The 141,564-nt window shown below is 50.8% G+C and overlaps 3 protein-coding genes across 4 annotated transcripts; all 3 read left to right on the top strand.

Annotated features, from left to right (window-relative positions):
* Positions 1–32,434: 32,434 nt before the first annotated feature.
* Positions 32,435–77,348, top strand: GPR157 (G protein-coupled receptor 157). 2 transcript variants are annotated; one of them, XR_004820036.1, is made up of 6 exons: positions 32,435–32,939; positions 46,102–46,315; positions 49,440–49,634; positions 50,388–50,857; positions 76,669–76,767; positions 77,338–77,348. XR_004820036.1 is itself a non-coding variant. In XM_027622514.2 (4 exons), the coding sequence occupies exons 1-4, from the start codon at positions 32,557–32,559 to the stop codon at positions 50,595–50,597; spliced, it is 1,002 nt and encodes a 333-aa protein (XP_027478315.1). In that variant the 5' UTR covers positions 32,435–32,556; the 3' UTR covers positions 50,598–52,845. The 2 variants fall into 2 exon arrangements, 1 of the variants encoding a protein (XP_027478315.1); XM_027622514.2 differs by lacking the exons at positions 76,669–76,767; positions 77,338–77,348 and having other exon boundaries at positions 50,388–52,845.
* On the top strand, positions 66,604–90,090 carry SLC2A5 (solute carrier family 2 member 5). Its single transcript, XM_035726946.1, is given in 14 exon segments — positions 66,604–66,614; positions 68,383–68,449; positions 76,669–76,767; positions 77,338–77,498; positions 79,620–79,744; positions 83,788–83,940; positions 86,287–86,412; positions 86,513–86,700; positions 86,826–86,894; positions 86,896–86,937; positions 87,386–87,487; positions 87,824–87,903; positions 88,363–88,485; positions 88,579–90,090. Coding segments are annotated over 14 exon segments (1,575 nt in total). The 3' UTR covers positions 88,808–90,090.
* A 4,944-nt stretch (positions 90,091–95,034) lies between these two features.
* Positions 95,035–119,141, top strand: SLC2A7 (solute carrier family 2 member 7). The gene is given in 13 exon segments (XM_027602625.1): positions 95,035–95,076; positions 97,088–97,201; positions 99,356–99,434; positions 99,437–99,521; positions 101,800–101,933; positions 102,296–102,300; positions 102,753–102,891; positions 103,918–103,987; positions 104,419–104,554; positions 104,773–104,892; positions 106,787–106,984; positions 118,090–118,237; positions 118,966–119,141. Coding segments are annotated over 13 exon segments (1,446 nt in total).
* Positions 119,142–141,564: the final 22,423 nt, after the last annotated feature.

The raw sequence follows: 141,564 nt of genomic DNA, 5'->3' as shown, positions 1-141,564 counted from the left end.
CACAGAGATAAAAGGCTTTCTCTTTCATAGATATTCAGTGCTTTTGCTAAATCAGAAGAAGCTTCCTTTACACTGATAGATAGTATTTAGTGAGGTTTTTGGAGTTATTTGATTGATTTTTGCATTGCAAATGTCCCTCTCAACTTCCCCTTCCTAAAAATTGATGCTTTCATTTTTGTTGCTGTTGCTAGCTAGGATTGCAGATATCTAAATGGAGTAAAATGGAGGCGCCTGGGTGGCTCAGTTGCTTAAGCGTCTGACTCTTGATCGCAGTTCGGCTCTTGATCTCAGGGTCATGAGTTCCATGTCGTGGGGGAGCTCCCGTGCGTGGAGCCCACGGTCTTGACCAGTCTCACCCTGGGGCCCCGCCTTGACCTCTGTGGTACCAAGTGACCTCTTCCCACACTGTCATTCGATGCTCTGCTTGTCCCGTCCTGAGAGTGGTGCTGACTCACCCCTCCCAGCTTCCCACCTGACCTCTTGCACGTGGGCACGCCTGCCCTATTCCCGTCACCTCCCCTGGGAAGGAGGGCGGAAGAAAGGGAGGGTCCATCCGGAGGAGAAAGAGTTGTCTTGGCAGTAGGAGGGTGGGGGGCAGGGGTGAGCTGACTTGAATCAAATTGATCCCTAATCCTGGCATTAAACATTCTGAGGCTGTCACGTCGGGTCATGATAAAATTCATTAAAATAGACTTGAGAGTGGATAAGACTACTGTCCTCATAACCCCTTTATTGTGAAACCCACCACCAATGGTGGGGTGAAGCCAGTTTCAAGTCCTAGACCACGTGATTGAGCCCTGCTCGATACAGCCCCTCCTCCAGGACCCCGGCAAGGCTGGTCAGAAGGTGTTGTGAAACCCCGAAGGAGATTAACATCCCTTGCCTCCAACCTGGAGAGATGGAGAAACAGGTCTTGATAATCCTCTGGGAAAGTTGCTGGCTTGGGGAGGGAGCTATGTTGAAGTTACTCACCCCAGGTACCGCCCAACTCTCTTCCTGCCTTGATCACCCCTTCCCTGGGCATAACCAGATGAGGGGCGCCAGAGAGGATGCAGACGGACCCTGGGAGACTGCATTGGCCTTTGGAGGGAGAAGTGGAATCAGCCGGGATAAGAACCACAGACCAGGCAGAGTTCACCCTGGGCTCCTTCCCGTTCAGTCTCAGGCATAACTCCCCTGCGCCAAAGTTCCAAGCCTGCACTCCACTTTGGTGCCCGCTGAGGACTGTTCCATCCCCTCAAATGCATCTAACCACCCAGACGCTTCAAACCTTCCTTCCCCTTAGAGCCACTCGTAAGCCACATCATTCAACACTGATTGGAGGAAAAAAGCAAACTCTTCCACCGCCTCTCTCATTCTCTTCCTTGCACCAAAGAATCACACCTTCGCTCAAATGCTTCCAGAAATGTGAGCCGCCACGGTGTTTGCATAGTGCTAATTATGCTCATTTATGTGAGTTGTTGCCATTGAAGCCTAATTACTCTACTGGAGGCTAACACTTCTGCTTCTCCTTAAATATGTGTCAAATTAACTTTGTTACAAGTTGTCTTTAAGACAGCAGAGAAATATAAAGAACATCGTCTGTGAGTGCGATGGTCCTCGTTTTGCCCCTCATTTTCTCAGGGGTACTGGGCAAGAATTGAACGTTTCTCAACCCATTTTAACTCCTGTCTGCAGAGTCGCTAGGAGGCTCCCAGGAGGTGGTCATCGGTACTCCTTGATACACCCCATGTCGAAGGCTGTGGTCAACAGCCGGTGAGACAGACCGTCTATGCCCTCGCAGACTTTGTAGTCCTGTCAGGACGGCAGAGGTGCATAAGTCATGCATAAGTAACAAACATTTATTGAGCTCTTACTGTGTGCCAGGCGCTGTTGTAAGCACTTTCCAAACCTTACCTTATTTAATCCTTGTGTCAACACTGTGAGGAAACTATTGTTGTCCCCATTTTACATATGAGGAAACATGGACGTAAGTGTGGTCATGGCAGAGCTGGGCTCGAATGCATGGGGCATGACTCAGTGGCTGCCGAGAAGGGGGTGACCTGCAAGGTGCCACGGGAATGGAAATGGGCGTGCAGGCACTTCAGGGGCTGTGGCGTGGGAGGGGCTGCCCACCACCTTCACCATATTCTGCTGGTTGGAAGCCAGTTGCGGGTCTCTCCCCGCCCCGCCTTTGGGGAAGGGAAGGCACCAGGGTGTGAACACCAGGAGGCTGCCATCGTGGGAGCCACCTTGGGGTCTCTCCACCGCAATTTCTTTCTTTCTTTTTTCTTTTTTTTTTAAGATTTTTATTTATTTGTTGGACAGAGGGAGAGACAGAGCACAAGCAGGGGGAGCAGCAGGCTTCCCGCTGAGCAGGGAACCCGCTGTGGGGCTCGATCCCAGGACCCTGGGATCATGACCTGAGCCGAAGGCCGGTGCGTAACTGACTGAGCCACCCAGGCGCCCCCCGCCCCACACCGCAGTTTCTCATTTTATTTGTGGGTCTTTTGTCCTTGTAGGTTCCTGTCACACCAACACTTTGCAACTTAAAAGAAAAAAGCGGTTAGGACACCAAGCAGCATTTCTGACATTTTTTCCTGATCCGCCTGTATCACAGGTATCTGCCCTCCAGGGAGTTAATGCTGTCACGGCTATTTCCATGGTTAAATGGTCCCAGGAATTTTATGAGAGAAGTCAAGCTTTAGGCAGAGTCAGCAGAGACAGGAGGAGCCCAGTGAAGAATTCAGACGTTTCTCCAAACCTTGAACGTTCATCCGTTCGTGGATGAATCCCTTCATCCTCAGTCCTGTGCCCACGGGTCCCACACGCGTCGGCGAGCTCCTCCTGCGTTGCGCGTCCCACACCGCGCGGGGCGTTGGTCGGGTCGTAGCCGCCTCGCTGCCCGCATCCAGGGTGGTGTGGACCAGGAGGAGAGGGTGGATGCCCTCTGCCTGGGACACCGTGGGTGGTGTCGCTCCCTGTGGGCAGGGGGACCCCCTCCCTCCCGGAGCCCACTGCAGGGACAGGCAGGCAAAGGGAACAGTGTGCTTCTTAAAGCAGAATAAGCACCATTCGCCTTTTCCTGCCGAACCAGATTACCGCGTGGAGTGTTCGCGGCTGTGCTGCAGAGTGTGGAACAGTGGCCTGAAGGCCCCAGCCTCAGAGCACGGGGCTTTAATGGTGGCCACTGTGCTTGAGACCATTTCCATCCCTCCTGTTCTCTGCCCCTCACTTGTCTCCCTTTGGTTTTGTCAGTGAATCTGAGTTCAGCAAACCGTCTCTGCCCTTCCGAGCTTCTGCTTCCGCATCACTGTGGGTCCGAACTTGCGTCCCCGTGGCAGGTCGGCACTGTGTGTGAGGTACGAGTGAACGAGGGGATCTCAAGGGCAGCCCGCCCCACCCTGATATCCGAGGAAGGGAGCGGGTGTCATGTGAGAACAAAGCGTGGCTTTGATTCATTGCTTTTGTTTAATAGTAGTTGTGCCACTTACCTGGTTTTGAATTTCACCTCCCTGTCGCGTTGGGGGTGACTGTTTATCCAAGGGGACTATTGATTTTTTTTTCTAAAGATTTTATTTATTTATTTGACAGAGAGAGAGAGACAGTGAGGGAGGGAACACAAGCAGGGGGAGTGAGAGGGAGAGGGAGAGGGAGAGGGAGAAGCAGGCTTCCTGCCGAGCAGGGAGCCCGATGCGGGGCTCGATCCCAGGACCCTGGGGATCATGGCCTGAGCGGAAGGCAGACTATTGATGAACAGAGTATGTGAATATTCACAAGACATCATGTTGGGGGTAACCGTACCTTCTGAGGAAGGGAAGGAACTTGGTCATAGGAGTTCGGGCTGCTCAGAGGCCTCTCTCTCACTCCTCTCTCCCTGCCCCTCTGCACCTTACCCTCCCCCCCCACCCCTGCTGCTGTCTCATGAGTTAATGGGTGACTCCGGGGGTGTGCTTCCTCTGGCGGCTGTAACAGATTGACCACAAACTGGGGGGCCTACAGCAGAAATTGACCCTCTCACAGTTGTAGAGGCCGGACGTCCGGAAGCCAGCAGGGCTGTGTCCCTCTGGAGGCCTGAGGGACGGGCAGGAACCGGTTGGTGAAGCTGGCAGGAAGGAGGCCCGGGGCAGGCACAGCGGCGGGAGAGCCGGCCTCGGGGATTGGAAGACCCCGGCCTGCGATCTCGGAGAGCTCTCCCCTGCCACTGCTGCCCCCACCCAGGCTCCTTCGGTGAGCTGGTTTGCGGCTGACATTTTGAAAATGAGAGCTTTGTTCTTTTGGCTTAAGCCAGATAGCAGATTCACTCTGCCCTCGAGTGCAGAAATCCCCTGACCAGGAAGAGGCTCCCACTCAGCCGATGATGAGTTTGCAAATCACGGGGTTTGTTATTCTTCTGAGGGCAGGTTTAGCTCAGTGAACCAGTGGTCTGGCAAGGTCCGAGGACGTCCAGGAGGTGAGGGTGTAGGTGGAAAGTGAGCCATCGGTAGGTGGGAACAGGAACGGAAGGGACAACACTTGGGGGTCCACACACATCCCTCCCTTATAACGTCTCTCGGGCCAGCCTTGAGCTGTCCACCCACATTCGGACACTGGGTCCTGATGCTCTTATAAACAAACTTGATGCTTGAGCCCTTCCTTTGGGGGACAGCAGTAGGTTCCCCCATTAATTCACTGACTTGGCTTCTGTATGTCTTCTGTTCTCTTCAGTCCCGCATCCCAGATCACCAGTTATTAACCCCCAGAGCCGACAGCCCTTTCCAGGACCCTGCACTGGGGCTGTGGGGAGCGGCTCCCCTCTTGCATGCACCTCTTTGCTGCACCTGTGTGAGTGAAGTGACTTCTCTGTCCAGCCCACTGGGAACGTTGCTTTTGTTTGCCTTTGTAGCGGATGTTAGCTTGCCTATGTGCAAGCTAAAGATGCGCATAGACACAAACTTTAGATTATTATTCTGAGTGTTATTTTCTCAACCTACCTATTTTTCTTTAAAACAATTAATGACGTATATGGTATTAAGATGTGATGGTTTGGGCGCCTGGGTGGCTCAGTTGGTTAAGCGACTGCCTTCGGCTCAGGTGGATCGAGTCCCACATCGGGCTCCCTGCTCAGTAAGGGAGCCTGCTTCTCCCTCTGACCCTCCCCCCTCTCATGTACTCTCTCTCTCTCATTCTCTCTCTCTCAAATAAATAAATAAATCTTTAAAAAAAAAAAAAAAGATGTGATGGTTTATGGCCAAACGTTGAACCTCTAGTTTTGCCTTTGATGTTAGGGGAAAGTAGACGCTCATAAGAATGTTAGAGTTTGTGAGTTGTCCCATTGGGTCAGCCCCTGTCCCCCCAGCTCTGGCCTTGTCGCTAGGTGTCTGTGTCCCTCTTGCAGGACAGGGGAGCTTGGAAAGGTGACCCTGATGTGAGAGTTATTCTCCAGGCTGTGGGTAACAAAGCCAGTGGAGGGGAGCCCGGAACGCATGATGGAAAGAAGTAAGAGGTCGAAGTGGTAGGGACGGTGTTGAGCTCAGGCCTGAGGCTGAGGCAGGGTTTTATTTTATTTTTTTAAAGATTTTATTTATTTATGGGATGCCTGGGTGGCTCAGTTGGTTAAGCGTCTGCCTTCGGCTCAGGTCATGATCCCAGTGCGCTGGGATCGAGTCCCGCATCAGGCTCCCTGCTCGGCAGGGAGTCTTCTCCCTCTGCCTGCAGCTCCCCCTGCTTGTACCCTTGCTCTCTCTCTCTCTCGCCCACGCTCTCTCTCCCTAACAAATAAATAAAATCTTAAAAAAAAAAGATTTTATTTATTTGAGAGGGAGAGAGAGCACAGGCACAGGGGGAGGGAGCAGCAGACTTCCCGCTGAGCAGGGAGGCCCAACGTGGGGCTCGATCCCGGGCTGGGATCATGACCTGAGCTGAAGGCAGACACTTAATCGAGCCACCCAGGTGCCCCTGAGGCAGAATTTTAAGTGGAAAACCAGATCTCAGGTCCCGAGGGTTGGGAAGTGGGGGTGCAGTGCCTCGTTCGAACTGAGAGCAGGCTGGGTAACGAGAGGTTGGCACGCTTCTGGATTTTTAGCCATGCATGACTTTCCTCGCTGCAAACCTCATTGGTGAGCGATGGATCCAGAACCTTATCCGGGTCTGAGGGGACGATAGTTGGGGACGGCCATCTGCTCAGGGGGTGTTGGCAGGAGACGCGGGGGTGTCAGGCCTGCAGCCTCCCTCCCACCCAGCCTCCTGGCCTGGCATGGGGGCCAGTTTTTTCATTTCCTTGTTTGGCACCAGGCACTGTCTCGCTGCCTCTACCCTTTCTCTTTGGCCTTTGTGGTCTTGCACGGGCCAGTTTTCTGGGCTCTGGTGACCGGGGACAGCCCGCCCGTGCAAACCTGCAGTGGAGAGTTCCTTGAGCAGGTGAGGCGTAATCCCAGGAAAGTGGGTGTCTGTACAAGATATTCTGCCCTCATTCTTTTCTTTTAAATGTTCTTTTAAAATGGTAAAATTAGTAGTAACTCATAAAAAGTCAACCGATCAGAGGTAGATGAGGTTTGTGGGTTAGGCCCATGTCCGGCCTGCATCTCCCCCCAGCTCCCAACTCCCCAAAGGCGGCCGCTGTCAGCTCTGGGCCTGTGTCCTTCCCGTCCGCCCAGCTCCTGGGTTGGTTTCTGTTGACCGTTTGCTGAGCCTGTGGCAGACCAGAAAAAACTCAAGGAGTGTGATATGCTCCTATTATTTCTGAAGCCACTCTGTCTGCGGGACTCACATCCAGAGGTGTACAGCTAGGTGCGGGGGTACCCCCCAGATGTGTCTGCCATCAGCTCAGCTCCGGACCCCGGGGGCTCACCAGTCAGGAGCTTATCCCCGGGGGCCGGGGTGGACTCTCGATCCTTTCCCAGCTTCCATGCCCTGCCTTTATGTGATGTGAAGGTGGATGCGCCCGGCTCTCCCTTGCGCACCCCTGTGCACTTGGATGTGGGGCCTCTGCTGTTCCACTGGGCTGGCCGGTCAGGAACGCAGAATGCTTCATGGGTGAGGCTCCTATTTATTCAGGCAAGACAAAGTGTGTGAAAGGTCACCGACGCCCGTGAAGCACCTGCCACGGGTGAGGCCGTCGGCTGTGACAGTGCAGGTGTCATCCTTCTTTCTCCAGAGCCTCAGTGTGAGCCCTTCAGAGCTGAGCCGCCGTGGGGCAAGCTCTGAGGGCCGGAGCCCTCGGCCAGTGGCTGGGCAGTTCGCCCAAGCTGCGGTCTGTTCCCAGAGGTCCCTCCAAAGACGCAGAGCCCGTGATCACCCAGCCTCATCACAGACAGGAGGGGTCCCCACCAGTGGCCCTCTGGGCTGAGGGACATGTCCCGTGACGAAAGGTGACCATTTGCCCAGGACTTTTAAAGAAGAGAGAAAACTATTTTGCATTGTGTGAGGCTGTTTCTCAATCATGGCACTGCTGAGATTTGGGGCAGGGTGATTCTCTGTGTTTGGGGGTGTCCTGTGTGCTGTGTGATATTTAGTCGTGTCCCTGGCCTGCACCCACTAGGTGCCAGGGGCACCCCCCCATCTCCAGTTGTGACAACCCAAAATGTCTCCAGACATTGCTAGATGTCCCCTGGGGGACAGGTCACCCCCGCCCCCACCCCCATTGAGACCCACTGAACTCCAGGATTCAGAAATGGGCGTTCTGTGACCACTGCTTGGGCATCATGAGCTGCTTCTCGCCTGGGAGCAGTTTTTCTTTGTTCCTTTTCCAAAAGGCTGACCTCATCCAGCTCATTTGTTTGTTTCCTTGACTCACCCTGCTGTAACCACAAGCCGCCTTCCTACTTTGGGGGATCCCAAATGACTTATCATGGGACTTTATATGTAAATTTGAAAGATTCTCGTCTACTGCATTGGGGGAAGAAAGCCTCAACTTCTTTTTTAGGCCTGTTTGGTAAGTGCTTCCCTAGAGTCTTTCAGAGCTTGGGGTGCTCCCGCTGAAGATTTTATCGTGAGCACCTTTGCAGTTTGGTTTTCTGAAATTGCTCAGCATTTCTCGCCCATCACTTTGGGTCTTAGCCCAGTGACTAGCAGATGATCTAAGGGCCAGGGCGGTCTGAAGTTGGCTGGGGCTTGGGGGGTTTTCTGAAGGCCTGTGACCCAGGACTGGCTGTTGGAGAGTGAGGAGGAGGAGGAAGAGTTTGGCCCCAGGATAGAACCACCCGGGTCATGGCCCACTGCTGCGCATTAGGCCCCCGGAGCAGGGCTGGCCTGTTTGCTACCTCCTTTGGGGGCCAGAACTCGCTGTTGACTTTGAGATGGGGCTTCACAAAGCACAGGGGTGGTGCCCTGTGGCCCCGCCTGGCCCAGGCAGCCTTCTCCTTTCCTCCTTTGAGGAGTGGGGTGACCCCGAGGAAGGAGGTCGGGTTCTGCCTGAGTTCCACCGAGCTTCTCCCTCGGGCAGCTCTCCCTGCCTCACTGTCTGCTCAGGGAAATGACTTCTGGCTTCCCGGTAGGGACTTTATACTTAGCATCTGCCCTTGCACTGGAAAACCCCGGTTATCGGAAGATCTCGGTTATGCCCACGGCTCTTGGGTGCCGCTCTTCTGTGCTGCGGTGGCTCCCAGAGGCTCCGCTTACTTGGCTGCCTCCAAAGCACGCAGCTGAACTTGATCAGTGATTGGAATGCCCCCCCCACCCCCCGTCTGCCTCCTTCCCACACACCTATGCTCTGAGCTCACACTCTCACTAGGGACTTGCACTTGGCGACCATCAGAGAACGCAAGGGCAGAGAAGCTAGATCTGGCCACCGAGGACTCTGAGTCCCGGATGGCAAGAGAAAGGCCGTGATACTGGTGGACCCGGTACTACCAGCCCCACCAGCTGTGCCCATCAGCGCCCTGGTTCAGACAGCAAGCCAGGACCCCCTCTTGCAAGCCACACAGTATCCCAGGTGCTCAGTGATCCTTCGTGAAGGCCTGGGGACAAGCGGGGTAGGTGGGCCCGTGTGTGCTCAGAGCAGAGTTTCGAGGGCGCCTGGAACTTGCCCTTTGCTCTCTGGGGCTGTTCTCCCTGCCTTTACCTGCGCCGGGGCCTGGCAGAGCTTGGAGGCTTCCGGATTCCAGTGTCAGCGGCAGCCAGTCTGCTGGAGTAAAGCTGCTTTCCCAAAATAGCCACCCAGAGGGAAAGAGCAGCCCTGGAATTTGCTCCCGATGATGATGACCATGACGGCCTTGCTCAGGCTCCTGGTCCCACCCAGCTGCACCTCCCTGACCGTCACCCAGGAACTGTGGGTGGGTGTGGGAACCGGGTTTTTCCTGTCTCCTCTCCTTCCTCTTCCTTTTTGTTCTTTCTCACCACCAGCTTTAGGTTTAGATACAAAGGACTCAGGAAGGATGTGCTGGTGCAGATGGGCTGGCGGTGGAGTGGGGGGTCACAGGGTGGGAACAGCCTGGGGAGCACCTCTCCGCAGGTGAACGCACACCTACAGAGGGGCCCAGGTGCTGGCAGTGTGCCCAGCTCCTGGCAGCGGAGCCTGGTGCCAGACCCGGAGGCGGCAAGCCCGACAGGTCGGACAGGTGGAGCCAGCCTCGAGGTCGGTCTGCGGTCCCCAGTCCCCGATACTCCCTCAGCCCACAAAGCAGGTAACCCACCTTTTTTTTTTTTTTTTTTCCCCTGCTGCTGCTTTAGTTCACTGTCAACTTCAGGGAACACTTACACCTTGGGAAAAAGACCTTTGGGATGAGTGGAGAAAATCGTGAATTTCTTTCTAGAGGATTTACTGTGTTTGTGGGAAATTTGGCCTTGGCATTAGAAAAACATTCCTAATTGTTTGATCCCTTGTTCCAAAAAGTCAACATCTTACGGAGCCTGGTTGCTTAATGGTGAGGGAGGGGAAGGCAAGGTCCAGAAACAGTATCCCAGGTGCTCAGTGATCCTTATTGGAGGGCTGGGGACAAGGGTTTTTTTAGTAACTACAGATGGAAATCCTGTGGAAGGCTTTATGGTGGTTGGGGGGCTGTTTTCCTTTTCTGTAAGGTGGGGGGTTGGGCCAGGGGCTGCCTCTCTCCAGCAGCAGGGCTCCGCGTTAAAATGGGGCAGCTCCCTCAGTCCCTACTCAGAGAAACATTGTATGTGTGGTGGAGGGGGCGGGTAGTCTGGGCTTCTTCCAAAACTCAAATTTATGTTACAACCCCTTGGGCTGGATTTTATTTTGAAATTGTGAAGTTCTGGAATCTCTCCTTGTGAAAGCCTGTCTCCAGCATTTTCACCCCCACTGTAGTTAGCCCTTAGTGTTTGGGGGCATTTCTGGCCCAAGGCCAGGGGGGGCGCACAGGTCTGAAGAACAAACCCGGGACACCCCCCCCTCCCCCGCCAACCCCACGAACCGAGGACATGGTTGAAAGTCTGAGCAGTCCGTGCGCTCTCCTCTGTCTGCTGCCATCATGGAACGCCACCGCCCACAAGGTCACTGGGAAGGGTCCAGAGCAGGGGCCACCTGCCTAAACTGTTCTGGCTTGGTCTGCTTTTGCAGGGAGAGGATGGCGATGCTGTTTCTGCTGCCGTTGAACAGAGATGTTTTTGTTAAATGGTTTCCTTTTTTTTTTTTTTTTAATTCCAAGGTAATTTGTGATGCCCAAATTGCTTAGACTATGGGATACATCAGTTAGGATTCCTTCCTCTGCGAGTAAGAGACAAGTCCTGCTCAAAATGACTTAAGTAATCGGAACAGTAAACATTTTACAAAACCTAAGTCCGGAGGTCGGCAGTTTCGGGGTGGGTTGTATCCAGTGGCTCAGGGATGTCAAGGAGTTGGGCTCTTTCCATATTTCTGCTCGGCCGTCTGTGTACTGACGTTGTCTTCCACCAGCTCCGCTCCCGGCCAGCCCTTCCTGGGGGCCTGTCTTGTTATGAGTGAGGCAGCCCTTCCCAAAGCCTCAGCTGACTTTCCCACACATCTCATTGGCCACAGTGATGCCTCAGGCCCCGGCCCCAGCCAGTCGGTGGCAAGGGAAGGGGCTGTCGGGATGGCGTTCTTGAGGCATGTGACTTGAGGAGGGGCTAGGTTTACCTGAACCAAGTCCGGGCCTCTGAGTAGGAGCAGAGGGGCATGCATTTGGGGCAGGCAACCAGAATCTGCTACGTCGGAAACTTGACATTTATTCAGATTTCTAACTGACTGGGGTGGTCAGTAACTGACAATTACGCTCACTCCTAAAATACATGTATTTTATACTCCGTTCTTTTAAGGCAGGGGCAGTTCTAGACAATCATGGCATCTGCTGTTCACCTTTCACCTGCCAGACAGCCCCTCTCCCCAGTGAGCATCCGCATGGGTGGTCCTCAAGCCTGTGAGCTGTTCTCCCTCTCGATGAACCTGCTGCCTCCCAGAGTTGGCCGTTTAAGCCCTCCGTCTGGTGAGGACTAGACTGGGAAACACTAAGGATTCTTAATACTCAGAGGGGTTAGATGAGTAAGTCCCTGGCTCTGCAGAGAGCAGAGGCAACGGGCTTCTGGCGGGCAGCCCCCAAGGGCCAGCAGACATGCTCGCCATTCCCCCAGGGTCAGGGAGGGACAGGTCAGGGTCGCCATTCACCCAGCAGGATCAGCGGAGGGGTAGGCATGCACCAATATCACCTGCCAGGGAGGTGTGACCTTTTCTTTTTTCTCCAAGGGCAGGCACAGTTGGCTCATGAAATTTGGGAGCAACGGGGGTGCTGGCTGCCCCTCTGGAAAAGCTGGTCCCCTCGACCTGGACTGACGATTAATTTTTGAGGCTGAAAACATCTAAGTGAGTCTTTCATGGCTCTGTCCCTGAGATCCACCACTCTCTCTTTTTTTTTTTTAAACCTTGTATTTAGGCTTCTTTATTTATTCTTATGTCTTTAAATTTTACTTAGTTAGCATGCAGTGCGATATTGGTTTCTGGAGTAGAATTCAGTGATTCATCACTTACCTACAACACCCAGTGCTCATCCCAACAAGTGCCCTCCTTAGTGCCCATCCCCCGTCTAGCCCATCCCCCCCCACCTCCCTCCAGCACCCCTCAGTCTGGTCTCTGTCGTTTCCCTCTCTCCTCCTCCTCCTTATAGATGTTCATCTGTTTTCTTTCTTAAGTTCCACATATGAGTGAGATCATATGGTATTTGTCTTTCTCTGACTTATTTCGCTTAGTGTCGTATGCTCTAGCTCCATCCACGTCGTTGCAAATGGCAAGATTTCATTCTTGTTGATGGCTGAGTAATATTCCATTGTGTATATGTACCACGTCTTCTTTATCCTTTCATCAGTCGATGGACATTTGGGCTCTCTCCATAGTTTAGCTATTGTTGATACTGCTGCTATAAATATTGGGGCCCATGAGTCCCTTTGAACCTGTATTTTTTTTTTTTTTTTTTATCCTTTGGGTAAATACCCAGTAGTGCAATCACTGGGTCATAGGGTAGCTCTGTTTTTAACTTTTTGAGGAACCTCCACACTGTTTGCCAGAGTGGCTGCACCAGTTTGCATTCCCACCAGCAGTGCAGGAGGGCTCCCCTTTGTCCGCATCCCTGCCAACATCTGTTGTTTCATGTGTTGTTAATTTTAGCCATTTTGACAGATGTGAGGTGGTATCTCATCGTGGTTTTGATTTGTATTTCCCAGTTGCCGAGGGATGTTGAGCATCTTTTCATGTGTCTGTTAGCCATCTGGATGTCTTTTTCGGAAAAGTGTCTATTCATGTCTTCTACCTATTTCTTAACTGGATTATTTGTTCTTTGGGTGTTGAGTTTGATAAGTTCTTTATAGATTTTGGATACCAACCCTTTATCAGATATGTCATTTGCAAATATCTTCTCCCATTCTGTAGGCTGCCTTTTAGTTTTGTTGATTGTTTCCTTCACCGTGCAGAAGCTTTTTATCTTGATGAGGTCCCAATAGTTCATGTTTGCTTTTGTTTCCCTTGCCTCCGGCGACATGTCTAATAAGAAGTTGCTATAGCCGAGGTCAAAGAAGTTTCTGCCTACGTGTTCCTCTAGGATTTTGACGGTTTCCTGTCTCACATTTAGGTCTTCCGTCCATCTTGAATTTATTTTTGTGTATGGTGTAAGAAAGTGGTCCAGTTTCATTCTTCTGCATGTTGCTGTCCAGTTTTCCCAACATTTGTTGAAGACTGTCTTCCCATTGGATATTCTTTCCTGCTTTTTCAAAGATTAGTTGACCATAGGGTTGTGGGTCCAGTTCTGGGTTCTCTGTTCTGTTCCATTGATCTGTGTGTCTGTTTTTGTGCCAGTACCATACTGTCTTGATGACGACAGCTTTGTAATAGAGCCTGAAGTCCGGAATCGTAATGCCACCAGCTTTGGTTTTCTTTTTGAGGGTTGCTTTGGCTATTCGGGGTCTTTTGTGGTTTCGTACAAATTTTAGGATTATTTGTTTTAGCTCTGTGAAAAATGCTGGTATTATTTTGATAGGGATTACATTAACTGCATAGGTGGCTTTGGGTAGTATAGCCATTTTAACGATGTTTGTTCTTCTGATCCATGAGCATGGAATGCTTTTCCATTTCTTTGTGTTATCTTCGATTTCTTTCATAAGTGTTCTGTAGTTTTCAAAGTACAGACCTTTTACCTCTTTAGTTAGGTTTAGTTAGGTATCTTACTGTTTTTGGTGCAGTTGCGAATGGGATCAATTCCTTGATTTCTTTTACTGCTGCTTCATAATTGTTGTATAGAAATGCAACAGATTTCTGTACATTGATTTTATATCCTGCAGCTTTGCTGAATTCATGTATTAGTTCTAGCGGTTTTTTTGGTGGAGTCTTTCGGGTTTTCTGTATACAGTGTCATGTCATTTGCAAATAGTGAAAGTTTAACTTCTTCCTTCCTGATTTGGATACCGTATATTTCTTTTTGTTGTCTGATTGCTGAGGCTAAGACTTCCAGTACTGTGTTAAATAGTAATGGTGAGAGTGGACATTCCTGTCTTGTTCCTGGCTGTAGGGGAAAGGCTCTCAGTTTTTTCCCCGTTGAGGAGGATATTGGCTGTGGGTCTTTCGTATATGGCCTTATGATGTTGAGGTGTGTTCCCTCTATCCCCACTTTGTTGAGGGTTTTTATCAAGAAGGGGTGCCGTATTTTGTCAAATGTTTTTTCTGCATCTATTGCGAATCATATGGTTCTTATCCTTTCTTTTATTAATGTGATGTATCACATTGATTGATTGTGAATAATGAACCACTGCTATAGCCCAGGAAGAGATCCCACTTGATTGTGGTGAATATTACTTTTGATGTACTGTTGAATTCTCGGTTATTGAGAATTTTTGCATCCATGCTCATCAGGGATAGTGGCCTGTCATTCTCTTTTTTAGTGTGAGATCCCCCACTCTTAAGGCAGGTTTCTCTCTGCCCAGGCTCTAACCTGGATGGAAGTCATTCACAGATCGGGACGGGTCTCTGAAACTCCTCTGAGCCACCATCACCTTCCTGCCGCTGGGTCAGGTTTTCTGGAGGAGATCAGCGCAACAGCAAAAAAATTCCTCCCAGCTTTCAACATCATTGTGAAATGCAAGAGGACACTTAACTAAGGCTGGTGGTAAAAATCGTGGTAAAAATCACCGGATTCCTCTCCAAGCCTGGCAGGGGAGGGAGCGTGTGGTGCAAAACTGTGACTTGTTCTCAGCCCCACGCTTCTGCCTCCAGATCGGGCGTTTTAAAAGTGCTTGTTCTCGTGGTTCAGAACTGCTCACAGTTATAATTTTGCACAGCTATGATTTCTTGCCCATCTCTCTCTTTATGCTTGCCCCAAGGCCCAGGACGCCTTCCTCCCTCCCGGCCCTCCCACCGTCCCCACCCCAGCGTGGGGTCAGCAAATCATAGGTGCACAATCAGTAGCTGATGGATGCCGAAGATACGTTCGTGCTTGCTGAGACATGTGCCGCGGGATTGGGAAGGTTTCCTGAATGAATTTCCACATCTCCTGGATGAAGAGGGCGCCTCTTTTTCCAGGAATTGGAACATTCAAGAGCCATATTGCCAGAATCCACTTTTTCTTTAGTGCCTAAAATTTTAAGTTCTAGGAACTTAAAACTCCCTTGGTATACCAGAGATGACTTCGGTTTTCTTGTATTCCTCCTGGCTTGCTGGACCAGCGGCCCTGGCCCTGCAGCGAGAGGTGTTGGGCCTGGGGCTCAAGACGGCCCCTGTTAGGAGAAATGAAGGCAAAATCAGGGCTCTGAACCAAGCCCCAGGCCTTTTAAACAGCTTGTGTTAATGCAGCAGAAGCTCACCAAAGGCCTTTCAGTAGAAGAGATGGTACATTCACATCTAAGTACGTTCACTCTGACCTCGGATTGCAGCTTTGCGGGGAAATCTGACTTGGTTAAAGACTGCTGACTTGCGTGCTTTATACTTTGTGGAACACAGTCAGATTTCATCCACTGACTGATTATTCACCCTTGCCTAAAGTTCTGGCCTCGCCTCTCTGACTGGAAAAATTGTCCTTGAAGTCCAGGCCTCCCCTCTCTGACTGGGAAGATTGTTCCTGAAGTCTAGACCTCCCCTCTCGGACTGGGAAGATTGTCCCTGAAGTCCAGACCTCCCCTCTCCGACTGGGAAGATTGTCCTCTCTGTCTGAGGACCCTGGACTCCGGAGGAGGAAGAAGGACCCCCTCCTGGCTACCAGAACTGCCAGACCAGCCCTGGTTCCCGGGGAGCAGCCTCCATAGGCAGATACCTTCACCCAGGTCGCTGCTTAGATTCAGAAGATGGAGTTCTGCATGGAAATCGGGAGCAGGGCCTGCTCAGCAGTAGAAGATACATCTGGTCTTGCTTTTCTGAGCCATCTTTTCCTTTGGTTCATTTTCTGAGCCAGAGGGTAGGCTGGATCCAAGAATTAGCAGTTCCTTGTCTCCCTCTATTAGTGCTTTCAGCCTCCGCTGGGGTTCGGCGCGTGCCCCATCCCTGAGAGACACCCAGCCACCATGCTGACCGGACCTTGACAGCAGTGCCGAGTACCAGCCTGAGCCAGTGAGTGCTCATGAGCCTGTTCCCGCCTCTCACACCCCATCTTTGGAAGGGCCAGCCCGTCCCAAATGCTCACTGTGCTCCCAGACACCAGGCTTACTGCTGTTGCTTAATTCCCGCGTAGCTCTCTTTACCGTGGGGAGCCTGCTTCTGTTTTCAGTATTTGGGGGTCCTCCACCTTGTCCAGCCAGCCTGGGAGTTATTCAGGCGCCTGCTTGTCCCCGTGCTTACTTGAGGACAGTCACCGTAGATAGAAAGTGCCGTTGGCCGGATCCCAGACCCGCTGGGTCAGAAGCTCCAGCGTGGAGCCAGAAATCCCACCTCACCACAGCCTCCGGGTGATTCTTGGGCACGGTGCCCTAACGTGACAAACGTGCTCCGCTGGCACTTACCTTGGGGATAAAACTGGACCTATCAGAGGCATCTTTTCCGCGCTAAAAAGCCATAATTAAAGTCTAGTCTGGCTTGCTTTTTAGGCAGGGCGTTACGGGTTCGTCTGTTCGGGGGCAGAAGACGACGGTGAGAGCAGACTCCCACCAGCTCCCACTGGACATTTAGCGGTCAGGGAAGGAGGTGCTGTGTGCTCTGCATCCTGCTGAGTGTGGGGAGGGCCGAAGAGGGGCTTTCTCCTCTAGGAGAGGAGGTGGGCAGACACCGTGCCCACCTGGGAGCTGCTTTCATCTGCAACAGCTTGCCTGGAACCCGTTTCTAGGACCTCCTGTGCTGGGGAAGGGGACACAACGACCCTCCCGGGAACACCCCTGTGTGTCCCCTCCCCCATGAAGAGGTAACTGTCCATCGGTGGTCCGCATCCAAAGCAGTTGGTGACTAGATATTCTAGAAGCCACTGTGATGGGCATCTCGAGGTGTCAGCTTGGACAGGCCACGGGACCCAGTAATTCAGCCAAATACCGAGCTAGGTGCTGCTTTGTGCGGACGTGGGTGGCATCTACAGTCGGTTAGCTTTAAGTAAAGATTATTCTCGATAACGTGGGTGGGCCTCACCCAAGCAGTTGCAAGGCTTTAAGAACAAAGCTGGGGTTTTCCCGAGGAGGAAGACATCCCACCTGTGGCCTGCAGTGTCTGCTCCCGCCTGAGAGCCAGCAGCCCGCCAGGCGGCCCTAGCGAGCCCCACGGTCATGTGAAATAAACCTCTTCGCCTCTGTCTTCTGCTTCTGCTTCCCCGGTAGGATTCTGACTGCTCCACTCTCTCAGGGGTGCCCAGGATGGGGGAGCAAGCTGGTGTTGCTTTGTTCTCTTGCTCCCTGTTCGTATAGCCACGCGGGTTTAAGACTACTGTCGCTTCCTAACTTTTTCTCTTCCAGGGAAGTGCTGACTTGGTTTGTTGTTTGGTTTTTTTTTTTCCTCCTGGTCAGTTGAGTTGCGGGCCAGCCCGGTTGGGACCTGTCGCCGGTCCCCACTTTTCTCCAGCGCCCCGTCCTTCCTCCCCGCGTTCCCTTCCTATCCGCAGGTCGGCGGGAGCAGCAGAACCAGCCTGCCCCCTGAGTCATCAGCAGGGCCAGCTGTGAGTGTTTCTTTGGCAGTGTCTTAGCTGGTTGTTGTGAGTAATAGTGAAGGAAGCAATCAGCAAGTATACTGCCCTAGAAGTGCTGCACGTTGTTGGGCCCCAGAGGGAAGAGACAAGCAAGAGGCACCTGGAGCCAGCGTTGAGACGCCAGACCCAGGATGTTGGAAGCTCTTCTCTGCCATGTTGGTTGGTAAGGGCTTCAGGGGGAGCAAGCTCTAGAGCCCCTGGAGCGGTCTGCTCACAGATGTTGAGAGGAAAAAAGCATCCGGGACTGGGGTACGGGATGTGTCTGGTTGGGAGAAGTTTGCACATGGGAGTAATAAAAGCCAGCATTGACAGAACACTTAGTCTGTGTGAAGCCCTGTTCTGAGCATTGGAAATGCAGTCTCTCAGGAGCCAGGGTTTGTTGTTACTTTTGTCTTACAGAGAAGAAAACAGACATACGAAGTGCCAAAGTCACAAAGGATGCGGCTGATAGAAATAGGAACAGGATCTGAACCCAAGCATTCTGGCTTGAGAATCCATACCCTTAACCGCTGCCCCGTGTCCTTGGGGATGGGCCTTGGGTGGCATCCGTGCCCTGTGGACCTGCTTTGCAGAGTGGCCTGAACACAGACACACGTACACCGTTTCTCTTCCCCCACGAGGCAAACTGTGAAGGCAGTCATTAGTTTTGGCGAACGTGCCTGGGTGGGCATTAGGAAATGGGTCTGCCTTGGGGAGAATTTTCCTTTTCAGCCAAGGCCAGGCCCAGGATGTGGACAGGAGTGAGAAGTGGCTGGTGTTTCTGCCCCAGTGGCTGGTGAGGAAGGTTCCTCCATGGGAGCTCAGCAAAAGATAGTCTAATTCTCTGGGTCTCGCCAGCCCCACCTGCAGATGCCGGCCTTGGGTCCAGGGAACTGTGTGGCCAGCTGGATTACCATGGCAACAGGAAGTGGACCCAAGCCACCAGAGGTTGGAGAGCAAAGACACACTGGTTACTTGTGCAGGTCGTGGACCACAAGGCACATCCGTTAGCTGGCCCCTCGCTTTGACAGAGCCCACTGGAACCAGCCTTTGGTCCTGGTCCGTCTCGGGGTGGTGCCTTTGTGGCCTTGGATGGAGCCGTGAGTACTCCAGGTCTTTGTCCCACTGATTTCTTCCATGCTCCAATCTGGTGCTTATGGGAAATCACACAAGTCCGAGAGGTGAAGGGAGGTGTCGGTCGTTCCCTCCTCTGACCCCATTGACTAAGACGAGCTTTGAGGGACCATGAGGGGATGGGGCTTCTGGTACCTTTGATGCAGGCCAAGGACAACAGCTGCCGTGACCCCCCCAACCTCCCCATGCCCCCATTACCCCTCCTCCAGCCACTGCCCGCCCTCCCCTGCTCATGCCCACCTGCCTGGACCCCATCTTTTTTTTGCCCTTTGTCTTGCCGACCTCGGTCCTTCCCAGCCCTGAGCGGGAGATGAGCCTGTTTCCATTTGGACCACTTTATGTGAGTCAGAAGACCCCTTCGAGAGGTTTTCTGAGTCTAACCTTGGCCTTGGGACCTCTACTCTGGTCCACACCAGTCCTTTCTCTTAATGCTGGAGAGCAAAGTGGGCAGCCAGGCTCTCTCCAGCAAATTGGATTCCTGTGGGAATTGTTCTGTTTCTCCTCAGCGCTCGGAGGACTTGCTTCAGAGAGGGCCCCTTTGTAACGCACATTGGACTGGCCACGCCCGTGCCCACTTGGCCACAAATTCCCCTCTGCTCCCCAGGCCCATGGAGCCGGGCGTGGGCTGAAGTGGGGCCGATGGAATGCCCGGAATGCCGGCTGCAGTGACCGACCAACGCTCAGATCCCTCACGGGAGTTTTGACCAAGGCAGCGTTTGGGATGGCTTCTGAGCCGAAGTCTTTACATTCTTCCCAGTTTTAGGCAGAAGTGAAGAATGCCTGCCTTCTCCCAGCCACCAATTGACTCAGGATCTTGAACTTTTAAATTAAAGGGAACACACTCTCGGATTGTGGTCTAACTGGCCTATTGAGTTCAGGTGAAATCATTTGCGAGTAACCTCTTTTCGTGCCTGCCTTTGCTTTTCGTTAGGCCGACATAGAAACCAGGAAAATGGTACCTCTGGGATATAGTTCCCCTGCAGAAGTTCCCGGATAATAAGGACACAAACAGCAGGCTTTTTGCATCCTTTCCGGTCTTTGTAGGAAACCCGTGTCTCTGTGGCAATTTATTTCTGCAGTCTTTAGAGCAGGTAGGTAGGATAGACTCTGGCTTCTTTGTATCCGACTGTAGTAGAGAAATGCACTTGGTTATGTATCTAGCTTTTTATCTTTCTAGAACTTCTGTGGAGACAGGCAGAGCAGTGCTGACTCAGTGGGAATGAGTTTAAGAGTGGATTGGGACAAAGAGGGGCTACTTCTCTCTCTCTCCCTCTCTCTCTCTCCCTCTCTCTCTCTCTCTCCCTCTCTCTCTCTCCCTCTCTCTCTCTCTCTCTCTCTCTCTCTCTCACACACACACACACACACACACGCCCACTGGCCATGGATTTGGGGGCGCCAACATGATAAGTCGATTGTTCTGGTGACATCCCTGTGCCCTGGACACTTGGCCTCCCCCGAGCCTCCCTTTGCTGCCCCCTAACGTGGGTGTGTCACCTGTGTGCTTAGCTGGGCCTGCCTTTGGACTGTCACCAAATTGAAATTTGTAGTAACTTTTGGACAAGGGTTCCGTGTTTTCATTTTGCCCGTGAATTGTGTCACTGTTTCTGACGATCAGCCTTCTATTGGCCTTCAGGCTGCAGGTCAGGAGGACTCTCTCGTCCCACATCAAACTTGTAACCCGGTATGGGTTCAGGCCTTGGTGCCCACTTCCCAGGAGGTCCTGGCTCAGAGCAGGCGCTCCAGCAAAAGATGGTGATTGACTCACCCAGAGCGTCAAGGTGAGTAGAGCTGAGTGGGACCAGAATCCTCCCTCCAGCTGAACCCAGGACCCCCTGGCGGGCACACACAAGTAGCACAAGTAAGGAGCTCAGGTCCTGTGCTTGGGGCTGCCTCTGGCACTAATCAGAAACTGTGGTTCATCAGAATTCGGGAAGGGATTTTTTTCAGTTTGGTGAATTGCATCTATTTGGGGGATTATATTAATTTGCTAGGGCTGCCCTAGCAAAGAACCACAGACCAGGTAACTTGAACAACAAAAATTTGTTTTCTCTCAGTTCTGGAGGCTAGGAGTCCAAGAACAAGGTGTCAGGAGGGTTTGTAGGCCTCCTTCAGAGGCCTCTCCCCTGGCCTTGTAGACGCCCATCCTCCCCGTGTCTCCACATGGGCTCCTCTCCGTACCCACCTCTGTCCAAATTTCCCCTTTTTACAAGGACACCAGTCATATTGGGTTAGGACCACCCTAATGACCTCATTGTAACTTAATCACCTCTTTAGAGACTCTGTCTCCAAGTAAGGGCCCATCCTGAGGTTCCGGGGGTTAGAATTTCAACTTATGAATGGGGGAGGGGAGACAGTTCAACCTGTCTCGGAGATTTTTCTGGGCGCTTCAGAATCTTGTTTTAATCCCTCAACGATTTCTTTCCAGTCTGAAAAGGCGAGAAGTGGTCGACTCCCAGGTCTGTTCTCCAACACAGGAAGAAGCAACATAAGACTCAGTGGCCAGCAGAATGTGGCTGTGGGTGGTTGCTCAAGGGTGTGAGGCGTGGGTTACTTAATACTGCCTTCCAGATAGACACAGGAAGAGTGACGGTACAGAGGATGGGAGCCAGCTGTCCCCCGAGTCCTGCGGGGCCTCAGCGAGAGGAAGTGAGTGTGAGGCAGGAGAATTCTGGTCAGAGCTGGGAAAAGATCTTCAGGCAGGGGGTGGGGGGGCTGTCAGAGGCTGAGGTCGGGAGGGCAGGAAGTGTGGTCTGGAGACCTGCCCTCGATCACCTGGGGTGTCCCAGGAGGCAGGGCTAGGCTTACAATGTGGCCCCCAAATGGTCCTCGAGCTTTGGGAGCGCTAAGACTCTGTGATACCCCGGTCTTGGGCTAGATCTGGGAAGCTCCCCACGTGAGGCGATAATTATTGAAGCTGGTTCATGGCTGTCTGGGGGTTCATATACTTCTGTACTCGTTTGAAATTTTCGTAATTAAAAAAAACTTTTTAAGAGAGGGAGGAGCATCTGGCTGGCTTAGTAGAGCATATGATTCTTGATTTCAGGGTTGTAAGTTCGAGCCCCCCGTTGGGTGTAGAGATTACTTAAAATCTTAAAAAAAGAGAGGGGGCGGAGAGAGAAAAGGGGTGGGGGGGTAACTCCCAGGAGCTTCAGCTGCCAGCCCTGGTTAGGACAAAGATGGGAGGGAGGAAGCATTGAATCTGCCCCTGGGCTTCCCTGACCTGGGGAAGCAGCGCCTCCGCGTGGCGAGAGGTAGAACTACTCTATAGCCGGATCATGACTGGCAATTGGGGTCCAGGACGGTGTGTGTCCCAGTAAGAAGGCAGAGGGGGAAGCCAGGCAAAACCTCACAGCAGGCTCTTCACCTTTGTTATGTCACGGACCCCTGTGCCCATCTAGTGATGGCTGTGGACCCAAAAGATAAAGGTGAAAAATAAAATAGGTGTGATTACAAAGCGGAACAATTTTAATGCCCTGTAATTATCCAAATAGTTGATAAAGCCAAATTTGTTGTAGGGTAGATATGTGCCCTTATCAGCATATATATTTTTTTAAAGATTTTATTTGTCAGGGAGAGAGTGCACAAGCAGGGGGAGTGCGCAACATAGACCGGGTCCCTGCCCTTACCAAGCACTCAATTCCATGGAGAGACCGGTGATCCCATGTTCTTGTTGAATATATTAGGTTAATATATAACAATGTTTCCTGCATAATTGTTAAATAATTCTTCATAGTGAACGTTTTCTCTTAATCCTGTTTGCTTTAAAGCCGAGTTTTCAACCTAGTGAAGCCCAGTGTCCCTCTATAAAGCAAAAGAAATCTTACATCTTCTGGAAGATTCTGAAGGGCTTCTGGGAAGCAGGGGTGCTCATGCCTTTTATCTCCTCCCCAAACTCATTAAGAGTCACTGCTTGGGGCACCTGGGTGGCTCAGTCATTAGGCGTCTGCCTTCGGCTCAGGTCACGATCCCGGGGTCCTGGGATCGAGCCCGGCATCGGGCTCCCTGCTCCGCGGGAAGCCTGCTTCTCCCTCTCCCACTCCCCCTGCTTGTGTTCCCTCTCTCGCTGTGTTTCTCTCTGTCAAATAAATAAATAAAATCTAAAAAAAAAAAAAAAAAGTCACTGCTTATTCACAGAAGCGCTATTCACAATGGCCAAAAGGTGGAAATGACCCAGGTGTCCGTCAACAGATGAATGGGGAAACAAAATATTCATACAGTGGAGTATTATTTGGCCATAAAAGGAAGCACAGTGCTGTGCACAGGCTATCGTGGGTAGACCTCAGAGACGACACGGTAAGTGAAAGAGGGCCATACACAAAAACACTCGCTGTCATCTGATTCGGTTGGTGTGAAATGTCCAGAAAAGGCAAATCCATGGAAACAAAAAGTAGCTTCGTGGTTGCCAGAGCTGGAGAGAGGAGGCAGTGGGGAGGTATTGCTTTAAGGGGTACAGAGTTTCTGTTTGGGGTGATGAAAAAGTTTTAGAAGTGGTGGCGATGCCTACGTACTTGTGAATATCATCGATGCCGTTGATGTGTGTACTTAGAAATGGTTAAAATGGCAATTTTTTTGTGATAGATGTTTTACCACAATTAAAAAAAGTCACTGCTTGGGGCGCCTGGGTGGCTCAGTCGTTAAGCGTCTGCCTTCAGCTCAGGCCGTGATCCCGGACTCCTGGGATCGAGCCCCGCATTGGGCTCCCTGCTCCGCGGGAAGCCTGCTTCTCCCTCTCCCACTCCCCCTGCTTGTGTACCCCCTCTCGCTGTGTCTCTCTTTGACAAATAAATAAAATCTTAAAAAATAAAAATAAAAAAAGTCACTGCTTGAAGACATCTTTCTGGTTACACTGAGTCATCCCATCATCCCCAGTCATGCACTGCCCCAGGCTCCCATACTCGGTCCCTGGGAGCTCTCAAGTCTTGTGCTTAAATGCTGCCTTTGTGTTGATGGCCTCCAACTTCCATCTCCAGACAGGACCTCCCCCAGAACTCTGACCCCCTACTTGGCTTGTCCAACAGTAATGTCCAGAGCCTACCTCCTGCTGTTGCCTCCCCATAAACCTGCTCCCTCCAAGTGAAGAGCAACTCTGTCATTTAATCTTAAAAGTCTAGAATCTTCCTTGACTCCTCATGGGCTCACGCTCACATCTGAGCCTCCAGTAAATTCTGTCATCTCTGCATCCAGAACCATATCCAGGACCTTGGCCTCCACCGTCCCTCACCTAGATGATGCAGGGGCCTCTAAGCCAGGCTTTATCTCTTACAAAGAGCTTGAGGCACACCTCTGCTCAGCCCTCTAGTGGCTCCCATGTCCCTCAGTGTGTAAAAGCTAAAGCCCTCACGTTGACTGAGGGCCTTGTGTGTTCTCCCTGCCTCTGTTCTCTCCGTCACTGCTCCAGCCACAGTGGCTCCTTGCGGTTTCCTGAACACAGAAGCCGTGATACTCCACAGGGCCTTTGCACATGCCTAGGATGTTTTTCCCCTGTGTGTCCCAATTCTCACTCGCTCACCTCAGGATCTTGTCAGACGCCATCCCGTTAGTCACTTTCTCTGGACACCTGTGTGAAGCACCCCCATCACCGCCCCCAGCACACCCTGGCCCTGTTACCTGGCTTTACTTCTCTCCCACACTTAACCACCATTGGACATACTGTGTATTTGTTGATTGTTTATCATCTGTCTCGAGCAGAAGGTAAACTCCTGGAAGGCAAGGATTTGGTTTTGCTCAGTGTCATTACTTCAGATAATTAGCAGCGGCTCAATAGATATGTGTGGAATGAAGAAATCATTGGAACCCTTGATTCACTGAAATTATACAATATTCTTCAAACACTACTTAAGCGTTAATAAATGACTTGACATATGTATAATAATTCCACTTTACAAAATAAAACCCTGGGCTAAAGACCCCCCCCAGACCTATTTTCCTTGTATTGGTTATATTTTTTGTTTGCTTTTATATTTTTTTTTAAGATTTATTTATTTGAGAAAGAGAGAGACAGAGAGGGAACACAAGCAGAGGGAGTGGGAGAGGGAGAGGCAGGCTTCCCGCCGAGCAGGGAGCCTGATGCGGGGCTCGATGCGGGGCTCCATCCCAGGACCCTGGGATCATGACCTGGGCCGAAGGCAGATGCTTAACCATCTGAGCCACCCAGGCGCCCCCCCCCCCCCCCGCTTGTTTTTGTTTTTAAAGATCTTTTTCAGCAGTCTCTGCACCCCATGTAGGACTCAAACTCACAACCCTGAGATCAAGAGTCACGTGCTCCATGGACTGAGCCAGCCAGGTGGCCTGTATTGGTTGTTCATATTGGTTAAGGCAGAGACCGGGGTGCTATAATGAAGAGCCCCCCCCCCCCATATCCAGTGGCTCCAAGGAAACAGATGTTTCTTTTTCCCTGGCACACCAGCAAAGGGGAGCGTGCCTGGTTAGCAAGTGACTCAGCAACACCCACCTTTCAGGGACCTGGGTTCTTTCCATCTTCCTTCTCCACCATCCTGTAGATCACGTTCCTGGTCTGCGTGTCCACTCTGTGTGGCCGGCCTCGGTACCTCAGCATTTCAGTGAAAGGAAGGGGCAAGGGGAGGCCACGTGCCGTGTTTTAAGGCCCACGCTTAGAAGCGGCCCATTGCCGCCACTTACCTTTCGTGGGTGAGGCCTGGTCACATGACCACATGGAGCTGCCAGGGGCTCTGGGAAATTAAGTCTCTGGCTGGGGGGCCGTGTGCCCAGCTACTACTGCTTTGCCGAGGAAGGAGCTGCTGTTGGCTCCATTTTGCCGATGAAGAAACTGAGTCTTATTGGAGAAGTTAAATCACTTACTCAAGTTGGTGCCATGAGCCTATGTTGGCCTTCTGGCCCCAAGCCCAGGGCTCTGTGTCTACCCCCAAATAGCCCGTTATTCACAACCGCCCTGTGACTTTTCTGCCCTTATTTTCTGGATGAGGCACTGGAGGATTGGCAAGGTTACATGGCCCCTTTTAGGTCACGTGGTATATCCGTTTACCATCCCTGTGTAACAAATGATGCAAACTTGGTTCCTAAATCAACGCCCGTTTATTATCTCACAGTTTCTGTAGGTCACAAGTCGGGTCGTGACCCCACTGGGTCTTGTGCTCTGGGCGTGGCACTCCCCGCACTGGCCGGTTGTGTCCTCAGCTCCGTGTGCAGGGTGGCTGTGGGTTGTGGCTGTGGGTTCAGGCTGCTGCCATTTCCCGGGACCCTTGCACTGCCTCCCCGCCTTCCCCCACAGGCCCACTCACGACATTGCAGGGGGCGGCGGGATCCCCACGTCAGACCCCCCTCCTAGGAATCTCCCCCACTCTTCACATTTCTCTGGCTTCCTCTTTTGCTACTAGCCAAGAGAAACCTTTTGAGGGATTCCCCTGACTGGGCCAGGCCAACCTGGATAATCCTTGCATCTTGAGGTCCACTGACATAGGACCTGACCCCGTCAGCTCGAGCTGCTGTGACAAAATACCACAGATGGGGCAGCTTAATTAATAGACGTTGATGTCCCATGGTTCTGGAGGCTGGAAGTCCCAGGCCGGGGTGCTGGCAGATGTTCCTGGAGGGAGCCCACTTCCTGGCTTACAGATACGCTGATGCTTTGTGCTCTACCCTTCCCCGGCCAACAGAGAAGAAGCAAGCGGGCTGGTGTCTTTTCTTATAAGACCGCTAATCTCGCCACGTGGCCCCACCCATGACTTCCTCTAAGCCTAATCCCCTCCCAAAGGCCCCACCTCCTAATACCATCATACTGAAGGCTCGGGCTTCACATGGATTTGAGGGGTGAGGAGGAGAACAAATGTTCAGGGCCTAACAGGCCTTCAGTTACGTCGTCCAGGATTCCCTCGTAGTAGCATCTAGAGTATTTGATTAACCAGAGGACAGGAATCTTGGGGGGGCGGGTGTTGGTCTTTGGAATTCTGCCTACCGGCTAGGGTCCACACAGAGGTGCGAGATTAGAACCTGGGTCTTCACTGCACCACAAGGGCTCTCTCCTGGGGCCAGCAGTGTACTTGAAGGCAGAGCTACCTGCAGAGTGAGTCCCTAAGTAGAGGTATAGAGGAAAATAGCCTTTCCCTCCAGTGGCTTAGCTCTTGAATGGGTTCAAGCGTCTGGGAACTGCAGTGCGGGGGCCCAACCCAGGGGCTCCTCAAAACCAAGGCCCTCTGGGTTTCTGCAGGCAGGAGGGCTGGGGGTGCAGGTGGCTGTGGGTTCCGGCCGCTGGGTGCACAGCAAGCCAGGGGCAGCAACCTTCAGAATTTGGGGTCGGGGGGGAGGCTCAAGGTGTTGGGAGAGAGTTTAAATACATCCCACTGAGACTCGAGGGCTTCCGTAGGAATATAGACCCACCAGATGGTGCCCCTTGAAGAGGGAGGAGGCCCCTGACTCCAGAAACGGTGGTTGGTCAGGCTTGTCCTGTTCCTTCAGCTGTGTGGCCCAACGGCCTCGTGAGCATGCCGGGGGTTACACAACCTCCTTGGGTGGGGGGAGTGTACAGAGAGGGGCCCGTGTGGGCCAGGTTCCTCTACCACAGCCATTGCTCACTGTGGTACCGGGGCAGGAGGGGCCAAGATGGGCCATATTCACCTCCAAACAGGGAAATGAGAAAGGTGGCCAGCCCACATTTCTACCAGCAACATAAGGAAAAGTCCCTTCTCTGTTCTAGTTTTTAAAAAATCACATACATCAAGGGGCACCTGGGTGGTTCAGCGTCCAACTCTTGATTTCGGCTCAGGTCATGATCGCGGGGGTTGTGAGATTGAGCCCCGCGTCGGGCTCTGCACTGGGCATGGAGCCTGCTTGAGGATTCTCTCCCTCTCTCTCTGCCCCTCTGCCTCCCACCCCTGAAAAAAAAAAAATAAATCTTTCAAGTCACGTACACGGCTTGTTACTCAGGTTGGTGTTACATTCGGAAAATCGTTCAGGACTCCTCTGATTTAGAGACATCAGACTGTCACCCCTTTCGCGGTTGCCCGAGGAGGAGGCTCCTGTGCTGGTGACTGGGGTGGGAGGAGGGGAGAGAGGCAAACCAAAGCCAACCTGCCTGCGGGGCCACTGGCCAGGACTATGGGACCTCTCTGCGTCTGGGCCCCGTCTTCCGCAGTCAGGTGATCGCAGTGCCAGGAAGGCTGTCGCGATGAGCCAGGACCTCGGACATGGAGCAGCAGACAACCTCCAGCTCGCTTGGCGCAAACTCTAGAAAGACGCCTTGGGGTCAAAAGAAGACTCCATCTGAGTTTCTTACCGATTCCCCAAGGAGGAGGGGAAGTGGAAAATGTGGCTAGTAGGACATCGCATTCCCTGTGGGATGGGAATGTCGGTGACAGCCTGAGGGCCTGAGGCTTCTCTGGGCCCGCTGGTCCCTGGGTCAGGCCTGATTGGGGGACCAACAGCCTCTGGGATAGGAGAAGCAGAGCCCAGGAGCTCTACTGAGAGGTGGGGAGCCAGGAGTCGCTGGCTCCCTTTGGTGGAGACCACACTCAGTGGCTTAAAATCATCCAGCAGCCTGGCAGTTTTAAGTCACTTCCCGCTTACTGTCTGGACCCACGGGGCAACATCAGGGAGCTCAGGCTGTGGAAGATTAGCTACAAGCTTAATTGGAAGTGATTTGAAGCTGTATCATTCCATATCTTTCTCTCCAGCCCCCCCCGCCCCCACCTTGTCCCTATAGTGGGAAGTCTGAATGGTTCTTGGAATGTTTTTTCCCAGGGCAAAGAAAACCAAGCGATCTCCTGATCGAACTTGCCTGTAGGATAGCCAAGCACTCACCTGGGAAGGTGGGCAAAGGGTTTTCACCTCAATAAAGCAGGAAAGATATAGGCAGGCTCGGTTTGTGACAAAGCAGCTTGCCAGACTTCTCCCATCGCCCTTCCTCCCCCAAATACCCAAAGGATTAAATGACTCTGATCTTGGTGGGAGGGAGACGGGGGCAGTCCATCCCAGGCTCCTGCCCAGCCACGCGCCAAAGCCCAGAGCTGGTTGCACAACCCGAGCCTAAAACTGTTCACATCCGTAAAAAGCTGGGAGGCGTCACCGACAGCACTCTCTGCTGGGGTCTGTTCATTATCTGGGGTCCTCTCAGGAGGAGGTCAGGGGCTTCTGAAGTGACTCAGAAGGAACACAGCTGCTCTTCTGCTCTGCAAAGCCCGTGAACATGCTTGCTCAAGCTTCTGAGAACTGTTTTTAGTAAATTTTTTTCCGGTTAAAAAAGAATATATGCTCATTCCAGCATTGCTAGTAATAGCCCAAACCTGGAAACAACCCACGTGTCCAAAAGCAGTGGAATGGATACATATATTAAGCCATAGGACACAATACTATACAGTGATCAAACTGAATGAATACTATACAGTGATCAAAATGAGTACTAGATACAGTGATCAAACTGAGTACTAGATACAGTGATCAAAATGAGTACTAGATACAGTGATCAAAATGAGTACTAGATACAGTGATCAAAATGAGTACTAGATACAGTGATCAAAATGAGTACTAGATACAGTGATCAAAATGAGTACTAGATACAGTGATCAAAATGAGTACTAGATACAGTGATCAAAATGAGTACTAGATACAGTGATCAAAATGAGTACTAGATACAGTGATCAAAATGAGTACTAGATACAGTGATCAAAATGAGTACTAGATACAGTGATCAAAATGAGTACTAGATACAGTGATCAAAATGAGTACTAGATACAGTGATCAAAATGAGTACTAGATACAGTGATCAAAATGAGTACTAGATACAGTGATCAAAATGAGTACTAGATACAGTGATCAAAATGAATGAGCTTTGTGTGAGAATGTTGAGCAAAAAAATAGAAGACACAAAAGGAAGACAGAGTGTGAATTCCATTGATGTAAAGCTCAAGACAGGCGAACGATACCATTTTGTTTAGGGATGCATACACGAATGGTTTCGTAACAAGCAAGGAAGTGACTGAAGGGGAAGAAAGTTTTGGGGGAGGTTTCTGGTGTGCTGGAAATATTATATTTCTTGCTCTGGGTAGGTTTTTGTTCTTTGATGTGAGATTGTACTTTGTATTTTAGGTCATTTCCACTATGCATATTTCAGAATACAGTGTTTTTTAAAAGTTAGATCCAAAAAGGTCTATGCCTATGATTATCTTTGCCTTTTATGAATCAAATGCAAAAGCAAATCTAATGTACACTGAAAACTACAAAACATCATTGAAGGAAATTAAGGACGACCTAAAATAAATGGAAAGACATCCCATGTTCATGGATAAGAGGATTTAATATTATTACGATAGCGTTATCCCCACAATTAATATACAGATTCAAAGAAATCCCTATCAAAATCCCAGCTGGCTTCTTATTTTTTCTTTTTAAAGAAATGGTAACACTGACCTTCAAATTGATACAGCATTGCAAGGGGCCCCAAACAGTCAGAATAATATTGAAAAACAAAAACAAATTGGAGACCTCACACTTCCCCATTTCAAAACTTACTACAAAGCTACGGTAACCAAACACTGTTGTACTGGGAAGGAAGGAAATACAGGTGTAAATCTTCATGAGCTGGGACTAGGCAGTGGGTACTTGGATAGGACACCGGAAGCACAGCAACCAAAGGGGGAAAAATAGGTCCATTGGACATGAGCAAAATAAAAACTTTTGTACTTTAAAGGAAATAAAAAATCATATCTGATTTTCTGATATAAATATTGATATTGATATACATATCAGTAACACATATGTATATATTATATATGTAAATAAAAATACTGATATTTTTATGATATAAAAAATGATCAAGAAAGTGAAAAGACAACACAGAGAAGGGGAGAACATTTTTGTAAGTCATATATCTGATGAAAGTCTGGTATCCAGAAATATAAAGAACTCCTACCCCTCAGAACCAAAAACAAACAAGAGGCAAGGGAATGGAATAGGCAGACACTTCTCCAGCAAGGATATGCAAAGGATCGACCAACACATGGAAAGATGTTCCATATCACGTTGAACTAGAGAAATGCAAATCAAAGCCACAACGAGACACCACTTCACACCACTAGGATGCCTAGAATCAAAAAGACAGATAAGACGGCGCCTGGGTGACTCAGTTGGTTGAGCGACTAGTCGCCTTCCGCTCAGGTCATGATCCTGGAGTCCCGCATCGGGCTCCCTGCTTCTCCCTCTGACCCTCCCCCCTCTCATGTGCTCTCTCTCTCTCTCTCATTCTCGCTCTCTCAAATAAATAAATAAAATCTTAAAAAAAAAAGACATAAAAAGTATTAGGAAAATGGAGAGAAATGGGAACTCTCCTGCATTGCTGTAGGAATATAAAAAGTTGCAGCCAGTTTGAAAAACAGTCTGGCAGTTCCTCAAAAATTAAACACAGAGTTACCATATGACCAGCAATTCTATTCCTAGGTACATACCCAAAAGAATTGAAAACATGTGTCCACACAAAAACTTGTGCACAGATGTTTATAACAGCATTATTCATAACAACCAGAAAGTGGGCTATCAACATAAAAAAACAACAAATGTGGTATATCCATACAATGGAATCTTGCTCAGCCATAAAAAGTAAATGAAGTATTGATACAAGCCACAATGTGGATGAACCATGAAAACATGCCAAGTGAAAGAAATCAGTCACAAATGAGGACTTACTGATTCCATTTATGCGAATGCCCGGAACGGGCAAATCCACAGACACAGAAGGAGGGGTAGGGACCGCCTGGGGGCTGAGGGGAGGGAGTAAACGGGGAGTGGTGACTACTAACAGTTTCTTTTCCAGGTGATGAAACCCTTGGGGAATTAGATACTGACGATTGCACAGACTTCTAACGGTTGCACAGACTTGTGAATACACTATAAACTATGGAATTGTACACTGAAAGGGGCCAATTTTATGGGATGTGAACGGAATCTCAATTAAAAAAAACACGAAATTTTCAAAAAAGTAAAAACCAGTAAATCGGGAATTAATATTTCATTGAAAAAAAAAAAAACCTAGTAAGCTTGACGTTACAAAATAGCGTGCTCATTGTGAGAAAAAATGAAAACACTCCCTTCCCAAAGTAACCATCACTACCCTGTGAAAAGTCCGGGTACCGCCGGATAAGGAAGGATGATCACACTCCACGGTTTTGTTGCTAGTGGAAAGAATGCCTCCGTCCCTCACCCAACACACACACCGCACACCAGCTGGCTGAATGGAAGGTAACACTAGCCCTAAAAATGCCAATCCTTCCCTCACCAGGACGGGACGTCCTAGCCATCTGGCTAGAGCAGGGGTGGCCCTGGCGCGGCAGGCGGGGAGGAAGCTGCCCAGGCAGGTCGCGGGGACGCGGCAGGGGACGTGGGAGCCACAGGGTGGAGCCTAGAGGGCGTGGGGGCGTGGCTCAGGGTGGAGGCTCGGGGTCCCGGCGCCAGGTCGCGAACCGCGCGCGAGGGCCACGGGGTGGGCCCTGGAGGGAGTGGGGGCCGGGGCCGGGGGCGGGGCGCGGAGGGCCCGGGCCGGGGCGGAGCGCGGGGCGGAGTGCGGAGGACGCCGGGAGGGGGAGGTTAGGGGGAGGGGGGCGCGCGGAGGGCCCGGGGGTAGGGGGCGGGGTGCGGAGGGCTCCGGGCCGGGGGCGGAGCGCGGGGCGGAGCGCGGGGCGGAGCGCGGGGCGGAGCGCGGAGGGCGGAGGACCCCCGGGCCGGGGTTGGGCCGGGCGCCGGAGGCGGGGGCGGAGTGCGGAGGGCGCGGAGGGCGCGGAGGCCGAGCGCGGAGGGCGCGGGGGCCGCGGGCCGCGGCCGAGGGCGGGGCACGGGGCGGGCAGCTGGCCCGGAGGGACCGGGAGGGGCCGGGACGCGAGCCGTGGGCGCGTCGGTGCCCAGACGGCAGCGGCGGGACAGCCGCACGCGCGTCCCGGCCTCTGTCCCCGCGGCGCCGCGGCCCCGGCCCCCTGCCGGCTCGGCCATGCAGCTGCCCGCGCCGCCCACCGAGCTGGTGCCGTCGGAGCGCGCCGTGGTGCTGCTGTCGTGCGCGCTCTCCGCGCTCGGCTCCGGCCTGCTGGTGGCCACGCACGCCCTGTGGCCCGACCTGCGCAGCCGGGCACGGCGCCTCCTGCTCTTCCTGTCGCTGGCGGACCTGCTCTCGGCTGCCTCCTACTTCTACGGGGTGCTGCAGGACTTCGCGGGCCCCTCGTGGGACTGCGTGCTGCAAGGAGCGCTCTCCACCTTTGCCAACACCAGCTCCTTCTTCTGGACCGTGGCCATCGCCCTCTACCTGTACCTCAGCATCGTCCGCGCGGCGCGCGAGCCTCGGACCGGCCGCCTGCTCTGGGCCTTCCACGTCGTCAGGTGCGTGGCTGCGGCGCCGCTTCCCCTCGAGCCCCCGACCCCCACCTGGGCCCTGCTTGCTGCCCTTGTGGCCCTCGCGTCGTTCTGGCGCCCGCGTCTTGGTCGGACCCCTGGCCGGGGCCCCAGAGGGTCGTGTCTGCTCATGTTCCGAGGCAGTCGGGGGGACCGGCGGGAAGATGCGCGCGGAGAGGTGGACCTGCCCAGAGCATCAGTGCAGAGGGCGCCCCTTTGTGCCTGCCCGAGCCCGAACCTCCCGGAGAGGTGGGGGGCCAGAGCTCGGGCCCTCATAACTTGGAAGCACCGAGAGATGGCGAGGACACCTTATGCCTTTTGCCTCCTGCTTCCCTGCGTTCTGGCCGTTTCTGCTGCCCATGGGGAGAAGCTTCTCCTTCCCAGGCTGCGAGATCAGTTAGGTGCTGCTCCAGCCTGGAGAGGGGGGCTGCTCCCAGTCGCACCCTGTGCCACAGTAGGTGTGATGCATTCAGCCACTCCCGGGCTAGCTGCCCGTGGCCAAATGCAGTGTCTCAGCGGTAAGATTTACAGAGTATTGTCTTCATGATTTTGTGCGTCTCTAGACCCAGACGATCTTGACTTTCTAGGGTTTGGTATCTCTGAGGGTGAGGTCAGTGGCAGGGTCTGGTCTGGAAGAGGGCCCCCAGCTGCCTGGAGTCTATGAGAGTAGAGTCAACTGAGGGCTTTGCCCAGCCCTGGCATTAGAGCACCTCATCAGGCAACCCTCACCTATGAAGGTTGACTCCTTCCTGGTGTAATTCCAAGATCTGAATGTCCATGGTGTCCTGCACTTCCCTCAAGGCAGGAATCTTATAGGGCCTCTTTCCCCTTGTCCATCTCCCAGATAAAAGCACCAAATACTGTCCTAATTATAGGACCTCTCTGTTAAATGCTTGAGTGCTTTCCATGGGACTGAGGACAGTCAGCACTTTGGTAGAGACAGGTCACCTGGGTGTCACAACGGTGCGATCACAAGCCTGCAAGAGTCACTTGACCTCTAGGTCTCAGAACTGCTGGAGGAAGGCCAGCTGGTCCCTGGGAAACAAAGTGGCCTGCTTCTCAGCTGTTCATGTCAAAAGTTTTGCAAGGAGCCGGACAGTACCTCAGATGCTGCAGAGATCCACAGGGGCTGCCTTTCTTCCCCTTGTGGCATCCCCCCGGCCCTGGCCTCTGTGTATTTCAGAGACCCAGTCCTTGGCAGTCTGGTTGGGTGTGGGCAGCATGTACACCAGAGTTCACATGTACTTGAGAAGGAGCCTAAGATTGGACCTTTCTTTGCCAAAAATCTCTTCTCTTCCCCCCCCTTAAAAAAAGAATACTGAAAACAATATATATATATATATATTTTTAAAGATTTTATTTATTTGACACACAGAGAGATAGAGAACACAAGCAGGGAGAGCAGCAGGCAGAGGGAAAGGGAGAAGCAGGCTCCCTGCTGAGCAGGGAACCCGATGTAGGGCTCGATCCCAGGACCCTGGAATCATGACCTGAGCCTAGCCTAGGCAGATGCTTAACTGACTGAGCCACCCAGGCGTCCCGAAAACAATATATTTTTTAAGTGACGGAGAGAACCTGGTACAGCTCCTATAGAAAGGATGCATTTGCTAATGAACCTGAGTTGGGAGTTCCTTCCATTCAGTCCTAGGGGTGTTTTTTTTGATGCTGAGGAGAGGCCTTCTCAGAAAGCCCATGGGTCCTCCATGCTGGCCATGAAAAAGAGGGGAGTTGTTCATCTTGTCCATCGAATGATCCATCGGCTTCTCAAAAGAAAACTACCAGGGTGCCTGGGTGACTTGATTAAGCCTCTGACTCTGATCTCAGCTCAGATCTTGATCTCAGGGTCGTGAGTTCAAGCCCAGCATTGGGATCCACACTGGACATGGAGCCTACTTAAAAAAAAAAACAAAAAACAAAAAAACCTATATCCGAGCTACAAAGGGAGTTTGACAGTTTGTTCTCTGGAGTTCCCTTTCAGAAGTTAGCTCCCAGCATCTTGCTGGTCTAAGAGAATTGGTAGAAAACCTGTCTGACAGGTTCATTTATTGACCTAGATCCTCCCAGGCTGTGTTGCTCATGACTTTGCTAAGGGCTCTCCAGGGGCTTGCTTTGGAGTATGCGTTAAAGATGAATAATTGTTAAATAAATAATTGTTAAAGACCTGTTGGCATGAGAAATTTCGTCTTCAGACAGAGGCCGCACAGTCATCCACTTTTTAACCAGTTCAGACTACTGAAGATCAGTCCTCGTCAGACATTCAGTTTGGGAAAGTATTTTAAAACGTGACAACGTAGAGGTTGGGAATGTCTGTTGGAGTTTTTATGAAATGATTTTTTTTAAAGATTTTACTTATTTATTTGACGGAGAGAGACACGGTGAGAGAGGGAACACAAGCAGGGGGAGTGGGAGAGGGAGAAGCAGGCTTCCCGCTGAGCAGGGAGCCCGATGCGGGGCTCCATCCCAGGACCCTGAGATCATGATCTGAGCTGAAGGCAGACGCTTAACGACTGAGCCACCCAGGCGCCCCTGAAATGATTTTTTAAAAAACCAACAGATATCCTGATAAATGGCCAAAGGAGACATTGAGACAGCAGAGTCAAAATGGTTCATAAATACATTATGGGGGAAAGTTTCTTCCGTTAATAGTCAAGGCAATACAAATTATAACGATGAGGTATCATTTTCTCATTAAATTAGAAAAAAGTAGTAAAGCAGAATACTAATGTGATAGATGCTGGTAAAACTGGTACTTTATTTTCCTACATTGTTATTGGCAATGGAAGCTGGAATAATCCACATAGAAAGTATTTGGTTCATACCCCTTGATCCACTAATCCTATTTATAGGGACCTAGTCTAAGGAGATAATCCAAAATACATTCAAAGCTGCAGGTACAAAGGAGTTTGTGTGGGAATTTGGCAGCAACCGGAATGTCCAAAATATAGGGGAACAGAAGATTATAAACTACACCCCACCGGAAACATTACACAGCCATCAAATACTGGCTGTGAATTCTATAAGCCATGTTTTTAAAATAGTATGATACAATGTTAAATGAAAAAGAAAAAAGCCATCTCTGAACGGAACCACATAAAGCGGGAGGCCAGATAGAATCCTACACGCACACCACTTCCCAGAGAGCACCTGTGCAACCCCCTAGGGCCCCATCATAATACCTGAGCAGGCTTCCTTTGCAGGATTTTCTTTGCCCACTGGGGAGGGAGGGCAGCTTAGACTTTATCCTCAAGGAAATGGTGTTTTATCACGAGTTGCGCCTGGCTCCTGAGGTCTTGCAAAGTGCTTGTCGGTTCTTTAGCCATTGGACACCAGTAGCCCCGGGGGCTGGGCAGGACTGTCACCCTCCGATCACGGCTCACGACGTTTGCCCAAGCTTGCGCAGCCGTAATCGGGAGGCTCAGGGTTAGGACTCCAGGGGTTGGTCCTCCATTTATGATCCCATCTTGTCTCTTGGTCTGAGGATACTCCTTAAGGTTGAGATATCATTACTCAATTTATTTTTAACTTTGCAGATTTCTGCCATTACGAACATGGTATCATGTTGCCTTTAGTCTTCTGCATTTATTTTTCTGGAGCCATTTAAGAGTATAGACTGATGACCCCAGAACCCCTAAATCCTTCAGTGTGTATTTCCAAAAGAAAGGGACCGTCTCTTAGGTAACCACCTACACCTTCCAGAAGCAGGGCAGTGGCGTCGCCTGGAACGATGCTGTTACCTGAGGGTGGACTTTCCAGGGGTGTTGTCGGTCTCCTGCCAATGTCCCCAATAGCAAAGGGATACCCTCAGCTTGTGTTTGACTTAGTTGTTGGGTCTCTCTATTGTCCGGCGATCCGCAACAGTTCCTCTTTCTCGGTGTTTCAGGACACTGACTTTTTTGAAAGGCACAGATCTGTGGTTTTGCAGAAGGTCCCTCTGCCGGGCTCTCCGGTGTTTCCCCATGGGTGGTTTCAGGTTCTGCACTGGGGCTGGAATCCCACAGAAGAATCTTCTTATTGCTGCCTCCCTGGGGACTTGGACTTGTTCACCTCCGGTGATAGGAATTCTGATCGCCTGATGAAGGTGTTGCCTGCCAGTTTTACAGGGTAGTTACTGTCCTCCCCTTTGGTAATTAATAAATACCTTGTGGAGATAAAAGTCTTCCTACTCCTCAGACTTTACCCACAAGTTTAGCACACGTCAGATCTCACCGTATTCTGAAAGTGAATTCCGTTTTTTATTGCCTTTGTAAGGTTGTGTGAGAATGAATACTCAGCATCCAAGGGAAGGCCCTGGGTTGAGAAGTCCCTCCCACTCCACTGTCCGTGGCCGTTGAGGCAGCCTGATGCAGACACCCCGTACTTCACAGTCACGGGCATGTGCATCTGGGAGCATTTACAATACTCACCTGAGAAGGTGCCCGGAGCTGCTGTGGGCGCGGTCAGTTCTTCTCTGGTCTAGTAAGCCAAGTTGGCGGGAAGCCATCCCTGTCCCCCTGCTGAAGGTGCGCTGCCTTTCCAAAGCAGCTGTCAGCTCCTGTCAACCCCCCCACTGCAGGGTCCTGGGCTTCTGGACGACACTGGAGCAGGGTCCGTGAACCATCCCTGCACCTGCGTGCCGGGGCATCCCCGTGCCGGGTGTCACGGGGTGTCCCGTGAGCAGGGGAGGAAGGCTGGGCTGGGGGGGAGCCTCATTGCCCCCAAGTCAGAAGGAAGGGTCCTGGCCAAGCTAGCCACGTGAGGCAGTCAGTAGGGTTTCTTTGGGCCCGAGGTGGGAGTGTGTGTGGGCATGACCGCAGGCCCACCCTCGCTCTGGAGGTTGCTTGGAGGTTCTGGAGGAAGAGTCCGTGGTTCCCAGGTTCACCATCAAAACCCCTGCCGTGGGAAGCGGGAAGTTCTTTTTTTTTTTAAAGATTTTATTTATTTGAGGGAGAGAGAACGAGAGATAGAGAGCACGAGAGGGAAGAGGGTCAGAGGGAGAAGCAGACTCCCCGCTGAGCAGGGAGCCCGGTGCGGGACTCGATCCCGGGACTCCAGGATCATGACCTGAGCCGAAGGCAGTCGCTTAACCAACTGAGCCACCCAGGTGCCCGGAAGCGGGAAGTTCTAACGGAGACAAAAGGGGAAACGGGGCCAGGAAGGGGAAGGTGCTCTGAGCTCTTTGATGGGAAACTAGCTCACTGGGGAGCCTGGTGACAAGGCCCCGAGCAGGTGTGTCCGAATGAGGGAGGCACGTGGCAGCTGCAGGAACGGCACCCCATGTCGGGCAGTGCTCCCCAAAATAACAAGAAGTGAACTGGCTTTGCTTTTTCCCCCTGAGAAGTTTTCAGAGGACGCTGCTGCATTGTGAGGTCTCTGCACAGAGTTGTGTGTTCGCGGGAAGCCGGAGGCCGCAGGACAGCAGAGTCTGCCCTTGACCCTCCGACCAGGGCAAGCTCAGCCCCTGCCCATCCTTGCCCGGCATCCCGGTACGCCGGGGCCTGAGCCGTGTCTCTGAGCATGGCAGGTGGCTTCATGACGCCCACCAGGACGAGACCTGCTCACGTGTGTGTGCTTAACAGTTCCTTTGCACACCCCACTCGCTTCTGCGGCCAGTGCCACAGAGTGACTTTGTGGCGGCCTGGCCAGTGGCTGGCCGGCTCCCTGAACTTCTCCCACGACTTACCACTCTGCCCCACATTCAACAATAAGTGCCCTTTGTTCCGGGAAGAAACTTCCAGGCAGCCACAGGCCTTGTGATTCCTTCCACCAGGCCTGGCTCACTGCAACTGTGCTTCGCTCGGGGCCCGGCTCTGTCTTGCTCCCAAGAGCTCTCTAAATTGGCACATTGTTGCCCGATAGTTTTGTCCTCAGAGCATTTTTTTTTTTTTTTAGTTGACCTTCAAGGCTTTCCGTGGGCCACACAGCTCAGAGACCAGGACGTGCTGTTTGGGGGAGAAGACCCTTTTGTTTCTTTCCCAGCAGGTGCCCACCCCCTTGTGGGAAGATCTGTAGGAAGAGTGAGGTTTGGGGCGAGGGGAAAGTGCGAGAATCTAACGGTGGGGGCCAATGAGTGAGCAGACCTTGCAAGCTCACCCCCTCGTGCAGCCGGAGGAAGGGTATTCCCATCTGTGTGTAAAGTGGAACTGTCTCTGTTGATGCAGGTGTCCCCCACTTTGACTCTGGGGGGAGAGGTTCCAGAGACCACATAACGGGACATCCCCATTTGGGCAGAGTTGGGAACTCCAAGGGAAACCCAGAGCATCACCGTCCTGGAGACGGGCCGCCTACTCAGGGGCAGCTGATAGATGCCGGGGAATTCCGGTATTGGGGATGGCTTCCTCACCACCTGGCTCATCCCGTGGTACTCCTGGTTCTGCTCCTCTGGAGGAGATTTTTTTTTTAAAGACAAAAGGATGCTGGGGCACCTGGCTGGCTCAGTCAGAAGAGCGTGCAACCCTCAGTCTCAGGGTTGTGAGTTCAAGCCCCACGTTGGGCATAGAGCCTCCTTTAAAAAAATAAATAAAAATGAAAATAAAGGATGCCAGGTTCCAAAGAAGAGCTCAGCTCATGAGAGATCTGAATGGCTTTTTGTCAGTTTACCCCTCCCCTAAGCTTACCGAGGGACCCCACCAGCTCTGTCAGCCTGGCTGTGGTGGGACCCCCGGGCACTGAGCACGTATCTCCCCCATAGTTTGTAGAAAGCCTCTCTCTTCATCTGCTTGGGCTGCCCTGACAATGTACCACAACCGAGTGGCTTAAACAAGAGAAATCCATTTTCTCACAGCTCTGGAGGCTAGAAGTCAGAGATCAAGGTTGGCAGCGCTGGTTTCCTCTGTGTGTGTGTCTGTGTCCTAATCTCTTCATATAAGAATGGCAGTCATGCTTGATTAGTGTGCACCCTCTAGACCATTCTAATCACCTCTTTAAAGACCCCCCCCCCCCACCTCCACCTACAGTCAGATCCTGAGGTACTAGGGGTTAGGACTTCAACATATGAATTGTGTGTGTGTGTCTGGGGGGAACACAAAAGCTCTTAACAGCCTCCGAGGGAGGATGAAGCCGACTTGGAGTCTGGCCTCAGTTTCCTGGTGAACCCGAAGGGAGGGGGCGTGGGCACCTCTGGGAGAGGCTCTTGGTGCCCCTCCAAGTGGGGGATTGTGCTCGGAGTGTGGTCTTCCGGGCTCCCTCCGTCCAGGTGACCCCAGCCCTGCTTCTCGGCCTGAGTCACAGGTTTGGAGAGAAGGGGACCAGGCACCTTTCATGGCATCTCTGCACGTGGTCCCATGGCTTCCTTCAGCGAAGTTGCCAGTTCAGCCCTTGGTTTTGGTGTTGAGCAGGACCCCCTTTCCTCCAGCCATCTAACCCCATCTCCCCTAGCCCGACTTCGTCAAGAGACTTGAAACATTTGAGGATAGCTCAAGGCCCAGCACCTCCAAATGCGCCTGGCTCTGGTGCCAGTTTAACAATCTCAAATTTAGAATGTGGGTCACAAGCGTCCACACAGAGGCAGGACAGCCTCCTGGCCGGTCTGATCTGCCCACATCTGGGCATCAGGGCGATCCCTCCAACCTCATGAGTTTCTAGGTCATAATCAACTCACGTCCTTGGTCTTTTTCACATGCTGTTACTCACAGACATTTTACTGGTTCGGATTTTGTTAATTTTTTGGGTGCTGGCTTCTTTTTGGGGAGAGGAAAAAGCTATTACATGGTACGTGACAGAAATTGGAAGTATACATTTCTGGAATGCAGAGATGATGCCCACATGTCTTTGTGGAGTGCCTTCTAGATTCACGGCGCCTACAGCTCAGGCTGGACACCTGGCCTGAGAATGGCTTGGCTTATCTGAGGTTGCCAAAAACACTTTCTCCTCACTCTGCGGGTCGAGAACCTGGGGCTTCTTCAGCGAATTATCCTTTTTTTATCCTCTGTCCATTGGCGTCCTGGAGCCAGCTGGGGAGACCCAGTTATTAAATTTTAGGGCATTTTGTGAGCTGATTGTTAAAGGCAATCATTAATAAAAACTAAATTATATAAACTTATATATATATATATAAACTTATAATAAGTTGTATTAAAAAGAGTGATAAAGGGGCGCCTGGGTGGCTCAGTCTGCCTTAAGCGTCTGCCTTCGGCTCAGGTCATGATCCCAGGGTCCTGGGATCGAGCCCCTTGTTGGTCTCCCTGCTCGGCGGGAAGCCTGCTTCTCCCTCTCCCACTCCCCCTGCTTGTGCTCTCTCTCTGGCTCTCTGTCTGTCAAATAAATAAATAATCTTTAAAAAGAGAAAAAGTAATAAAAGTACTAAAACTACATCTTTTTTTATTTTTTATTTTTTTATTTTTTTAAAGATTTTATTTATTTATTTGACAGAGAGAGACACAGCGAGAGGGGGAACACAAGCAGGGGGAGTGGGAGAGGGAGAAGCAGGCTTCCCATGGAGCAGGGAGCCCGATGCGGGGCTCGATCCCAGGACCCTGGGATCATGACCTGAGCCGAAGGTAGACGCTGAACGACTGAGCCACCCAGGCGCCCCTACATCTTTTTTTTTTTTTAAAAGATTTTATTTCTTTGAGAGAGAGAGCGCGAGAGCATGAGCAGAGGGCAGAGGCAGAGGGAGAAGAACAAGCAAGGCTCCCCACTGAGTGTGGACCCCCCCCCCCGACACTGGGCTTGATCCCAAGACCCCGAGATCATGATCTGAGCTGAAGTCAGATGCTTAACTGACTGAGCCACACAGGCGCCCCACTAAAAATGACATCTTAATTATTTTACTATTATCTGTGTACTTAGGGTTATTTACAACTATTTTATCTGCCCGATGGAAGTACTGTCAGAAATACTGCACATCTGTCTCCAACCACATGTGTTGATGGCTTGAAATTAGTTATAGTGGGAATGTTTGCTCCGTGGAAAATGGCAGACACTACAGATCAGGGCTTGGTTTGTTGTTTTGTTGATTGTGTAGAGAAGAGGTCAGCAGACTTTCCCCCAAACAAACCCTACACAGATTGTAGGTTTTTTAGCTTCATAGGCCATCTGATCTCAGTTGCAACTATTGCCCTTGTAGCCTGAAAGCAGGTCTAAACAATATGTAGAGGAGTGAGTGTAAACGAGGCTGTGTTGCAATAAAACTTTATTTAAAAAAGCAGAAAAGCCGACCTCCAGCCAGATTTGACCTGAGGGCCGTCGTCTGCTGGACCCTTTATCTAGACTTAAGAAGGTGATGGAGGAAATGTCAATAGGAAAGATTATACTTAAAAGTGCTCCTTATGTGAACTTCAGCAAAGGTGGTACCCACATTGGGGTAGGCAGGAAGCTGGGTACTTAAGGGGGTGAGAAGAAGTGGTATCATAGAGCAGGAAAAAAAAAAATAGAAGGAATACTCTTCCAGGGCTGGGAAATGAATATTTGCTCCCACAAGGAAGTCGCTCCCTGGTCACCATTTGTCGTGCCCCTTAGGTCTTCCTTTTTTCACATTCTTCTTAACGTGTGAAGGAAAATGAAAACACAACCAACTTCCTGTCCTGAAACTACTTTCATTTGCCAACTGCAACCATAGCGTGTTGGCAAAAATCAACCAACACATTCTGTGGGGCTCAACTGGCTGTATGGAATTCGTCACGAGGATCATAGTGTGTTGTGTTATTACTTGCAGGTTGTGTGCCTCACATCTTTCATATCAGTTAAAGTAATAATAAATGTATGTGTGCAAGCACACGCACACACGTACAAATACTTTTGTGTGCAGAGCCAGCTGTTAAACATAACCAGCACAGCATGGCCCAAGCCCACGAATTACAAGTCTGGTAGAGCCTGCTTCGCTGGGTCGTTAGACTCTCGATCCCTCCCACTCCATTCCCACCCCTCCCTGATATTACTTCTTCTTACCACCTCCCACTTAAATACCTCTCCTGCCACTTCTGGCCATCTGTGCTTAGACTCAAACAGTGACTCTGATTGATCAACCCACATTCTTTTTTTTTTTTTTTAAGATTTTTTTTTTATTTATTTATGGAGAGAGAGAATGGTAGAGAGAAAGCATGAGAGGGAAGAAGGTCAGAGGGAGAAGCAGACTCCCTGCTGAGCAGGGAGCCCGATGCGGGACTCGATCCTGGGACTCCAGGATCATGACCTGAGCCGAAGGCAGTCGCTTAACCGACTGAGCCACCCAGGCGCCCGATCAACCCACATTCTTAACCCGTGAAAGCCCTCTGCCTGTTGGGTCTTCTCTCCGGCTATTTCCCAACACAAACTTAGCTCCAGGTGCACCCCAGTCATACAGAGGAAATGCATCACTCTGTAGCTTTCTTATGACGAGCCTAAAGTCATAGAACACCTGTCCCCGGGTTGGGCCCAGGTCTCCTGCGAGGGCCGTCAGGGTGCTGGGGAAGGAGAAATCACCCTGCCTGTGAGTGTGCCCCTTCCTCCTGCATGTCTGTCCTGCACGCATCCTTCCAGTCCCGAGGGCACCCCTCCGCTCCTGCCCAACCCCCTGCAGGGCGATGCGCCCTACACACCAGGCTTATTCCGGTGGGCCATAAAGTGATGAACAACAACAGAACTAACTTCGGGATTGCAGTTTCCTTTTCAATGACAATGATGTCCTTGCCGTGAATAGTTAAGGAATAAATGGGGGAAAGTTGTTTCATCACTTGCCTCAAACTTCATTCATTCATCAGCAGGTCCTTGTTTTGCCCCTACTAGGCACCAGGCGCTGTTCTGGATGCTGGAAAGCGTAGTGCACCTACCCTCACGGAGCTCATAACTGTGACATGTTGTCTCCAGATCCCAGGACGGCATGAGTTTTTAAGTGGTAACCCTGTATTATGACAAAACAGTTTGACAATCATCTATATCAGCTTCACAAATGAGTAACCGATTGAACAAGCATTTAGAATGGACAGACTCCTGAGGGTAACTTGGTCCCTTTCTCTTAACCCTTTAACTCCTGTGGGTTTTTTGTCCCTTCTGTGCCTTTGTGACCTCAAGGAGGACAGGCTGCTTCCCGCCTCCCCTTCCCTCCCTGCTGTGGGGAGAGCAGATGCTGAGGGTGCAGGTGGCTCTGCGCTCATGCTCCTGTCCGGGCACCCAGAGGCCAGTATGGGAAGAGTGGGTGGGTTGAACAGGCACCTCCGTTCTGAAAGTGCCCAACGCAGAGTCCTTCCCAGGCCCGGGGAGCTGGCTTTCTCCCTTCCGTCCTCCACAGCCCTGCGGTATTTGGAGAACCTGATTGAACACAGCACTTCTCGTTTTGGCAAGACTAACATGCAGCTATGGTCTCATCATTGTTCCAGAACTTTCTCTCGAAAAGAGCTGCTCCTGGCTGGCTCAGTCAGAAGGGCATGCGACTCTTGATCTCGGGGTTGTGAGTTTGAGCCCCACGTTGGGTGTAGAGATTCCTTAGGTAAATAAGTAAAAATAAACTTAAAAAAAAAAAGCTACTGTTGCTTACACAGAGCTCTCAACATATAACTGATTTCTGAGCTGAGCGTTTAACTGATGTCAGGGTCCTGTTTATACACGGCTCCATTCTCCAGCGACTTACCTGGGCCATAGGCCTGTGTGCGCTCTCCCAGGGGCAGAGATCGCATGGGCCTCGCACTTTACTGGCACCTGCCCTATGGGCCGGAATCCTGGGATGTTGGACACGACTCATGACAGCGGTCAGACCCACTGACACACTTACCCAGTCCTGTGTGCCAGGCATACTCCACTCGGTTTATTCTCATAATGACCTACTCTGCTCTAGGCGCCGTTCCAGTCCCCACTGTGTGGGGAAAAACACTGGCGTGTGGAGGCCGAGTGGGGGTCAACTTGGACCCTGCTCCTTGCCGGGCAGGCCAAGCTCGGAGCCACCTCACGGTGCCACCACGAAGTCTCTGTGTGTCCCCCTGGCCCGTATAAAATGCTTCGCAAGCAGACTGGGTCGGGGGGGTCCCAGGAAGCCCCTTGGGGCTTGGCCCTCATCTGGCCGTGTTGCCATCGGGGGGAGCTCTCAAAAAGTCTGCCTGGCACTGCCCTAAGAGGGGGCCCCTGCCCCAGGCCTGATGCTTCAGAGGCCCGCCTTTGACCTCTGCAGGGAATACCCCCTTCCCATAGAGCAGAGAGGCCTCAGGTCCGGAGAGAGGTGTCTACCCAAGCCCCTGGTTGCCCTTCTAGATCCTGCTGCCAGTGTGTGCACCCTGAGACCCATGCGGCCAAGGGGGCTGTGTGGGCAAGGTGCGGGCACGTGGCATGCAGGCCACTCTGGGGGCAGGAAGGGGCTGCCCTCCCCGTGCCACAGCGCTCTCGCGCCCATCTGCAAGGAGTCCAGCAATTCTTTTTCTTTTTTAATTTTTTATTGTTATGTTAATCACCATATATTACATCATTAGTTTCTGATGTAGTGTTCCATGATTCATTGTTTGTGTATGACACCCAGTGCTCCATGCAGAACGTGCCCTCTTTAATACCCATCACCAGGCTAACCCATCCCCCCACCCCCCTCCCCTCTAGAACCCTCAGTTTGTTTTTCAGAGTCCGTCGTCTCTCATGGTTCGTCTCCCCCTCCGATTTACCCCCCTTCACTCTTCCTCTCCTGCTATCTTTTTTTTTTTAACATTATTGTATTATTTGTTTCAGAGGTACAGATCTGTGGTTCAACAGTCTTGCACAATTCACAGCGCTCACCATAGCACATACCCTCCCCAATGTCTATCACCCAGCCACCCCATCCCTCCCCCCCCACCACTCCAGCAACCCTCAGTTTATTTCCTGAGATTAAGAATTCCTCATATCAGTGAGGTCATATGATACATGTCTTTCTCTGATCGACTTATTTCACTCAGCATAACACCCTCCAGTTCCATCCACGTCGTTGCAAATGGCAAGATCTCATTCCTTTTGATGGGAGCCCAGCAATTCTGAATTAGGACCTGGCCTCTGAGGGCCTGGGGGGTGCGTCGGGCCAGGCAGGAGGCGGGGACATTCCCTGTGCTCTGCCACATTAGGGTGGGCCTGGCGGGGCGGGGGAGGAGCGGGCCCGGGTGGGGGGAGTTGAGCACTCCTGCCCCGCCGTGTGGTCCAGGGTTCGGGAGCACCATTCTGTCCGCCGAGCGTCCCTGGCTTTGCCCCTTCTGGCCTCGCTGGGAGCAGGGCCTGACCTTGACTGTCTCGTTTGCCTGTTGTTCCTCAGCTGGGGGGTCCCGCTGGCCATCACGGTGGCAGCTGTCGCCCTGAAGAAGATTGGCTATGATGCCTCGGACGTGTCAGTCGGCTGGTGCTGGATTGACCTGGAGGCGGAGGACCGCATCCTGTGGATGCTGCTGACCGGGAAGCTCTGGGAGATGCTGGCCTACGTCGCGCTGCCCGTGATCTACTGCCTTATCAGGAAGCACATAAACAGGGCGGTAGGTACCTGCGGGTGCCCCTCCCCAGGCCCCCCAGCCACAGCGCTGGGTGGCTACTGCACCCTGGCAGCCTGGGCGTCCGGGTTTGCTGATTGTGCGGCCCTGGACGGGGTGGGTCCTATCAGTCCTCCGTTGTGGACAAGGAAATAGAAGCTGGCAGAGGCTAAGGGGCTCCCCGGACGCGCCCAGCCCCAGAGGCCCAAGCCACAGTGTGTGGAGTCCAGGAGGCGAGTGCCCAGCCTGGGATCTGGGCACAGGCCTCTACTGCCCCCTCCTGGCAGGCCCCCAGGGTTGCTCCCTGTCGAGGGGAGTGCAGGCGCCAGGAAGCCGCATCCGGGTAATGGAACTGCGAGGCCCCTGGGAGACGCGTGGGCTTTCGTCCTCGGTGACACGGATGCCTCACCACGTTACCGGTGGTCGTGGAGAGTGTGTCGCACATGGAGACTCTTCAGGGTCTTGGGAGCTCGGAGAGCGAGAGCTGGGCTGGCTGGACGTTCCAGGCAAGAAAGGTTTTCCTCTGAGGACATCCTTCCTTGTCCTGCACTACGGGCTCTGCAGGCTGAGGCGCCGCGCCCCTGGGGGGCCGCGGTGGGGGGCTGCGGGGGCGTCCGAGCCCAGGCCCAGGGGCTCTGCGGCTGTGCCGTTTGGGGCTCTTTGCCCCATTTCTCAGGGGCTGAAACTGCAGGGGTGTGTGTCCCCCATCTTTGGTCTTTTGGGGTGTACTGTGACATGGCAGCCGTTTCCGAGTTTGTCGGGTGCTCCCCGCAGCTGTGGGTGCTCCCCGCTGTGGCTTGTGAGTCTAGACTTCGGGTTCTCTTTTCACTAAGACTCCACTGCCTCCCCACCTGCCTGCCACCCTCTTCTGATCCCGTGGGGTTTACTGATTGGCCTGAAATCCGTCTTCTTGCTGGTGTCCTGCCTGGGCCAGGGGCACCCCTTCTTGGCTCCTTTTTTTCCCTGGGAAGTTTCTGGACTCTGAGGAAGACCCCCAGCCTGCCCCTCTGTGTGCCTCTCTTCTTCCTTGCCTTTGGCCAGGAACCTGGGGCCGTGCCTGGGAGGCCAACCCCCCATAGGAGAACTGGTCTTCTCTAACGACTCTGCTAGTGTTTTCCAGAAAACAGGAAGAATAGTGGGCAGGGAGGTATAGGGGTTGTTCCCTGCCAGCCGGGCGTGGGGGGGGGTGGGGGTGTGTGGCCTGGGAGGCTCAGTTGGTTAAGTGTTGGACTCTTGGTCTCTGCTCAGGTCATGGTCTCCGGGGGCAAAAGAGGGGATTGTGGGATCAAGGCCCGAGTCAGCCTCAGTGCTGAGCACAGAGTCTACTTCAGCTTCTCTCTCCCTTCCCCTCTGCCCCTCCCCTCCTCTGCTCATGCACACTCTCTCTCTCTGTCAAATAAATAAAAAAAATATTTTTTTAAAGATTTTATTTATTTATTTTGACAGAGAGAGACACAGCGAGAGAGGGAACACAAGCAGGGGGAGTGGGAGAGGGAGAAGCAGGCTTCCCGCTGAGCAGGGAGCGCGACGCGGGGCTCGATCCCAGGACCCTGGGACCATGACCGGAGCCGAAGGCAGATGCTTAGCTGACTGAAGCACCCAGGCGCCCCAAAAATAAAATCTTAAAAAAAGAAAAATAAGTGAACTGGAGCGAACTTTCCAAAGAAGACAGCTGCCCTGCTCCTCCCCTGCCCCCACCCCACCCCTGCCAGGCTGCTCTAAGCCCCAGGGGAGGAAGGGAGGAAGCAGGTGCTCTGAGCAGGTGAGGTGCAGCAGCCTGGGTGCTCAGAGATGCCAGGGTGTGTGGCTTTTCCCGTCACCTGGGCTTTCAGTGTCCCGGATACAGGACCACGCTCAGAAACAAATCTTTGTTATGAGTAGTTACATCTATTTTTTAACATTTTATTTATTTGAGAGAGAGACAGAGATAGCAAGAGCAGGGAGGAGAAAGAGAAGCAGGCTCCCCGCCGAGCAGGGAGCACGATGCAGGGCCCGATCCCAGGACCCTGGGATCATGACCTGAGCCGAAGGCAGGCACCTAACCAACTGAGCCACCCGGGCGCCCCTGCATCTATTTTAACAAATTCAGTTGTGATCTGGAAATGGAGCTACCCTCTTCCTCACACTGAAGGGTGTTCCCAGGAGTAGGGAAGCCCAAAGCCTGTGCCTCCTCACCTTTTCTTTCTGCCCCAGCTTTGGATGGAGCCCCTCCTTCATCGGTCTTTGCTCTGGGGGAGCTTGCATTCTGGGGCGGGGGGAGGGCAGGGTGATAAGAAGTAATAGACCTGATAAATAAGGATGAATGACATCTAGGAAGGAGGAAGGTAAGAGCTACAAAAAACCAGGCAAAAATAAAGAGCTGAACCTGGGGACAGGAGTAGCTGGGAAACGCCTACGCACCGGAACAGGGGCTGTCAGGGTAGGCCTCCTCCAGGGGCCGACATTGAGCAAAGGCGTGAAGAGGGTGAGGGAGTGAGCCTCTGGGCAGATGGGAAACAACACTCCAGAGGGAACGGCTTGTGCAAAGGCCCTGCGGTAGGCTGTGCCTGGGGAATATGTTTGGGCACTTAGGGAGGCCTGTGGGACTGGAGTAAATCAGGTGAAAGCAGTAAGCATGAGGTCAGAGCTAGACTGGAATCCGAGACCTTCAGGTAGAACTGAACCTGACTTAGGTTTTCAAGGAACCGTGCTGCTTCTGGGCCAAGAATAGGACTGCAGTGGGGAGGAGTTTGGATAGTGAGGGTGATGGAGGGAGATGGGTGAGAGAGTTGCAACTGCCCGGAGGAGTGGTGATGGCACTTGGACCGGGCTGGTGGCCGTGGCAGTGGGTGGAGCATCCAGATTCTGGATCTCTTTTGAAGGGGGAGCCAGCAGGACTTGCCCACGGAGGGGATGTGGGGCGGCAGCAACAGGAGAGGGTTTCTGGCCCGGGCACCTGCTGGGATGCCGGCGCGTTAGCAGAGGTGGGGATGTGCGCACTAGGCTCGGGGGTCGGGATGCGGCGCGGTGCTCCTGACGCGAGAGCCGTCAGCGTGTCTTAGACCCCCGCGGGGAGGTGCGCGGCACACAGCGGACTGAGGGTGGCGGGGCGGCCCGCCTCGCTCACACCGGTTCCCCGTGCCCTGCACAGCACGAGGCGCTGTCGGAGTACCGGCCCATCCTCTCCGAGGCTCACCGGCCACAGCACCAGGCCTCCGTGGCCGACAAGAAGCTGATGCTCATCCCGCTCACCTTCATCTGCCTCCGGGTCTGGAGCACCGTGCGATTCGTCCTGACCCTCTGTGGCTCCCCGGCCGTGCAGTCGCCAGTGCTGGTCGTTCTGCATGTATGTGGGCCTGCCCTCCCCGGCCCTTGCTGCTCTAGCGCAGGGTCAGACGCCTTCCCCCGCCCCCCTGGAAGAGTGGGTGCAGCCCAGGGACATTAGGGGACTCTCTGGTGGCTTTGGGAGTGATGGTGTCCTTCCCAATGCAGAAGGCCTCCAGATAGGGGGTTGCAGAGCAGCCTCAGCGGGGGGGAGGACAGGATTCTGGGGTCCGCAGCGCTTCCCAGTCTCCGTGTGTATGAGAGAGAGAGAGAGAGAGACCCCCTCCAGCAGAGAGAGAGAGAGAGAGAGAGAGACCCCCTCCAGCAGAGAGAGAGAGAGAGAGACCCCCTCCAGCAGAGAGAGAGAGAGAGAGAGAGAGAGACCCCCTCCAGCAGAGAGAGAGAGAGAGACCCCCTCCAGCAGAGAGAGAGAGAGAGAGAGACCCCCTCCAGCAGAGAGAGAGAGAGAGAGAGAGACCCCCTCCAGCAGAGAGAGAGAGAGAGAGAGAGATCCCCTCCAGCAGAGAGAGAGAGACCCCCTCCAGCAGAGAGAGAGAGAGAGAGACCCCCTCCAGCAGAGAGAGAGAGAGAGAGAGAGAGACCCCCTCCAGCAGAGAGAGAGAGAGAGACCCCCTCCAGCAGAGAGAGAGAGAGAGAGAGACCCCCTCCAGCAGAAAGAGAGAGAGAGAGACCCCCTCCAGCAGAGAGAGAGAGAGAGAGAGAGAGAGAGACCCCCTCCAGCCCTGGCACTCATGCCTCTTTTTCTCCCGGACAGGGTATTGGGAACACATTTCAGGGCGGTGCCAATTGCATCATGTTCGTCCTCTGCACCCAGGCCGTCCGAACTCGGCTCTTCTCCATCTGTTGCTCTTCCCAGCCGCATGCTGAGAGCCCGGCTGGCCCTCCCAAGGCTCCTGCTGCACCCTCCAAGACAGGAGAACCTCAGGGGTCCAGATGCACCCCAGATGAACTTCCAGGCACCTGAGCTTTTCCCTTCGTAGTTCTGTGCACAGATGCTGCCTGCCTGGGGACAGGTGCTTTTGGGAGTCCCTGCTGCAGGAAGTGCGGGTGGGCGTCTGCTGGTACTTGAGGCCTTCTGCTTTTGAAGCTCTTGACCCCCTGTGGGGGAGCCACTACAAACCCAGCTGCTTCTACCTCCTAGACCCTCAGGTGGCACACCCCACTCCCACCCGTGCCCTACTGCACGCGAGGGCACTTGCCTGCATGGGGTCGGCAGTGAGATCGGTACGTGATTGCTGTCAGGTTGCCTTGTGGTCCGCTGCTCATGGGCCTCGTGACCGCACAGCACTGTTTACAATTCAAGGGACCCACACCTGGGGGAAAAGCACAAGGAGGTATACATGTATACCAAGTACCTGTCCTCAATAAAATGCCAGGGGTTACCAGGGATGCGTCCCCCACTTAGATATCATAAAGCCGATTTTTGGTTTGTCAGGGCATTGAGGTTTCCAGGAGAACCCAGCTTTTCTCGGATAGCTTTGCTGGTCAGCAAAAGAGCCGGTTCCCTTTAACCAGGTGGAAGGTTCCCGTGAGGTGTCCGGGCAGCTGGTCTCCTCGGGACCTCCCAGGTTCTCTCTATGGGTTGCCAACCCTCGACGAAGATTGTGCTTGAACTTCAAGCCCAGGCCAGAACCCAGACTCCTGCCTGCCTTCACCAGTCACCTTAAAATACAGGTTCCCTCCTCCCATGCGAGAGCTGAGACAGGGACAAGCAGAGGCATTGCAGGGAATCCAGCGGATGTCCGCTGCCTCTCGGGTCTGTTCTCTGGAAGACTGGACTGGGGAGAGCTGGTAGGGATCCGGCTGAATCACCTCCCAGCTTAGTTTTTTATAGAAAAGGTGACCGGAGAGTTGGTGAATGATCCAAATAACAGACTTCTCCCTGAAGGTGAAGCTTTGGGGAGGTGGTTCGGGGAAGTGACACATGCATCATGGGGTGATTATTTACACTCGAAAGAAAAGGATCGAAAATGAGCATCCGTATCTCTGTAACCGTGGCTCTTCCACTGACATTTTCCTGTTATTTCAGAAAACCGTTTCTCTGTTAAGTCACAGAAGCCACTGGCTAAGGTGGCAAGTGTCAGCGTCACCACAGGAGGCTTGGGGAGGGAGAGTTCAACTTTAGCCTATCGGCGGCCCTCCCTTGGGTTCAGTCAGAACGCTGCAAAACCGAAATGATCCTCTGAACCTCTAATAAGACGGTTCTGGATTAAAACCAAAGCCTCACCATACTGTTGATTCCCATTTTATTCTTAAAAGCAGAATCTGTCACAGGAAGAGAATCTGAAAGAAAGAGCCATTGACAGAACTAGATCCAAAATGCTCATTTTCAGTTTCCTTTTTTTTTTTTTAAGTTTTCTTTATGAAAATCAGCAAGAGGCGATCATCCGCTTAGGACTCACCGTAAACCCTGGGCTACCCTCCAGAAAGCTACTTGTCAGTAGGGCAACCTCCTTACAGAAATGGACAGTATAAGGGGCATCCAGGGATCCCCCAGAGACAGTACGGCAGATCATGGGCACGTAGCTGGTAAAGACCCTCACCTTAGCCTCTAGAATGGAGCAGACAATTCAGGAAGTTGCTTGCTGCAAGATAGAAAATGGCTCAGAGCTGAGTTAGCCTGTGGGCCACAGAGGATGAGGTTAGAATAAAGCCTGCTCGGAAGGGGGCCCCAGAGTCCTTGGCTTAGACTGCAGTGCTGGCTGCCTGCCCCGGGTGGCTCCTTCAGGACTGGCCAGACCTGGGCGTCCCCTAGCAGGCCACGGTCAGGAAGGGCCAGCAGAGGGAGTAGGGGCTTAGGAGAGGTGTGACCCAGCTCAGGACAGGTGCTACAGCTTCATCCGGGTGTCCTAAGCCCAGAGCCCTGCCCTCTCAGGCACTTACTGAACCTTGGTCTTTGAGTCGGGCTTACCAGGTGCTTTCTGCCTCTCTGTGCTTCTGAGTTCTTTATGTTTGTTTGTTTTGTCTTTTAATAAAGAGTATTATTTGGCCCGGGGTTAAGGGTGCACACAGAGCTCCTCTTACCTACACGACAAGAAGAAACATTGTACAAGAAACATTTTTACAGACTTCCTGCTGTGGCATAATAACAGCGTGAGGTCGGTCTTTTTGGCGTGTGCAAAACTGCATCGAAACCCTGACCATCTTGGGTCAAAGCCAAAGTCTTGCTATTTTAAATTAAATAATTATTTTTCTTTTGCATGTTCGGTAAACTGATTGCCTGTGATGGGGGTGGGGGTGGGGGTGGGCACAGACTGGCCTCTGCTGTGGGGTGACTCCAGAGCCTTCTACACGGTTGGGACCTGGAAATGACATCTGGGCCCTTCTCTGTGGGCAAATACAGTCGAGGAGGGGGCACCCTGTTGACAGCCAGCTTCTCCCGTGTTCACCTGATAGGGTCTCAGGTGTGTGAGGGGCGGTGGAATGGGGATTTGAGAATGCAGATTCCTGGGGCCTGTCCCATAGGAAGATCATCAGGTCCAGGTTCCAAGGACCCACGGCTTGGAGCTAAACTCCCATTAGCCAGAAACTCCAGCGCCGAGTCCCTGACCCTGTCCCTTTTCCTGCACCATTTTATCAAGCCACGTTGTGACCCACAGCGACGGCCGCTGCAGACTGCCCCGTGGGCGGACTCCTAGGACACTAGGGCTCTTCTCTGAAAGGAGCAACCATCCAGAAAGGGCCACTGAAGCTGGCTGCCCCACACAGCCCAGGTGGCCCCCCATTCGGGAACTTGAGCTTTCTTTAACTGCTGCACCTTCGGGAACTTTCCACCCCAAAGCGCTGCTTGTTTCTTTGTTCTCCTTTCTGGGTTGTGTGAAGTTAAAAGATACATTAACAATGAAGAGAGTGAGAAGATAAGCCACAGTCTGGCAGAAAATATTTGCAAAAGACATGGCAGGGTATCTCCATGAGATGACGGGTGTTCACTATACCCTGTTGTGATCATTTCATGGTGCAGTAAACCAAACCAGCATGCTGTGCACCTTCAGCATACCGGCATGTATGTATTTCTCAATAAAACTGGAAAAAGAAGACACATCTGATAAATATGCAAGGAACTCTTGACACTCAACAAGAAAACAAGCAATGGGCCAAAGACCTTGACAGACACCTCACCAAAGGAGATGGACACATGGCAGATGCACACATGAAAAGACAATCCGAGCCACGTATCATCAGGGTGATACAAATTAAAACAGGGAGATACCACCGCACACCTACCCAAATCCTGACAACACCAGATGTCGGGAGGATGTGCAGCTGCAGGAACTCTCACTTGTTGCTGGTGGAATGCATCGTGGTAAGGCCAGTTTGGAAGACAGTTGGGCGGTGTCTTATAAAACTGAACATACTCCTGCCATACGATCCAGCAGCTACACTCGATATTTACCTAAAGCTGAACACTTAACATCTGCACAAAGACCTTCCCATGGATATTGATAGCGGCTTTATTCGTAATTGCCAGAACTTGGAAGCGACCACAATATCCTTCAGTAGGTGAACTGATAAAGTGTGGTCCATGCAGACAATGGAATATTATTCAGAACTAGAAATGAGCTATCAAGCCATGAGGACATGGATGATACGCATTTCAGTGAAAAGCCAATCTGAAAAGGCTCTAATGATTCTGACTATTGGACGTCTGGAAAAGGCAAAACCATGGAGACAGTAAAAAGATCAGGGGCTAGGGGAGAGGGAGGGATGAATAGGCAGAACACAGGAGATTTTTAGGGCAGTGAAACCACTCTGTGTGATACTATAATGGTGGATACTTGTTAACACACTTTTGTCCAGGGCGCATGGGTGGCTCAGTTGGTTAAGCGTCTGCCTTGGGCTCAGGTCATGATCCCAGGGTCCTGGGATTGAGCCCCACATCAGAGCCTGCTTCTCCCTCTTCCTCTGCCCCTCCCCTGCCCCGCTTGTGCACTCTCTCTCTCTCTCTCTTGCTCTCCCTCAAATAAATAAAATCTTTATTTTAAAAATACACATTTGTCCAAACTCACACAATGTCCAACACCAAGAAGGGACCCTAATGTGCTCCTACAGAGTCTTGGTGATGATGTGCCAAAGTAGGTTCATCCAAGGTCACAAACACAGCACTCTGGTGGGGAGTGTTGATAACGGGGAAGGCCATGTGTTTGTGGAAGTCGCGGTATACGGGAGACCTCGGTACTTTCTCCTCACTTGTGCTGTGAACCTAAATCGTTCTAAAAATCATTCCTCACAAAATTAACTAGTTGAAAATACATTGACCATCCCCTAGAAATGGCTTGCATCTTTTTTATATTAATTCTGCTATTAAGATGCAACACGCATACACTTAAATCGTCCTGAAAGAGCAGTGCCTTGTCCTGCCTCTTTGAGGTGATCACTGTGATGGGGTGCTTTTGGGTTTTTTTGTTTTGCTTTTTTTTAGCTACTCTCCCCTTTGCATTTGCCTCCAAGTCTCTAAACTAGGTGCTCCATGCTTATCTGTGCTAGAAGAAGCCTCTCTCTAGCCCACACTGAGGAACCTTCCCAAGACCCTACACTCCTCATGAGGTGCCATGAGGCACCTGTCCATCCTGTCTCCCCTCGGTCATCCTTCGTCACCTCTTCCCTGACCTTCCCGCCCGCCCCCTCGTCCTGTTCAGGGAGGCCCTGCACACCCACCAAAGCACAGTCTGGCCAGGAGACTCCGTACTGAACCGCAGGGGCTGCAGGGAACAGGCCAAACCTCCAGCGTGTCTCCGTCTCCCGCCCCCCTCCTCACCCAGCAAACAGCTGGTCCATGATTGCGATGTGCGTGTGTCTTCTCAACGCCAACAAGCAAGTCTCTGACACCAGCTGGGAGTCTTGACAATTCAATTCAATTTTGACACTTGTCTCCCTGGAGACAGCATCGGGTCCCACCGGTGAGGGGCTCCGTCCCACAAGACTGCCCCCCATCCCCCTCAGATCTCAAGTCACCTGTGCTTCTGACCAACCGGCCATGATCAGAGGCCCCATCTTTGGGTTTGATGAATTTGCTAGGCTGGTTCACAGAACTCAGAGAAACATTTTATTTCCTTGATTACTGGTTGAGATAAAAGGCTATATATAACTCAGGAACAGCCAGATGGAAGAGATGCGTGGGGCAAGGTGTGGGGGAAGGGTACCACTCTCCCCAGACCTCTGCGGGTTCACCAACTCAGAAGCCCTTCAGACCCCGTCCTCTGGGTTTTTATGGAGACTTCATTACAGGCACATGATTGCCCATCTCTAGGTTACCTAGGGGCTTTCCCAAAAGTCACCACATGGACGGACACAAGAATGCCTTTACTGCTCTCAACACTTAGGAAATTCCAAGGACTTTAGGATCTTTACGCCAGGACTCGAACTAAGACCAGATATATATTCCGTATTAAATCACAGTATCACAGTGCTGCCCCGTGCTGCTGGCTCTCCCTGGAGAGCCCTCTCCTTTCCCTTCTCGTCTAGACTTTCACTTCTGCCCTTAACCAGCTGACACCCCGAAGGGCACCTCCCTCTGCTCCACGGCCTTCTAAGCAGACCCTTGGGATGCCACAGTGTCTGCAGAGACGACACTTCCAGCATGTTCCCCCAGAGCCTGCCTGGTTCCTGGCACAGAGCGGGCCTCTATCCGGGCCAGCCCCACACACACCTGACAGGTGAGAAACTTCGGGGAAGAGGTGAACTGCTTTCTAAATGAAGCATGTGGGTCCAAACAAACAAACAAAAAACCCTCCGAATCACTTATTGAAGCATAGTCCAGAACCCAGGCTCCGTGAAGTAAGAGTGCCTACTGTGAGGAGGTCAGGACATTCTTAGTAGCAATAGCTAGAGTTTCCTGAGGCCTTACTGATGTGGTTTCAAGTGGGGTCTGTGACTCAATGGCCAAGAAAGAATTCTTGAGATGGTTTTGGTGCAAAAAGGTGGGTTTTTGGTTTTGTTTTTTTTAATTTATTTGACAGAGCGAGAGAAGGAACACAAGCAGGGGGAGTGGGAGAGGGAGAAGCCGGCTTCCTGCTGAGCAGGGAGCCCGATGCGGGGCTCGATCCCAGGACCCTGGGATCATGACCTGAGCCGAAGGCAGAAGCTTAACGACTGAGCCACCCAGGCACCCCAAAAAGGGTGGTTTTATTAAAGCACAGGAACAGGACCCCTGGGGGGGCGGCAGAAAGAGTTGCCCCAGAGTCGTGAGGCGTGGCTGATTATAGACTTTGGAGGGGGGGTGGGTAGTAAAGACAAAGGAAGTTTCCAAAAGTATTTTCATATGTTAAAGGAGCCTTACAGGTCCCTGGAGGTCGGGTTAATATTAAGATAAGGTTGCCTTTTGCCTGTAGCAAAGTATTACCATCGACTTGGCCGAGCTCCTTCAGGAAGGTCACTGCCTGTCTCAAGTGCTTGTCAGTGGGCTGTAAGTCGTAAGGAGATTTAATTTGATCTACATTTCTTTTACCTTTGTTCTCCACATCCTTCCCCCCTGAATAATTTTGACACTTAAGTCTTTAAGGTTGCTGAGGGAGGAAGGTCTTATCTTCTGTAACTTCTTCCTGTAACTAATTCCTGCTGAATAGGGGCATAGAGACGTCCCTACCTATGGGTCAACATTGGTCAGTTGGGGGCTGACATACATAGGAGTTACAATAGGCAGAGGCAGCTGAATCCAAGGGAGACCGCACGTATGGTTCTTCCCCAGTGGAAAGGATCATCTGTCAGCTTGAAGTTATGACAATGAAGGAGTCTGGGTACCAGGTGGAGAGAGACCTGGCAGAAAACAGCAGAGCGTTATTAGAATAACAAAAAGAGGGTGCCTGGGTGGCTCAGATGTTAGGCGTCTGCCTTCGGCTCAGGTCATGATCCCAGGGTCCTGGGATCGAGTCCCGCATCGGGGTCCCTGCTCAGTGGGAGCCTGCTTCTCCCTCTGCCTCTCTTCTCTCTGTCTCTCATGAATAAATAAATAAAATCTTAAAAAAAAAAAAAGAATAACAAAAAGAAAAAGGAGCCCAAATAAGAGTCCTTTGATAGTTGACAAAAATCCTCTTCCAGCCCAGGAGTTTAACCAACCATTAAAGGAAAGAGGGGGATCATTTAAAGCACCAATGTGAGCATTCATGTCAGTTAGAAGCCCAGAAAAAATGTTTGTGGTAATCTGGAACATATACACAGCATGTTGTTTTTATGATAGGACATGTTCCACCTTGTGCAGCCGTGAAAACATCTAATGCCATTCTAGTTTGTAAAACTGCTTTACACATTGGTGTTATTTCAGTATTTAATAGGGAAATGCTATTTTAAATGTCATGTAGGGCTTTGACTGTGTACTTATTAAGAGTTTCCATGTGCCAAACGACATCCTCCAGTCCTAAAGAGGGAATAAATATGGATGCTGGGTGGTCATACCAATGAAACACAGAAGGTGTCCACCATTGTTTTAAATTTGGAAGGTTGGGGGCCCCTGGGTGGCTCAGTCGGTTAAGCGTCTGCCTTTGGCTCAGGTCATGATCCCAAGGTCCTGGGATCGAGCCCCACATCGGGCTCCTAGCTCAGCAGGAAGCCGGCTTCTCCCCTGACTGCCACTTGCCCTACTTGTGCTTGCTTGCTCTCTCCCTCTCTCTCTCTCTGTGTCAAATAAATAAAATCTTAAATAAAATTAAATAAATAAAAATAAATTTGGAAGGTTGGCTGGATTGGTAATGGGTTTAATTGTGCATCCGTGCCTCCAGCCAAAACCAGAGTACAGCGGCCTGTCCAGGCTGGGGGAAGCCATGGCCGCAAGTTAGAGGTGCGTCTGGTTAAAGGTCGCTATTGGATGCCTGGCTGAAGTCTCTATTTGTAATTTTACATCAATAGAGGTGGCTCCTAGGACAAATATGGCTAAGGGATAAAACCATCAAGAAGCCCTCTTTGTTTGAGGTCTAGCCTTGACAATATCATAATTACAAGGAATCACAGGCAAGTGGGAGATTTGTCTGGGAATATGGGCATCTCCGAGGGCATCATCCAATCCATCATTAGGAAAGTGGGGCTACCCTTTATCTCCACAAGTCCATAGTTAATCTCATGGAGTGGGGTAAGCTCCAGGTTTTATTTTCTTTTAAGATTTATTTATTTATTTGAGAGAGAGCGAGCGAGCATGAGAGAGTGCCAGGGGTGGGGGTGGGGGCAGAAGGAGAGAGAGAGGGATTCTCTCGGGGCTCCCTCCCAGAACTCTGAGATCATGACCTGAGCCAAAATCAAGAGTTCGCCGCCTAACCGATTGAGCCACTCTGCTGCGTATGCTCTCTGGCTTTTAAAGATCGATTTTTGTCCTCCCAGCCACATGGAATTGGCCAGGGTGATAGTTGAGTTATACAGTTGTTGGGGAATTCATCCCATTTTCCACCTGTTCAAATAATGATACGCCCATAGTGGTCCTGTTATTATCCCCACAGAGTAGCAAGCACGAAGATTATCTGTTATTACTTCTCTGAAGTTCACCTCAAGTGGTCTAGCTTAGGCAAACAAACATTCCAAAGACAATCAGGGCTAGAATTTAACATCCACAAAGATGTGTTATTGCAACATAACTTTTTTCTCTCTAAAATCACCCTTATTTCTAGAGATAGCCAAATCCAGACTAATTTGTTTGTGAAGCAAGTCCAGTTTTAAGAAACTTGGCCCAATTGTTTTACATAAACTCAGCAAGGATAGTGATTGATCACATAGATCTTTCAAAATCCACTTTGCTGGAACTTTTCATAAGGAATCTCAGTTAACTTTCAGTAGCCTCTCTAAGCCAGAAACCAAGCCAACACTTGCCATCAGACATGCCTGTAGCACCTGCAGATTTGGACACATTCCTCTTCATGAGGTCCCCAAATGTCCTGAGGTTCCTTCACCCGCCAGGAGGTGACATTCTTTACTCACCTGGTAAGGCGGCTGGGACCTCTGTAAGCAAGGGATCAGGCCAACATTTCCAAGAGGCTCTTTTGGCTCCAGGTTTCATAAAGTCAAACTTAATTCCTTAAAACTGTTTGGTCCTATCTGAGTCTATGCATGTCTCTCAAATACAACATTCCAGTCAAAGCCTTGGTAAAATAACCAATGTTTCCAGTGGTGTCCTGTTACAAGGAGAACAGATTCTTAAGGAACTTGTGCAAATTATTATAATTGCTGTGGAAGAAAGAATACTTACTGAGACCTTTTTTTTAAAAGATTTTATTTATTTGAGAGAGAGAGAGCACAAAGGGAGAGTGAGAGGGAGAAGCAGACTCCCCGCTGAGCAGGGAGCCCAATGTGGGACTCAGTCTCAAGACCCTGAGATCATGACCTGAGCCGAAGGCAGATGCTTAACCAACTGAGCCACCAGGCGCCCTACTGAGACCTTTTGAATTTCAGAGGATTCAGGTAGAGAGAAATGCTACAATGTGTTCACAAAGGGATACTTTATCACATTTCCATAAATCATGGATATCTTAAGAGAAAGTTTCCTTGATCTGGAAGAGCAAACAATAGAGAACCAGCAATGTTTCAAACAAGAGTCCCAGAACTATACTCATCTTCTTCGGTTTTTAGTCCCACGTTACTAATTCTTGTTCAGTTTGAAGGCAGCTTTTTAGTTAGTTCTAGAAATTCTTCCCCATTTCAGTTTTATGATCTTAAAGATAATCAAATACCTGTATTTGTCAAAAAGCCCTTTCTATGAATCTCCTTGAAGACAAAACTCATTTTACAAGGGCATCGGAATAATAACTATAAATGACAAAGAACTCTGAAATGGACACATTTCTTTTGCCTTTGTTCGCCACATCATAACCCATGCCCAGGGGTAAATGAGGTAGCGCTTCTCAGTGCAGGGGAGGGGAGATGACTACGTGGCAGAATTTCTTTTCCTCAGGTGTCCGTGGTTCTTCATCGCGCCGCTTCGAAGAATGAAGAGGTAGACCAGACGAAGGGCGGTGGGCAGCAAAACAAAGTTTGTTGAGTGATAGCACAAAGCTCCCAAAGAGGGAAGGACCCGAGAGGGTTCCCGATTTGACGTTTAAATCTAGGGTTTGTTATGGGCTCTTTGGTGTGGGCTGTTTTAATCTGATTAACCGTCCCTGCACCTGTCACCCAATCAGGTTTTTGTCTCGTGCTCATCTACCTATCACGTGGTATTTCCCACGTGAGAAAGGGTGTAGGACTCCCTCCGGGGGTGGTTTCGTAGCCTCAGGGATCAAGAGGGTGTCCTAAGGCATGTGGCTGGCCACCAAATCAAGCTCGGTTCAGATATCCCACTGGACCTTGAGAGCTTGTTTGGAGGTTCTAGCAGGGGAGCGCACCTACTCGTGTACCCTTGACCGAAGAACGGTCCGGTCCTCCTCTACTGGGGAAGGTCGTCCTCTTCGACCGAGTGCACAGCTTCCGGAGGGACACACATGGAGCGGTGAGGGAGGAAGGGGACACCCACCTTGCCAGCCAGATCAGCCGAATCAACCCTGGCGATCAATGGGGTGACAGATGTCCCACTGGCTGTTGAGCTGGCCCCTGGGCCTGGGTTAGGACGCCCGAGGCCATTCCCTTCCTTTCCATCACGTACAAGTTATAAGTCCTCCCAAGGAGGCATATGAAGGTTCTTTTTGAAACCTCCCTTTTCCTTACTTCCCCCAACTCCCTAGTGTGTGTGTGTAATATATAAATATATGAATATATATATATATATATTTTTTTTAAGTAATCTGTGTACCCACAGTGGGGCTTGAACTCACAACCCTGAGATCGAGAGTCACATGCTCTACCACCTGAGCCAGCCAGGCACCGGGATCACGGTATCACAATTTCGGATTAGTGGGCACCTGAGGTAAAAATTCAGAAGTGGAGTTTAAAGAGTTTGGGGTGTAAATGTTGCTTGAGGCTTCCTATTACAGAGCTGATGAGTGTGTCTGGGAAGTTCTTATAGGGGACTATAAAGTTATTTGCAGCTTCTCTTTCTGGGCCAGAGCCTCGCGGGAAGAGGTGAGTGATGTTGTTGCAGGTGGCCGTGTGACGGCAGACAGGCCTCGGGCCGATGAAAGGGACCAGAAGAAACAGGTGAGCCCAACAACCAGGCTTGTGGACGATGAGGCTCTGGAAGGGAGGAAACTGGGTCAACCACGGTGCTGCCATTGATAGTTGCTTCACTCTGGGCCAATAACGGTGACCTCCCTCGGCCTCGGTTTCATCTAACCTGGGATCAGTGGCACCAAAAGGAGACCCGATGCTCAGGATTCACCGTTAGCCCTTGTTGTATTCTCTAAGTGACACCGAAGATTCTCCTCCGGGCCCCGCCCGACACCTTTTCAAGGCCCTGGGCCCCATAGTCTCAGCAGCCCTGAGAGGCTAGCCTCTTGGCCAGACCCAATTTATCAAGCATTTGAGGAATTCCTCCTGACTATTTCGCCAGAGGTGGGAGGAGACCCTCCCTTCGGCTAATCCCTTCTGTAGCTTTTCTTCTTCCTGGCAGAACGCAAAATCCTGGGTTTGCCTGGGCCCAAAGCACCGGAGAGAAAAAGCAGAAGTCTGCTCTGGTGGGGCACAGATCCGGAAAGCCTCGGGGCTGGGTGTCCACACAGCAGGGCTTCTCGGATGTTCCGGAGAGCTGGAACCACCCGGCATTCTGGTTCAAATGCAGGTTCTGAGCAGGTCTGGGGTGGAGCCTGAGAGTCTGCATTTATGGCAAGCTCCCAGTGCTGCGGCTATTGCCTGTGCATAAACCATCGAGGCCTGGAGGAACTGTGCTTGGGGCGGGGGGGGGGGGGGGGGGGGGGGGGGGAGGGCTTCGGGAGTGTGGGCTGGTGCTTGCATGATTTGACTTTGAGGGGAACTGGAGTGGCCGGGAAGGCCCTGTAGGGCTGCCGGATTCCATAACCTGTTCCTCAATACCCCAGGTTGGAGATGTAAGATGCGTTTTCTGGCCCTGGGGGTGTCATATGTACTAATCCCATGGGGGTGCCGTAAGTGTTCAACAAAGGAATGGACTGGACTGGGGGTGTGTGTTGATTTATAGCCTTTGCTGATAAGGGTGATGCTCCCACCAAGGCCAGTTGCAAACGATGTAGGGGAAATGGGCCTTGTTGGGAAAATCACGCATTACCCCAGCATACTTCCTGATTTTCCACAGGACTCGGCCTTATACTGCCTTGGAGTTTACAATTCTGCAAGTTGTAGATAACAATGCTAGCACAAAATCATTGTCTTTAGACACTAAACAAATGCTATCATCAGGGGAGGCTCCCTGACTGCCCTCCCTCCCTCCCTAGAAGCCACTTTAGATCCATTTGCAAATTCCTTTCAACATTCCTGATCTATAAATGTGTCTGCTCTTTGGAGTCTCTTTCGAACCAGTTATAACAGCTGCCTGGGGCCCTGGATAATGAGTTAAAATCTTTAACACGTGCTTTTTTTTTTTTTTTTTAATCTGTACAAGAGTCATAATTTTTAACTTTTGGGGGGAAAGTATGTTTTAACATTATTAACGTGTCACTAGACACAGAAAGATGCGCAGTAGCTATAGATCATTAGAAACTGTTTCGGTATTCCCTTTTATTAAGGTGAAATTCACAGAACGTAAAATTAACCTTTGCAAAGTGTACAACTCAGCGGCATTTAGTGCAGTCACAGCGGTGTATAACCGCGACTCTATCTGGTTCTAAAACCTTTCCATCCCCCTCCCAAAGGAACTCTGACACCCATTAAGCAGTTCCTCCCCATTTCCCTCTCCCCCGGGCCCCTGGCAACCACCAGTCTGCTTTCTGTCTCCATGGATTCACCTATTCGGGATTTCTCATATACATGGAATCATGCAGTATGTACCTTTTTGTGCCTGGCTTCTTTCACTTAGCATGATGTTTTGGAGGCTCACGTACCATGTAATAGTACTTCATTCCTTTTTATAGCTGCATAATTCATTGTGTGTATATGTCACTATTTGCTTATCCACTCATCCACTGATGGACATTTGGGCTGATTCCACCTTCTGGCTATGGTGGATAGCGTTGCTATGAACATGTGTATACGTACATTGGCTTGAGTCCCTGCTTTTAATTGGGTATATATCTAGGAGTCGAATTGCCGAGTTGTAAAGTAATCCTATGTTTAACTTTTATTCTATTTTCCACAGCAGCTGCACCATTTTGCATTGCCCACCAGCAATGTTCCAAGCCTTCCAGTTTCTCCACAGCCTGTCCTGGCCATCAGAACTTAACTCAGCAGAGAAAACATATCTGATCTGTGTTAACGTTCTTGCTCCTTAGGCCAACTAGGAGTTCTGACATTGAATCTGGCTCAAGATGCTATCAGGCATCCTCAAAGCAGGGAGGCTGCCCATCACACTCTGACACGCCTGCTGAGTAAACTTCAGAGACTTTACAAGGTTCCCCTGTTCTTACCAAGAACAGAATTTGACCTTGCTTATCAGGGTGCACATGCACAAACAGGTGCACAGTCCCCCAAGAACCACGGCCTGTCCTACAACACGAACGAACCTCGAGGACGCTATGCTGAGTGCAATAAGCCAGTCACAGAAAGACAGATACTGTATGATTCCATTTATATGAGGTAACTAAAGTAGGCAGGTTCATCGAAACAAAAAGGCGAGAGCTGGGCGGAGGGAGAAATGGGGAGTTGTCCTATAGCGGACATAGAGCCTTGGTCTTACAAAGTGAGAAAGTTCAAGAGATCACTTGCACAACAGTGTGGTTGTCCTTAACACTAATGAACTGAATACTAAAAATAGGAAACTTTGTTGTGTTTTTTATGACAGTTCAAAACAAAGAGCTGATTACCTAAGGTAATGTGTAACCGAGGGAGGGCACTCGGGTCCCCGAGGAACCTCGTGACCCCACTGGCTTTCACGCTTTCTGTCCATGGTTCTTGGGGGACTGTGCACCTGTTTGTGCATGTGCACCCTGATAAGCAAGGTCAAATTCTGTTCTTGGTAAGAACAGGGGAACCTTGTAAAGTCTCTGAGGTTTACTCAGCAGGCGTGTCAGAGTGTGATGGGCAGCCTCTCTGCTTTGAGGATGCCTGATAGCATCTTGAACCAGATTCAATGTCAGAACTCCTAGTTGGCCTAAGGAGCAAGAACGTTAACTCAGATCAGATATGTTTTCTCTGCTGAGTTAAGTTCTGATGGCCAGATGGCAGGCCTAGATGGCGTGTAGTTGGCCCCAATGAGCACGAGGCTTGAAAAGTCTTATGTCAACAGACCGGACCCCTTCCATCTCCCCTCACTGAACCAGGAGCATGGCCCCTGCAAAGCCAGTGTGCAAGGCACACCTGGGTAGCTGGATGCACCCTAGGACCTGTTCATTACTCCTTCTTTATCTAAACCTGGAATGGAGATGGTCCATTCCCTTCCTGCCCCTCCGTCTAATCCGGCAATCCCGCGCACACACGACACCTGGGTAGGCAGCCTCAGTCTGTGCCCCCTGAGGCACATGAAGGCATTTCTGCTATAGCACCATTCACGTGTTCCTAGGGAACCCCATGTTCTACTGTGTGGCACACAAAAATAACAGGGCTTCCGGGGGAAAAAAGGGTTAGGGCAGCCCCACTGAAATCCCATGCAATTTTTTAAGCTGGACACAAAACCAAATCCAGCCCTCATGAAAACAGCAGCCTGGGTGCATGGGTGGCTCAGTTGGTTAAGCATCTGCCTTCAGGCTCAGGTCATGACCTCAGGATCCCGGGATCAGAGTCCCGCATCGGACTCCTTGCTCAGCGGGGAGCCGGCTTCTCCCTCTGCCTGCCGCTCCCCCTGCTTGTGCTCTCTCTCTCTCTGTCAAATAAATAAAATATTAAAACAACAACAACAAAAACACAGCAGCCTGGGTAAATCTCCACTGACATTTGAGCCCAGCATTACAGGGGTTCAGTTTCTCCCTTATGACGAAGGTCCTGAGGCCGCTCACTTCCAGGGGAGAGCTGTTTCTTCAATTTAAAATCTGATTTTGGCTGTTGTCAATTAAAACAAATATATATGAATGAAAATGTCTTCACGGCTTCTAAATGGGTTAGAGCCTCTCCCCGTTTTCTTGCATGTATTTTTCTTACATGTGAGGGCCAGGTGGGCGGTCCGGGGCTGGGATAGCACCCCACCGGGTAAGGGACCCAAGCTCCTTCCAGCTTGTGGCTTTGTCCTTTGTGGCCTCAATCCTGGGGTCCAAGCAGGTGGCATCTGCATTCCAGGCAGCAGGGGAGGGAAAGGGACAGAGAAGTGAGCAAGATTCCCAGAAGCCACCACGTCATGACACCTATGCATTATACAGAGCTTTGTCATCGGTCCGGTCCAACTGCAAGGGCCATAAGGAAACACAGTCTTTATCTGGGACAGCCAGAGGTCATTCCCCAAATTCTATTACTCTTGAAGAGGGACGGAGCAAATCGATTTGGGAATGGGTTGAGAGAGCTATAGCAGCCGTCTGTTCAAAAGAGGCCCGTGGCAAAACTTTAAGATTCTAGAACATTCCTAGTAGAGGTGAGACCAGCAAGTGACCCAAAGTCCTGATATCTTTGGTCTCAAAACAGCCCCGGGGTTTGCCAGCCTGCCTTCTGGTGCTAATTCAACATTTTACATTTTTGTTAAATTTTCCTATATCAACTTGTAATTCTGAAAAGCTTCATTTTCAGAAAGATCATTTTGATTCTTTATTACAACCATAATACAGAAGTCCTCTTATTAGCCCTCCCCTCATCCTGTCAGTCACGAAGTTTTGTCAGTTTCACAGCCTAAATTATTTCTCGGGTGAATTGACTAATCTCTTCCGCCGCCCTCCACCAGGCCACCACCACCCTCCATGGGTCGTACTACAGCAAAGGAACTGCTCCTTCTCCTCTTCCCCAAATCCATGAATCTCTTGTTCCCTCCACAGTTCTCCTCGAGGTAGCCACCGTAAACTTGGAAAAACACAAATCTGATCACTCTCAAACCTGTTAACGCCTTCTCTCTGCTCCTAGGACAAAAATCGAGGTTCTTCGCGGGCATGGTCTACAGGTACTAAATCTAGTCTGGCCCTGCCTACCCCCTCTGCTCTTCCTTTCTGCTTTGTGCTCCTCAGACACACTGACCTTGCAATGTCTTGATGGCATCACGCTCCGACCACAGGCCTTGGCACATACTGTTCCTGTCTGGAAGCTATCTCCACCACCCCCTCCCCACTCACCCCCTTTGCCTGGGTAAGCTCTTTTCCTCCTTCCTTCCTGTCTTGGCTCAAGCTCACATTTTTAGGATCGCTTTCCCTGACCAGCCTTCCACCCTCATCTTTAGAGCTCTTTTATAGTTACAAATTCATCAATGCGTTTTTTTGACTAAACTTGTGTCCCCAACTAGAGTCTGAGGCAGAAGGCAGTTTTTATTTATTTCTTATTATTTTTTTATTTTTTTAAAGATTTTATTTATTTATTTGAGAGAGAGAATGAGATAGAGAGAAAGCACAAGAGGGGGGAGTCAGAGGGAGAAGCAGACTCCCCGGTGAGCAGGGAGCCTGATGCGGGACTCGATCCCGGGACTCCAGGATCATGACCTGAGCCGAAGGCAGTTGCCCAACCAACTGAGCCACCCAGGCTCCCAGGCAGTTTTTATTTTTGAACCCTGTTGCGTTCCGCCTCTTGTACAGCAGTAGGCTCAGTAAATATAAATGTAAGGGCGCCCGGGTGGTTCAGTCAGTTCAGCATCTGCCTCTTGATTTCGGCTCAGGTCATGATCTCAGGCTCTTGAGATCGAGCCCCGCATCAGGCTCTGCACTCAGTGGGGAGTCTGCTTGAGATTCTCTCTCCCTTGGCCCCTCCTCCCACTTGCACTCTCTCTCTCTAAAATAAATCTTTTTTAAAAAAATAAAATAAATAAAATAAAATGTAAATATAAAATATATGCTAGGGTCAAAATCACCTGTGATCTCACATCCCAGAATAATCACTGTTGTCAGATTCTGATAAGTTGTCTAAAATTGTGCGCTAACATATTTACATTTTATTTATTTATTTTTTTAAAGATTTTATTTATTTGAGAGAGAGAGAATGAGAGATAGAGAGCACGAGAGGGAAGAGGGTCAGAGGGAGGAGCAGGGAGCCCGATGCGGGACTCGATCCCGGGACTCCGGGATCATGACCTGAGCCGAAGGCAGTCGCTGAACCAACTGAGCCACCCAGGCGCCCAACATATTTACATTTTATGTTAGTAGTAACACTTTGGCTCTTGAGATCTGGGACCCAAATCCTCATGCCAGGGTCCCTGGCCAGCACTTCCTGCATGGTGAGAGGTTACAGAGGACCTAACACATGGTCCTCCTGGGGTCCTTCTCTCTCTCAATGATAAAATCCTAATAAAATTTCCCTGTGATGACCCAAACTGTATGGAAGGTGGGAAGAGCGTCAGGAGTGCCCTGCCAGGACCAAGTATCGCTCTGTAACTGTCCACTTTCCCTTTAAAAGGGATTTCTTGGCTCTCGGTAGAGGTAGTTTCAAAACACATGCATTTCTTGGAAATATTTGTACATGATCCTGGGAAACACCTCAGCCTGTCCTTGGGTCGATCAGTGCTGTTCGTTCGTGTCGTTTTTAAACTACAAGGCGAAAATAGGCTTCCGATGGCAGGTTCTTCTCCTAGTCCAGACTGGGGCTGGGCGGGCAGGGCAGGGCAAGGCCCAGATGCCGGAGACTGAGACCCCCACCCCACTCAGAGACCACTTACAGGGGTGGGGTGCAGGACACACACCCCAAATCAGCCTGCCAGGGGTGGGCCATTCCCCCATCTGAACGCCCAGATCCCCTGAGCCCAACGGCCCCTCCACGGGCCCAATGGCCACCGGAGACCCCAGGCTGCTGGGCCGGGTACCCAGGCTGGGAGGGACCGAGCAGGGACACACGGCACCTGCAGGGGGTGCAGCCCCGAGCCCTTGGGCCCGTTCCTGGGTGCTCCCAGCAGCAGGCGGCCAGCCGAGGGACTGGAGCCACTGGGCCCACGGGGGGTCTGCACCCGCTTGGCTGGCCACGCTGGGGCACTGGTGACACATGGCCATGCCTGCAATGCCTGGGTCCCACAGGAGGCAGGTAGGGCCTCGCTTGGGCTGGGGAGGTCAGACGCTGGGCAGGGAGCCCCCCTTGTCCCCCTGCCCCCAACACCTCCCCAAGCACACAGGAGGCCAGGGGCGGGTGGGCCTGAGCATGACTCAGGACTGCCAACTGAGGCCCGTTCTTTTTGTTTGCACAATCTGTGTCCTTCCCTTTACCCCCTACCCCCCACCCCAACTAAAGTACATTCTCTTTGGAGAATTCTTCACAACTCTTTGAAATAATTGGGAACCTCTGCTCTTGCCGAACCTTCGTTGGGCATCATGCTGTGACACAGAAGGAAAGGACAGGGAATGAGCTGGTGGGGAAAAATGGCCAATCCTCCCTTGTGTGGGGGGCATGGGGGCCCCCAACACACACACACAGAGGCTCTTCGTCACCCTCCTCACAGTCTCCTGGTCACAATTCCCAAGCTTGCTACTAATATAGGAATGGCGCCCAGCAAATGGCGGGCTCCCAGTTAACTGTTTATTTGGGAAAGGCGGGGAGGCGCCTGGGTGGCTCAGTCGTGAAGCGTCTGCCTTCGGCTCAGGTCATGATCCCAGGGTCCTGGGATCGAGCCCCGCGTCGGGCTCCCTGCTCGGCGGAGAGCCTGCTTCTCCCTCTGCTGCTCCCCCTGCTTGTGCTCTCTCTCTCTCTGTGTCAAATAAATAAAATCCTTAAAAAAAAATGTTTGGGAAGGAGGGAGAGGAATGGCTGAATTAACTGGATTTGTGCCGCAGCAAGTAAAACAGGAAATATATCCTATAAAGATGAAAGCCTGTGGGCCTTGTGGGACTTCGCTCTGGATTTTGGCCCCTTGACCTGATGTGTCCCATGGCGGCTGGACACGTGCTGAGCGCAGGAGGCGGGCTGTGGCCTGTCCATGCATGCTGGACCCAGGCCAGCAGCAGCCGTGACTCACTTTCCCTGCCCTGTAGATAAAGGCATCGGAACTATTTACTGCCTTCGCAGTAGTGATGGTTACACGTAAAGTCGCATCTTTCGGCCGCTCAGTTCCTCACAAAGGAAAAAATAGCCAAACCTCTCTGAGCACGTGTGGCATGGTTATTTGAGGAAAAGTTGACTCTCCGAGAGATTGGCTGCAGGCTTCCTGGCAGGGACCACTTCTGAGAAACCTCTGGTGACCCTAACTCTTGGCCTTGCGTTACCTGGTGTGATGTGGGGCCAGTGTCTTTTCGTGTGTTTGTGACAGAAATAACTCTTGCAGCCACTCATCACGAGCCTGCCTAGTGGAGGCTCTCGTGGTGAGCAGACGCCACAGACTGTCCCAATCAGGAGGGCGCCGTGCCTGCAGGCCTGGGGGTGGGGGGCACCCGCTCGCTGAGCCAAACCGCAGACTTTGAATCTAAGAGACATGCAAGGAGACACACCTCTGGACTCCTGAAAGGGTTATTCCATCTGGGGCTGGCTATAAAAACGCTACTGGCTGTTACTTGGCGTGGCCAAAGTATACCCCAAATGTCTCCTCTCTCCCTTCAGTGCATTTGTTATCTTGGCTGAAAGGCATTCGGCAGCAGTCCTATCGTGCAGACCAAAGATGGAGCAACAGAATCTGACCAAGGGGAAGGAAGGAGCATGGAGCGGCCTGCCGTCAAGGCCCGCTCAGCATTGCTGGGGTCGGGGCGGGAGGCATTCCTAGGGCGCATTCTTGGGAGCTGTGTGCAGGGGAAGGGAGCACCTTTGGAGGGAACCTCAGAGTTCACTTTGACAGGGACTAAAGGACAGATTTAGGGACATTTCGATTTTAGAGATTGGTCGGGGATCATTTGTTTTGATTTGGGCTTCCGAACATTTTCATTCGTTTTTTCCGCAAGTCACATGGCTAGGCCGGCGTGGAAAGAAGGTGGACGCAGAAAAGACTGTGCAAGACTCGAATCTAATTCACGTCTGGAGCGGAGACTCCCACCCTTTTAGATGAGAGAGGCTCCCCTGTTTTCGAGACCTCTTCCCTCCTACCCCGCTCCCCTCACTCATAGAATTTCAGCTGTGCTTTGAGAGTCTCTTGATTGAGGAAAATGCATAAAGACAGATATACGAATTTATTATGAACACTTGTAAGGAATTTGCGTTTTATGCATTGCAACCACATTTGCTTATATTTGTGGAGGCAGAGGTACCTATTTGTGCAGATTATTATTATTATTTTTAAGATTTTATTTATTTCTTTGACAGAGAGAGACACAGCGAGAGAGGGAACACAAGCAGGGGGAGTGGGAGAGGGAGAAGCAGGCCTCCCGCGGAGCAGGGAGCCCGATGCGGGGCTCGGTCCCAGGACCCTGGGACCATGACCTGAGCCGAAGGGAGACGCCCAATGACTGAGCCACCCAGGCACCCCATTTGTGCAGATTATTAAACAGCTATTTAACTGTTCTGTGCCTCAGCTTTCTCATCTGTAAAATGGGAATAATAACCATACCACCTCATAGGGCTGCTGGACCAGTTAAATGAGATGATGCATGTAAATGACCTGGCCCCTAGTGGGTCCCCCATAAATGTTCTTACTTTTGCTCATCCTTCAGAGCAGGACGTGAATGACATTTGGGGCCAGACGATTCTTTGCAATGGGGGACTGGCCCGTGTACTGTAGGATGTTTAGCAGCCTCCCTAGTTCCCAACTCCTTAAAGGTGTTCTCGTCCTGTGAGAATTAGAGTTTTCGAGGTTACTGAGCACCCTCATGTGGCTCCTGTTTGACTCTCACGACAACTAAGAAAGTGTGAGGCCACTCAAGTGTTAACCCCTCTATTTTATAGAAAAGGGGCCGTGAGGTGACAATAACTTAGGGGCTTGGGGGTCAAGAGAGACCTTCATGGGGTCTGTGCCCTCTCTTCAGAGAGGAACACCCTGGCCAACCGTTCCCCCGGGTGAGGCTGCAGGAGAACAGAAACGCCACCGCGTGCTGGTCCCCGAAAAGAAGCAATACATTTTGAGAGGACATGATTAAAATGGTCACATGCAGGAGGTCTGGGCCGATTCTAGCTACCTGCCCCCTAGATTCTCCAAGGAAAGAAGCCTGTCCTCCAGTGGCAGGTGGGATGTAGGCTTTCCCTTTCTGGCTGCCTGAGGCCAGACCTGCCCCTTTGAACAAAAGCCAGGACACGTGCTGGACTTCCTGGGATGCATGAAGACAAAATGGTTCCCATGGTGGCTGCTTGTAGGAATCTGCAGATTCATGAGAGAAGCCCGGGGGGATTTCGGAGCCGGGGAAATTGGAGGGGCCCGGGAAGCCTGCAGAGAGCTGGGGCTGTGTGGGCTGATGGAAGGGGCCCTGCTTTCTGTCCCCCTGTTGGCTGTGGGACCGTGGCCTTACTGGCCTTTGTGTTCCTCATACATAAAGAGAAAAGACCAGAATCTGACCAATGTGTATCAGGGTTTTTTTCTGCCGAGAAAAAGGACTCTTGACCTGGAGGGGGGAAAATGAGCCAAGTGTTTTAGAAAATGAAGACATAATTTTGGGGGGTGCCTTCACCAACAATACACCTAGCATCATGGGTTAAGTAACTTCCCTTGTGCGATCGCTGTTGATGATGATGAGAGCGAGCCTGTGTGTAGCACTCACTCAAAGGTTGGTGTGGCTCTAAGTGTTTTTCATGCATGAACTCATTCAGTCTTCACCTCAGTCCTATGAGGGAGGGAGTACCGTCCCCGTTTTACAGGTGAAGGTGAGACAGAAAAGTTCCATAACTGGCCCAAGGCCCCACAGCCAGCAACAGGAGCGAAGAATCCAATTCCAGGCTCTTGGGCTGCCCGCCCCCCGCCCCCCGCCATGCTCGAAACCACCGCAGCCACAGGACAAGGCACCTCTCCCATCCCTCAGCAGCACTTAGGCCTCCCTTTCTGTTTGTGAACTTTGGGATCAATAGTGTGAGAAAGTGACTCAAAGACATAAGAACTAACTTTTCTGGAGATGTTTGCGTTCTCCTGGGAGATTCCTCAGGACAGCGGGAATGGATCTAGGAAGCAGATTCCCAAAGGGAGTCGTTTGGGGGCAGGGCTCCCTTCCCAGCAGCCTTGAATCACATGCAGTTGGAACACGGGCCTTGAAGGCGGCTAATTTTACTAAGTCTCAAAATGTGTTCGGCGTTAGGAAACAGGAAGCCAGTTTACTGTGGGCATGAGGAACGCGTGGTTTCTCCCAAAAGCATAGCTGAGTCACGGCTCCCCTTGGCCTCTGAGGAGACACCCCCACCCCCCTTCATGTCTGAAGGCCACTTGTCATTTTTACAAGCTGCTGGGAGACTAGGGCCCCTTCCCCCTCATGCCCTAATCCAGCCCAGTTCTAGATCTTTTTCTTTTTCCCTCCTGGAAAGCCTACAAAGAAGGAAGGAAGGAAGGAAGGAAGGAAAGAGGGAAGGAAGGAGGGAAGAAAAGAAAGCTTAAACTGTGGTTTTCTTTTACATGCCTTTTTAAATATAGTACTTTCCTGAGAACATAACTCACAGACCATGCAATTTACCCATGAAAAGTATGCAATTTGGATAAAATACACAAATGTACGTTCACAGTTGTGCAAGCATCAGCACGATAAAGTTTAGACCATTCTCATCACCCCTAAAAGAACCCTGTGCCCCCTGGCAGTAATCCACATCTCTCCCCAACCCCTGGCAACCACCCATCTACCGTCTGTCTCCACGGATTTGCCTGTTCATGGATTTCACAAAGACGAAGGCGGACAACAGGTGCTCCTTTGTGACTGGCTGCTTTCACTTAGCATGTTTTCAAGGTCCAGCCTCCGTGTATCGCGTGTCAGTCCTTTGTCTTTCCTTCTGGCCAAATCACCTTCCATTGTCTGGGTGCACTGCACCTGCTGATACATTCATCCGTCGATGGGCCTTTGGATGGTTTCCACCTTGGGGCTGATACGAATAATGCTGCCATGAACATCTGTGTTCGAGTTTTTTGCGTGCACGTGTTTTTGTTTCTCTTGGGTGGACTCCTGTGTGTGGGATCGCTGGGTCACACGGTTACTCTGTTTCACTTTGTGAGGAACTGTCAGACGGTTTTCCACAGTGGCTCCATCACCGTATATTCCCGCCAGCAACGGGAGAGGGTTCCAGTTTTCTCCTTGCTAATACTTTATACTGTATGTCTTACTGATTTTAGCCATGAGTGAGAAGCTGTGTCTCACTGTAGCTTTTTTTTTTATAGATTTTTTTTTTTGAGAGAGAGAGAGAATGAGAGAGAGAACACGAGATGGGGGAGGGTCAGAGGGAGAAGCAGACTCCCCACTGAGCAGGGAGCCCGATGCGGGGCTCGATCCCGGGACTCCAGAATCATGACCTGAGTCGAAGGCGGTTGCTTAACCAACTGAGCCACCCAGGCGCCCCCTCACTGTAGCTTTGATGTGCATTTTCCTGATGGGATTCCGGATCCTTTGACTGTAATCCCTCACTGGTCCTCAGAGCTGGTGCTTTTGCCCCTCGCTCAGCCATATGCCCCTCACCCAAGCCCCTGTTCTCTGTCGCTTCTGACCCCTCTTTTAAACCACTTCTATGTTTTTTTCTTTGTAGAGGTCACTACAGTTATAAACCATTAAATTATTAGGTAATTTTTTTAAATGTCTGCCTTCCCCACTGGACCATGATGTGGCGGGCGGCTGATCTGCTCACCAGACTGTGGCGTGGTGTCTGCAATAGTCAGCTGCCAACCACTATTTGCTTCAGGAATGAGGGCATTTGGACCAGCATGGTTGAACTCTGCTGTTTCGACAGAGGGTAACCCCTGACTCCTATGGGTCCATAGAACGTCCCTGTGGCTTGAATTCAAGGAGGAAGATGAAGCATAGATGTTAAATTGTACACTCTCTGCTTAGAGACTCTGCCGCCTGAGTTCTTTCTGATAGTGTTCACTGGGCTCTCGTGCAAGCAGTCCGGTTGCCGGCTGCCCGTGGTGCCTGGCAGCATCCCGTGTTCTGGGGCACCAGCCAGCTCCCCAGTGGAGCTCTGCTAAGGACTTCAAACCGGAGGACCCACCAAAGTAGAAAGTGGTCAGGAGTTGCACTTGGCGGTTTGAGGGAAGCCTGTTGTGTTTCTAGTTAATCATTTACCTGGAAGAGAATTAGAAGAGGGAAACTGTTCATCAGTTTTCTTCCTTCCTTCCTTCCTTCCTTCCTTCCTTCCTTCCTTCCTTCCTTCCTTCCTTCCTTCCTTCCTTCCTTCCTTCTTTCCTTCCACAAAAATCAAGCAATAGAACAGCCATAGGGGAGGGACTTTGTTGTGTATCCCCAGCACTTAGAACAACGCCGGGCTCACGGTGGGTGCTGCATATGTTGGAGTGAGTGAGCGGTGAGTGAGTGAGTGAGCGAATGCCCAGAGCACTTCGGTGGGAGCTAGGGTAGCCCAGTCCTGCATCTGGGTGGGGGGGGTGTATGTGTGTGCGTGCATGTGCCTACCTGCATCCCCCCTGCCTTTAGCAGTCACAGGGTAGTGCGGCAGCAGCCCCGGAACCCGCTTTCTCTCTTGGGCACCATCACCCCCGCTTGGGTCACCTGCATCCCACGCTGGCCCCAGGGGACGGGGGGCTGAGGAGAGACTGGAAACCAGAGCCCATGCCTCTTAACCTTCCTTGCCAGAAATTTCCTGCTGAATTAACCACTTGTTAATTCCTTTGGTGGAGGGAGGAGAAGGGCGAGGTTTCTTTATGGGGGCTCCTTGCAGGTCTTGCCCCTGCTGCGTGGAGGTCAACCAGCTCGTGCTCTCCGTCCGGGGCAGCGGGACAAGGCAGGGCTGGCAGCGGCTCCTCACTTTGCTCTCTGCAGAGGCGCTGCCCGGAGGAAGACCTGGGAGGCTCCATGGGAGCACGTGGATGAAGGTGCTCCAGGGGCGGCTTCTGAGAGCCACGTCCAGGCTCCGGTCAGTGGATTCATCTCTGCAGCTCGACGTTTTCATAATTCAACCTTGCAACAGCTCTGCGGGAGCATGATGACCCTCCTTTTGAAGATCAGGAAAATGAAGATTCTAGCAATTACATTAGAAAGTGGCAGTGGGCAAATGCAAGATGAAATCTGTAGATTCTGGGCACCTGGGTGGCTCAGTTGGTTAAGCGTCTGCCTTTGGCTCAGGTTATGGTCCCAGGGTCCTGGGATCGAGCCCCGCGTCGGGCTCCCTGCTCCGCGGGAAGCCTGCTTCTCCCTCTCCCGCTCCCCCTGCTTGTGTTCCCTCTCTCGCTGTGTCTCTCTCTGTCAAATAAATAAAATCTTAAAAAGAAAAGAAAAGAAAAGAAATCTGTAGATTCTAAGAGAAAAGCTTTGTCCACTTTTATTTTTCTCCAGCTTTTCATGACTTTACTAACGACTTCCCTCTTGTCATTAAATAAGTGTTCGGTTTTCTCCTGTGTCAAAAGGGGTTATGATCACAGAACACACGTGTTTGAGTCCCCAGAAACCTGTATTTAAATATCTTCTCGCCGTGCCTGTTACAGCAAAAGTCCAGAGGCTAAAGGAAGTTAATCAGTGGCTATAAATAAACAATTACAATTGTTCACATTTTCTCCTCTGATTTTTAGGGGAATTTGTGCTTGAGGCAGGATTTGAGCGTGTTTTTGCTACTGTCAGCAAATACAGCCACGTGGGAGGAATGTTAGCGAAGCATTTTGGACATCGGGTAGAGTGTTGGAGAAGGTGAGCCTTCCGTGTCTTTCTGACCCAGGGGTTCTCAGGCACAGCTGCCTCCCACAACCAGGGGGACATTTAGCAATGGCTGGAGACACCCGAGTTGTCACAGGTAGGGGACGGGTGGCCCTGCAGTGCATCCAGGACAGACCCCAGAGCAAAGAATTATTTGGCCCTAAGTGCTGTGGTTCACGGAACCTTTCAACCAGGTTAGGTGGGTAGAGGTAGGTTTCAAGACAGGGAGCGACTCGAAAGATGACGCATCTTCAGATTCTCTTGTGTCCTTCGATAAGACTTCAGGGTAAATCTGGAGTTCCCTGGAACCCCAGCTGCTTCCTATGACCTAAGCCAGGATTTCTCCTCCCACAGAGGCTGACACTCGTACTTTTACTGGCAACGCTGATAGCTGCATTTGGGTCATCCTTTCAGTATGGGTAGAACGTGGCCGCCGTTAACTCCCCTGCCGAGGTAGGTCACTGGGGTGAGTGAGACGCAGCCCCCAACCAACGGGGAGGGGGGCTGGAGCAGCCTGTGCCCGGACATGGCCCCCTGGGTGGTGGTACGTGCATACTGGGGCGCACAGTGGGTCCTCAGGTCCCGGGAGAGGGAAGTATGCACGAGACACACAGCACGGGCCCAAGGGAATGACTTGCGGGCACAAGGCCATGGGGGTGAACCCGGTCCCCCGGCCTCAGCTTCTCATGGGAGGCCAAGCCTGGCTGTGCACACGGGGGCTGGTGCGGGTGGGGGCTCTGGTCTTTTGCAGCCCTGCACTCTCCAGAGGAGTCTGGAGGGTCAGGGGTCATCCAAACTGGAGTTAGCAACGTCCTGGGCAGGGTGCCTATCAGAGGCCTGGCAGCTCCCCACGTGGGTGCTCCTGCTAGCTGCTAGTCATACCACTCTGTCCCCTCTCCCTTCCACTTCCTAGTGTCACTGTCAGTGTGCCCAGGTCGTCCACTGGGGGGCCTCACAGCTCACAGTGTTCTTTCTGCAAAACCAGATAGTTATTTTGGTGCTCTCTTCCGCTTTGTTCTCCAGCTCATGAAAGCATTTTATAATGAGACCTACTATGAACGCAACGATAACTACGTAAATGAGTTTTCCTTGACATTGCTGTGGTCTGTTTCTGTGTCCATGTTCCCCTTTGGAGGCTTCATCGGCTCCCTCATGGTCGGCCCCTTGGTGAATAAACTTGGCAGGTAAGGCAAGGTAAATTTCCAGCTCCTGAAAATCCTAGACCCCGACCATTTCAAACCCAGGCCTAAAGCTGAAGTTGTTGTTGTTGGTGGTGGTGGTGGTAAAACTAGGTAATAACCATTGTGACGATTTCTGTTTTCTAATATGGTCTTAAAAAGACCGGCTGTTGATCAAGTGTCTGAGGATGAGGCAGGGTCTCAGAGCTAGAGGTGGGTACGGCGGGTCTCGGGCCCTGGGGGCAGGCCAGAAAGAGCAGAGCATACTTCACAAGTCAGGACTCGCTCCCTCTATGCTCTCTTGCCTTACACGTATAGTCCTTACCAAAACCAAAGCAAGTTCTCTCTTCTCTCTCTTTTTTTGCTTTTTAAAAGAGCCAGACACCAGATAACAGGGCCACAATGTCAGTCCCAACGCAGATCATAACACAGCATTCTTGAACTCTGCCTCCCAAACAAACACAAACTCACTGCTCTCTTCTTTTACCTTGAGATCAAGTAATAGGCAGAATTTAACCCGAATTAAATTCCTATAAAACTCTGAAATGGCTGAGATTAATGCCAGGCACTCCAGTGTGAAACCGCATGGTCCCAGGGTGACTCTCACTATGAGAGTTGTGAATGCCAAGGGCAGAGCTTGTATACCTTTTTGCCCCTAATTCTAGAAACATTAGAGATTATGTATTTGATTCCAAAAAAGGTCCTTAAGACATCACACTCCCTCCTGTAAATTCCATGGGCAGGAGAGAGCGGCCTTGTTAGGAGCGTATCTAAGAGCTCCTTCCCACCAGCCCCTTCCCTTGGCGAACGAGCACACGGAGGCTAGGTAAGGTCAAATCATCTTCTCGGCCACAGATGTCATTAGCTTGAGAGTCAAGGCCAGAACCCAGCGCCTTCCCCGGTATTTTTCAAAAAAGAGTCTGAGATTAGAAACATACAACCTCTGCTTTGGGATCTAAGATCCTGAGGTCTTCCTGGGAGGTCGGTGTTGAACTCAGCAGTTTTCTCTGCCGGCCAGAACATCCAATCAAGTCACAGATCTGCAGGCCAGGTCTCCTTGAGTAAAGGACTTTGGTCCGTGTTCATCCATTTGGTCCACAGATGGAGTAGACAGTTGCTTGTCCAGCTGTCTGCTTGAGAATGTGATAACAATGCTATTCATTTGTTTGTGGTTTTCTTAAAGTTCTGTTCCTTATATAACAGTAGTGACTAACAATTTATTGATGGGTTCCTATGTGCCAGGCTCTATCCCGAACTTGGGCTTTTAGGGTCTTTAGGGGTTTTGTTAGGGTTTTTAATTCCTCCAATCCATACAACAGCCCCATCCCCTTTTTCAAAATGCGAAAACAAAGCACAGAGAGATGCTGTCACTTAGCCAAGATTATACAGCTGGGAGGAAATTCCATCTCTGAGCCTGTCCAAGCAACACTGTTTTATCAGGCAAGTATCTTCTCTAACTGTTCCTTTATTGTTTAATCACACACATAGTATCTTTTTCATACAAGATATTTACATGTTCATGTGGTCAGACTTAACTCTCATTTATGGTTTTTGCTTTTTGTGTCTGAAGACAGCCTTCCCCACCCACCTGGATTCACAAGGGTAGTCTTCTATAATTTAAAAAATTGTGTTACAATTTTGTTTTTCCCAGGCAGATCTGACATTTTATTTTGTATGGCGTTTTAACATTGAAAGGTTTTTCTATATGCTGTTGAATTAAATCTGCTAATATTTCATGTACGATTTTTCCATCTATGTGATATCAGTGAGGTTGGTCCTATACATTTCTTCTAATGTCCTTACCTGATCTGGTTTCAAGATTCCACTAACATCATGCGAGTTGGTGATTTCAAAAACCCTGGAGTGTATCCTAGTACGCAGCTCTTTCCCTCTGCTCCCCACCACCGATGCCCTCTGCACTGTGGTCATTTCCCACTGTGGCTCCCACCAGGCTGTGCACTTGACCCCTATCACCAGGCTGTGCACTTGACCCCTATCAGCCTACGATCGCAGAGAGTGGAAGCAGCAGCTGAGCCTGTTGCTGTAACTGGCCACAACTTGGTGCACATCTGTTAAATGAACACGTGAATCCTTCCCCCAGACTAACTGACATTTCGTCCTCTGCAGGAAAGGGACTTTGCTCTTCAACAACATCTTCTCCATTGTACCTGCGATCTTAATGGGGTGCAGCGAGGTTGCCCGGTCATTTGAGATGATCATTGTGTCCAGACTTCGGGTGGGAATATGTGCAGGTAAGTGAGGCCATGCTGTGCTACCGCTCTGTAATTTAGGATGATCGGGGAGGAGGGGCAGGCACCAGGGTCTGGATCATTCTGGGGCTGCTGAAGCACGCAGACACAGCGGAGGCTGCACCTGCCTCTGCCCTGAACTAGACCCTGGAGCCCACGCTTTAGTCTCAGGTGTGTTCAGGGGCGGAGCGTCCCTGTGCCGCTTCCCACAAAAAGAGCCCTTGCATGAAAGACAGAAATACAGAATCCTGTGCAGAGGTGTGCTTCTGTCTGGTCTTTTATCTTCGTGTTTTCTCAACTGCAGGTGGGCCAGTGGGTGGGCGGAGACCCCTGATTAGTGAGCAGCATTTTCTTTTTCTGGACAGAGTAGACCGTGTTGTGTCCAATAACGGTAAGGATTGTCTTCTGGAACTTTTGCTTCGGTTATTTATACGTGTATGAAAATCAGGTTGCAATGTAAAACATGTTTCTGTATTTTTTACTGTGGGTCATGGTTGAAAAAGCACGATGAACAATCTAACGGACGAATTCTTCTTAATGAGAACGGCCTCTCAGCTTGTACAGCGAAAGTGAAGTTTGCAAAGGGCTCTTCCTGGGGGTCCTCTTTCACCTCCTCCTCCAGCGGCCACCTGCTGCAGAGAGTAACGACTGGCTGGGGTCTCTCACCCCATAAGCCCCGGAGCTGCTTTGCAAACCCTCCAAAGCTGTCCTCGGAGGCCGCGCTTTGGTGGTCGTAGGAAGCTCCCCCACAATTGCTTCAGACCGAGGAGGTGGGGCTAAAGCCACGCTTGCGATCTTCACCCGCCCCCCCCCCCGTGACTTGGCATTCTTTTGTAGACTGTAGTTCCCAGGGCTGGTGGGGGTGAGTGGGGCGCCCACTCTCGGGGCTGTGCGCCTTCTGGGTGGGCACCCAGGGTAAGCGCCCCCAAAATGCTGCATCCTGGGCTCCTTGCCAGCAACCCTGCACCTGGCCCTGGCGGTACCAGCAGCTCTCATTTTCTCCTTCCAATCACGGGGCTAGGGATGAATGGAAGACCTGGCTGGATGTCAGCAAGCCCCGCAGCGGGCTCTATGGACAGTGGTGGGCACGGCGAGGAGCCTGGTGTTAGGGGAAATGGCGAGGAATTGCAGGGCCAGGGAGAAGAAGAGGAAAACAAGATCCTTGAAGAGAGAAGAGGTCCTGTCAAGGAGAGAGTGATGGGCCCCACGACAAGCTTCCTTCGTACCGCTTTCCCTGAGAGCGCTGGATGGACCTCTGCCTCCTGAGCCCCAAGGGCTCCTGGCCTGTCTCCCCCTGCAACAGGGCTGGGCTAATGAAACACGGATGATTCCTGGAAGGTGCAGGCAGACACTTTTCTGTTGACCATCCAACACTTCAGGGTTGGTTCCAACAGGGAAATATTAGGCTCCAATAGATAACAAATCACAAAACCCCCAACCTTTACTCTTAAATACACATGACTTTCAAGTCAGTGGTTCTCAAACATTTTGGCCTCACTCTTACACTCTTAAAATTATTGAGAGCTCCAAAGAGCTTTTTGCTCATGCGGGTTGTACTGATCAATATTTACCATTTAGAGATTGCAGCCCAGGGGAGCCTGGGTGGCTCAGCTGGTTAAGCATCTGCCTTCGGCCCAGGTCATGATCCCAGGGTCCTGGGATTGAGCCCTGCATTGGGGGGGGGGGGGCGGTGTCCCTGCTCAGCGGGGAGTCTGCCTCTGCTCTTCCCTGCCCTGTTCATGCTCTCTCGCTCTCTCTCAAATGAATAAAAAGAAAAGGAAAGAAAGAAAGAAAGAAAGAAAGAAAGAAAGAAAGAAAGAAAGAAAGAAAGAAAGAAAGAAAGAAAGAAAGAAAGAAAGAAAGAAGAAAGAAAGAAAGAAAGAAAGAAGAAAGAAATTGCAACTAAGAAATGTTCATTTAATTCATTTAAATGCTGACAAGATTACATACATGTGATTCTCTTATGAAAAGAGCTGTATATTCTAAAACAAAAAGACTTAGCGAGAAGAGTGGCATTGCCTTACATTTTTGCAAATCTCTTTAATGTCTGGCTTCGGAGAAGACAGCTGGCTTCTCCAACCTGCTTCTGTGTTCCACTGGCTGGGGTACCACGTGGCATGTCGCCTCTGGAATGCTCCACTGTGGGCTCAGGAGAGAAGGAGAATGAACAGGGTGCTATCTCAGGATTCCTGGAAAATGCTTTTGATCTCGCAGGCTCCCTGAGAAGATGTCAGGAGCTCCCTAGGTCCTCAGATCCCATTTGGATCTCAGGTCATAATCCATTTGCAGTTAATTCTTTCACACGGCTCCCAAAAAAGTCAGGAAGGTGAGCGAGCCAGCAGCATGCTGCTCAGATATCCTAAGAAGGAAGGGAGCAGCTGCTCTGCCCAAAAGGGGTACAGGGACCAAGGGGGTGCAGGGACAGACGGTGGGACTTGAGATGCTCAGTTCACTGGCTCACTGCTAGTCAGCTCGAGTGGCAGAACACCAAGCGCTTTCCCTGAAGGCATTTCAAAGGTAAAAGCCACTTTCTCCGACTCTGTCCGACCAGGCCAGCTGGGATTGCCCAGTGGAGTCGCTTTTAAGTCAGAATAGAGATTGCTTCCCACCAGCAAGAAGGGGACCCTGTCTCTTCCCAAACCTCCGATGTTTGCCTCTTCAATTTTTGTCCCTCATCAAGTGAAGAGCTTGCTGCTGAGATGTGAGGTCCCTCCCACCCCCCCCACCCCCGAGCCCTGAGTGGTGACCACCGACCCCACCCCTCAAGGGCCCCTGCTTCCTCCCAGCCCTTTAGGCACTAGGCCTGCGGGGTCCCCACACATACCCCACCAGACTTCCCAGGCCTTCTGCAAAGACTGCCCCCCCTTGCTCTGACAACCGGGAAGAACCGGCGTGAATGAGCAGCGAGCCTCTTTTAAAACACTATGCAGGGGGCGCCTGGGTGGCTCAGTTGGTTAAGCAACTGCCTTTGGCTCAGGTCATGATCCTGGAGTCCCGGGATCGAGTCCCGCATCGGGCTCCCTGCTCAGCAGGGAGTCTGCTTCTCCCTCTGAACCTCTTCCCTCTCGTGCTCTCTCTATCTCATTCTCTCTCAAATAAATAAATAAAATCTTTAAAAAAATAAATAAATAAAAAAAATAAAACACTATGCAGATATCCTAGGGCAGAATCCCCAAGCTTGAACCCTTGGTTCTCAAAAGGTTCCCTCCTATCTGGATGTCATCCAGTACCTACCCGCTGCCACACTGTTCGCCTCGGCCTCCCTGCGGCCGGACCCCCCTCTCAGACCCGCCTCTCTCTGAGCCCCAGCCTGAGTCCTGACTGCGTGCTCGATACTTGGACTAGTGACCACCCCCCTGACCTCCGTCCAACATTCTCAGCCTCTTGTTGGGCTTTTGGGGGAATTAAATGGGATGATCTATGTAGAAAATACTTCCGAGCCTATAAAATTTAGTTCCAGCTAATCTTCCTTGTTCCAGTAAGACAAGAAAACTTAAAAGTTTAAATAGTGGGCATTCGGAAGTGGCAATTATTCCATAGTATATGTTTACATTTGTCATGCTGACTGATTAGCGGAGCTTCTGCTTCAGTGTGTGGTCAGCTGTGCATCAGTTGGTTATGTAATATGCCTTCTCAGAAGGCGAAGCTGGTGGGCAGGGGTCCTTGGCCCCGTACGAACAGCTTCCCCCAAGGAGCCAGAGAGGAGAAGGTGCCAGACCACACCTGGGCTTTTGTTCCCTGGCATCAAGCCAGTTAGGAGGGCAGCCCAGAGGTCAGGCCGCCCGTGTCCCCCGCCCCCCATGACACGAGTTGAAAAGCCAGGCTGCTTGTCGATGAACTTCCTTGGCTCAGACTATTATTTCTTTCCTTACAGTTTAAAAGATGAAGAATTAAAAGAGGTGTTTGCTTACTCTCGCCATTTTGAGACAAAAGTTCCAGCCCACCTGATGTGATTGCTGGATAAGAATGAGTGTGTTTGAAGACACAGCTTGTCCCTGTCAGACTTAATGTTTCCTGATGGTGTTTTTACTTCAATCCCCTGCCAGGTCTGTCTTCCAATGTTGTCCCCATGTACCTGGGGGAGCTGGCCCCCCAAAACCTGAGGGGGGCCCTGGGGGTGGTACCTCAGGTCTTCATCACCGTCGGCATCCTCGTGGCTCAGATCTTTGGTCTTCGGAGCCTCCTCGCAAACAAAGAGGGTAAGCCCCGGCTGCCTCCAGACCCCAGGCCTCCCTCCGCTCCGACTGAACGTTTCTGTGAGCTGGTCTTTCCTCTCTGGTCGGCTGGCTGGCCTCGCCACACTGCCCTGGCCCCACGGTGCTGGCGTGGTGTTTGCACAGAACGGGTCCTGAATAAGTTGGCAGGGACCGTGTAGCTGACATTTTCCAGGCCCTCAGAGGACACGGATGAGGGGGCTTTAGAGTGAGGCTCTGTGCTTGAGGCTTCCTGCCACCTCCTCACTCAAGCCTCCCAGCAACGCTGCTGGGGTGGGGGGTAGCAGCTCCGAGACCGTCCCATTCCATGGACCAGGAAAGGGTCAGGTGGTGGGTCAGGTGGTGAGACAGGGCTGGTGCCCATTCTAGACCCTGACTCTGGAGCCACACTGCCCTCCTGGAGAACCCAAGCCCAGCACATAGTAGGTGCACAGTAACTGGTAACCGCCACTGCTTCTGCAGGAACCCCCCCCCCCCCCCCGCTTTCTGGTCTTAGGTCTCGAAAGGGAAATCACCATTAATTGTCACACCAGCCAGAACGTATAATGTGCTTATTGTGGGCCAGGCACCAAGTCTTTATACTAATTCCATTCAATCCTCCAAACAACCCTCTAAAGCAGATACTGTTATTATACCCATTTTACAGATGCAGAATCTGAGGCATAAGGAGGTTGGATAATACGTCCAAGGTCTCCTTAGGATGCACATCCCAGTGGCTTTGTCCTAGGTCCATGTTAAGCAGCCACTGTCCCCCTTTCAATCACCCTCATAAAGAGCAGGGACCAGGGCTTCAGGGGCTGAGTTCCTGTCTCCCAGTGATGGCACGTAAATGAGCAGCAGGACGCAGGGCAATCTGGAGAGCCCTGGTGTCCGTGAAGTGCTTGCTGGTGTGCAGTAGGGAGTGACTGGTTCTGCCCAGCGAGGGGGGCCTCAGAGAGGGCTGAGGGCCTGGAATGGGGGAACGGGACCAGCGTTCAGACATGGGCATGGGGGGCAGAAACGCAGAAGTTTTTTGTAAGTTCAGGGAACTACAAATGTTGGGTGGACTGCATTTGTCCATCCTTTTTTGAGACTATTTCACTGTTGGTGCCCTTCCTCTGGGCAGAGTGTGGGGAGGGCAGGGCTTTGGCCTTAGGCATCTCTGAATCTGCAGCACGAGTCCTGGCACATAACAGGTGCTCGAGAACAAGGAAGGAGGGAAGCCCAGAAGAGAGTGGTTGTGCAGGAGGCAGGCGGTCATGGTGCAGAGGATTGAAGAAGTCCGACAATCTTGAAAAGAAGATTGCAGCGGGGTGTCTGGATTTGGCAGTTCAGGGACTCCAAGAAGAGTTTCCCGGTAGGGGGTGGGGTGGGGGCCCGAGCCAGACGGCAGTGGCCCAAATCAGAGATAGGTCCACACCTGCTGATGACCGTGCAGGGCGATGGATTCGGGACCAAGGGAAGCCTGCGTTTGCAGGTGTGCGGTGGGGTTGGTCCTGGCACCTGCCTCACGACGTGGCTGGTGGGGAAGTGAGTTAACACACGAAGAGCCGTTAGAGCAGATGCCTGGCATGCAGATGTCCGCTGTTGTCACTGAGTGTCAGCCCTAGGAGAAAAGGGGGAGAGGCAGGGCGTTAGCAGCTCCTAGAAGGAGCCTGAGCTACTCATTCACTCATTGGACCATATTTATGGTGCAAAATAACACACAGAAGGAAGAGCGCATAAAACACAAATGTACATTCCCTCCACCCGAAATCAAACACCGGCGTTTGGTCTGGACGCCAAACTAGAGCCATGCCAGGCCCCCCACAGCTTTCTGCGTGCCCCTCAACCATGGCCTGCCCACCCCCACTGTGCTGACATTTATCACCCCATCCTTGAGTCTCCCTATAGCTGTTTACTGCCTTTTGCAAAGACGGAGATAATTTTCTGTTCATCCAGTTGGACCGCATGGTGTGGGCTACTGCCCCCAGCATTGGGTTTCTGGGACTGGCTCCTGTCGTGGTTTGCTTCCTTTCCAGTGCAGTTCTGTGAATACCCCATGCTTCCTGTATCCATTCTACCATCGTGGGCATTTGCCTTGGTGGGTTTCATTCCTATGGTCAGTGCGGCTCGGACCAGCCCAGTTCAGGTGTCCCGGTGGCCCCGGCAGAGTCCTGAGCATGGACGGGGGTCCAGTGTCACCAGCTTTGTGTCCGGCCCTTAAGGAAACCAGTCTGGGACAGAGTGGCCAGCTGGGCTCCCAGGGGCCAGGGGGCACTGGAGGGGCTCCAGGGGGGCAGGGCCTGGAGGGGCAGAGGGCCGGTGACTTGGCGGGGGCCGGCTCTCCCGTGGGCGCTGGCTTGCCTGCAGGCTGGCCAATCCTCCCCGGGCTGGCCGGGGTCCCGGCGGCCCTGCAGCTCCTGTTCTTGCCCTTCTTCCCCGAGAGCCCCCGGGACCTGCTGGTTCAGAAGAAGGATGAAGTAGCTGCCAGAAACGGTAAGGCTTTACTGTGCGGGGGGCAGGGGACGGAGGCCGCAGCGTCTTGGCTCCGGGGAGTTGGGGCGCCCTGAGCCGACCCCCTGCTCCCCTCCCTTAGCGCTGAGGAGGCTGCGCGGCTGGGACGACGTGGGCTCGGAGATGGAGGAGATCTGGCAGGAGCATGAGGCTGAGAAGGCCGCGGGCTTCATGTCGGTGCTGAAGCTGTTCGGCATGAGGTCCCTGCGGTGGCAGGTCATCTCCATCATCATCCTCGTGGGCGGCCAGCAGCTGTCGGGAGTGAACGCGGTACGGGGACGGTGGGGCCCGGGGGGCGGCGGGTGGCCGGTGGCCGGTGTCCCTGCGGGGGTGGGGGGGGCCCTGTCGCAGGTGTTGCCCTGAGGGCCCCACCAGCCTCCGGGGGTACCTTCCAGATCTACTACTACGCAGACCAGATCTACCTGAGCGCGGGGGTGAACGACCATGACGTCCAGTATGTGACAAGTGGGCACGGGGGCTGTCAACGTGCTGATGACCATCTGTGCCGCGAGTCCGACAGCACCACGCATGGAGGGCATCTTAAGAGTGGGGGAGGGGGGTCTTAGCGGAAGAAAGGGCTGGAGCTGAGGTGCCTCTTGGTCTCCTCATCTCCAACCCTCTGGGCTCTTGTCAGATGACAATCTATGCACCCCCCCCCCGCCAAGATGGAAGCCCCTGCCCCCGACTCTGGAAGCTTCCGCTGTGTGAAGTGGCTCCTCCCCAGTGTCTGACATTTGGGGTTGCTACCTGTGCCAGGAGGTGCCACACCTGGGCAGTGTGGTGGCTCCTGGGGGGCACACAGCCTGCCTGCTTCCCCTCACGGCTGCCCCTTCAGAAGGGGGAGTGTGGGACCAGTGGGGGCTTCCTGTGAGGGCAGCTGTAGGCAGGGGTATGCCCTCCTTTTCTGGCGGGGCTCCTGAGCCTCCCTGCTTGTCCTTTGCCCCCTCCCTTGCAGGTGTTCGTGGTGGAGCCCTCGGGGCGGCGGGTCCTACACCTCCTGGGCTCCGCTGTCTGCTTCACGGCCTGCTGCGTGCTCATGGCCGCTCTGGCCCTGCAGGTGAGGAAGCGGGGGGCTTGTGTCCTGTCCACCCCCCGTGTCCTCGCCTGCAGTACAAGGAAGAAGACCAGAATGATTTTTCAGCAGCTACGCTGAATCAGATGCCTGGGGACCATCCGCAGCCCCCGTCACCCACACCCTGTAGCAGCCTGCTGCCCACTAACGGCCGGTTTTCCGGGGGCATCCGGATGGTGCTGCCTGTTGGAGGAGCCAGGAGCCCTCCCTCCCAGCCCTGGCAGAGCGCCTGGCCCTCTGGGAACCAAGGTTCCCGACGTTCCCCATCCCCGGTTGTCCCTGCTTTGCCGGCTGTGATCCTACCCTGTTTTCTCCCCACAGGACACAATATCCTGGATGCCTTATGTCGGCATCGCCTGCATCGTCTCCTACGTCGTAGGACACGCCCTTGGGCCCAGTACGTACCCCAGAGCTGGCTCGATGCTTCCCTGCTCTCCTCTTCTGCACCATCAGCCCTAGAAACCTCCGCTCCCCGGAGAGGCTCCTTGGAGGGCCGGATGCAGCCCCAAAATGGCTTCTCCCCCTACCTTCCTATTGCAAAGGGGTTTGGACAGAGCATAATTCGACTGAAATCGATAAGGCAGCCTGGGCAGTGTGGGTTGAAACGGGCTGTGTGGTTGCCGTAGAGATCCTTACGGGTGGTCACAGGCCCCTTTCTGGGACATCACAGGGTGTCACCTGTGGTGCTCAATTCTTGCCGTTGGCCTCCTCACTCTGCTTTGCTACCAGCCCAGGAGTCCCGGAGACACACTGTCCCTCGGGCCCCCGGCACGGCAGGGGCTCCGGGACCCTTTATGGGCCTGCTCTGCTTCCAGAGAAGGCAGCCCTTCCTCTTCTTCCACTCTGCACCCCCCCGCAAGGTCCCACCCCGCGCTACTGATCACGGAGATCTTCCTGCAGTCCTGCCGGCCGTCTGCCTTCATGGTGGGGGGCAGCGTCCACTGGCTGTCCAACTTCACCGTGGGCTTGATCTTCCCCTTCATCCCAGGGAGTGCGCCCCGGGGGTCCCAGATGTGCAAATCCTCGAGCGGTAAAGGGAGAACCTTTTCGAGAACGTGAACCCCGATCCCTTTCCCACAGGTGGGCCCCGGACCTTACGGCTTCATCATTTTTGCTGTGATATGTCTCCTCACCACCATCTACATCTTCCTGGTTGTCCCCGAGACCAAGGCCAAGACATTCATGGAGATCAATCAGATTTTCACCAAGATGAATAAGGTGCCAGAGGTGCACCCAGAGAAGGAGGAACTAAAGGAATTTCCAGTCTCTGCTTCAGGGCATAACTCGAGCAGAGGAGCCTGCTAAACAGGTCTGCGTGGAGCTTCCCTCCCGGGCTTTCTGTCTGACCGACAGGTGTCTGTGAACATCTGGAACTAGGACCAGCCCAGTGTGGAACGCAGGCGCCACTGGGACTGTCCAAAGGGCTTCTGTGCTGTCTCTCTCCAGACTGACCCACCACCAACCCCGACTCGCTATGAGCAGGCACCCTTCACCATGTGGGTTCGCCGTTGGATGGCTCCTGGTAACATGGGCTCTTACGACAAAAGTCATTACTACAGCGGCAGGACGGAAGGAACCCCTCTGGCCGGAGAAATGAACTCTTCTGCAATCCCATGGGTCTGCTCGGGACCGGAGGCATTCTTCCTCCTGCCAGATCCGTCTCCAGAAATACCAGCCCTGGAAAGTGTGATGTCCCAAGTAATGATGTCTAAGAAGCTGGGGCAGGCCCCTGAGGAGACATCAACGAGTCAGAGATTATTAATCGTGAATTATATTGCTGGAGGACAATGGCATTACCTCCGTATACTCAATAAAGCACGTATGATCACTTCTCGCCAACACGTGCTTCTTTCCTGTGAGCAGGTAGAAGACATGGGGCGGGGGTACCTCCTTGCTCCTTCAAGCAGTCTGTGTTGGAGCATCAGCCGCTCAAAGGGAATCCCGCTGCCTAGAACAGTGCCTGGCGTGGAGGAGGTGCTGAGACAGTATTTGCTGGAAGAAAGGGAGCAGCGAGAGATGAGGTGTTCACAGAGCGGTGATTTTTTTAAATTTAAGATTGGGGCTCCTCTGCATGTCTTCAGGTGCATAGTGAACACCGAGGGACCTTGAAAGTGAGATGGGGAAGGGGGGCCAGGAGGAGGAGGGATGCGTCCCCGCACATATGGCACATACAGCAGAACTGGGGGCTTTTCTTAGAGACGTACGTGCGCGCGCATGCGTGTGTGTGTGTGTGTGTGTGTGTGTGTGTGTGTGTGTGTATGTGTGTGTGTGTATGGGACAGGATGCGAGATCTGCTCCCGGGCATGAAGGAGGCAGAGCCAGGGGCCGGGTGGGACAGAGGTAGGATTAGGAGCAGCCTTTGTAGGGGTGGAATGGGGATCCCACAGGTGATGAATTAAATAACTCACAGGAGTAGCGAGGGCCCAGAAGTGAAGAGTCCCCTGCTGGGGTTGGGCCTCCCTTGACCTCCAGCTGTAGGGACCTGCCGTGCCAAGGGGGCACGGCAACCAGCCGCACATGGCAGGAGCTCTCAACACGGAGGAGTGGTCCAGCTGGGATCTCAGAATCCAGGAGGCTGGAGCTCCAGTCCTTGGTCCTGCCACTTCGTGATGGTGTGACATGGGCTCTTCGCTTGGCTTTCCTGTATGCTGGTTTCCTCTTCTGTTAAACAGAACTAATAACAAGTGTCTCACATGGTTACAAGGATGAAAGAATATGTTTATGGTGTTTAGATCAGTGGCTGGCATGTATTCTGTACTTGTTATTTTTAAGAGCTTGAGAATGAGCATTTTGTCTTGAAGACAAATAAACCCACAGGTAAAATACAGCGAGAGACCACTATCCATGTATAACTGGAATTAAGCAATTAAGTAAATCGATGGCAGATGGTGAGAGCCATCTCATTGGTGGAGATAAGCCAAGACAGGGAGCCTAGGATGATCCACGCGGTCCTAGATGAATGTTGGAGATACTGGTATGAGCTCACATTCAGTTTAATATAAACACAGATAGCTACCTATAGAAACACTGGAGTGCCTGGGGGACTCAGTTGGTCTGACTCTTGATTTGGGCTCAGGTCATGATCTCAGGGTCGTGAGATTGAGCCCTGAGTCATGGAGTCTGCTTAGGATTCTCTCCCTCTCCCCCTCCCCTACCTCCTCTCTAAGAAAAAGAAACACTTGAGGGCATGTGTATTTCCATGGGTTAGGAAACACACGAGGGAGGCAGGGCCTCGTGCTGGTTGCATGGGAAGAAGGAAGGTGTGGGATCAGGGAAGACCACAGCATCGCCCCCATGCAGAAGAAGCGGTAGGAAAGGGAAGGATGGACACTCCAGGTGAGAGAAGGACACAGAGGTGTTCCGGGGAACTGTGGGTCGGTCTGAAGTGAAGCCGGAAAGGTGTGGGTCCTTGTGAGCCAAACTGAGTCTGAACTGGGTCCTCAACACAACTTGGGTGTTGGGTGATCACTGAGTCTAAGGGAAGACTGTGGCAGTAATAAGGACTGGGGCGGACTTGAGTAGGGGGACTGGTTGGCAAGAAATAAGGGCGGCCCGTCGGGCTGAGACGTGAGAGAATTCAGAGAGAGACCCATAAGATTAAAGGACCCCTCGGCCCTCACAGGTGAGCCACCTTGCCACCTTGCCCAGTTTCCGACCGGCCAGGGGTGGAGGGTGGAGGGGGCGGAGCGGCAGGCTTGGGGAGAAGACAGTAACATTTTTGGACATGTGGAGATGGAGGAGCTCATGAAATATATAAGAAGTGTCTGGAAGGACATGAGTCACGTGGCTCTGGAGCTCAGGAGAGAGAGACCACATTCACATAATTATTATAGTATATTGGTATAATTGTTGTCTTTTATCATTAATTTCTTACTGTGCCTAATTTCTAAATCAAACTTGATCACAGGTATGTGTGTATAGGAGACAATATAATGTACCCAGGGTTCAGTGCTATCCACAGTTTCATGGCGCTCTGGGAGGGGATCCCCCATGGATCAGGGGGACGATTATATTTCTTGCTTCCTCCTTCACAATGCCTATTTGTCTATTTTATCACGTGACATGTACATGTACGGAACTTCTAAAAAATAAATATGCATACACTGGAGGTTTGTGTTCAAAACTTTGTTACTGATGGAATAGCGCTATGGGAAAAGTTTGGAGACCACTGGGGGCCAAGTTGGCCACAAAGAGAAGCAAAGATGAAGAAGAAAGGACACTTTGGGAGAATTAGAAAGTTGGAGGTTCTTTGGATGCTGACCAAGGTCAGTCAAGGTCAGGGCAGTTAGCACGTGAGAGAGATGGAGGTGAGGAGGGCTGTGGACCCTGTTTGCTCTCAAAGTTGCATGCACAGGGGCGCCTGGGTGGCTCGGTCGGTTGGGCATCTGCCTTCAGCTCAGGTCATGATCCCAGGGTCCCGGGATCAAGCCCCGCGTCAGGCTCCCTGCTCGGTGGGGAGCCTGTTTCTCCCTCTCCCTCTCCCCCTGCTTGTGTTCCCTCTCTCGCTGTGTCTCTCCCTGTCAAAAAAAAAAAAAAAAAAGTTGCGTGCACAGTGCCGAGCATGGGCCGGCAGGGGGCAGGGGGCATTCAGCGGGGGCTCACTGAGTGTTTTCTGAGTGGCCAAGTCTTGCTTGGAGGAGTTCAGGTGGTGAAGGCAGAGCAGAGTGAGGCTGAGCTGACTCGGGAAAGAGCATACCTGAGGAGAGGTCGCCAACCCCAAGATGACGAACGCGGATCATGGTGGCAGGTGGCAGGTGGCTTTCACCAGCAGGTTCCATGCTTCTGGATTTCACAGACGAAAATGTAGCAGACTAGGGGTGCCTGGCCGGCTCAGTCAGAGCATGTGACTCGATCTCAGGGTCGTGAGTTCGAATCCTAGGTTGGGTTGTAGAGATTACTTAAAAATAAAATCTTTAGGGGCGCCTGGATGGCTCAGTCAGTTAAGCATCTGCCTTTGGCTCATGTCATGATCCCAGGGTCCTGGGATCGAGCCCCACATCAGGCTCCTTGCTCAGTGGTGAGTCTGCTTCTCCCTCTCTCTCTGCCTGCCACTCCCCCTGTTTGTGCTTGCGCGCTCTCTCTCTGTTGAATAAATAAATAAAGTCTTTAAAAAAAATAAACTCTTCTGAAAAAAATAAAATATTTAAAAACAAAATTCAGTGGACTACGTTGGGCTGCACTCTCCCCCTCGTTTTCTGCCAACAAAAACACGAAGAAGGAGAAGGAGGAGGAGGAAAAGGAGAAGGAGAAGAAAAAACAACTCTGGAAGAAGAAGAAGGAGGAGGAAGAGGAGGAAAAGAAGAAGAAAGAAGAAAGAAGAAAAGGAAGAAGAAGAAGAAGAAGAAGGAGAAGGAGAGGAAGAAGAAATAAGAAGAAGGAGGAGAAGAAAGAAGAAGAAAGAAGAAGAAGAAGAGGAAAGAAGAAAGAAGAAGAAGAAGAGAAAGAAGAAGAAGAAATAAGAAGAAGGAGGAGAAGAAGAAAGAAGAAGAAGAAATAAGAAATAAGAAGGAGGAGAAGAAGAAGAAGATATAAGAAGAAGGAGGAGAAGAAACAAGAAGAAGAAGAAGAAGAAACAAGAAGGAAGAAGAAGAAGAAGAAACAAGAAGACGAAGAAGAAGAAAGAAGGAGAAGAAGAAGAAATAATAATAAGAAGAAACAAGAAGAAGAAGAAGAAACAAGAAGAAGAAAGAAGAAGGAAGAAGAAGAAGGAGGAGGAGGAGGAGGAGAAGAAGAAACAAGAAGAAGAAGAAACAAGAAGAAGGAAGAAGAAGAAGAAGAAGAAGAAGAAGAAGAAGAAGAAGAAGAAGAAGAAGAAGAAGAAGAAGAAGGAGAAGAAGAAGAAAAGAAGGAGGAGAAGGAGGAGGAGGAGGAACAACTCTGGACAACTATCATAATGAGAAAGACCATTTGAAAGAAGGGGCATTATTTTACGATATAGGAAGATGTGACCACAGAATAAACTTCAGTCCTTTCAACCCAGTGGGGGTTTCTCTGTGGAAGGCTCCCTACACTGCCTTCTCCCCACTGGAAGACCGGCTTCAGGACCAGGAGGGCGGCGACATTGGCCGTTTTTGTTACCCAAGGGCTTGTGGAGAGAGTCTGAAGTCCCGCTCTGGAAGGGGAGTGGAACAGGGTCTTGCCATCCGAAATGTGCCCCCTCCAGGGCTGCTTCCCCAGTCCCTGGAGGAAGAATGAGGAGACAGGTAGCTGCCGTCCTGAGGCCCTCATCTGCCCGGGCTGCGTCATGAGCACCCGTGAGACTTGGCTCTCTCACCCGTGAACCCTTCCTCTTGGTGCCCCCTCCTGCCGTTCCTCAGCCCGCTCCTGACACCCACATTCGGCTCAGCGCTGCGAGACAGCGGTGACACGTGGGTGGCATTTCCTGTCTGCAAGGAATTTACAGTCTAGCCAGGAAGATGAAAACCACGTTGCCCTGCAGTGGCAGTAAGAGGACAGAATGGGAGACCACTGAATCTCGGTCCGAGTCGGCTGTGAGTGTTGTCTTCATCATCTGAGCCACTCTAGTGGGTCAGGCCTGGCAGGGAGCTTGGCCCTTGCTGGCGCTTTGCAAATGTTGAATGAATGAATGAGAACTGGAACGGTCTTTGAGGAAAAGATAAACGGTGGGCCGAGCCTTGAAGAATGGGTGAGATCTGTACAGGAGTGGAGGATGAGGTGTTTGGAAGGGTAGTGGAGAGGGGAGCGGCGGGAACATCGTCAATCAAGGACATCCATTCAATGAATATTTGTTGAGCACTTACTATGTATTGGGCATGGGATATAACGGATCTAATGGTCAAAAGTACAAGTAAACAAACACTTAAGGTTATCGCAGATAGAACTCAAGGTTAAGTGTTGAGAGAGTGCCAGGTGAGGGGTGGGGGTTACTTTAGAAAGGGTGGTCCCAGAGAAGATGTCCCCAGGAGGTGACATTTGTCCCACGATCTGGAGGAGGAATGTTTCAAGCAGAAGGAGCAGCAGGAAGGAGCTTGGTTTTGCCATCAGCTTGACGTTGTTGTGGTGGTCAACTCAGAGAAAGTCAGGGAAGGCTCACGGAGATGAACCAATGTGATTAAACCACGAGCACTGTGACTAGCCGGAGAGGCATATGCCGGGAGAATTCAGCTGATAAAGCTGCAAGACCTGGGAGACTCCCAGGCAACTGTGGTCGGCAGAATAATGCCCCTGCAACTGTGTCCCCGGCCGAATCCCCAGAAACTGTGACTATGGTACTTTACATGGCAAAGGGGGATTAAAACAGCAGATGGGATTAAGGCTGCTAACCAGCCGACCCTGAGATGGGAGATCTCCTCCGCCCTCCCAGCAGGCCCAGTGTGATCGCTGGGAAGAGGCAGAAGCAGAGAGACAGCAGCCTGAGACTCAGTCCGATCTGGCTGGTTTTGAAGATGGTGAAAGGGGCCATGAGCGGGGAATGCGGGTGGCTTCTAGAAGCTGAAAAGACAAGGAAATGGATTCCCCCCTGGAGCCTCCAGAAAGGAATGCAGCCCTGCTGACACCTTGATGTAAGCCCCATGGAGACCCGGCTCAGACTTCTGACCCCCCACAACGGTAAGGTAAGGTAATACATCCGTCTTATTTTAAGCCACGAAGTTTGTGATGAATTGTTCGAGTAGCCACAGGAAGCTGACATGGAATATAGAAATGGGAAGAGGCTGGGAGACTTTGAGAAGCATGACGGAAACAGCCCAGACTGCCTTGATCAGACTGTTAGCAGAAGCACAACTGTGAATATTTCATTGTTCCCTGGGGGGGGGGGGCCAGGTGGTGCAGCCAATGGGAAAAGGCAGGTAAGTGCCCCCAAGGGAGACACCAGCATGATGCAAGGTCATGACAACAGAGCCCCAGCACAGCAGCTCCCTTCAGCAAGGGAGGAGGTGGAGAGTGCCGGAGCCCTTCCCCTCCGTGGCCAGGGGATCTCCTCCACAGCCGTGGTCCAGGACAGTGTGGCTGCCATGGAAGGACCCCCGCCTCCTCCCCCATGCTCAGAAATACAGAAAGCTGGGGCATGCCTCAGGGCCGTGGCCACGTGGGCTGTAGGCAGAACAGGACCACATGCGGAGCCTGAAACATGGAAATCTGTTCCCCCACAGGGTGATAAGCCAGCACAGGCTACTAGGGCTCTGGAGGTCTTGGGAAGGAGGTGTCCGGGGCTCAGGGCCCATCCTTAGGCAGCCGAGCTAGCAGGGGCCCCAGATTGTGCCTTTCCTAACAGGTAATGACTCCAGGCTTCAGAAGCAACAGGGCGTGCAGCAGAGAACACACAGCCCTTTAGAGAATACCTAAACTATCGTGAGCAGACCATAAGGGCACGTAAGGACTCAGGCCCTCTCTTCCCTGGGGTGCGTCCTCAGTGCACCAGGACCCGTGCGCACCGCTGGGCTCTGCTTGGGTCACTTCATATAACGTTCACAACGTGTTCATAATTGTCCCTGGAAATGGCAGCCTGACCTTCCAGTCAGGTGATTTGTCATAATTTATTCAATCACGCTTCCTCTTTTCTTTTTTTTAAAGACTTTATTTTTAAGTCATCTCTATACCCAATGTGGGGCTCGGACTCACAATCCCAAGATGAAGAGTTGCACGTTCTACCGACTGAGACAGCCAGGTGCCCCACTGAACCAGCCAGGCACCCCCCCCTTTTTTTAGCTAATAGAGTAATTCTGAAATGAACCTTTGTTCACTATTTTGATGGCTTATTTAATATTACTAAGCATAATTAGATATAAATAGGTTGTATTTTTAAAAAAATATTTACTTTGCTCTTTCCTCCAAATGGACAATTAGTCCAGATCCATATGAGGAAGCACAGATGGGGAAATAACACAGGAGAAGCATAACACATCCAGGCAATCAGGCCCAACTTGGTTTCCAGGACTCCTCATTTCCAGGGACAATAGTACAGAGTGTTTTTCCCCCTCCTTGGTGCACCTGGGGAGCGTCTGGTTTGGGGCTTGGCAGAGGCAAAGACAAAACTCGTGCTGTGTGTGAGTCTTATCAGCCAACATGTCCAAGGAAAATGTGCTCCCTTAGCAGCGTCCAGAGACCGGAAGGGTAATAAAGCCACGCAGGCCCCCGGGGAGAAACGGCTGGTCCTACAAGCTCTCAGTGCCAGGCGGGACCCAGGTGTCACAGAACGCACCTGTTTCTCACCTGAACGGGGATGGAGAGAAAAGAGACAGGGACTTCTCCGTCCACTCCACCAAGGCGAGGGTAAGCGCTGAGACTACTGTCACTGTCCCGTGGGAAGAGGACACCTGTGGGGGAAGGGGAAGGCTCCAAAAATGCTTCTAGCAAGGAGAGGCCAGCACTGCTCCTGCCCTGCCTGGGGGGTGGCCAGTCCCGTGAGAGCAGTGGGGGGAAGCAGCTTCCCCTAACGTCCCAGCTCAGACACAGGACAGGGACTTGAGTCCAGAGCTAGTGAAGTATGGGACGCTGGGGCACATCAGAGATGCCACCTTCCCTACAGCCCCTGCCCCTACCCAGTTTTGTTCTCCCCCACACCCCCATTTCCAGGAGCCAAGAGCAAGCCCCCAGAGTCCCTGACCAAAGTCCTGTCTCCCACAGAGGCTCCAGCCCACCCTGGTGCTAGTGACTCTGAGCGCAGCCTTTGGCTTGGCCTTCCAGTATAGTTACAACATCGCCAAGGTCAACATGCCCAACACAGTGGGCACAGGGTGGGTGGGGGACTGCCACCATCTTTCTTCCTATTGTACTCCCCTGGATGCCCACCTCTAGAGACCAGGGGATGATTAGAGTAGTTTCTCCCCAGAGTATCATCCTTTCCAGGCATATTGGGACAGAGGGGTGGGGAAGAAGTAGACCTGGGTTCCCTGCCAGTGGCTTTGAGCGTTCGTCCCACTGCCCTTTGCAGATGGCAAAGAGAATGGGGTCAAGGACTGAACTATGGAGGTTCAGGTTCCTCCCTGAACCATGGAGCATCTAGGGATCGGGACTGGGGTGAGAGGAAGCAAAGGAAAAGGAGAAGGGGTCCTTGTTGGGTGGGGAAGATCCCGAGGGCAGAGTGTCCCCAAGGCCTCGTAAGACATGCAAGTCAGGAGGGAGGGACAGCCTCTGCTGATGAGTCAAGAAGAGGGCTGGGGCGCCTGGGTGGCTCAGTTGTTAGGCGTCTGCCTTCGGCTCAGGTCATGATCCCAGGTCCTGGGATCGAGCCCCGCATGGGGCTCCCTGCTCCGCGGGAAGCCTGCTTCTCCCTCTCCCACTCCCCCTGCTTGTGTTCCCTCTCTCGCTGTTGTCTCTCTCTGTCAAATAAATAAAATCTTACAAAAAAAAGATGAGGACCAAGAACTGACCATGGCTTTGACCTCATGGAGGGCATGGATGACCTTGACAAGAGCAGGTGCAGTGGGCAAAGGCTTGACTGGAGTGGGTTCAAGGGACAGTGGGTGGGATGGAGGACAGGCAGCTATTTGCAGGAGTTTTATTGCACAAGGGAACAAAAGATGAAGTTCAGTGAAGGGAGGTGAGGGAGTCATGTTAGGTTTTATAAGGCAGGAGTCTTGTTTGGGTACTGAGAGGGAGTAGGCAATAAAAAAAAAGGAAGGAGCAGTGATGCAGGACACAGAGGGGACAACTGCAGGGACAAAGTCCCAGAAAGAGCTAGCACAGGACCCACGGTCTATTACCGTTCATTTGGGTATATGAGTTCTGCCATACTTTTATGATGTCATTCGTTTATAGCTGTGTTTTTTCACAACTGTTTTATAGGAGGCACTGTACTAGTTGCTCATGGCGTGTGTTAATATACCTACAATGATCTTTTCTCGGTCATGAATGTACCATCATCATATCACACTGTATGCTCATGAATTCTCCATTAGACATATATTGTCTCTATAACCGACGAGGAAACTAAGACTTATAGAGGTAGGATCACTTGCCCAAAGTCACACAATTAGTAACGATATTTCTTTTTCTTTCTTTCTTCCTTCCTTCCTTTCTTTTCTTTCTTTTTTTTTGAAGCATGATTTCTTTTTTTTTTTTTAAGATTTTATTGAGAGAGAGGCACCTGGGTGGCTCAGTTGGTTAGGCAGTTGCCTTTGGCTCAGGTCATGATCCTGGAGTCCTGGGATCAAGTCCCACATTGGGATTCTGGCTCAGCGGGGAGCCTGCTTTTTGCTTCTCCCTCTGCCCCTCTCCCTTCTCATGCTCTCTCTCTCTCTCAAATAAATAAATAAAATCTTTAAAAAAAAGATTTTAGGGATGCCTGGGTGGCTCAGCCGGTTAAGCTTCTGCCTTCGGTTCAGGTCATGATCCCAGGGTCCCGGGATGGAGCCCCCTGTCGGGCCTGCCTGCTCAGTGGGGAGCCTGCTTCTCCCTCTCCCTCTGTCTGCTGCTCCCCCTGCTTATGCTCTCTCTGACAAATAAATAAAACCTTTAAAAATGTTTAAAAAATACTTTATTTAAAAAAAAGATTTTATTGAGAGAGAGCAAGAACGCATGAGTTGGGGGGGTAGAAGGAGAGAGAGAGGAAGAATTTCAAGCCGACTCCCCCAATGAGCGTGGAGCCCATTGTGGGGCTTGATCTCACAACCCTGAGATCATGGCCTGAGCCAAAACCAAGAGTCGGATGCTCAACAGACTGAGCCACCCAGATGTCCCTAACAGTAACTTTTTAGCAACTTTTTGTGCAGTCTGTTTCCTCATCTCACCCCACACTCCAGTACGCTTTTTTATTCTCAAGTAACAGCAGAGACTCAGTTGTGTCCTAGGGGTACTGGCAGAAACACCCTTCAGTACAATGACAAGGGGCAGCTGTGAACATTACATCATCACCTCTCATGAGATGCCCAGTGTTCTTGGCTGCAGATGGAGCAATGTTTTCCAGGTCTTAAAGTCATTATGAGGTTTCATTATAAAACCTACTTGGAGAGACACAGAACATTCATGGACAAGGATGGTCTTGCACTCTGTCCATGTTTCCTCTCGGTGGCTTGCTGGGGTCGCTGATAGTCGGCCTGCTGGTTGACAGGTGCAGCAGGTAAAGAGGAGATGTGTTGACCTCACTTAAACCATGCTGTTCTCTAGGCAACTGTGCATGCGGTGGGGAGTTGGTGTGATCTTGGAACTCAAGAGGCCTAAAGTCTAGTCTCCACTCGGCCACAGACTCCATGTCCTAGAAGCAAGCCCCTGAATTTCTTGGGATTTCTTCCCCATGTCCATTGTACCGAACAGCATTCCCTCCATCAGCTACCCCATGCAGGTGGCACAGCCTTGGAAAGCAGGGTGCTTGACGGCACTTAGTGTATGCCTTCCCAGCGCTTCCAGCAGGTGCTCAATAAGTGCTTATTGACTGGGTTTAATTCCCAACCAGGTGACCCGGGGCTCCAAGCTGCAACAGCCACAGACCCTCCCTGCGCGGCCTTGGCAGCATTGTTGTTCTGAGGTTTGAGGTTCAGACTGAGTCACTGCACATGCCCCTGTCTCGTGCTTCGTGTGAGAATGAAGACTAGTTCTTTGTACTTTGCTTGGTTAACACAGCAATCTTCATGCCTAAGCCCAGGTGCTGCAAGGACGTGACTCTGCAGATAAGGAAGGATGCCTAGGTCAAGGCTCCCAGAAGGAAGGGCGTGCGCCGAGATCTCAGGGCAGGCGCCGTGGTATTCCCTTTGGCCAGATTCCACCCTTTGTTTTTGTAATATTTTATTTTTAAGTGATCTCTACACCCAGTGTGGGGCTCAAACCCACAAAAATGCAAGATCAAGATCACAGGCTCCACCAACTGAGCCAGCCAGGCACACCTAGATCCCACTCTTTGAAGTTCACAATTACACTCGGACTTGATGTGCCAAGGGTGGAAATTAGTAGGAGGGAGTGGAAAGCCCTCTGAAGAAAACTAACGTTTTCACACATAAAAGAAAACATTGCCAATTGAAAGTTAACTCTTTATAAAGCAGGACTATAGTACCTCTTCCTCTAAGTACTTGAATAACAATCTGCCGTATGTTGTGTACTTGAAGAAAACACGAAGCATATTGTAAGGATTCCACAACCCAGGCTTCCTTGTAATTTGGACTGTGCTGTTCTCGGCTTCACCAAGAGTGACTGAGCTGTTCTAGAAGCCCAGGCTTGGCCGCCACTCCCTTGCCTGAACCCCGCAGTCCCCGAACTTGCGACCTCAGTGATGGTCTCATCATTGCCCTCATATTACAGACGAGGACCCTAAGGCCAGGAGGTGAGGTGGAGCCAGCCTTGTCCACGTGGGGTCTGGACAGCCCTGAGCTAAGCTAAGGCTTTCTGGTCCTCGGGAAGGGCTGGAGGTGGGGCAGGCATGTGTGGGCTGTTTGTTCTCTTTGGGCCCCAGGGCTGGCTGACCACCTGCTCTCAGGGTTTGTGTATCTGGTGGCGGTTCTCTCCGGGGGTGTGGCCACCCCAGCTGTTTGAGAAAACCAGTGTGCATACCCGGTGAGCTCTCAGCGTTGCCTAGCAGGTGGTTTTTGCAGCACTCCTACGGCTACCTGTCAGGAGGGGTTTCTGGGTTTCTGTTTGGAGACACCCACACCCACCCCCCCCCCCACACACAGCCGCTCCTGGCACCTGCTGCTGACTGACTCAGCACACCTGTGTCCATCAGGGTCCTGCGGTTCTCAAAGGTGGGCCGGGAGCGGGGAGACCACAAAGAGTGGTGCAGAGCCCACAGCCACCCCACAGCTCCCTCTCCCTTCCTGACCCCTTTGGCAAGACCTGCGCCAAAGTTGGGGGGGTGGGGTAGGCAAGGATGCTATTGTTGCAAGTCAGCGTGGGGCATGGAGTGGTCTGGAAGGGAGCGGTGGGTCCTGGGGGCAGGCAGGGTACATCCAGCACAGTTCCCTGTTTTCAGACACTCTCCTTCACAGACTCATGGCTTTCCAGCCTTGAAAGGGGTCTTACAGATCATCTAGTCCAACTCTGTATCACATCTGCTGTGGGAGTCCCCCCTTTGGCATTCCTGATGACCTTCCTCTAGCCTAGTCTCCCTTGAATCCCACCAAGGACGGGAAGCTCCCTATCTATCGAGGCAGCCATTTCTTTCTCCTTCCCTGCTGTTTCCAGTCAGCGCCCACTGTCACCATGCTCCCATACCCACCCCACCCCAGCTCACCCCAAAGCTCCCTTCGTGGGACTTCTGCCCACTGGTCCTTGCTTTCTCGTTCTTGCCGGCCGGCAGCCTCTGTCGGGCATGTTCCCAGCACCTCTGTAACAGCTGGCCTAGAGAACCTCGTGTCAAGGGAGCTTTGGGCACCTCTGTCCCCCGCCCACTGGCCCCGCTGTCTTCGCAGAAAGGGAGCCCCGCTGCTCAGCAATGCCTCCGCCATCATCCCCACCGTCCTTATGGGAGTCAGCAGAGTGGCCAAGGTTTTTGAGCTAATCAGCTTTTCTCAAGTGATGCTGGGAGTCTGTGCAGGCATCTGGAGTAACGGCTGCGGCCCCAAGGCCATGCTCAGGTTCAGCAATGGGAGGAAGGGTCTGAGTCCTACGTACTCTGCACCACTGGCCAAGGCTGGAAGCAGGGGAGACAAGGGTCTTCTGGGCTCTGCTGGCTCTTTTCCCTTTGAGGGGCATCCTCATGTCTCCACTCCCAGGTCCCTGCAAACCTCGAGCCCTCTCCCCTTCCCTGATGTAACCAAACCTCCTATCAGGGAAGGATCTTTAAAAATACATTTTTACCTGGAAGCATAAATAACCAATAAGGTTTTACAGGGTATCTTCCGAGGCAGATGTACAGTTCACACTGAGGAGGAAGGGCTTCAAGCAAAAGGAATACTGAATTTGAAGCCTCAGTCAGCAGGGGAGGGAGGTTTCTCAATTGGAGTGATTTTTTCCTATTCAGAAAAAAAATGACACAGGTCATCTGTGCTTTAGAAAAATCAGCAAATAAGTCAAAGCAAAGAGTTGTCTTCAAGTCCTGCCACTGGGACACAGACCTCGTGTGTGACACGTGGCCCCGGCTCTGCAGCTAGGAAAGAGGGGTTATCCTCATGACACCCAGCTCTGAGGATCCTGCAAGGGTTTCCTTATAAGTGCAGACCACACCATCCACATGGCCCAGTGCCATCTCCATGGAGGGGAGGTGGGGGCTGTGCGAGCTGCCTGGCAGTGGAGGCTGACGCTGCAGGGAAGCTCAGGGATTAGCAGATGGAACTGAATTGCATCCTGGGCTCTGGGTCACAGGAGGCTGGGACTGCTTTTCCCCTCTGATTTTTGTCTTGCTGGAACCAAGCATCTCCTACAGTGCCTTCCCTTGCACCTGGGAGAGGTGGCTCCCAAGACCCTTAGGGGCACTCTGGGAACCATGACGGATCTTCTTATCATCTTGGGACTCTCCCTAGCACAGATCTTCAGGCTGCAGGCCGTGTTGGGCAAGCCTACAGGTACCGCGGCACGTCGAGGTCGAAGGGGAAGTGGGTGGCCAAAGCGCTCGGCTCTGCCAGATTACTGGAGGACACAGATGAGGCCGAGAGGTGACCTCTGGTTGGGTGATGAGCAGCTTGGGGGACGTGGGTGAGGAGGGCAGCTTTGGTGAGTGATGGGGACAGACGGTGCCCGGGAATGGAAGGGGGAGACTTGGGCACACAGCTCAGGGGCTCTGCTGTAGAGAAGATTGGGGGTGCTGGAGGCAAGAGGGTTTTCCAAACAGGAAAGATGCAGGGTGCTTGGCTGCTAGCGGAACAACCCGGGCCGGGCAGGGGGTGCAGGAGCGAGCAGCGGTGGAGGGGCCCCTTGGACATTTTCTTCTGGTTGCTTCTATTTCCTCAGGAAATAGGAAACAAGGCCACTGTGGTGGGGTGGGGGGACAAAAAGCCGACAAGAACACAGTGTGGGGAGGCGCCTGGGGGGCTCAGTCAGTTAAGCATCTGCCTTTGGCTCAGGTCACGATCTCGGGGTCCCGGGATGGAGTCCCACGTAGGGCTCCCTGCTCAGTGGGGAGCCTGCTTCTCCCTCTGCCCCTCCCCCGCTCGTGTTTTTCTCTCTCTCTCTCTCTGTCTCTCTTGCTGCCAAATAAAGTCTAAAAAAAAAAAAGTGGGATTTGTTTTGTTTTGCTCATAAACATTTTGAAATTACCCAAATTCCACACAAATTCCTCTATGGGTGGATTCACCACCACAGGACTTTGAAGAGACTCAGAACCAGTAGGTGCTCAGTGAAAGGCCATTAACAGTAAGGATTCCAGAGCGGCCGAGTGTGGTTGAACTTCAGCGGGAATCTGGGAGGGGGCTGCCCCCGGCAAGAGCCCCTGGCCGGCTGTCCGCCCTCCCTGCCCTCACAGCGGTGGCCGCTCATCTTTGTTCCTGGAGACACAACGCCTGCTCGGCGAGGTTAACTGGCTCAGCCTGGTCTCCTCCCTGTCCTGGCTTCCAGGGGTTTCGCTGATTCCCTGCCAGTGCCCTGTACCCCAGACCTCCCAGAAGGGGCTCCCACAGCCACAGCGCTGGGCCCGTGCAGCTCCCCACCTCAGCCTCTCGTGAGGTAGAGTGTATGCCATTTCCAGTGATAACATTAGGAAGAAGACGCAGCTTCCCTTCTTTTAGGGCTCACACTTTTAAATCATACCCTTATGAAGAAAAACGCTGCTCTTCCTGCAAAATGAATTAATAACATATCTTTTAAATATTATAATGATTTTCTCCACTTTTAAATGTGGAGCCCCTTTGTGGCTGGGTCCCGGGCAGCCCCATCCTGGCAAGGACTCCGTCCCTGCTGCCCTTGGCTCTCATGGCGGGGGGCAGAACATGGGGGGCCAGTGACTTTGAGAGAGGGAGTCAGGACATGGGGAGGTCCACGGGAGGGTGCCCAGTGCCTCCAGGGGTCGTTCAGAAGGGTGATGAAGAAACAGCTCGGCACGGTAGGGAAGATTCCGGCGGCTCTGTTGGCCCCCTGCCGCCTCCCCATGCCTGCAGACGGCCCTCGGCGGCGCCCAAGCGGAGGACTGACCGCTTCCAGGATGGGAGAGGCGCTCCGAGAGGCAGGCTCCGGTGGGACGGGATGGAGGGGCTTTGGTGCTGGCGCATCCGCGGCAGCTCAGGGGCGCGCGTGGTCGGTGGAGAACACGGTCAAGGTCAGAGTCAGCCCCATGGTTGGTTGGTGTTGAGGGCTGGGAGCTGGGAGCTGGACCCGCGTGGGTGTGATTGTGACTGGGGGGCACCATCACAGTGTTGGGGACTCGGGGTCAAGGGAGCATACCACACCAGGAAAACAGTGGGCTGTGGCCAGAGGTGGGCCAAGCTCCTGGGGAGCGCCCCCGCCTCCCTAAGGCCGGTGAGCTGCAGTCAGCGGTCAGTGACGTGGAGGACCATGCCGAGAAGGCCCAGGGCGGCCTGACTGCGCTCAACCTCTTTCTGTTTTGGCCTCTGCAACTCTCTGGGATCAAGGCAGTACTTGGGCTGTGAGGGGCAGCCGGTGTACCCAGCGGGGGCGGGGGGGGGGCGAGCCGCAGGGGTGAGGCCTGCAGGGGCTGCGGGCCTGTCGTCTGTGCAAGGCTCTCCCTCAGAACTTCCAGTCCCGCTGAAAGCCATTTGATTTCATCACGCCTGCCAAAGTCTTCCTGCGCCCCCCTGAGCAATAGGGTTCTGCGCTCTGGTGCTGAGTGGCTGGAAATTCTGTCCCGTGGGTACTGTTCCAACACCAATGGGAGGAAGCCCGGAGGTTCTGTCTCCCAGATCTACCGCTCCCCATGGGCCTGCCTTGCTTTTCTCTTGCTGCAGAAACTTGGACTCACTCAATGTGGCCGATGGTGGCCGATGACGGCGGCCTCACCGCAAACATGGTTCTTTTGCTGTAATGCTACCTGTGGTGTGGCAGGAAGGAAATCTGAAAAAAGGGGAGAAGAGTGTCGCTTCCAGAAACAACACAGGCTGTTTGGGTAACCCAGTTGGTGTTCCAGGAACGTGTCAGGAATAGGTGGCGTCAGGCCTTCAGGGACTTGTGGACGTTTCGAAACCATGTGATGTTAGGAGTGGCGGACAGCCCCGGCAGGAGCCACCAAAGCCACAACACCAGGTGTGGCCTTCAGAAGTGCGGTGTGTGCCACGTTCTGGGGGCTGGGCTAGGAGAGGCTGAGCCTGGGGTCAGTGGGGCCCAAACTGAGCAGCAAAGTCTGCCGAGAGGGCCCGAGATGGTAGAGGAGCAAAATGACGGAGGAATCGTGGAGAAGTCTCATTCAGCTCCCATTTCTTCCTCTTTTTTAAATTTAAATTTTATTTTTTAGTTAACGTATAATACATTATTTGTTTCAGAGGTACAGGCACGTGATTCATCAGTCTTGTATAACACCCAGTGCTCATTCCATCACGTGCCCTCCTTCATGAGTATCACCCAGTTACCCCATCCCTCCCATCCCCTTCCCCTCCAGCAACCCTCGGTTTATTTCCTATGATTTTTTTAAAGATTTTTTATTTATTTATTTGAGAGAGAGAATGAGATAGAGAGAGAGCATGAGAGGGGAGAGGGTCAGAGGGAGAAGCAGACTCTCCGCCGAGCACGGAGCCCGATGCGGGACTCGATCCCGGGACTCCGGGACCATGACCTGAGCCGAAGGCAGTCGCTTAACCAACTGAGCCACCCAGACGCCCTATTTCCTATGATTAAGTCTCTTACGGTTTGTCTCCCTCTCTGGTTTCGTCTTGTTTCATTTTTCCCTCCCTTCTCCTATGATCCTCTGCCTTGTTTCTTAAATTGCACATATCATTGAAATCATATGATAATTGTCTTTCTCTGAGTGACTTATTTTGCTTAGCATAATACCCTCTAGTTCCATCCATGTGTTCACAAATGGCAAGATTTCATTTTTTGGTGGCTGAGTAATATTCCATTGAATATATATACCACATCCTCTTTATCCATTCGTCTGTCGATGGACATCTGAGCTCTTTCCATAATCTGGCTATTGTGGACATTGCTGCTATGAACACTGGGGTGCAGGTGCCCCTTCGGATCCCTACATTTGTGTCTTCGGGGTAAATACCCAGTAGTGCAGTTGCTGGGTCGTAGGGGAGCTCTATTTTCAACTTTTTGAGTCAGCTCCCATTTCACAGAGGCAGATCCTGGGGCTCAGAGGGGCCTCCGCTGGCCCCCCGGGGGCTGGGCAGAGCCAGGCTCCACCCCAGGCCTCCAGACTGAAGGTCACAGCCCTTCTTACCTCTCCCCCGGCCCCCACCGCCTCCTTCCTGTCCAAGAGGTTCCCTAGGCTTTCAGGACTGTTGTCAAGTCGGGGAGCCAGGGGCCTGGGACTTTGGGCCTCTCCTCACGACCCCTGCGCCCTTATTTTAGATGAGCCACGACGCAGACATGATCTACGTGTCCGCGGGCGTGGAGGCCACTCACCCCCAGTATGTAACAGTGGGCATTGCCATGGTCAACACGGTGATGACTGTCATCTCGGGGAGTGACCCAGAAGCACCCCTCCCCTCACGGGTCTCCGAGCAGGGGCCCAGCAGGCACACAGGAACCCCGGGGGTTCGCGGAGAGGTGTGGTGGCACTGGTCCTGGGGTCACTTGAAGGATGTGGACTCTGGGACGACTCCTGTGACCTTGCCCAGGCCACTTCTCCTTCAAATTCAAGTTTCTTCCTTCGTAGAGCGGTCACGGCGGCTGCGCTACCCAGTGTATGGATGTGGGAGTTATTTATTGTTGCAGTACAACTTGTCTCAGAGTTCTGTATGTAACCTGTGAACCGCTCACGCCTGGCTGAAGATGCTGTGTTAAGAAAGTAAATCAACAGAGGAACGCTCATTCACAAGGTCAGGTGGCCGCGACCCCAGTGTTCCTTTCTCTAGAACCTCTGCAGGTGTTTTACTCTTGTTTCGGTTGCTGTTTCTTGAGTTGGCTGTGAGGTTAAAGGTATTTTAGGAAGTTATTTATTACTTTCTCATATTTCCTCCAGAGCCGGTTTAAGCCCCAGTCAACTTCCAGGGGATTTAAGGAGGCGGCGGGAGGGTGATGGGAGAGGGACGACGGGAGGGACCAGGCCCGGCCCCCCCACCCTTCCTGGAGTCCTTCCGTCCACTCCCCTCCTGCTGACTCCCTCGTGTCCCCCTCCTCTGGGCGGGGCCCACCCTCCCCATGGAGCCCTCCCCTCTAGGAGATAACCAGAACCCTCCATCTGCCCACCATACTGCCCTGGACCCTCACCTCCCTGGAGGAACAGCCCCAGGTGCTGGGCCTTGACCACGAAATTGGTCGTCTTTCTCTAACTTTTTTTTTCTTTTTTTATTGTTATGTTAATCACCATACATTACATCATTAATTTTTGATGTAGCGTTCCAAGATTCATTGTTTGTGCATAACACCCAGTGCTCCACGCAGAATGTGCCCTCTTTAATACCCATCACCAGGCTAACCCAAACCCCCACCCCCTCGCCTCTAGAACCCTCAGTTTGTTTTTCAGAGTCCATCGTCTCTCATGGTTCGTCTCCCCCTCCGACTTACCCCCCTTCATTCTTCCCCTCCTGCTATCTTCTTTTTTTTTTCTTCACATATGTTGCATTATTTGTTTCAGGAGTACAGATCTGTGATTCAACAGTCTTGCACAATTCACAGCACTCGCCGTAGCACATACCCTCCCCAATGTCTATCACCCAGCCACCCCATCCCTCCCACCCCCCACCACTCCAGCAACACTCAGTTTGTTTCCTGAGGTTAAGAATTCCTCCTATCAGTGAGGTCATATGATACATGTCTTTCTCTGATTGACTTATTTCACTCAGCATAACACCCTCCAGTTCCATCCATGTCGTTGCAAATGGCAAGATCTCCTTCCTTTTGATGGCTGCATAATATTCCATTGTATGTATATATATATATATATATACCACATCTTCTTTATCCATTCATCTGTCGGTGGACATCTTGGCTCTTTCCACAGTTTGGCTATTGTGGACGTTGCTATAAACATCGGGGTGCACGTACCCCTTCGGATACCTACATTTGTATCTTTGGGGTAAATACCCAGTAGTGCAATTGCTGGATCGTATGGTAGCTCTATTTTCAACTGTTTGAGGAGCCTCCATACTGTTTTCCAGAGGGGTTGCACCAGCTTGCATTCCCACCAACAGTGTAGGAGGGTTCCCCTTTCTCCGCATCCCCGCCAACATCTGTCGTTTCCTGACTTGGTAATTCTAGCCATTCTGACGGGTGTGAGGTGGTATCTCATTGAGGTTTTGATTTGGATTTCCCTGATGCCGAGCGATGTTGAGCACTTTTTCATGTGTCTGTTGGCCATTTGGATGTTTTCTTTGGAAAAATGTCTGTTCGTGTCTTCTGCCCATTTCTTGATTGGATTATTTGTTCTTTGGGTGTTGAATTTGATAAGTTCTTTATAGATTTTGGATACTAGCCCTTTATCTGATATGTCATTTGCAAATATCTTCTCCCATTCTGTCGGTTGTCTTTTGGTTTTGTGGACTGTTTCTTTTGCTGTGCAAAAGCTTTTTATCTTGATGAAATCCCAATAGTTCATTTTTGCCCTTGCTTCCCTTGCCTTTGGCGATGTTTCTAGGAAGAAGTTGCTGCGGCTGAGGTCGAAGAGGTTGCTACCTGTGTTCTCCTTTAAGATTTTGATAGACTCCTGTCTCACGTTTAGGTCTTTCAACCATTTGGAGTCTATTTTTGTGTGTGGTGTAAGGAAATGGTCCAGTTTCATTCTTCTGCATGTGGCTGTCCAATTTTCCCAACACCCTTTGTTGAAGGGACTGTCTTTATTCCACTGGACGTTCTTTCCTGCTTTGTCAAAGATTAGTTGACCATAGAGTTGAGGGTCCATTTCTGGGCTCTCTATTCTGTTCCATTGATCTATGTGTCTGTTTTTGTGCCAGTACCACACTGTCTTGATGACGACAGCTTTGTAATAGAGCCGGAAGTCTGGAATTGTGATGCCGCCAGCTTTGCTTTTCTTTTTCAATATTCCTCTGGCTATTCGGGGTCTCTTCGGGTTCCATACAAATTTTAGGATTATTTGTTCCATTTCTTTGAAAAAAGTGGATGGTATTTTGATGGGGATTGCATTGAATGTGTAGATTGCTCTAGGTAGCATTGACATCTTCACAATGTTTGTTCTTCCAATCCATGAGCATGGAACGTTTTTCCATTTCTTTGTGTCTTCTTCAATTTCTTTCATGAGTATTTTTATAGTTTTCTGAGTACAGATCCTTTCCGTTTTGGTTAAATTTATTCCTAGGTATCTTATGGTTTTGGGTGCAATTGTGAATGGGATCGACTCCTTGATTTGTCTCTCTTCTGTCTTGTTGTTGGTGTATAGGAATGCCACTGATTTCTGTGCATTGATTTTATAGCCTGCTACTTGACTGAATTCCTGTATGAGTTCTAGCAGTTTTGGGGTGGAGTATTTTGGGTTTTCCACATACAGTATCATATCATCTGCAAAGAGTGAGAGTTTGACTTCCTCTTTGCCGATTTGGATGCCTTTGATTTCTTTTTGTTGTCTGATTGCTGTGGCTAGGACTTCTAATACTATGTTGAATAGCAGTGGTGAGAGTGGACATCCCTGCCGCGTTCCTGACCTTAGGGGAAAAGCTCTCAGCTTTTCCCCATTGAGAATGATATTCGCTGTAGGTTTTTCATAGATGGCTTTTATGATATTGAGGTATGTACCCTCTATCCCTATACTCTGAAGAGTTTTGATCAAGAAAGGATGCTGTACTTTGTCAAATGCTTTTTCTGCATCTATTGAGAGGATCATATGACTCTTGTTCTTTCTTTTGTTAATGTATTGTATCACGTTGATTGATTTGCGGATGTTGAACCATCCTTGCAGCCCAGGGATAAATCCCACTTGGTCATGGTGAATAATCCTTTTAATGTACTGTTGGATCCTATTGGCTAGTATTTTGGTGAGAATTTTTGCATCCATGTTCATCAAGGATATTGGTCTGTAATTCTCCTTTTTGATGGGGTCTTTGTCTGGTTTTGGGATCAAGGTAATGCTGGCCTCATAAAATGAGTTTGGAAGTTTTCCTTCCATTTCTGTTTTTTGGAACAGTTTCAGGAGAATAGGTATTAATTCTTCTTTAAATGTCTGATAGAATTCCCCTGGGAAGCCATCTGGCCCTGGGCTTTTGTTTGTTGGGAGATTTTTGATGACTGCTTCAATTTCCTTAGTGGTTATAGGTCTGTTCAGCTTTTCTATTTCTTCCTGGTTCAGTTTTGGTAGTTGATACATCTCTAGGAATGCACCCATTTCTTCCAGGTTATCTAATTTGCTGGCATAGAGTTGCTCATGATATGTTCTTATAATTGTTTGTATTTCTTTGGTGTTGGTTGTGATCTCTCCTCTTTCATTCATGATTTTGTTGATTTGGGTCATTTCTCTTTTCTTTTTGATCAGTCTGGCCAGGGGTTTATCAATCTTGTTAATTCTTTCAAAGAACCAGCTCCTAGTTTCGTGGATGTGTTCTACTGTTCTTTTGGTTTCTATTTCATTGATTTCTGCTCTGATCTTTATGATTTCTCTTCTCCGGCTGGGTTTAGGCTTTATTTGCTGTTCTTTCTCCAGCTCCTTTAGGTGTAGGGTTAGGTTGTGTATTTGAGACCTTTCTTGTTTCTTGAGAAAGGCTTGTATTGCTATATACTTTCCTCTCAGGACTGCCTTTGCTGTATCCCAAAGATTTTGAACAGTTGTGTTTTCATTTTCATTGGTTTCCATGAATTGTTTTAATTCTTCTTTAATTTCCCGGTTGACCCATTCATTCTTTAGTAGGATGCTCTTTAGCCTCCATGTATTTGAGTTCTTTCCGACTTTCCTCTTGTGATTGAGTTCTAGTTTCAAAGCACTGTGGTCTGAAAATATGCAGGGAATAATCCCAATCTTTTGGTATCAGTTGAGACCTGCTCTGTGACCTAGGATGTGATCAATTCTGGAGAATGTTCCATGGGCAGTAGAGAAGAATGTGTATTCCGTTGCTTTGGGATGGAATGTTCTGAATATGTCTGTGAAGTCCATTTGGTCCAGTGTGTCATTTAAAGTCTTTATTTCCTTGTTGATCTTTTGCTTAGATGATCTGTCCATTTCAGTCAGGGGGGTGTTAAAGTCCCCCGCTATTATTGTATTGTTGTCAATGTGTTTCTTTGCCTTTGTTATTAATTGCCTTATATAATTGGCTGCTCCCATGTTCGGGGCATAGATATTTACAATTGTTAGATCTTCTTGTTGGATAGACCCTTTAAGTAGGATATAGTGTCCTTCCTCATCTCTTATTACAGTCTTTGTTTTAAAATCTAGTTTGTCTGATATAAGGATTGCCACCCCAGCTTTCTTTTGGTGTCCATTAGCATGGTAAATGGTTTTCCACCCCCTCACTTTCAATCTGGGGGTGTCTTTGGGTCTAAAATGAGTCTCTTGCAGACAGCATATTGATGGGTCTTGTTTTTTAATCCAGTCTGATAGCCTGTGTCTTTTGATTGGGGCATTTAGCCCATTCACATTCAGGGTAACTATTGAAAGATAGGAATTTAGTGCCATTGTATTGCTTGTAAGGTGACTGTGACTCTATATTGTCTGTGTTCCTTTCTGATCTATGCTGCTTTTAGGCTCTCTCTTTGCTTAGAGGACCCCTTTCAATATTTCTTTCAGGGCTGGTTTTGTGTTTGCAAATTCCTTTAGTTTTTGTTTGTCCTGGAAGCTGTTTACCTCTCCTTCTATCTTCACTGACAGCCTTGCTGGATATAGTATTCTTGGCTGCATATTTTTCTCGCTTAGTGCTCTAAAGATATCATGCCAGTCCTTTCTGGCCTGCCAGGTCTCTGTGGATAGGTCTGTTGCCAGTCTAATGTTTCTACCATTGTAGGTTACATATCTCTTCTCCCGAGCTGCTTTCAGGATTTTCTCTTTGTCTCTGAGACTCGTAAGTTTTACTATTAGATGTCGGGGTGTTGACCTGTTTTTATTGATTTTGAGAGGGGTTCTCTGTGCCTCCTGGATTTTGATGCCTGTTTCCTTCCCCACATTAGGGAAGTTCTCTGCTATTATTTGCTCCAATATACCTTCTTCCCCTCTCTCTCTTTCTTCTTCTTCTGGGATCCCAATTATTCTAATGTTGTTTCGTCTTATCGAATCACTTATCTCTCGAATTCTGCCCTCGTGATCCTGTAGTTGTTTCTCTCTCTTTTTCTCAGCCTCTTTATTTTCCATCATTTGGTCTTCTATATCGCTGATTCTCTCTTCTGCCTCATTTATCCTAGCAGTTAGTGCCCCCATTTTTGATTGCACCTCATTAATAGCCTTTTTGATTTTGACTTGGTTAGATTTTAGTTCTTCTATTTCTCCAGAAAGGGTTTCTCTAATAACTTCCACGCTTTTTTCAAGCCCAGCTAGTATCTTTAAAGTCATGATTCTGAACTCTAGGTCCGACATCGTACTAATGTCAGTATTGAGTAGGTCCCTGGCAGACGGTACTACCTCTTGTTCTTTTTGCTGAGGTGATTTTTTTCGTCTTGTCATTTTGTCCAGAGGAGAACAGATAAATGAGAGAACAAAATGCTAACAGGTTAACAACATCCCCAGCAAATATACTCTATACAAATCAGAAAAGACCTGAAACCAGGGGAAAAGAAAGGGAAAGAAAGAAAAAAGAAAGAGAAAAAAAGAAAAAGAAAAAGATAAAAACAAACAAAAACATAAGAAAACAAAACAAAAAAACCAGTATATGATCAAATATGATCAGGCTAGTGCATAGATCAGTGCCACACACTAGATTTTGGGTGTATTTTGGTCTGTTAGAAGAAAGTGCCTCCTAAAATTTTAAAGGAAGAAAGACTTATATATGTACAAAATAAGGGTTGATACAATGAAGGGATGGAAGATGACTGTAAAGATGAAACTTATAAAAGCTTTTATAAACGGAATTGATAAGAAGTTGTTTGAAGAAGAAAGAAGAAGATTAAAAAAAACGAAAAAAAATGGGAGAGACTGTGATCAGGCAGGAGACTAGAACAAAGCCATACACTAGTGATTTAGGGTATATTTTGATCTGTTTGAAGAAACTGTATATCAAAATTTTAAAGAGAGAAGAACATATATATATATGCCAAAAATAAGGGTAACTACTATGAAGGGATAAAAATATGACTCTAAAAATGAAAAGTAAAAAATGTTTTTTTTAAAAAAGGGATTGATAAGATGTTGGTTGAAAAAGGGAAAAAGAAAAATTCAAAAAAAAAAAAAGCCCAAAAAACAGTTAAAAAATTTAACTTTGAAAAATAACAAATCATGGTAAAAAAACCATGAATTCTATGTGCAGTATTTCCCTAGCGCTGGAGTTCTCCCGTTCTCCTTGATCGGTAAACTTGGTCTTGGCTTGCTGGCTGTTCGTGCTGATCTTCTGGGGGAGGGGCCTGTTGCCGTGGTTCCCAAATGTCTTTGCCGGAGACAGATCTGCCCCGCCTTGTCGTCCGGGCTAAGCAAGCGGCTCGGGTTTGCTCTCAGGAGCTTTTGTTCCCTGCAAGCTCTCGGTACAGCTTTGGAGGACCAGGGCGAAAATGGTGGCCTCCCAATCTCCGCCCGGAGGAGCTGAGAACTCGGGGCCCCGCTCCTCAGTGCGCCCCCAGAGAAAAGCAGTCACTCCCGTGTCCCCGGTCTCCGGCCGCACTCCGCGCTCACCCGGCCTGTGACCGAGCGTTGCTATCTCTGGCACCCGACCCCGTGTGGAGTCTCCAAACCCAGCAGATCCCTGCGGTGCGCTCCCGCGCCGCTCCTCCCCGGGGGAGGAAGGGGAGTCTCCCCGGCTCTGCCGCTTGTTGGGTCCCTGCTGGAGGAGAAGTGGCCCAAGTGTACCGCGGATCACAGTTTATGGCCACCCCGAGCTGAGAGCCCGCGCCTCAGCTCCGTCTCTGCAGCCGGCTTCCCTGCTCCGATCCCTGGGAGCTCTGGCGCACTCAGGCACCCTCGGTCTTTCCGTGACCCCGAGGGTCCTGAGACCACACTGTCCCGGGAGGTTTCCACCCCCCGCTTAGCCACTGGAGCGACGTCCCTCAGCGGAGCCGACTTCTAAAAGTTCCGATTTTGTGCTCCGCGGCTCTATCACTTGCCAGAAGCGGCTGGCGGAGGCCCCTCCCCTGCCGTCTATGCTCCTGAATATCGCCTTGGATTCACTTTTCCTGTACGTCCTACCTTCCAGTAAGTGGTCGCTTCTCTGTTCAGAGAGTTGTTGCTACTCTCCTCTTTGATCTCCTGTTGAGTTCGTAGGTGTTCAGAATGGTTTGATCCCTATTCAGCTGAATTCCTGAGACCAGACGAAATCTAGGTCTCCTCCTCCTCCGCCATCTTGTTCCGCCCCCCCCCCTTTCTCTAACTTTTTGTACAAACCAGGGTTGCCATTTTGCTGCTGTCGGGCCCTCGTTGAAGGGCAGCAATAATCCCAGTCTGAGGGCTGTTGGGAGGATTGCAAGTGACCCCACGGGGCCTGGCACCGGGTCGGCCCTCAGTGGGGCACTGTTGTTGATGCTGATGGCAGGCCTGGAGTAGAACCGGAAGTGTTATGGGAAATGGAAAGATGTAGGGGAAGTTAGCTGGAAAGAGCAGAGCTCAAGCTTGGAATATTCAAGAAGGAACGTGCCTGTCCAGGAAGTGGAAAGGAGGTATGTGTGGGTTGAGTGGGGCCTGCACGATGGGAGGCCAGACTCTGACAGCCAGACTATGAATGGAAGCATCAGGAAATGCGGGGGAGCTATTTTTTTAATACAGGTTTTATGACCATTTGGGTAAGGGGAGTCCAGCCAATCAGACGACCGTCACAGCTCCCAAGGGAGGGGACGTGTTCTGGTTTCCATATTTGATGCTTTGACCTCTTGGGGCCTTACTGACCCTGGAGGGGTAGCCCCCACCTCCCGCAATTAGCCAATTTCTAGAAAGAGCATTTCTAGAAACGCTCAGCCTACCTTCCCCTAGAAACTGCAGTAAAAGCTCCTGCGCACGTTTCTGCCCCTCCCTCTGCCTCCTGACCAACTTGGTGCCTCCCTATGTGTTCCTACATGAGGCTTTGGGGGTCGGGGAGTGGAGATCTGGGGTCTGTGGATCACAGGAACAAGGGAGGGGAGTGGTGACGAGTCTGACCGCACGAACATCACACTGCTGTCAAAATAAGCAGCCATGATCCACTAAGGGCCGTAGGGCTTAGAGAGATCACGTAACGGGGGGCTGGTGGAGGGAGTGGAGCCGGAAGCCACTCAGAGGCCCAAGAATTCCAGGTGCCGGCGCCATGGAGGCTCCTGACCATCCACCCTTCCCCTGCAGGCTGGCATCCTGCAGCCGGGGAGGCGGCCCCTCCTGCTGGTTGGCTCAGTGGGGAGCATGCAGCAGGGTGGGGGGGGCCCTGTAGCACCTCTAGACCAGGTGGCCCCCACATCCCTCATATGCGAGTCATCTGTGATGCCCCATCCTGAAGTGAAGTTGCGGGGGAGCTTCACTCACCTACACACATACAGGCAAACAAGTGGGTAAATGTGATGCTTCATAACGTGAAGGCAAAACAGGAAACGTTTCCAGTAAAATAAGTATTTCTTTTTTTTTTTAAGATTTTATTTATTTGTGAGAGAGAGAAAGCACATGAGCAGGGGCAGAGGCAAAGGGAGAAGCAGGCTCCCCGCAGAGCAAGGAGCCCGATGCGGGGCTCGATCCCAGGACCCCAGGATCATGAACCGAGCTGAAGGCAGATGCTTAACTGACTGAGCCACCCAGGCGCCCCTAAAATAGGTATTTCAATAGGTAAATGTTCAGGCACCAACTGTGCTAGAAAGTGGCAGCCAGGATGAACGGGGGTAGGCTCAGGAGAAGACAGGTCTGAAGTCGTTCCATGGAAGAAATACAAGAGGACAGAGCGGCGGCCAGCATGAATGGCAGAACGAGCTCATGTTGGGATCTGAGATGAGAGTGGAACATGATGCTCAGGCACATGAGAAGGTTCAGACAGAGCACGAGAGGAAGGACGTGATGTTCTAGCAAATGCGCTTGGTCTGATTCAGAGACCTGCAGGTAAAACACCCGCCCAGGTTATAAAGTGAGGCCAAGCTCTCCTCTCAAAATCCTACCATATGTCAAGCTTTGTACCCATCTGCGATATTAAAACCATCTTGGGGACCAGATGGGAACGAAGTGGGAAACGAAACTAGTATGAGAAGCTGGAAAGTCATTGGGATTATAGTTGGCCCTCGAACAACGTGGGGTTAGAAGGACCTCGACCCCCGATGCAGTCAAAAATTCAAATATAGGGGCACCTGGGTGGCTCAGTCGTTAAGCGTCTGCCTTCGGCTCAGGTCATGATCTCAGGGTCCTGGGATCGAGCCCCGCATCGGGCTCCCTGCTCAGCAGGAAGCCTGCTTCTCCCTCTCCCACTCCGCCTGCTTGTGTTCCCTCTCTCGCTGTGTCTCTCTCTGTCAAATAAACAAATAAAATCTTAAATAAATAAATAATAAATAAATAAAATCTTTAAAAAAATTCAAGTGTAACTTTTGACTCTCTCAAAACTCAACAGCCTGCCATTGACCAGAAGCCTTATCAATAACAAGAACAGTCGATTAATACCTATTTTGTATGTGGTATGTATTATATGCTGTATTCTTATGCTAAAGTCAGCAAAAGGAAAGAAAATGTCATTTAGAAAATCATAAGGAAGAGAATATATTTACACCACTGGACCGTATTTGTCGAAAAAATTTCGTGTGTGTGTGTGTGTGGACCCGCTCAGTTCAAACCCGTGCTGCTCAAGGTCCAGCTGCGGTGTCCGAGTAAGATTAAAACATAATGGGCCCCCCAAACAAGAAATACAGGTGCCCCGCTTTTCGAAAGTTTCCGTTATGCCACTTCCCTTTAACCAAAGACCCGCATTAGTACCTGTTTTCGCTAACAGGTAAAGAAAGAAATCCAAAGAGGATTCTCACTTTTATGAAAAAGCGTTTGATTTGCAGCAGGCCCTTCTAGAGGCAGCACCCCCCACTCCCCAGCGGCCAGCGGCCCTGCCGAGCTCCTCCCCCGCGAAATAGTCTAGCAGCTCAGGGTCTCGCTGCTGGAGCTTCGAACCGTGTCCGTGAACATCTGTGCTTTAGCTCTATTGATTTTGTGCATCCATAAGCAAGATGTGTCCTAAGGTATCAGAAAAGCCAAAGAGAGGTTATTTTGGGGGGTCTGGGAACCCTCGACATTCTTCCCATTGAAATGAATAGTAATAGCTCCCCTGCTTCACACCATTTCAGCTTATGAAAGTTTTCATAGGAACGCTGTATTTTCGGGAACCGGGGGCGGGGGCGGTGGAGGGACCGGCGGGGTGCACAGTGACTGATGGAGCTGGTGAGGAACATGCCGGCTACATGCCTAGTTTGATTCAAGTTTCCTTTTTAAAGACCTGACTTCCTTATTTTAAAATGAATCTAATCTAGAACATTTGGGGACTTGGGGCGAGTGAAAAGCAGCAGATAAAACTGCGCGTGACCCACAGAGAGAATTGCTGGGTCTGTTTTGGAACACTTGGTGGCGTCCCCAGCAGCCCTTTCTCCCTCACCGCCTGCACCCTGCCGGCTCTGTGGCTCTGTGTCCGGGGCGGCCCCTCTTCTCCTGCCCTCGCTCACAGTTGTCCGTGGAAACGTGGCTCGAAAGCCTCTGCCGGCTCTTTGTCCCCGGGTCACCCCGCATGCCTCCCCCATTCCGGGAGGCTGTCCTCACAGCCAGCCTAGCCCTGGCTGTGGGGAGCGGAGATGGTGGTCTGCCAGCTCGCTTCGGTAAGCTCGCTGGTGGCTTCCAGAAGGATTCTGTCCGGTAGCATAGAGCCCGGGACCCACCTCCAGCCCCTGCTGATGGTCTGACTTGGGGCACTGCTTGATCCCCGAGAGGCCCAGCATCCTTGTGACGGGTGCTCTGATCCCGCATCTGTGGCGTGGAAAGGGTAATACCTTCACTCAGAGGCGTGTCGTGAAGTGAGCGGGCTGATACTTGTGGAGGGCAGAGAGTAAACACACGGTGGGCGCTCCTGTTCCGTTGTTCTCAATTAGGTAAGGCGTGTGGAAGCCCTCTCTCTTGCCACAGAAGCCCTGAGGCCCAAGCAGGTGCTCAGAAATTCGGTGTGGCTCCTTTCAGTGCCGGGGAGGTGGGACCGGCAGGTGCACTCATCTGCACGTGGGGCTCTTGGCCGCAAGCTCTCAACGGTCCCAGGCCAGCCCCCTCAGCCTCCCCACAGAGTACGGTCCTTGCGCCACCTCACCTTGGCATCACCTGTGTGTTCCCCTACATCACGGGACATTCCCTTGGGCGCAGGGAGCACCTGCACACCCCACTAGTCTTCCAGGGCCTGGCACATAGCAGGTGCTCAGGAAATACTTGTTGAATGAACGGATGTCCTCAATTTGTGATGTCTGTGACATTCTCTCTGCTTTTTCCTTTGTTCCCATACAAACCCCACCCTCACTTGAAGGCTTAGCTCAGTTTACCTTTCTCTTGACGGCCGTTCCAGTTCACACTCATTCATTCAACACACATTTACCAAGTGCCAACCTGGGCCACAGCCAGGCCGGGTTCCCAGAGATGCTCAACCAGGAGATGAGCCTCTGCAAAGAAGGAGCTCATGCCAACCAGAACCCCCTGGGGACACCTCAGTTCACCACCAAACCTTTGACTCATCTGCTTTAGCCTCCAGGCTCACCGGCCACCCGAGGCTCAGTTGTCTTTGGTCCCCTGACCCCCGGCTACAGTCCTTTGTGGCCTCACCCTCCATGTCCGCATGCTCACAGCCTCAGACCTTCCCTTCAGCCTACCTGTCAGGAGCTTCCAGACTCTGGGCTCCCTCTTCCCTGTGGTCCTCCTGAGAATCTAACCCCATTCTCACTGCCTGGGGAAAGGCATCTGACTCCTAACACAAGAACATTCCCTGCAGAGGCGGAGCAAGATGGCGGAGGAGCAGGAGACCTGGATTTCGTCTGGTCTCAGGAATTCAGCTGAATAGGGATCAAACCGTTCTGAACACCTACGAACTCAACAGGAGATCGAAGAGGAGAGTAGCAACAACTCTCTGAACAGAGAAGCGACCACTTACTGGAAGGTAGGACGTGCGGAGAAGTGAATCCGAGGCGATATTCGGGAGGATAGACGGCGGGGGAGGGGCCTCCGTGGCCGCTTCTGGCAAGTGCTAGAGCCGCGGAGCCCAAAATCGGACCTTTTAGAAGTCGGCTCCGCTGAGGGACGTCGCTGCAGTGGCTAAGCGGGGGGGGGAACCCTCCCGGGACAGTGTGGTCTCAGGACCCTCGGGGTCACAGAAAGACCGGGGGAGCCTGAGTGCGGCAGAGCTCCCAGGGATCGGAGCGGGGAAGCCGGCTGCAGAGACGGAGCCGAGGCGCGGGCTCTCAGCTCGGGGTGGCCATAAACTGTGATCCGCGGCCCAGTCGGGCCACTGCGCCTCCAGCAGGGACCCAACAAGCGGCAGATCCGGGGAGACTCCCCTTCCTCCCCCGGGAGGAGCGGCGCGGGAGCGCACCGCAGGGATCTGCTGGGTTTGGAGACTCCACACAGGGTCGGGTGCCAGAGAGAGAAACGCTCGGTCGCAGGCCGGGTGAGCACGGAGTGCGGCCGGAGACCGGGGACACGGGAGTGACTGCTTTTCTCTGGGGGCGCACTGAGGAGCAGGGCCCCGAGTTCTCAGCTCCCCTGGGTGGAGATTGGGAGGCCACCATTTTCACCCTGGTCCTCCAAGGCTGTACCGAGAGCTTGCAGGGAACAAAAGCTCCTGAGATCAAACCCGAGGAGCTTGCTTAGCCCGGACCGACAAGGGCGGGGCAATTCAGCCTCCGGCAAAGACATTTGGGAACCACGGCAACAGGCCCCTCCCCCAGAAGATCAGCACGAACAGCCAGCAAGCCAAGACCAAGTTTACCGATCAAGGAGAACGGGAGAACTCCAGCGCTAGGGGAATACTGCACATAGAATTCATGGCTTTTTTTTTTACCATGATTCATTAGTTCCTCAAAGTTAATTTTTGTTAACTGTTTTTTTTTCTTTTTCCCTTTTTCAACCAACATCTTATCAATCTCTTTTAAAAAAAAAAAAAACATTTTTTATTTTTCATTTTTAGAGTCATATTTTATCCCTTCATAGTAGTTACCCTTATTTTTGGCATATATATATAAGTTGTTCTCTCTTTAAAATTTTGAGATACAGTTTCTTCTAACAGATAAAAATATACCCTAAATCACTAGTGTATGGCTCTGTTCTAGTCTCCTGCCTGATCACATTCTCTCCCTTTTTTCTTTTTTTTTTTAAATCTTCTTTCTTTTTTCAAACAACTTCTTATCTTATCAAGTCCTTTTATAAAATCTTTTATAATTTTCATCTTTACAGTCATCTTCTATCCCTTCATTGTGTCAACCCTTATTTTGTACATATACGTCTTTCTTCCTTTAAAATTTTAGGAGGCACTTTTTTCTAACAGACCAAAATACGCCCAAAATCTAGTGTGTGGCACTGATCTATGCACTAGCCTGATCATATTTGATCACATTCTGCTTTTTTTGTATTGTTCTGTTTTTTTTTTTTCTCTTTCTTTTTTCTTTCTTTCCCTTTCTTTTCCCCTGGTTTCAGGTCTTTTCTGATTTGTATACAGTATATTTGCTGGGGACGTTGTAAACCTGTTAGCATTTTGTTCTCTCATTCATCTATTCTCCTCTGGACAAAATGACAAGACGAAAAAAATCACCTCAGCAAAAAGAACAAGAGGTAGTACCGTCAGCCAGGGACCTACTCAATACGGACATTAGTAGGATGTCGGACCTAGAGTTCAGAATCATGACTTTAAAGATACTAGCTGGGCTTGAAAAAAGCGTGGAAGTTATTAGAGAAACGCTTTCTGGAGAAATAAAAGAACTAAAATCTAACCAAGTCGAAATCAAAAAGGCTATTGATGAGGTGCAATCAAAAATGGGGGCACTAACTGCTAGGATAAATGAGGCAGAAGAGAGAATCAGCGATATAGAAGACCAAATGATGGAAAATAAAGAGGCTGAGAAAAAGAGGGAGAAACAACTACAGGATCACGAGGGCAGAATTCGAGAGATAAGCGATACAATAAGATGAAACAACATTAGAATAATTGGGATCCCAGAAGAAGAAGAAAGAGAGAGGGGGGAAGAAGGTATATTGGAGCAAATAATAGCAGAGAACTTCCCTAATGTGAGGAAGGAAACAGGCATCAAAATCCAGGAGGCACAGAGAACCCCTCTCAAAATCAATAAAAACAGGTCAACACCCCAACATCTAATAGTAAAACTTACGAGTCTCAGAGACAAAGAGAAAATCCTGAAAGCAGCTTGGGAGAAGAGATATGTAACCTACAATGGTAAAAATATTAGATTGGCAACAGACCTATCCACAGAGACCTGGCAGGCCAGAAAGGACTGGCAAGATATCTTCAGAGCACTAAACGAGAAAAATATGCAGCCAAGAATACTATATCCAGCTAGGCTGTCATTGAAAATAGAAGGAGAGATAAAAAGCTTCCAGAACAAACAAAAACTAAAGGAATTTGCAAACACGAAACCAGCCCTCCAAGAAATATTGAAAGGGGTCCTCTAAGCAAAGAGAGAGCCTAAAAGCAGCAAAGATCAGAAAGGAACACAGACAACATACAGTAACAGTCACCTTACAGGCAATACAATGGCACTAAATTCATACCTTTCAATAGTTACCCTGAATGTGAATGGGCTAAATGCCCCAATCAAAAGACACAGGCTATCAGACTGGATTAAAAAACAAGACCCATCAATATGCTGTCTGCAAGAGACTCATTTTAGACCCAAAGACACCCCCAGATTGAAAGTGAGGGGGTGGAAAACCATTTACCATGCTAATGGACACCAAAAGAAAGCTGGGGTGGCAATCCTTATATCAGACAATCTAGATTTTAAAACAAAGACTGTAATAAGAGATGAGAAAGGACACTATATCCTACTTAAAGGGTCTATCCAACAAGAAGATCTAACAATTGTAAATATCTATGCCCCGAACATGGGAGCAGCCACTTTTATAAGGCAATTAATAACAAAAGCAAAGAAACACATTGACAACAATACAATAATAGCGGGGGACTTTAACACCCCCCTGACTGAAATGGACAGATCATCTAAGCAAAAGATTAACAAGGAAATAAAGACTTTAAATGACACACTGGACCAAATGGACTTCACAGACATATTCAGAACATTCCATCCCAAAGCAACGGAATACACATTCTTCTCTACTGCCCATGGAACATTCTCCAGAATTGATCACATCCTAGGTCACAAATCAGGTCTCAACCGGTACCAAAAGATTGGGATTATTCCCTGCATATTTTCAGACCACAATGCTTTGAAACTAGAACTCAATCACAAGAGGAAAGTCGGAAAGAACTCAAATACATGGAGGCTAAAGAGCATCCTACTAAAGAATGAATGGGTCAACCGGGAAATTAAAGAAGAATTAAAACAATTCATGGAAACCAATGAAAATGAAAACACAACTGTCCAAAATCTTTGGGATACAGCAAAGGCAGTCCTAAGAGGAAAGTACATAGCAATACAAGCCTTTCTCAAGAAACAAGAAAGGTCTCAAATACACAACCTAACCCTACACCTAAAGGAGCTGGAGAAAGAACAGCAAATAAAGCCTAAACCCAGCAGGAGAAGAGAAATCATAAAGATCAGAGCAGAAATCAATGAAATAGAAACCAAAAGAACAGTAGAACAGATCCACGAAACTAGGAGCTGGTTCTTTGAAAGAATTAACAAGATTGATAAACCCCTGGCCAGACTGATCAAAAAGAAAAGAGAAATGACCCAAATCAACAAAATCATGAATGAAAGAGGAGAGATCACAACCAACACCAAAGAAATACAAACAATTATAAGAACATATCATGAGCAACTCTATGCCAGCAAATTAGATAACCTGGAAGAAATGGGTGCATTCCTAGAGATGTATCAACTACCAAAACTGAACCAGGAAGAAATAGAAAAGCTGAACAGACCTATAACCACTAAGGAAATTGAAGCAGTCATCAAAAATCTCCCAACAAACAAAAGCCCAGGGCCAGATGGCTTCCCAGGGGAATTCTATCAGACATTTAAAGAAGAATTAATACCTATTCTCCTGAAACTGTTCCAAAAAACAGAAATGGAAGGAAAACTTCCAAACTCATTTTATGAGGCCAGCATTACCTTGATCCCAAAACCAGACAAAGATCCCATCAAAAGGGAGAATTACAGACCAATATCCTTGATGAACATGGATGCAAAAATGCTCACCAAAATACTAGCCAATAGGATCCAACAATACATTAAAAGGATTATTCACCACGACCAAGTGGGATTTATCCGTGGGCTGCAAGGCTGGTTCAACATCCACAAATCAATCAACGTGATACAATACATTAACAAAAGAAAGAACAAGAATCATATGATCCTCTCAATAGATGCAGAAAAAGCATTTGACAAAGTACAGCATCCTTTCTTGATCAAAACTCTTCAGAGTATAGGGATAGAGGGTACATACCTCAATATCATAAAAGCCATCTACGAAAAACCTACAGCGAATATCATTCTCAATGGGGGAAAGCTGAGAGCCTTTCCCCTAAGGTCAGGAACGCGGCAGGGATGTCCACTCTCACCACTGCTATTCAACATAGTATTAGAAGTCCTAGCCACAGCAATCAGAGAACAAAAAGAAATCAAAGGCATCCAAATCGGCAAAGAGGAAGTCAAACTCTCACTGTTTGCAGATGATATGATACTGTATGTCGAAAACCCAAAAGACTCCACCCCAAAACTGCTAGAACTCATACAGGAATTCAGTCAAGTAGCAGGCTATAAAATCAATGCACAGAAATCAGTGGCATTCCTATACACCAACAACAAGACAGAAGAGAGACAAATCAAGGAGTCGATCCCATTCACAATTGCACCCAAAACCATAAGATACCTAGGAATAAATTTAACCAAAGAGGCAAAGGATCTGTACTCAGAAAACTATAAAATACTCAGGAAAGAAATTGAAGAAGACACAAAGAAATGGAAAAACGTTCCATGCTCATGGATTGGGAGAACCAACATTGTGAAGATGTCAGTGCTACCTAGAGCAATCTACACATTCAATGCAATGCCCATCAAAATACCATCCACTTTTTTCAAAGAAATGGAACAAATAATCCTAAAATTTGTATGGAACCCGAAGAGACCCCGAATAGCCAGAGGAATATTGAAAAAGAAAAGCAAAGCTGGCGGCATCACAATTCCAGACTTCCGGCTCTATTACAAAGCTGTCATCATCAAGACAGTATGGTACTGGCACAAAAACAGACACATAGATCAATGGAACAGAATCGAGAGCCCAGAAATGGACCCTCAACTCTATGGTCAACTTATCTTTGACAAAGCAGGAAAGAATGTCCAATGAAAAAAATACAGTCTCTTCAACAAATGGTGTTGGGAAAATTGGACAGCCACATGCAGAAGAATGAAACTGGACCATTTCCTTACACCACACACAAAAATAGACTCCAAATGGTTGAAAGACCTAAACGTGAGACAGGAGTCCATCCAAATCCTAAAGGAGAACACAGGTAGCAACCTCTTCGACCTCAGCCGCAGCAACTTCTTCCTAGAAACATCACCAAAGGCACAGGAAGCCAGGGCAAAAATGAACTATTGGGATTTCATCAAGATAAAAAGCTTTTGCACAGCAAAAGAAACAGTCCACAAAACCAAATGACAACCGACAGAATGGGAGAAAATATTTGCAAATGACATATCAGATAAAGGGCTAGTGTCCAAAATCTATAAAGAACTTATCAAACTCAACACCCAAAGAACAAATAATCCAATCAAGAAATGGGCAGAAAACATGAACAGACATTTTTCCAAAGAAGACATCCAAATGGCCAACAGGCACATGAAAAAGTGCTCAACAATGCTCGGCATCAGGGAAATCCAAATCAAAACCTCAATGAGATACCACCTCACACCAGTCAGAATGGCTAAAATTAACAAGTCAGGAAACGACAGATGTTGGTGGGGATGTGGAGAAAGGGGAACCCTCCTACACTGTTGGTGGGAATGCAAGCTGGTGCAACCCCTCTGGAAAACAGTATGGAGGTTCCTCAAACAGTTGAAATTAGAGCTACCATTCGATCCAGCAATTGCACTACTGGGTATTTACCCCAAAGATACAAATGTAGGGACCCGAAGGGGTCCGTGCACCCCAATGTTTATAGCAGCAATGTCCACAATAGCCAAACTGTGGAAAGAGCCAAGATGTCCATCGACAGATGAATGGATAAAGAAGATGTGGTATGTATACACAATGGAATATTATGCAGCCATCAAAAGGAATGAGATCTTACCGTTTGCAACGACATGGATGGAACTGGAGGGTGTTAGGCTGAGTGAAATAAGTCAATCAGAGAAAGACATGTATCATATGCCTCACTGATATGAGGAATTCTTAATCTCAGGAACAAACTGAGGGTTGCTGGAGTGGTCGGGGGTGGGACGGATGGGGTGGCTGGGTGATAGACATTGGGGAGGGTATGTGCTATGGTGAGCGCTGTGAATTGTGCAAGACTGTTGAATCACAGATCTGTACTTCTGAAACAAATAACGCAACATATTTTAAGAAAAAAGAAAAAGAAGAAGATAGCAGGAGAGGAAGAATGAAGGGGAGTAAGTCAGAGGGGGAGACGAACCAGGAGAGATGATGGACTCTGAAAAACAAACTGAGGGTTCTAGAGGGGAGGAGGGTAGGGGGATGGGGTAGCCTGGTGATGGGTATTAAAGAGGGCACGTTCTGCATGGAGCACTGGGTGTTATGAACAAACAATGAATCATGGAACACTTACCATAACAAATGATGTAATATATGGTGATTAACATAACAATAAAAAATTAAAAAAAAAAGAACATTCCCTGCAGAATCTTGGTTTTGAAAGAGCCGTCCAAACACCAAAACAAAGGTATCGATCTGTTCAGTACACATTGATGGAGTACCCAGAGATACAGCTGTGAACAACACACAGAGCGACACAGTCGAGTTTAAGTCTAGTTAGGTGGGGTTTTCAGCCGGAAGCCTTCCTGGTGAGCCTCGAATGTGGAGGCAGGAGGGCCCAGTGGGAAGAGTGCTGGTGTTTGTGTCAAGAACCTGAGTTCTGCCCCTTCCTGCCTGGGCTTTCTCTGGGCCTCGGGCTCCTGCCTGAAGAATGTGGGTCTTCAGACGTGCCCACAGACTCAGGATCAGATGGTGCACGGATTTGACAGGTGAGCCAAGTTCTAAAGGACTGTTCGGCTGCCAGTCTTCTGGAAGTGGAGAGGGAAACAAGACAGGGTGGGCAGTACAGATAATTGCCCTCACCGTTTTGGGGTACAGAGCCTTGAAGAAGAGGCCCCCTCCTCACTGGGTTGGAGGGGTCTCACATTTGACTTCCTAAGGGCAGCTCATTCTGGGGTTTGAATTCCTGTCCATCTCCGTCCAGTGAGGCTGTGTATTTTCATTGTGGCCATATCATCTTCAAGGGTTGGAAGGTGGTTAGGGGGGAGGGACAGAATGTTGCTCTTTTTATATAGAAAGCTATAGATATGAGGGATGGTGACTGGGGGGAAAATGGCTGAGGACATTTTAGACAAATCTTAACGAAGAAAGTTTGAGAAATACCCCAGGCAAGGTGCAAGCAGCAGGAGCCCGCGATTCCCCATACCCACCACAGGGGGGCAGCACGTCCCAGGCACAATCTCTCCGCGAGTCTGCTCCCCCTTCACTGAGAGTTTCAAACTGGCACGAACACCAGGGGAGAGTGGACTTGGTGTGACGTTGGGGCCCATGCAGGGAGGTTGTCCCCATGCCGCGCAGCTGTGGGTGCACCAAGGGGGAGCCCGAAGGGATAGGAAGCCGTGTGAGAGATGTCAGCTTCTTCCCTTGGCCATCTGGAACGGACTGGTCTCCGGGAGGTCTAGGTTGGGGGCCAGAGCCAGCCAGGTACCACTAGTCCTCGAGGGCCCTTGAGCCCCTCTCTGCTCCACTCGTCCTGTGCTCTCTGCCTCAAGGTCATCCCCTCTGTGGTGAGGACTGAGACCTTCCTGCAGTCTTCCCGACAGTCACCTTCATGGTAGACGGGACTGCCCTGGCTCTCCAACTTCACGGTGGGCTTCTTGTCCCTTCCATCCAGGTGAATGGGGTTGTCCAGCAGGAAGCACGTGTGGGCAGCCCCTTACCCCCACTGCCGGTCCACCGTGCCACCCCCGAGGCAGAAGGGGCTCCAGGAAAGATGCAGGGCTTCCCCCTCTACTAATTCGACAAGGGGGCAGCTCTCAGACACTTACAAGGTCCATAAAACACATGTGGCACGGCTTCAAACTCTGTAAATAAGGCAGTTTCCTACTTACTGAAAGGAGCTCCCTCGCTCAGATAATGAAGGACCAATCACGTGGGACCTCTCGTCTGCCACGTTCAAAGGCAATAGAAATCAAGCTGGAGCCAAGGGAACAGATGTCCCACCCCAGTCTCCTTCCCCTGTCCTGAGGACGTGTACAGCGTCCCAGAGAACATCACGTCCCTGTCGTGAGAGGGCTAACAAGCCCTTTTTGACACAAGGGTGGGACTCAGTTTTCTAGCTGTTTCTCTCCTTCAGAAATAAAGTAAAACTGGCCACCAAGAAATTCCTCTGTGACTCACAAAGGCCTCGCCCAGAACTGTCTCTGTCACTACTTCCCTCCCCCATTCTCCCATTTTCCTGTCCCTTGGCCTAGGAGGTCATTGGTGCCTACAGTTTCATTTTCGCTAGAATCTGCTTCCTCGCTGCTTTTTACATCTGCGTGGCTATTTCTGAGACCAAGGGCCAAGCATTTGTGGAGTAAACCGAATTTTTGCCAAGAGGAACAGAGGGGAGTTTCCTGAGGAGCAGGAGGAAATCACAGATGTCAGGCCTCGAATACTGTCTGTTCGCCAAGGAAACACATGTCCCCAGGTGGTGCATTCAAGGCTTCCTTCTCTGAGAACTCCACGCCACCCGGGTCTTCAGGGAGGGTGAGAACTCTGAGGCTTGGGTGCCCCCACCTTGGCAGCTGGAAGACCTTGGAAACTTGAGTCCCTGATCTAGTCGAGGGGTGGTTGGCCAATCAGAACTCCATTCTCTGATTCTACACTAGCACCAAACCCACATGATGTATGGATGCACTTCTTTAAAGTAAAACTTTTCAAGTTCAGCGACTGATGTGGAGGCTTGACTCCTGATTAATGCATTGGTTAGAGAATTGGAAGAGCTAGAGGCCAAGGCTCTGGACTCCACTGCCTTTCTGGGGAGGCAGCTTCCACTCGCCCTGTGGCAGGGGCAGCTGGGCAAGAGAGGTAATTCTATGCAGCCTGCATTACCCTTACACCAAAACCAGACTAAGGACATTACAATAAAACCACAGACCACTATCCTTCGTGAACATAGATACAAAAATATTAACCAAATTTTAGCAGACTCCAGTAATATGTTATAAGAATCATAAACTATCATGACCAACTGGAGTTTAGTCTAGAAATGCAAGGTTGGCTTAATCCTCCCCAAATAGATCTATAAATTCAACACAATTCCAACCAAAGTCCCAGCAGGCTTTTTTAGGGGGGATAGAAATTGACAAGCTGATTCTACAATTTAGGTAGAAATGCAAAGAGCCTATAATAACCAAAAGAACTTTGAAAAAGATGCAGTTGGATGACTGTATGACCTAATGTCAAGACTTACTATAAAACCATAAGCAGAACAGTACATCGTAGAAAATAGATCAATGGAACACAATAAAGAATCTGGAAATAAACACACATAACAACAGATATTGACAAAAACAATTGAATGGTACCAGGATAATAGTTCTTTTCTTGTTAAGATTTATTTTTATTTATTTGAGGGGGAGAGAGAGAGAGAGAGAGAGAGAACATGAGCGGGAGGAGCAGAGAAAGAGGGAGAAGGAGAGAAACCAAAGCAGACTCCATGCTGAGCATGGAGCCTGACTCGGGGCTGGATCTCACAACCCTGAGATCACGACCTGAGCCAAAACCAAGAGTTGGGCGCTCAACTCATTGTGCCACCCAGGAGCCCCATGACAGGATAGTATTTTTTGTTTGTTTGTTTAAGATTTTATTTATTTCTTTATTCAAGACAGAGAGCAAGGGGAGGAGCAGAGGGAGGAGCAGAGGGAGGGGGACAAGCAGACTCCACGCTGAGCACAGAGCCCCACCTGGGGCTCAATCTCAGGACCCAGAGATCATGACCTGAGCTGAAACCAAGAGTCAGATACTTAACCGACTGAGCCACCCAGGCACCCAGGATAGTATTCCTCACAAATGTGCTGGGTGATTACATCCACGTGTAAAAAATAGTATCTTCTATCCATACCTCACTTATAAAGATTAACTCCAAATGGATCATAGGCCTAAATTAAAACCTTAAATTCTAAAACTTGTAGAACAGAACATGAGAGATAAATACTTGAGACTTTGGCTTATACGAAGACAGCACCGAAAATACAATTCGTAAAAGTAAATATTGATACATGGGACTGCTGTGATAATGAAAACACAAGCAGACCAGCAGAAAATATTTGCAAATCATATAGCTGAGAAAGACTGGCATCTAGATGGATTAAAGTATAAAGAATCCTCAAAACTCCATAATAAGAAAACTTACAACCCAATAAAAAAATGGGCAAAAGTTTTAGATACTTCACCAAAGAAGAAATAGATCGTAAATAAGCATGGGAAAAGGTGCGCAATATTATTAGTAATTAGAGAAATGCAAATTAAAACCAGTTTGCCAGTCTCTTAAAAAGGGAATGGTACATCTACGAGTGAGCCAGCATTCCACTCCCATGTATTTATCCAAAGTAGAGCATTTGTCCGTACACAGGCTTGTATGCAAATGTCTATACCCGATTTATTTGTAACGGCCCCAAATTGGAAACAATGTAAAAGTGCATCCCTAGGTGAGTGGATAAACCAATTGTGGTACATCCATACAACAGAGTACTACTCAGCAATAAAAAGATAGGAATGATGGACAAGTGCTACAATATGCATGGATCTCAAGGTAATTCTGGTGAGTGAAAGAAGCCAGACCCCCCCCCCCCACAAAAAGTACATACTGTATTATTTCACTTATATAAAATTGTAGAAAATGCAAACTAATCAGGGCACCTTGGTGGCTCAATCAGTTAAGCTTCCAATTCTTGTTTTCAGTCCAGGTCGTGAGTGAGATCAAGCCCCGAGTCAGGCTCCACACTCAGCAGGGAGTCTGCTTGGGATTCTCTCTCCCTCTCCCTCTGCTCCTTTCTCTCTCTCAAATAAATAAAATCTCTTAAAAATGCAAACTAATCTAAAGTTACAGAAAACAGATCAGTCGCTGCCTGGGGGTAACTTTTGGAATAGTGGAAATGTTCATTATCTTGACTGTGGGGTAATATCACGGATGTATGTATGTGTCCAAATATCAATTTGTACATTTTAAATAAAAGAAATGATTAATAAAAATATATTAAAAATCCACATCGGTAAACCACCTGTCTCTAGGCATTGTGCATGCAGTGGGGAGTTGGTGTGATCTTGGAAATCAAGAGGCCTAAAGTCTAGTCCCCACTCGGCCACAGACTCCCATGTCCTAGAAGCAAGGCCCTAAATTTCTTGGGATTTCTTCCCCATGTCCATTGTACAGAACAGCATTCCCTCTATCAGCTACCCCATGCAGGTGGCACAGCCTTGGAGAGCAGAGTGCTTGACGGCACTTAGCGTATGCCTTCCCAGCGCTTCCAGCAGGTGCTCAATAAGTGTTTATTGACTGGGTTTAATTCCCAACCAGGTGACCCGGGGCTCCAAGCTGTAACAGCCTCAGACCCTCCCTGCGCGGCCTTGGCAGCATTGTTGTTCTGAGGTTTGGGGTTCAGACTGAGTCACTGCACATGCCCCTGTCTCGTGCTTCGTGTGAGAATGAAGACTAGTTCTTTGTACTTTGCTTGGTTAACACAGCAATCTTCATGCCTAAGCCCAGGTGCTGCAAGAAGGTGACTCTGTAGATAAGGAAGGTTGCTTAGGTCAAAGTTCCCAGAAGGAAGGGCGTGAGCCAAGATCTCGGGGTTCTAAGTACTTGATTAACAATCTGCCATATGTTGTGTACTTGAATGAAGAAAACATAGAGCATATTGTAATGATTCCACAACCCAGGCTTCTTTGTAATTCAGACTGTGCTATTCTCAGCTTCACCAAGAGTGACTGAGCTGTTCTAGAAGCCCAGGCTTGGCCGCCACTCCCTTGCCTGAACCCCACAGTCCCTGAAAGTTGGGACCTCGGTGATGGTCTCATCATTGTCCTCATTTTACAGATGAGAACCCTGAGCCCAGGAGGTGAGGTGGAGCCAGCCTTGTCCACGTGGGGTCTGGACAGCCCTGAGCTTCCCTGAGGCTAACAGGGCTCACGGGCATCAGGAAGGGCTTGGGGGAGAGGCCTCTGGGCTGGCTGATTGCACGGCTAGCAGGGTTTGGGCTCCGATGTGCTGTCCCCCAGGGGTGGGGCCAGGTGTCTCCCAGGCAGGCCCTCACTGCCTGCTTGGTGGTCAGTCTGCTAGAAAACCAGCCCGCATGTCCGTTAATTGCCCGGCGGGTCCTGTGTGAACTCGAGGGGGCGGGGGTGTATTTGTGGAACTCCTGGAGCCCACTCAAGGGGTGGGGGGCGTTTTAGCCTCCCCCCAGCCCTACCCATTCAAAAGATCATGGATTTCAATACTGAAAGGGACTTTGTCTCTTAGTGCCTGTCCCTGGTAGGAATCCCTTGTTCAACATTCCTACTGTTGTCATCAGGCCTCTGCATGAATGCCTTCATTGACGGGCAATTCGCCATCTCTAAACACAGCCCAGCCCATTCCAGCTGGGCTCTGGAGCCAGACAGCATAGCTGTGAATCCCGGCTCTGCTCTCCTCTTTCCCCAAAGAGGGTCTTCTGAGCCCAGGGTGACCCACGAGAGCTGGGGGTGGCCGCCCCTGTGGCAGCCCTGTCCCCCACTTGCCGGCGGAGTTGATGGGCAGACGCCTTGGGGTGCCCTTGTCCCTCCGTTGGGATCAGTCTGAGGGTGTTCTACACGTTTGTGCAACTCTGGGGGCTGAAGCAGCGGATGCCTGCTCATTTTCTTCCCCTATCCAAATGACCGACTTGCCCTGGAATCCTCGATCAGGCTCTGCTTCTGGGGAAGCCAACTCAGTCAGCTTGCAGAGTGCTGCTCGTGGTGGGTGACCCCAAGTATTCAGTGTGAGTGAGAGCAGGCAGCTTCCCCCAGCTGGATGTCCTTCCCACACGGGTCCCCAGCCTTCCTGCTTGGAGCCCAGCCCTTCGTCCCCACCTCTGTATGGCCCCCGTCCCCTGGTCCCGTCCTAGACCCCTGCTCGGCACCTGGGTGAGGGCGGGCGCAGACATCACACCCCCCTTTGTGATTCAGGTCCAAGGGAACCTGCCATCTCAGCCACCTTCTGTCCCCAGAGTCTGCCCCCAGGCCATGTCCTGGTGGAAAGGGAGCCCCACTAATCATTTCCAACCTCCGGACAGGAGCCTCAGAGTGAAAGCCTTTTCTTGGGTGATGCAGGGTCTGTACCTACATGGACTGGTGGGTGCCAGCACCCTGGCCCTGTCTCGGGGTCACCAGGGAAGGAAGGACCTGAGCGCTTTGCTCTCTGAGAGGGGTGGGTCAGCACCACTGGCCAAGGTTGGAAATGGGGCGTGAACAGGGGTCAGGGCTCCTGTCAAATTACCCGACTTTGCAATTCACCTGTTTGCTCCTGTAAGGGGACAGGATGTGACCAACCGTGAGGGTCCCGGGCCCCACTTCTTGTTGCCCTGCTGTCTCTGTTCCTATTCTCAGTCTAGAAAGGCTGCAAACACCTACGACTCCTAGACACATCCTCGTAATGACCATTTCCCCCCCCACCAAGGAATGATTTAAAAAAAAAAAACAACTTATAAATTTGCCATATTTCCTCTCCTCCTTCTTTGCTGAAATATTTAAGGGTACATTACAGACATCATGACATTTCATCCTGAAATATACTATGGATCTCTAAAAAATAAAGCCTTGTTGGGGTCCCTGGGTGGCTCAGTCAGTTGAACATCTGACTCTTGATTTCAGCTCAGGTCATGATCTCAGGGTTATAGGATCAAGCCCCACGTCAGGCTCTGTGCTGAGCACGGAGTCTGCTTGAGATTCTCCCTCCCTCTGCCCCTCCCCCTCCAAATAAACAAATAAATCTTAAAAAAAATAAAGCCTTGTTTTTATACAATACCTCTATTTCATATACCAAAATTCAAAAGAACTTCTTAATGTCACCTAAAATCCCTGGTCATTATTAAATATCTGCAATTATGCCCCAAATATTTTTGTGTTTGTTCCCGTCAGTCACCTGAAGTTGTCAAACTTTTGGTTTACTTTTTTCTTCCCTGTTTTTATTTTTGTATTCTTTTAACATGCACATCATGTGCATTTGAACCCTAAAGCCAGCAGAGGGCCGGCCTGTGCTTCTGGAATGCCCAAGGCCTATATTTGTTTTGTTTGTTTGTTTGTTTGTTTTTGTTTTAAAGATTTTTATTTATTTATTTGACAGAGAAAGACACAGCGAGAGAGGGAACACAAGCGGGGGGAGCGGGAGAGGGAGAAGCAGCCTCCCGCGGAGCTGGGAGCCCGATGCGGGGCTCGATCCCAGGACCCTGGGACCATGACCTGAGCTGAAGGCAGACACTTAACGACTGAGCCACCCAGGTGCCCCCCGCAAGGCCTACGTTTTTACCCCTCCCTCAGTGTCTGAGACCTGGACCGTCAGGTTTCCTCGCCATTTCCTGTCACTGGGTGGACTTCTTTACTGGTCTCCCTTTTGCTGAAGATCTTCTCCCCAGGGTCCCACTTTGGATGCAGGTCTCTATTCCAGGTCTCCCCCTTGGCTGTGGAGCTGAGAGGAGGGAATCCTGCAGCTGCTGGGGCCCACCCTGGGGGGAAGGCTCACGTGAGAACAAGACAGAGCAGAGCTGAGGGACAACGAGCTCCACGCTGATGGCATGGTGCGAGCACTGGGGTCAGCTCTGCTCGAAGCCAGACCTCCCCTGAATTTTCCAGTTAGGTAAACCAATAGATTTCCTTTGCTGCTAAAACCTGTCTGATCTGGATTTGCTGTCTCTGAAAACAGTCTTATATAAAATAGTTCCCTAAAGAACAAAGCAAGTCAGAGCAATATTTCACTGCCAACTAGAGATTTAGACCTACACTATTAGCTTGCCCTGTAGTGTTTTCACTTTCAAAGAGAAGCTTGTTGACCATAGAGGACTTTTTTAAAGGTTTTATTTGTTTATTTGAGAGAATGAGTGAGCGAGAGAGCGTGAGCAGGGGGAGGGGCAGGGGCAGAGGGAGAAGCAGATTCCCCGATGAGCAGGAAGCCCGACTCGGGACTTGATCCCTGGACCCTGAGATCATGACTTGAGCCAAAGGCAGATGCTTAACCCACTGAGCCACCCAGGCGCCCCTAGAAGATTTTTTTTTTTATTTTAAACTCACAACCCTGAGATCAAGATCTGAGCTGAAATCAAGAGAGTCAGGCACCCCGACCATAAAGGATTTTTAATCTCTGATGGTGAACCTTTGACAGGAGCCCTACGAGGTCCGCTCAGGTGGGAAATGTAGTAGAGAGATCACTGGCCTGAGACACAGAAGACCTAGGTTCTAGATCTTGCTTTGCTGTTTCATACCCAAGACACCTGGATCAAGTTGCTTAATGTCTCTGCACCTCTGTTCCTTGTTCTTAAATGTGGAGAGCTCACCAGGTGGACTGGGTTTGGCGGACAGAGTGAGCAGAACGTATGGTGCCCTTGTTCTTGAGCATGGGCAGTGGGGCACCGCCTCAGACACCCCTTCCTTGAACGTGGGGCTTTTTATCCTTGACAAGGGCTAGCGGTCCCATCTGGATTTTTACTTTCCCGGTCCAGGGCTCTGTTTATCCATCTCTGTCTGCTTCTAGGATGGGTGGGCATCAGTGGTGCCTGGCTGGCTGTCGGTAGATCATGCAACTCTTGATCTCAGAGTTGTGGATTTGAGCCCCACGTTGGGTGTAGAGATCACTTAAAAATAAAATCTTAAAAAAAAAAGAAGAAGAAGAAGAGGGGCGCCTGGGTGGCTCAGTCGTTAAGCGTCTGCCTTTGGCTCGGGTCGTGATCCTGGGGTCCTGGGATCGAGCCCCGCATCGGGCTCCCTGCTCCGCGGGAAGCCTGCTTCTCCCTCTCCCACTCCCCCTGCTTGTGTTCCCTCTCTCACTATCTCTTTCTGTGTCAAATAAATAAATAAAATCTTTAAAAAAAAAAAAAGAAGAAGAAGAACGATGTGCGTCAGCAGGCTTTTCTCATGTCTGCACTGAAACAGAGACCAACATTTGAGTGGCCCACCCTGGACTGGTTGGGGATCCCTCGTCGCTCAGCTTGCAACCACAGGCACCTGTTAGGCTGCCAGGCGCGGGGCAGGGAACTCTGGAGTAGGGGCCAATGGAACATCTAACACGAGTTCGGAAGATGCTCAAGTCCCAACACCCAAAAACTCAGCCCAAGGGGTCTCCTTTGGTGAGGCTGCTGGGATGCACCCCAATGCACCCCCTTCTTCTTGCTGACCTTGTTCCCCAGGCCAGTCCCAGGGACCCGAAGGGTCAGCGAGAAAGTGGCTGGAGCACAGGACTTGGAGTTGAGTTCCCACTTGTCCACTAAGAGGCTGTGTGTCAGAGCACACTCTCTGGTCTCAGTTTCCTAACCAGGCCCTCCAGCCTCCCTGGTTGTTTCTGAGGCGCAAACAAAATGAAAGCTGTGTTGTGTCCTCGTTGGAGAGTGTGTGTTTGTGAGGAGCAGAAATGCAATAAAATCCGCTCCATGGAGGCCTTGTGGGGAATTTCTGTGGAAGCCGAGGGCGGGCGTCCAGCCGTCACCAGCGGCTCATTGCCCACAGCCCTCAGCCACACTGACCCTCCCTCTCTCTGCACAGCACCTGTCTCCGGAAGGACCTGATGTCTGCAACCTGAGCGTCCACTCGTGGGAGGCCCGGGGTTGCCCGTGCCGGCTCCCTCTGAATGGCCTAGGTCCTCAGACGTCAGTGGGGCTCTAGAGGGGCATCTGAATGGCCGGCCTGTCCCTTTCAGCTGGGGGGAGGCAGGCCCCTGGTAACAAGAGGGTGGATAGGAAGAGTTGGGCGTCTGTCAGCCAGGTGTGAAGGTGCTTTGATATTCAGAAAATGGTGGAGGCAGGAGGGACCACAGCCCAGGGCAGTCCCACGCCCGCCTTCCTGTGTGAATAAGAACAGGAGTTCAGGGACATGCGCTGCGGTGGTTGTAACTTACCCCGAGACCTTTATGGGTTCCCCGTACCTCAGTTTACCAATGTGAAAAATGGGAGGAAAGCTCTCCAAGGGGCCCCGCCATCCTCAGAGTGGCCACTGGGGGGCAACAACTCCTCTGCAAACCCAGCCCACCTGCTCAGCGCGGCCATCCGTCTGCAGCGAAACCTTTGCTTTCCTTAGTTTTCCACAAAATGGCAGCAACACAGAAGGCCTTGTGGAAAGTTCCGGCACTGACGAGAGAAACACCCGCTGAGAGCACCCTGGAACTGCTAACGGACTGTGTCTGAGGGACGTTGTGTTACTCACGACTGCTCTCGAGGACCTTGAAGGCACACAAGCCCCATGCTGGAATGTTGGAATTGGGATTCAGGGCCTGCCCAGGGGGTCTTCCCGCTTCGGCTCCCAGACCGGCCGCGTCTGGCCCCGAGGGGGCGGCCGCCCGTGGCTTTTGTCCAGTGACAGCGTGAAGCTGGTTTTGAGGCTGTTTGAGGAGCAGAGTCTCTGTGCTGTCCCTGAGATAGGATGTGCCCTGGGACCTTCCACCACTGCTGGGGGGAAAAGCTTGGGGGAAACAAAATTGACCCCAGCAATTTACTTCAAAAAGTGTTCACGAGGACACTCTGAGGGAAATAACGTCAGCCTGAAATTAATACCGCCTGAAGCCTTTTAAGTTTTCTTCTTGGGTGTTTTTGTTTGTTTTCGTTTTTAAACTAAATTCAGCTAGATTCCTGGTGTGTGTTGTTTGTAACGGTGAACAGCTGGGATCATAAATTAACAGTAAAGCAGTAACACAATTAGACAGGTAATATTTATAGTTTCCGGAGAAGTTGTAAAAATGTCAGTGGATGATGAAAAACTTTCATTTTCAACCTTTTGATGCAATTAAAACACAATTTAATTGACCACAGAAAAGTGGAAAAATTGATCATGCTAGAAGATTCCAGATTTTTCCTTCTTTCTTTTGTTGTGTGTGTGTGTTTTTGTCACTACAGAGGTAATGCTCGTTCATGAGTCAGGAAAATGTCATACTCTAACCCACCCAAGAAGACTCTTCGATTTAAATCCTTGGTGTGGAAACTTCCGGATCTCTTTGTACACGCACACACAAATGTCATGCCCGCCCGGTCTTCAGATGAATTCTTTAGGGTTAGACATTTGCAAAATTCCCATTTTCTTGCTACATCAAAACTGAGCAAGCCTAATGGGCTGAAACATACTAAGGTGTTTAAAAACTTTCATAGAAAAATATAGTAATGATAAAAAATAAAAACTTCAATAGAAGAATTTTACCTGCAAGCGTTGCAGGGTGGACAGCCCCTCCCAGGGTCACTTCCTGGTCTCTCCCTCTCATTTCTGCTGCCTCAGGCCCGAGGCCTCCCCTCCCCCAGGAGCCCCTGGAAGGCCCCGGACAGTGAGGAGGCCAAAGCTCCCAGCCGGGCTGGTGAGCAGGTTGGCCAGGCCGGATGGCTGTGGACACCTCCCTAAAAAGACAGCTCGTGCCACCCCGTCTGCCCCAGCCTCCCCTTCTTTTCCAGCTCCCACCCCTCCCACTGCTGTGCCCAGCAAGCTCCGTCCCCGGCCCCCCCCCCCCACATGCTCACGTGGCAGTGACAGGTGCCCCTGCCTCCCGCCGCCCCCTGTGACTCCCAGGAGTGTGGCCCTGGCCTGGTGGGGCCCCGGGAACACTAGCGTGTGAGTGAGTTTCTGGTCAGACCAGCGGCTTCCTGCCTTCCTCGAGCTCCCTCCCAAACCCTTGGGCCTCGGTGAGAAACCACACGCAGTGCCAGGGAGGGCCCGTGGACTGGAAATACGAGTCAGTGTCCTCACGGGTCTGTAAGAGGTGCGGGGGAAATAAGCTTGCTCAGGAGCAAGTGTGCCTGAAACTGGGGCTTTTGTCCTCATAGTTGCTCCCTGAGTGCTGAAAGCCATGACGTTTTTTTGGACCTTTCCCACCCCTGGTGGGAGCATTGCCTGATCTTCCTCACCGCCCCAAAGGGAGGTATCGCAGGACAGTGGAAAGACACAGAATCCCAGTTCTACCCCTGAGGCACTCTGGGCCTCAATTTCCCTGCCTCGAATTTGGGAGTCAGAGTCCCCACCACATGGCACTGCTGTGAGGCTCAAGGGGAAATGAGGTCTATGGGAACTTTCGGTAACTTTTGAAGCACAACACAAATGTGAGTGACCCTTATAATTAACACGCCCGCAGAAGCTGGGTCAGCGCTGAGCCCCCACCAGCCTCACTCCCTGCACTTGGAGCTGTGCCCTGGGCCCTTGTCTGAATCTGCCAGTGGCCCAGGGCGGCTGGAGGGAGCATGAGGCTCATCGGCCCAGGAATCCACTGGAGAGGATTCTGGAGACCGCCATGATTCTACCTTGGATGACAGGCCATCTCTCCTCCACAGCGCATCCTTCCTAGCGCCATTCTGCAAGCTCTTCTCCCAATCCACAGATGACTCTGCCCTGAACAGGATCACATAGCAATGGCCCCAACCCTGGAATTGCAGATCAGGGCAAAATGGTGAAGCAGCCCACCACAGTGTTACCTGAGACAGCCAGGGTCATCTCAAGCTCATTGTCAATCTCTGGGGCAAAACAGAAGATGGCCTGGTGGCTTTTCTGGCGATGTGGGTGGAGAAGCACAGCAAAAAAGAACAGAAGCCTGTGCCCTACATTCAGTGCGGTGAGAATCGTATGTGCAAAGGCCCTGTGGTTGCAATATATTTGGTACGTCTGAAGAACACTATAGCCTGAGTTCAGAAGCAAAAGGGACAGATGATACTACATCAAAAACAAATGATGTAATGTATGGTGATTAACATAACAATAAAAAATTAAAAAAAAAAAGGGGACAGATGATATCCAGGAAGTAATCAGGGGCCAAATGGTAGAGACCACAATTAGGCCTTGGTATTTGGTTGAAGTGTAATGGGAAACCATTGGAGGGTTTTGAGTAGGAAAGTGACATGATGAGATTCATATTTCTTAAGGTATTAATAATAATTAATAAAGAGTAATGAATACCCATGTGTCCACCATACACTTTAAGCAATACATCATCGCAGATACAAGTGAAATCCCTGTGTTCCCCTCCCTCTCTCCCATAATGAACACCACCACTGTTCTGAATTTGATGTTTTTCTTATGAATCACCTTTACTGTGTATTATACCACCTCAAGATTACATATGTACATAATTATTTTGTTATTGTTCAACTTTTTCTTTAAAGATTTTATTCTTAAGCAATCTCTGCACCCAACATGGGGCTCGAACTCACGACCCCAAGATCAAGCCTGAGCCAGCCAGTTGCCCCTATGATTGTTCAACTTTTTAGAAATAATATTACACTATATATTTTTCCTGCTATTTGCTTTTATGGCTCATCATGCTCGTGAATGTCTCCCATGTTGATATGTGTGGTTCTGGTTCATTCATTCTTTCCTACTCTACTACCTAGGTGATAATTGTACATTATCCTGTTCCCAGACGCTTAGGATGTTTCCCGTATGTTTCAAGCCCAGGTAATTCTGATGCGAACACTTTTGTCTCTGGTGCATACATCAAGCTTCTCTAGGGTAAACTCCTACAAGTGGGGTTTCTAGGTCATAGAACATGCACGTGTTCCATATTATAGGTATCAATCACCAAGCTGCTTTCATTGACAATCCTACCAGCAGAGGATGAAGATGGCCCCTGTCTTCAGCAGTTCTTGATATTGTCAGACTTTTTGAAGTGTGTGCCAGGCTAGGGGTGTGAAACGGCACCTTATTGTGGTTTTCATTTTCATTACCTTCATTACTAGTGAGAGCGAGCCTTTTCATGCATGTATTGGCATTCCCGTTTCCTCCCCTGTAAATTGTCAGCTTGTCCCTGTTTATGATTTTTCTTGTAGGTTGCTAGTCCTTTTCTTGCTGCGTTTTAGGAATTTTTTCTGTAGTCTAGGGCGCCTGGGTGGCTTAGTTGGTTAAGCGTCTGCCTTCGGCTCAGGTCATGATCCCGGAATCCCGGGATCAAGTCCCACATCGGGCTCCCTGCTCAGCAGGGAGTCTGCTTCTCCCTCTGACTCTACCCCCTCTTGGGCTCTCTTTCTCACGCTCTCTCTCTCACAAATAAATAAATAAAATCTTTTAAAAAAAAAGGGAAACATTAAAAAAAAGGAATTTTTTCTGTAGTCTAGATTCATTCATTCAGCACATTGTCACTGAGCACCCTTAGACGCCAGCTACTCCTCTCAGGTATTTGGAATAGTTTCTTGGGAAGGACAGTCTTCATGGAGCCTTTGTCTTCCCAGTGAACACCTAGTCTTCTATCCCCTGCATTTTCCGAAAACTGCTCATAGCTACAGGCTTAATTAGATTCAGGCTCAGAAAAAAATTCTCTTTTGCAGCTCGTCTTAGACTGACACTGCTGTGTACGCCAAGAGGCACAGAATGTTAGCTTATTTCATGTGGAGTGATGTTAACACTGCTGAGTATCTCCAAAGGTGGCCGGCGCAACCAGGCTGTTGGGCAAAGACCTTCTCAACCTTCCACCTACAGGTGCTAGGAGCTGATGAGGATCATCACCTGGATCCACCACTCCACTGCAGTTGCCAAACGATTCCTGTTGAATTTACCAGCTGGAATTGCTCCAAGAAGAATTTCCATTCACCAACTGTAGTGGATTGAA

Source organism: Zalophus californianus, chromosome 4 (assembly GCF_009762305.2).
Source record: "Zalophus californianus isolate mZalCal1 chromosome 4, mZalCal1.pri.v2, whole genome shotgun sequence".
NCBI lineage: Eukaryota > Metazoa > Chordata > Mammalia > Carnivora > Otariidae > Zalophus > Zalophus californianus.
The sequence above is the reverse complement of the archived record's forward strand: the minus strand, read 5'-3'. Positions and strand labels throughout refer to the sequence as shown.

Excerpts from the sequence above, each read along its gene's own strand:
- GPR157 (XM_027622514.2), top strand. The coding sequence starts at position 32,557 with ATGCAGCTGCCCGCGCCGCCCACCGAGCTGGTGCCGTCGGAGCGCGCC. Across the intron at positions 32,940-46,101 it reads TGGGCCTTCCACGTCGTCAG|CTGGGGGGTCCCGCTGGCCA; the intron begins GTGCGTGGCTGC and ends GTTGTTCCTCAG. Across the intron at positions 46,316-49,439 it reads GGAAGCACATAAACAGGGCG|CACGAGGCGCTGTCGGAGTA; the intron begins GTAGGTACCTGC and ends TGCCCTGCACAG.